Source organism: Megalops cyprinoides, chromosome 2 (assembly GCF_013368585.1).
Source record: "Megalops cyprinoides isolate fMegCyp1 chromosome 2, fMegCyp1.pri, whole genome shotgun sequence".
In the NCBI taxonomy this organism is placed as follows: Eukaryota; Metazoa; Chordata; class Actinopteri; order Elopiformes; family Megalopidae; genus Megalops; species Megalops cyprinoides.
Window position 1 is genome coordinate 24,938,158 of NC_050584.1, and position 127,785 is coordinate 25,065,942.

Consider the following 127,785-nt stretch of genomic DNA (forward strand, 5'->3'; position numbering starts at 1 on the left):
GGTCATGGCTGCTGAACTGAAACTCATCATAAAAAAATCAAGAGAAATCACAGGTGTCTCCTCATAAGAATCGAATGACTACAATAGTACGAGTACTATTCTAAGTATTATAATAGGAATGCATGTTGTCATATAAGGATAAAAGAATGATTACGATAAGCTTACATGTAGTGTTTAGCCTTACAGATTTGGCTCTCGGTTTGGAGTCTCCTAACAGATTGTCAGAAGTTACATCACATTACATTACTGCCATTTAGCAGATGCTCTTATCCAGATCAACTTATATAGGTTACAATATTTACATTTTATGCATTTATGCAGCTTGATATTTACCATGGCAATTCTGAGTTAAGTACCTTACTACTATGCTACACTGCGGCTGTAGACCTCCAGTGACAAATATAATTTGAGGACACTAAAGACCAACTGGTGTCAATTTTGACCCCAACAAAAAGCCTGTCAAATAACCTGATACTCAATTATGAGAATAAAACATTTTTGTTACAGTTTCACTGGACATACAATAACAACTTATTGCTTCAGAAAGCCAAATAATTTCACACTTTTAAAAGAGTTAACGTAGATTTAAGCATTTTGAAATTCAGCAGGGGACAGGTGGAGTTTTGTGTCTGTCTGTCATGGGGAGCTGCAGGCCGTCAGCTATACAGGACCCCGCCGTTCATCTGAGGGTATGTATCACATGATAATACGTCCCTATATGGACTCTTTTTGAGGTTGAAACTACATGGGTGTTTTTGACTGGGATGGGTATGACCCCAAACAGGATTTCATCACCTACACCCCACATTAGTTCAGAAACAATTAAAAAATTGCATGAATTTATTGGGATGTGCCAAAGTCAAGAAAAGCTGGGAAAAACATCTAAACCCGCTTTATGAAATCAACAACAATGTAGGCTTGGGGTCACAAATGACTCCAGTCGATAACTTGGAGTTAAAAAAGGATGTTGACTCACAGGACAGCAGGAAGCAGCCGATGAGAAAGAAGCACTGTGTCCCAGTCATGTCTGCATATCGATAAGGCGCTAGGCACTCCATTTCCGCAAAAGAAAGACTAAACATAAATTCAGATAAGGTTAATTTCATATTGAAAATACTGTGTGTAGGTCACAAAATATCATGAAGATATTGCTAAAAATATGTCTACATACCTTATAAATATCTTTTACAATTCAACATATTGATACATAAGCGCACATGCACCCATTAAAGTAATTTGTAAAAAAAGAAAATTCAGCCTCAAGTCTATACATATCTTCTATACAAGAAGATATAAATTAATACCGAAACAAAAATAACAGTACAGCCTCCTTTCACTCCTAAAAATACAAACATTTGCTGAGGGTAAAGACACAAAAAAGCACATCCTACCTCAGACCCACTGAATTACTCCACAGAAGAATCAGGTCAGGTTCACAGCAATATGAAGAGTCTTAACTCAATACATACCTGGATTAATGAATGGATTATTCAGAAATATAGACAGTAAACTGGTAAGACACCTTGCACAGAGAGCAGAGGTTCAAAGAGGGCTTGGGTTGACCTGTACAATAGTTAACACTTCTTCTCTGTTTCCGTTGAGTGTTCTGATTGTCACTAAGCTCCTGTCAATGGCTGAAAGTTCTTTTATTAGAAGTGGATTGTGACAGGAAACTGTTTCTCTACTTCCTCTTCTAGTGGTCTCTGAGCATACATTGTGCTGGGCACAAAAGCAGCCAGATGTGTGAGGCATCCACTGATTCCACTAAAACAGAAGAAAAAACTTCAAATTAAAGAACAATGAATGCACACCATGAGGACATTATTAGAAAGTCAAAAACAGTCAAAGTAGTTAGTCAGCTGTGAAGATGAGCACACAAGCTAAACTCATCATTATATACAGAAAGCTAGGGAGAATAGGAGAATAGATAGGGAGAATTGTAAATTGAAAGTGTTGCAACTTCAGGATATCTAATCCTACCATGATGAGTCAGACTTTCCAATAAGTAAAAACCTGTAGAGAAATAAAGGCCACCAGTGTGTTAATAGTATGTACTTGTACTACTTGTATTACTTGTTGCTTATCGACTTGTATTATTTTTTGATAAATGGCAGTATATGTATTTAAGGACTTCCCACCGTGCTTGGGCTGTTTTAGTTTCAGATTAGCACTTGTTAACTTGACGATTCTTGAATGGTATTGCGCATGCGCTTGCTTGCTTGGGAGTGTGGCTACCCAGGTCTGTCACTGCTGCTCACAGAATTTGAATGGATACACTTCTCTTCCTCAGTTACGGAAGTTGCTCTGGATTTACTATCCACCCCCGCCGAAAAAGCCTCCCGTATTTTGAAACCTAAATGTTGACAGGTATGGGTAGGGGGGACCCCTCGATTTCCACCGGGTATTTCGCACACTGTACAGCGGTATTAGCGTTTTAAATAACTACACACTTGTATTTTAACAACATTGGGTAAATGTTATAAAAAAAAACAACAGAGCAACAAAACTATTTTTAAAAAAATAGTTTTGTTGTTTATTGGTTAATTTAACTTTTAAACGTAGCAAAAGAAACGGAAACAAATGTTTACTTCGCTGTTTGTTTCATCCACTGCCAAACAGGAAGTGGGGAGAACCAGGTACTATTTCTGACTATTTGTCTGTTTATTTTGTGTACAGTTTTTTTTTTTTAAATATATGTATATAAATAATTATCACTGAATATTCCTGTACTGCCACCGTTTTTCCTCCTTTTGCCCCCTGTAAATAAATTCCACCATCAGCACCTCATCACCGGTCCATCGTCTTCTGTGTCGTCCGCCCTCGGTGCACCCTAACAGATACCATGCTGCTTCCTGTGGTATCTAATTTCCCACCACCCAGGACAGTAAGAGTGCTATATTTGCCTTGGTGAGCAACGAGTTCTTTTAGAACATGTCTGAAAAAAGAAAATGATTAGCCGTTGTGCCAAAATTACAGCAAGTTAAATACTAACAAACAACAGAAGTCACAGACACAAATACAACCAGGAAAACTGACATTTAAGCTGATCGTTGTCTGCTGGTTGAGGGCATTTCTTTAGCTTGTTACTTCATACAACATATTCACCAGTAAGCAGATTACTGAAGACTCATCTCAAACATGTACATATTAGTTACATTTAGTTTATATATATATATATATATATATATATATATATATATATATATATATATATATATATATGCGTGTGTGTGACCAAGTTTATGCTATGTCTATGTGCGTTTGTAGAGAACTCTGAGAGATCTAATCAATAGTCAAATAGTCAGTGCCCAAATTGCAGGTGCATCAATCACAGAAACAGCAAAAGAATTCATATGTCGAGGGGAACTGTATGAAAAATCATTGCGGCAAATGCCAAACAAGGAAAAACATCCTTCGTCTCTCTAAGATGTGGAGGCTTTTCCTTCATGAAGAATGGTCCGATATCCCACTAGATACAATCCAAAGCCTGTGTAACAGCATTCCAATAAGGTCTAAAGCTGTTCTAGAGGCTTCTAGAAGATATAAAGATAAATAAAGCCCCTGAAAGGCTGCTGGCAGTTTTCTGTTATTTATTTATTAAATGCAGGCTACTTTTCAGTATTCACTGTTGTGAATGACGATTTTTCACTATCACACATTTTTTTGCGGTACAGATATTGTATTTATTATTATTTGGCCTATTTATTGCATCTAAAGTATGCTTTTTCGTCAAAAACATGTACATTTACATTTTACATTCACATTTATTCATTTAGCTGACGCTTTTATCCAAAGCGACTTACAAAACTGTATATAGTGGGCAAACAGGCACAAGGGCAAAATGTGTACAGGTCATACAATGCAGATAGTGCTGAAGCTGAGCACAACGTCAGTGTAGTGAGATAGAACTAATCTGATCTGATATAAGGTTACATGTATCACATACAATAATTGGGACAATAAAGTGCCGCTATACTACCTAGGCAAAAACGTGCTACAAATACAAAGCAAGCCACAAAACAAGAAAACAAGCCACATGCTCATCTGAGAAGCTCGGGGCTCTCATTCTTCAGTAAGATCCGTTTTGTTCTTTGAAAGAACCAATAAGGAGGTAGTTCTACTGCCGACTCCCGCTATCGGCTACAACCACAATTTTGTGTAACCTTGCGTATATGCCTCTAACTTCTAGCATGAGTCGTATAAATTGTATTCCGGAACATACAAATGGGACAGTAACACAAATCAGAAAGTTGAGACATTTTTCATACTCTGTACTGGTTCCAAACAAAATAAGAAAGAAACAACTTTATTTTCATTTTTAGATCGGTGGCAAAAACGTATCTTATTTTATCAAAACTTATTCTTATTTGCGCTTCAAGCAAGAAAATGGCAGGAAAAGATATTCAGACAGTGGGAACGAGCCCGTAGTTTATTTTTCTTAGAATAAAAAATAGATTCTGATTGGTCCAAACACTGACGAAGACACCGCCCAATGGAAACGCAAAGCAACCCACCGCTTTACCTCTGGAGACAGGAACGAAAGTACAGCTATGCAGCTTGCTCTCGCCATCTAGACTGTCACGAATATCCTCCAATCGCGATATTACATTTACACATTTTTTTGGTAATTCAAGCCAATCGTAATTCACCACCGTTGTGAATGGACGGAGAATGAGAGCACGGGAAGCATCAACATACAGCTTCAGCTAACGTTAGAATTGTGTTGATTTTTGTACATGTAGTAGTATCGTTTATATTATTTTTGAAGTCAGTTGTTTTCCACGAAATATTTTATTTAAAAAGTGTCTTTTGTTTTAAGTTTTAAGTGTTTGTTTTAAATATTGCTTATATACACGTTATACGAGCCACTTAGCATTGAACGGTAAGCGATGTGTTTAGCTAGCTAGCTGGCTGGAAATAAATAAATGTACTTCGCAAGCCAGAGATGCTGAAATGGCTAGCTAATATTTTTTCATACACAGTATATAGATAACGTGAGCTAAAATATTAAATCTGGCTTCTCAAGCAGCTTGACTTAATGTTAACGTATCTTACTACAGTGTTAGCTAGGAATACCTTGTATGCTTGCTGTATCCTAGCAAACGTTGTTTAGTGGCTAACCCAAAAGTCTTGCCGAGGGTTAAATAGCAAGCAGGCAAGTTAACTGGGTGTCGTCTTGACTGTTTAATGTAGTCCAGCTAGTTAACAAGACCAGCGAAACAAACTAGCGACCAGCGAAATAAGTTACTGAAAATCAGGGTCAGTAACTGGCCAACTGATAGCTAGTCAGACGAGATAGCTAGTCAAAGGTGCTGTTCTGACGCCTAGCCATATCGTTCTGTGTGAAATCGTGAAGCTTTTCATTTAGCCAGCCAGTTAGCCGAGTTAGCTACACAGGAACTCTGCCGTCTCTTTTCTTGTCAGTGTAAAGTAACGTTATAAAACAACGTTAGTGTAGATCAGACGCTGTTTACAGCTTTTCAGCTAACTTCTGCTGGACAGTCCGCGTATACTGTACTGTAGCGTGGGGAGTATGGATTCTCAGGACAGCATTAGGTAATTTTGCTAGCTGTACCTCAACTCAGTCTTCACGGTAGCCTGATGGTGACCTTTTGTTAGATTTTGTTAGACACTAGGAGCGTTAATAACTGTTATTTAGAAAACTATCGCAGTGAATCGTGTATCTGGTCAGTGTGTTTTTTTTTATGCAGTTTTTCGTCCTTCCATTCATATATAAATTAACGTAAAGCTCATTTTTCCCGTACGCAGCGATGGGGGAGGTTGAACTGTCCTGCCTGGCATACGTGAAGATGTACCTCCACGCCTGTCTGTTTCCGCGCTGCAGCGTGAACGGCGTGCTTCTGTCCTCCACCCCAGCAGGGGGGGCTGTATGTGTGACGGACTGCGTGCCTCTGCTCCACTCACACTTGTCCCTGGCTCCCATCACACAGCTGGCGCTCACACAGGTAAGCATGTCCACCTAGCTAGTTATGTGCACTTGTTATGATTGCGCTTCTTGGATGCATTTATACAGTAGCTCTTATATAGACCAGTATAGCCAGTCCCAGATATGGAGTTCAATCAGAAATCGGTGAAGCATAAAAACTGCAGAACAGCTAAACAGATCTGGTTGTGATGCTACTACAGCTTTTGCAGATTAGCTGATTTTTTTCTGCTGCGTGCAGATTTAATATTGAGAACCTCTGTTCAGCATCAGATCAACTTTGTCGGCCAAGTCTTCACCTGCCATGGTGCTTGTAAACCCACTCCCTCCTGCTCCAGGAGTCTGCTAAACCTACACTGTTCGGTTTCTTTATGAAATGGCAGCTCCATTCTGTGTCAGTTGGGCTTTAACTGATAGGCGGCTGATCCAGTGTGTACTTCCATGTTGCAGGTAGATGTGTGGTGTGCGCAGACACAGCAGAGGATCGTGGGATACTACCAAGCCAATGCCAGTGTGTCAGACAGCAGGTGATTCTTTGGTTGACATGCTTGTTTTCACCCCCTGTCTGCTGGTGCGCTGTCTATTGCACAATTTCTGTGGAAATGTGTATTAAACAAACTCATGTACACCAGTTTATTCATCTCCCCTCTCCCTTCCTCTGTCTGTCTGTCTCTCTCTCTCTCTTTCTCTCTCTCATCCCTTGTCAGCCCCACTCCCTGCGCCTTGAAGATTGCAGACAAAATCGCGGAGCAGTGCAGCAATGCTGTGATGCTTATGGTAAGACACAGATTTTGCTTGTTGCCGGGTTGAATATCACCTTTGTAGTGTTTCAAGGGAATTTGATTTTGTGGTCTTGGTTTGTGTGGAGCACTAATCAAGAAACATCACCGCACAAATCGCCGGGGACCTAGCACGGGCTTTGTGACATCGACGGGGCCCTTTCTGAACAAAGGTGTCGGAAACCTCTGCTGTAGATGGTGCCTGCCCTTTCGTTCCTTCGTGGGCCCACTTGTGGCGCTTATGTCATGTTGAGGATGCCACACATATTGTGTTTCTCTGGTTGCTTTCAGATCGACGGCTCAAAGATGTCAGCGGGGTACAGGGTTCCCCCCATAGTAATGTATGAGCGCAAGGATTCGAGGTGGACCCTCAAAGACAAGCACACGTGAGTACAGGTGCCAGTGTGTTTGGCATGATCAGCCTGGCCTTGCTACTTCCTCTTTCTTTGTCACACCCAGTCATTTGCTTTCACTCTGTTAGCAATACAGTCCAGTAGCATCCAGCCAATGAGTGTCTATATACTGTTAACCGAGGCTAACCACACTGTATTGTTAGCCTGCTGATTTGTCCAGACAGCAAGTGCTTGCTCTGGATTGACCCCTCTTGCAGTGCTTAAACATGGACCAGTTGACCAGTGTTCAGATGGTATTACATTTTCACTAGAGTGTAAAAGGAAAGCTCCATTGAAAACAAAAAATTCTAAATTCAGTGTGTTGTACGATGAGTGCTTACATGCTCAGTTGGGCATACTGACCTACATCCTTTATGGCCAGAATCCCATTTCCTTCTCCAGCTGAAGAGGCAAGCCTGCCTCGCAGCCACCTAGAAGCTTTCATTACAGTAAATGCAGCAATACAATACAGCGCCTCAAAAAGCTGCATTTTACTACGGCGTCAGCTTTACACTACGTTACATTACATTACATAACATTCCTGTAGCAGTTGCTCTTATTCAGAGCGATTTCTAAATTAATGTAATATAGGACATGTAATGCAGAGGGCATTTTAAAACAGTTTTTTGAGCCACTGTATTGTATCTCCTCTGGCTACTGAAAGACTCCCAAGAGTCATGCAGGAGAGCTCTATGAGTGCATCATTCTGTGGTATATGCATGGTGACCTTTCTGCTGTTTAGAAATAAAGTATAAGGCTAGAAAAAATAGCTGAATTCGATCATTGGCTGATGACTCGCAGATGAAGGCCTGGCTCTTTGAATTGTTCTAACCCTATGGTACACAGTTCAAAATGCTCAATCATGCTTACTACATATGAAATGTATTCACTTTAATTTTTTTGACTGGTGTCCTCGTTTGATACACTATTGCAGTATCTAGGCAGTGTCTTCCAGTCTACACTGAATGTTGCTTCTCTGTTGCAATGCACTGTTACTGTACATGGTTCAGTACATTGGTAAGCATGGATTTTCAGTAAGAGTTGTTCTCTTAGGATAATGTTGCATCAGTGGGAGGAGACTCGAGCAATAGCCAATCAACTGCTGGACTCCGGAGATCACACCTTACTAGTGGATTTTGACAGCCATCTGGATGACATCACAAGGGACTGGACCAATCAGAAACTCAACGCCAAGATTGCAGAGCTTGCCTCACCAGTCAATGGCAATGTTTAAATAAATGTGCTACTTTACTAATTAGTTGTTTGAATTGAGAATGACGAATAAACTATGATATTTAACGTGTTTGAGGTTTTGAAATGATACCTAAAAGCATTCACACCACCCACAGTACACACCACAGACATCGATTGGTTCATTTTGAAACTATGACATTTATTTGGAAAGTGCAGTGTTAATATTGATAGATAGAATAAACATATAGAGACGGTGGATAAATAACACAAATATTTACAGTTGAAGAGATCTGCATGTGCATTTTCCTTCAGCTTGGTCCTCTTCAGTCCAAAGGCAGATGTGTCCTCTGTATTAAACCTGCAGGTATGACTAATCTTGGAACAGTCTTCATTACAGACTGGGTCGTGAGAATCTATTCTGGTGTCTAAAACTGAGAAATCGTCTGTACGTGTGTCTATAAATCAGCATTTTTTTGTATGTACAGTATATTTAGTAACTGCACTAAAGAGAGAAATATGGAAACATGGAAACACTGATTTACATTTACATTACAAACAGCACTTCAGAGGACCTGCAATACAGTTGTCATTTTGTTGCTACTGGCAGCAGCATCAGAATGAGGGAATTTGGGTAGAAATATGGAGGGGGCTGCTACTCGGAGTGGTGCAGAGATTGACGTTTTGCCACCTGTTGCCCGGGGTAATATTCCTTTCACTGCTTCAGGGGGGCCTGGGGAAGTTTACCACGGGCAATCACAAGGAGCTGGGAGGGCTTCAGATGGTGCCTGACATTTGTGTCACGTGTACTTTCTCTTGAGGTCAAAGTTTGAGGACAGTCACCAACACGGTAACGTGTTCAAGTGTGTCCTGGCTCTTACCGGGTGGTGAAACTTGCTGTTCACGAGGGTAATGGCACCGACACCAAACCGACTGTGGTTACTATAATCGTCAATCATTATGTCTGTCATTGAATTTATGGCTCTCTAAACCAGTTAAACTAGATGCATTTCCCTGCTGTGAGCATAGCTCGGCGTTATGTCATCACAACTTGGGTGGGGGGTCTCCAGATGGCATCAGGGAATTGTGGGGGATGTCTGTGCCCCTGCAGTGTGTGGTGTGGGGTGTTACGTAGTTCTGCTCAGGCTTTTGGACACCACCCTGCGGAGCACTAAAACCGCCCATCTGGCCAGAGGCTGTGCTGATGCCATCTGGGATACCCTCAAGCTCAGCTCCCGTGTCCATGAAAAGGGATTCTTAGGATCCTCCAACGTCTGCCGATTGGTTGGCTAGATTCCGACGAGGTTGAGTGTGACCTCGCTCAGTGGTGATTGGCTGGCCAGGTTCTGGAGGACGGTCATTGTATCCCTGAAAGACTGAATCTCCTGGACTTGCTGGGTAGCCCAGGGCAGGGAGATCTGGCAGGGGGAGAGAGGTGCACACAACAGCTGAAAGTGAGCATTAAGTGAGTGTTAGGATAAACCCAGTGAGATGGGCAGCAGTGTGGCTCAGTAGAAAGGAGCAGCGCTTAAAACCAAAAGGCTGCTGGTTCAATTCCCTGCTAGGGGACTGCTGTTGTACCCCTGGGCAAGGTAACTTAACTCAGAACTGCCTCAGTAAAAATCAAGCTCTATAAATGGATAAAATTGTACCCTACTGTATGTATGCCACTCTGGATAAGAGTGTCTGCCGAATGACAATAATGTAATTTCCTCCCAATCCTTTCACTCAAAAACGATGCAGTGGCAGTGCAATGCATTATTAAATCATTAATAACACAGAACCTCAGTTTTGCCTTTACATGGCATGTCCTTCAAAAGACATAAACGTAAAGGACACAAAAATTATTGTGGCCTTTTGTGAAAACGGAGATTCGAGGTGGACCCTCAAAGAGGAGCACGCAGGAGTGCAGGCGCCAGTGTGTTTGGCATGATCAGCCTGGCCTTGGTACCTCCTCCTTCTTTGTCACACCCAGTCATTTCCTTTCACTGCATCAGCGCTACAGTACTGTAGCATCCAGCCACTTAGTGCCTATATACTGTTAACCTAGGCTAACCTCACTGCAGTGATAGCCTACTGACATGTCCAGTCAGCCAGTTTCAGTTCTGTATTAACCTTTCATGGCAGCGCTTTACACACTGCAGGGTCCAGCTGATCAGTGTTTGGATGATATCAAAGTCTCATTTTAGTGTAAAAGGAACAGAAGAATGGTTCATAGTCAAATCTCCACAATGTAATTGAGGAGGATCACTTGTGTCTGTTAAAGAAATAGAAGGCTGGTTGAAACAGGCATTGAAATCCTCAGGACGTAATTATGTAATACTTTAACATAGGTGGGTTAACATGATAATGTAGTGTCCGACTGACAGGAGTACACAATGCTTTACCTCAGCACTGGGAGAGAGTGAGAGGGAGGAGGGTCACTTGTTTTACACTGATGATACAGTACATGTTGTCTGACTGACTGGACACATAAGGACAGACACAACAGTCTCTGAGTGGGATCATGCAGTGTGTGCAAACTGACTGACCACGTACCACATTACATTACACAGTGACCAGTGAGTGTGAGCCTACTGCCATTCAAGCCCTACCACAAGTTAACTTCTGCAGTCTGACTAGGCAACAGAAGCCAAGTATACTACAATACATCAGTCACTAGAACACAGAATCCAAACTACATTACAATACTACATGTAAAATAAATATCAAATACTAGAGGTAGCAGGCGTTAGGGGGTGGGGACCGAGGTGGAACTTCAAGAGGTGAGTCTTCAGTCTGCATCGGGTAGATGGCCAGTGATTCTGCTGTCCTAACCTCACGTGAATGTTGGTGTCAGTGCGAGGGGGGTGACCTAGTACGAGCACACATCCCGAGGCCCTACCTGTATGGTGATAAGCTTGCTAGCCGGGTCGTCCGTGTCGGTCAGCTCCTCTCCGAAACACAGAGTGACATCACATTTAGGGGGATCGCCCCCACTGCTGCGGAACACATTCAGCTCTGAAATAGAAAAAGATGAATCCTTTACTGGGGTTAACGTTACTTAGACGGCAATACTAATAATACACCATTCTTCATAGAATCATTGGGGTGATCATTACACTGATCACTACATTACATTACTGTCATTTACGGTACTGAACCAGTGACCTTTCGGTTACAAGTGCTGCTCCTTACCACTATGCCAAACTGCTACCTATCAATCAACAGTATCAATCAATAGTGTCCAGTAGCACTGGGGATATTAGCAGTTACAGCAAGCAGGAAAGTTCAGCGTGACTGGTGCATTGACCCGCGAGAGTGCGACCTGCAAACCTCACCCTGCTCGAATGTCTGCCTGTTGAACAGCCGCACGGGGTTGGGGGTGCGCTCCAGCTTGTGAGGGCCCCTCTCAGTGGTGTGTGGCCCTGTCCAGAACACCCGCCCCCAGGAGAAACGCTGTGCCATGATCCCCCCACTGGTGGAGGCCAGTAGCACCCCCTTCTCCATGAAGGGCAGCAGGGTGCTGATCGCCTGCTGGTGGGTGGGGGAAAGGGAGGAGGTGGGCTCTGGGAGGGCGATCCGCTCCACGTCCCCGACAACGAGGGAGGATGGGGGCCGCGGGCTGCACAGGGAGGAGTAGTAGGCAACCCTTACATCCTTGCCGAAAATCTCCTTTCGCAGCACCTCCTGACCCACATACAGCACTGAGATGACGAGGGAGGGGAGTTCTGGAAAACAGAGGAGGGGTGGGGTGTTATTAAATCAAGGCACTGTGGTTAGTACAGTACAGACATCTCGCAGAGACACAATGCTAACAGTAATTTACATTACATTACATTCACTTAGCAGACGCTCATATCTAGATTTACTGACTAATAAGGCTTGTTGCAGCACTAAGAGTCATGCCGTCATTACCTCCAGAAGGAGGGATGGTCTCGATCATGAAGTTCAACTGGATCTCATTGACCGCTAGAGGAAGAGAACGAATTTTAACAGCATGTTAAGAAATCACATGCCATCAGGTCTTATCTCTTCAATGACGCAGAGCTACGGGTGACTTATCAACTACAAAGCGTTAGCGGGCAGGTAACCCGAGGCAGTAGTATTAAAGTTGTCTTTTGAACAAAAAAATGTGAACTCACGGCCTTCGTCCTTCAAAATGACAGTCGACTCACTGACGTCCACCGATCCAATGGTGATTTCCCTCTCTACTTCCAACTGCTGGACAGCCTAAAAATTGCAAGTGTTAACTAGTGTATGACTGGCAGAAAAAGTATAGTACTGGTTTACCTTAGTGATGGTACAGTGACACCTCATAAGCCCCAAAAGGGGTGGTGTTATCATATGCTATCAGCGATGCTACTCCCTGATTTTAACCAATCATACTGCTGGAGTGTGTTAACACCATGCTGTTGTTGTGAGATGCCAAGATTTGATTGGTTTCATGAAAGTATTGACAGCACACGGCAGCTTCATTATTAGTGAAGGTCTCTGAATCACTGCCATTTGCACCCATTCCAATTTATGAATCACTCTACACTCCATCGCTGGATGAAAACCTACCATGCTAATTGGCTCGGGAGTGACAACCTCGTCTTTGCTTTTCTTGATCGCATTCTCTTCCTCGCTGTCGGAGTGGCTCCTTTGACGTTTCCTCTTCCCAGCCTTCTCTCCATCCTTCTTTCCAGCTAAAACCAGTCCTGTGGGTGGGAGAGCAACACACAATAAGGTAATATAATGGAGCCCACATTGACGTGTTCAGTGTGGATTATACTATATAGTGAACTCCACCCCAATAAGCATTCATTGACTGCTTTCTCCGGGTACGGCTAACAAAATTCCTCTGACACGGCCCACGAAGGATGGGACTGGTCCACCCGTGACGCAAGAAACAAGGTGTAATCTCTCTGACAATAAAGCATCTTAAATACTTTCAGTGGCAACGCCAAGATACCAACATCCACCCTTGAGAAGCACTGCCCTCCAGCCTCCCAGAAACTGTGTGCACCAAGTGTGCTACTCTTACTACTTCTGAGAACAAAGTGCTAATAACGTGCAATAATAAGTGCTAATAATATAATGCTCTTGGGTTTAAGTAATTAATCAATTGAAATAGCTTTCAATTTCAAAAATGGCTTCTTCTTGAAAGAGAATTTCTTTTGATACTATAAACCAAAATCCAAACTGAGTGTGTTGTAAAACAATGTCACAGCAGGTGTACTTTTAGAAAAGAACATCAAGAGAACAAGAGAACTAGAAATACTGTATGTTCAATCTTCCTTACTGGATCCAGAACTATTCATCAGGTCGAAGTAATGAAAAACTTTTTATACTTGCCAAAAAATGCCAAGACTACTTACTAGTTATCTATAATCTAAGACTACTCTTAGTTATGTATAGGCTCACATCAGCACCAAGACACTGTAATTATGTAATTATGCCAGATTGCGTGTGTGTGTGCATGTGTGTGACTCCATTTATGTTTTTCTCTGTGGTAATGCGTCTGCTCTTGTGCTTCTGTTTGTGTGTGTGTGTGTGTGTGTGTGTGTATGCATGTACAGGTGTCTATTTTTGTTTTGTGTGTGTGTGTGTGTGTGTGTGTATGTGTGTGGGTGAATGTTGCGTATTGGGGAGATCACTGATTTGGAACAAGTTCCTGCTTGCCAATCCTGACCTCTGAGGCCAAGTTCCACCCCTCACAAGTGTACCTCCTGTACGGAGCAGCCCTGTGAAAACATGGCCCTACTCCATCTCATCATTCCACTTTGGTCTCCCAAGGGACCCTGTTCCCTCCCTATTCAACCATGGAATTTCCCTTCTCCCTCCACTTCCTCTTTGGAGTGGTTTGTCTTCATTTCCTGGTGTGTTTCAGCACAAACAAGACGGCCTTTCAGCCTGCCTTGCCGATCAATGGCTCGGACAAGCCTCTGGTCCTCTTCCTCTCTCCCTATTTCTACGGTGTTTTGTTGGGGAGTACGTGAGGACACAATGCTCTGAACAGTGTCACAGTGTGCATCACACATGCGCGCGCATACACACACACACACACACACACACACACACACGCGTGGCAGTTTATGAGTATGTGAAAAATACATATGTCTAATACATAACAATTCATAGACTTTATAAACTGATCATGGGTTAGAGTGTATGTCTGCATGTGTGCGTGTGTGTGTATGCTTGTGTCTGACGGAGGGGAGTCTAGGTGCACATATTTGCATGTGTGTGGAAATGCAGCACTTATCTCTCCCATCTGAATGTGACATGCAATAAACACGCGCAGCTTTTGCACTGCGAATGCACGACTGCAGCCCGTGCTGTCCCGGGTGCCGCTATCTCCCTTCTGACTCTGTCTTTTAAGGTAAATGATTGATCTTTGGCATCTCACTGAACTCCCCGAGTTCAGGAATGCCGTCTGTGCTGCTGAGACCACGCCTTGTGTTCAGTGAACTTTAACACTCCAGCTCCTCACCTGTTCCTGCTACATGCAACAGTTACACAACTAACGTAACACCTGTTTCTCATGCTGACTTTGCAAGCCGAAGACGGGGGTTGCGAGTTCAACTCCAATGATGTGCTTCATCTGTCATAGCCCCACCTCTACAAACTGGTGAGAGAAGACAGTGTGTGAGCAGCCAAGCGGGAGAGTTTTGACACATGTCTGGCAGTGTCTTGTTGTGTTTAGGGAAACAAGCTCACGCCCACAGGGTTGGAGATTCAACTCAAGGATGGGGCTGTGCTGTTGTTTCCCTGACCAAAGCAAAGGTGTGTGTTTATGTGTGTGTGGCTGCAGTGTAGCATACTGGTAAGGAGCAGAGCTTGTGCCCGAAAGGTTACTGGTTCAATTCCCAACTATGGCACGGCTGCTGTACCTTTGGGCCAAGGACCCTAACCCACAACTGCCTCAGCAAATATCCAGCTGTATAAATGGATAACATGTAAAAACTGCAACCTTTGCAAGTCTCTCTGGACAAGAGCATCTGCTAAATGACAAAAACTTAATGTGTTTGCACCGCATGATGGACTGCATTTATATAGTGCTTATCTACTCATTTGAGTACTCAAAGCACTTTACAGTTATATGCCTCACATCTACCTACCAGAGGCAGAGGCTGCTATACAGGCTTACCAACTGGCCAAGGACACTTCAACACTCTGCCAGGATGAGCCAGATTCAAACCAGGGACCTTCCAATCCCCAGTCAACTGCTCTACCTCCTGAGCCACTGTCGCCCCTGATGATCACATGCAGCGTTGACGGTTTTTTCTGTCTTACCCTGCTCGGCCAGCGGGACCAGCCGATACACCTTGTACGGCTCGGAGATGTCCAGCTGCGACCTCTCGATGACCTCGCAGAACTCCGGGCTCTTGTTGAGGGCACACCGCAGCCGGGTCTTCCAGGAGGCGGGGTCAGAGCGCCCACCCTCGGACAGCTTCCCCTTGAACACCGCCCATGCCTGTCCGTGGGAGGGGGAAGGGAGCAGGGGGGGGCAATACAGTGCTACAGTGAAATTTAGCTGTTCCCTCAACACAGCAACATTTCTTTCGACCACAAACGCGGGGCTGCACTGGAGTCACGCATGTAAAAATCAAACGGGGACACGGACCTTGAAAATGGCGGCATCCTCGTCGCTGCGGAAATCCTGCTTGCCGGCGTGCTTCCAGGGGATGCGGAACATGGTCCTGGCCGAATCATCCCACATCAGTCCCGGGTACCGCCCGCTGTTCACCTGAGAGGTGAGCAAAGTGTCAAAGCCAGGCCTGGGTTCTCGAAAGTGACTCCTGGCAGTTCGTTACGCAACCTGTCCTGAAGTACTGAGATAAAATGTTTTCTTTACTAATAGACGGACTGAGAGAGACAGACAGTAGGAGACCTACATTCTTTTACAGAGTAATAAATATTTCGAAGCAAACATTCGTTAAAGAGGTCATAACTGTCCTCCCCTATATGCATACATTTCTCTAACATTGAATATATCCCTGCATTCCTATATACAGCATACATACTCTCTTCAACTCTGCTTAGAAGTACTTACACTTAATGTATTACATTACTGTTATTTTAGCAGACACTGTTACCCAGAGCCACTTCAGAAACCCCCAACCTAAAGGACTGTGACTTCAAGCTTAAAGGACTGCAACTGGCCATGCCTGTGGTGAGCTACAATTTTACATATTGTCCAGTTATACAGCTGGATATTTTACTAAGGCAATTGTGGTTTAAGTACCTTGCCCAAGGGTACAACAGCAATGTCCCAGCAGGGCATTAAACTGACGACCTTTTGGTTACGAGTCCTGCTCCTTACCACTGCTCCACACTGCCTCCCCTTAAAACTTAATATTTAATACTGTTTCCAGAATTGCTATTACAACACTGCTTTTGTTTGTCCTTCCCATAAAGCACATCTGAACTGAACTGAATAGAAAGAGAGAGTGAGAGGAAGAAGGAATACCAAATACTGTGTCAGTCACCACAGCCTAGCCATTGATAAAGGCAGCCAGGGGAAAATCTGGCCAGCCAAAGAGGACAGAATCTGTGATCGTTGCACCACAGGGGAGGCTAGGATAGAAACAAACCTCTACACTAGACTCTACTATATGCTCATAAGGAAGCGCTATGGCAAAATAAATTGACTATTTTCTTCCCTGAATGCACAGAAGTGACTGAGACAGAAAACAGGTAGTTCACACTGGAGAGGAACACATGCCCCCTGGCAGCGGGCCAATATTGTGCCACCTTTTATACAGCCTGAGGGAGCAGCAGTGAGCACTCTGCATATGAGAACTATCCTACAATAGCTCAGTTTTAGCCGCACTGCTTTTAACATTTGTCTTTCACAGTGTAATCCTTTTGAGTTAGTATGCATGTGAGGGAGGGAAGGAGAAAGGGGATCCTGTTCAGAGTTAAACTTGTTTATCATTTCCGTTAAGTGACTATTTATTGTGCTTGAATGCACATGCATTTTTGTTATGCCATTAAAGTTTAAAGTTTACTGAATTTGACCACTGACCACTCACATTTGCTACTGCACTGTACTGTACACACTGATAATGAACTGGTATATGATAACAATACACAAAGTAGGTTATTGACAATGCACTACTGCACTAGGAGCTGGCAAACAGTATGGCCTACTTCACACACACTCACCTGTTCTACCATCCAGGTACGCAATCTACGAGTGGAGCGAACTCTTCCTGGTGTTGCCATTGCTGCACTAAAAAAAAAAAACCCACAAACAAACAAAACCAGAAGCTTATAGATAGAAGAAAGCATCAATACACAATTTAGCGAAACAATAACCTATATCCACAAAGAAGAACTTCAAATAATGCATTTAGGACAGAATTAAGACAGTTGCCATATACAAATGCATGTCTCGATGCGTCTGAAATCAAACCCATCTACAAACTAGTCTAGTTAAAGCCTTTAACCCATGAGCCAATACTACCATTAGACAAGCTGTTAACAAACCACTGCTAATCAACATAAAGTACATTATAACACCGACCCTGAAACTATTATTTGTGGATACAGAGACAAACTGTATACTACATTCTGAGAAATACTCCTAATTAAAATAAAACAACATACTACACCGCGATTAATATAACTGTTCCCGAAATCCAAAAAAGAATGAATTAGCCGTCCAACACATAGCCGCATGCGAGAGCCTAAGGGACACCTAGTGGACGATCTGTACTGACAGCGATCTGTATCTGTATTAACAGTTTACACAATAAACGAAATTCATTAAATAAAACAATGAGTAAATTATTTGGTACCCAAAGTACCAGGCTTCTGTCATTGTTCTTACCATTATTATTATTATTATTACTATTATTATTATTACTGTATAATTTAGCCAGCATGATCGCCATAATAACGCGTATTTACGTTCGACCCAGTAAGAGAGCCAGACAGCGTGGGGGTGGTGGTGGGGGTGGGCTATCTGTCACAGAATATTTCCGACCATCTAATTATGATACCTAGAAAGCTAAAGTCATATAGCCTCGATTGAACATCATTTGATTTCAACATCAAAATCATGTTAACACTCAATGTTCTGAACTCGCGCAGTGCGTGAAAAATAAGTATAACAACTTCAATGCACAAATGAACAGCTGACATGAACTATTTCCAGCTAGCCAGTAAACTAGCAATCTAAGCCATCGATGTAGTGGAAAGTACCGACATAGACAATAGATTAAATATGAACAGAACACAATGAACAACATATTCCCTGTACATATCCGACCAGCTATACAGAAAGCATGCACGTAGACAAAGTTTTAACACAAAGTTTATTAAATTTATTATTACGCTAAGTTGGTCGACAAGCTAAAGGAATTGACTAATTATTTCTACGCTTTTTTGCAATGATTTTTGATCGACTCTTGCTTACCTTATTATTTGCGTCTGCCCTTTAGTGAAATTTTCATAGTACTGCGACTGGTTTATTCTTACTGGTCTCTGTGTCCCTCTCAGTATGAAATCGCTGATCACCCCTCCTCGCAGCCTAGTCGCTCCTTTTCCCAGAAATCACGTGACCTCGCAGAAGCGATTCGGCGGCGCTTTTCCTTGTTTACCAGTCCGGCCACCAGAGGTCGCCATTTCAAAGATCAAAGCAATGCCGCTTACTAGAGTCATAAACGCTCCTGTTCTCTCTACTCTTGAACTGATGAGTATGCAGTGCTGTTTTGATTTTTTTTCGGTCATAATTTCAGCATTATTTATAGCTTGGGACGCACGCGATAAGAGGCTCAAAAGGGATACTGTTACATTTTTTCAGTACTATTATTAAATATTTTACGCATTTCCTACTGGATGCTATGGCAAGGGCACATTATTGTTATCTACACAAAGTGCACTGCTTCTCACATACCCAATCTGAATGGATACAAGTGAACAGTTCAAGGAAACTTGTATCTGGCCTCTCTGGTTGGCATGTATGCCAAGTTATGGGTTGGTGGGGCATACCTCATACCAAAACAGCACCAAGACTTGGCTTGGTTTGGAGTCTCCTAACAGATTGACAGAAGTTACATCACATTACATTATTGCCTTTTAGCACATTCTCTTATCCAGAGCAACTTACATAGGTTGCAATTTTATCCATTTATACAGCTAGATATTTACTGAAGCAGTTTTCAGTTCAGTACCTTGCCCAAGGACACAACAGCAGTGCCCCAGCAGTGAATCAAACCAGGAACCTTTCAGTTATGCGCCCTGCTCGTTACCACTTCCTCACACTGCTGTCCTATGCCCAGGTTCACAGAGACAGACATTTTTCATTTAGCCACACCCTGGTATGCTCATACACCACCCAACAAAAGAAAAAAATACGAGGTATGATTCATGAGAAATGGTTATTTAATGTCACAATTACACATATAAAGCAATCTGTGTCAGGTTTCAGGAAACCCTCTGGAAAAAATATCTTACAGTGCTGTAAAAAAATAACAACAAAAGAATGGTGTTAGATCTCCAAAGGGAATCACTCTTCTGATGTAGAATCAGAGCTGACTGATCCCATCAAGCAGGGTGAGGGTAGGGGATTGTAAAAACAGTCCATTAACCAAACGGCTTTGATATGTATTTAACACGTAATGAATGATTCTGCAGGGGGTAATGTCAACAGTCAGACAGCTGAAGGCTGTGATATTGAGGTGGGCTGTGTGTTGCCCTGACCTCAGAGGAGGTACACAGACACAGGTAAAGGTGGATTAGGAGTCAAGGAGTGGGAGGGCTGAGAGGCATTGTCTTGTTTTGGGACGAGGCACCGTGAGGATCAGAATAATTGTGAAAAGTTATCCAGTCCCTGGTACCATTTCCTGTCACCTCGAGCTTTAAAAGACTGCAAAAAATTCAGTTGGGAAAGTCAGACCCCAAGCAATCCCAAAAGGTGAAACTTTGATGGAGGTCAGTTAAAAGGGCGTATTTCTGTAGCTCTCGTTACATGGACATACAGAATGATACAGAAAAACATAACGCCAGTGTAAAAGACCTGATAACTTGATAATAACTGATAACTGATCAACAAGAATCTAGATCTTACAATTCAAAAGACTCAATGTTCCATGCTCTGGCCTTGGACTGACTACCATTGTCAGTAACAAACTGCATACAAAGAAAGCCTTTGACAGGACAAAGGATTCAAGTTAAAAATCACACAGCACGAGTGATATCTTCCACATGGCAGGAATTCAACTGTTTTTAGTAAATTTTAGAGGGTGAAAATGGTTTTTGTACGCAGTGTGTCTGATAAGAAAGCCTCTGTGATCCTGTGAGATGAGATGAATAGAGGCCACTGATCATCCACAGGAAAAAGGGTTTGGTTCTGGTTACCAGCGCTGCAAGGGTGTCCATTTGTTTCAGTGTTCCAGAATGCTTCATATTCTAATGCTTCAGTCAGTTCGGGGGGAAACTCAAATTAAACTTCAGCTCCAAAAGGAGTAACAGCAGGGTTGAGTGCAGGTCATCACAGACCCAGATTGACAAGTCGATCAGTGACATTCATTTAAAGGGTTAAAATCGTTCTTTTTTTCCTTCTTCTTCATTTCTTTCGAGGGACCTTGTCTCCCAGGGGAACCTCGTCCATCAGTTTCTGTGGAGAGAGCAGAAGTGAGCAGTCAGAAGATATATGTAAAACATGGTGGATTGGCTGTGTTGTGTGACAGGTGTGGTCCATATCTTTAGCCCTGTCCCGACTGGCACCCAGTATAAACCACTTTCAGATCTTCAAAGCTCAAAGCCTGTGTTAGGCTGTTCTTATTTCTTTGCTTGAAGTATGTAATAATAATGTTTTTTATACAGTATGTTTTTGTACACTTGGATATTTACAGAAGCACTTCAGGCTAGGTGACTCACTCAAACTCACTCACTCAAACCACATTGACTCTTTTCACATTACATGACATGACATTATTGTCATTTAGCAGACACTCTTATCCAGAGCGACTTACATAGGTTTTCCATTTATACAGCTGGATATTTGCTGAGGCAATTGTTGTGTAACAGTTGTGAGTTAGGTACCTTGGCCCAAGGGTACAACAGCGGTGCCTTAGTGGGGAATCAAACTGGCAACCTTTCAGTAACAAGCCCTGCTCCTTAACCACTGTGCTACACTGCTGCCCCAGCGTTCGTCTTTCTAACTCAGTAGTCTCCATTAAAAAGGACTGCTTTATTAGGGCAACACCGAATTACCTTCAACAGTCGGCCGTGGTATGCCCCATCATCTTCTGCCTCCCCCCGCCTCATGTCCACTTGGTATCTCCGACAAGCCACTAACAGTTCGTTCTCGTCGAAGAGGGGAGCAGGGTCGAGGGAGTGGTCATTGATGAGGCTGACCAAGTACTCTCTGTAATGCTTCCTGGAAGAGTTGTGTTCACAACAGACTCAATCAAATGACCACCTATCTTCACAGAGAAGCACAGATATTCCCCAAATCATCATTGGAACGATCACATTATACTTTGACAAGAAAACTCCTAATCTGCAGGTAAATTATAACTTGTTTTAAGAGGAGGTAATACTTATTAATATATGCAATAGCTGTTGTCCCACACTTATGTCTGTGGTCTGAGTGCCACCAGTATATTTACACATACTAAAACTGGGCGGATGGCACGGCCAAACGAGGTCACTCACTCGCAGAGTCCTGCCTGCCCTGGCTGAGTTTCAACTCCACATGGTGAGTCTATCTGGCCACCATCCTTCTGTTCCATCACTCCACAGCGCCCTGTCTCAGAGAGAAAGACAGAGAGAGAGAGAGAGAGAGAGAGAGAGAGAGAGAAAGGGAGAGAGAGAAAGGGAGAGAGAGGGAGATTTTTATATTGATAAATATATATTGGCAATAAAATTTATGGTACCAGTAAAATGAGTAGGCTTGAGTTGACAGACTGAGAGGGCTCACAGAGGAAGGGAGAGAGAGAGTACAACAGAGAGAGGAGAGCAAAGTGAAGATCAGAAACGAGGAAATAATAATCATGATGTGGTAAACAGGATGAGCAGGAGGGCTCACGTACCAGCCTCCACACCAGTGCCACTGGGCGGGTCAGTGTTGAACTCCACAGCGTTCCTCTGCACACAGGAAAAAACATGGGTAAAGACTCTTGCTAAAACACCACAAAAACCTCACGTCACAGATTTTGTGATGTTATTGTGAGATATTGTGATGCATTTTGATTCTGTGTTCTCAGGACTGTTGTATTGTAGTATACCTGGCTTCTGTCAGACTGCACAATTCAACTTGTGGTAGGGCTTGAATAGTGTTATGCTCACACTCACTGGTCTGTGAGTGTTGTTAGCCTGGTCTGACACTGTTGCTTGTTGAAATTGAACAGATACGCTTTTGTTCTATTGTGCTGGAAGTTGCTCTGGATAAGAGCATCTGCTAAATGCATTTAATGTAACGTAATGTCTCACGTACTTGTCTGCCTCTCTATCCTGTCTCTGAGTCAGTCATACCTGCAGCAGGTCCTGCAGCCTGGCCGGCTCCCAGTCCCTCATGTAGAACAGGCAGTCTCGGGGGTGATGGGCATGCAAGCCGGTCACAGTGCACTGGGCAACCGCACAGGCCGTCTAGAGCAGAGAGAGAGAGAGAGAGAGAGAGAGAGAGAGAGAGAGACAGAGAAAGGGAGAGAGAGAGAGAGAGAGAGAGAGAAAGAGAGAGAATGAAAGGAAGATGGATGAAGAGGCAAAGGTAAGAGATTACTATTCTACAGGAGGCAACTCCATAACAGGTACACATACAAATAAAATAAATAAATACATCAGCACTTGTCAACTGTGCGCAAGACAATTCTATTAACATAATTATGCACAGCTCCAACAAAAAAAATGCACAGAGATATGTGCCATTAGACAGACACACACACACACAAACACACACACACACACAGTGTGGCAGGGGTTGTTGCAGCTGCTGCAGAACTAGTAAAATACCATTAGACACACACACACACACACACACACACACACACACACACAACACACATACAGATGCGTCTGCACACACACAGACACGCACACACATACACTCACAGTGTGGAAGGGGTTGTTGCAGCCGCTGCAGAACTGGTATCTGCACTGGGAGCAGGTGAAGTGCATGCAGCCGCCTTTAGTCAGAGCATACTGAAACCTGCAGTTAGGACAGGCTGAGATGGGGGGAAGGAAATTATGATTATAATTTACAGTCAGATTTCTCTGAAATTTGTCTTGCATAACAAGCTGCTCTGTTAAACACCACACCCCTACAACATTTACAATTTTAATGGCTCATTGCCAACAGTGTTCATTGCACACGGTCCTTGACTGCGCTTGCTCAGACTGTGAGTTAATTTGTTGATTGAGCAGCTTAATTGACTGGGAGATAAAACAGTTCTTCCTCCTGTTGGGTCTGAAGCACCTGTTTGAGGACATGAGTTATTACTCTCTGTATATAATAAGGAAAGAGTATAGGACAGAATAAATGGCAGCACTTACGTCCCCTTACTGGAACTGGCATACAGGCTGGTATGTGAGGCCTGTTGCTCTTCCTCTTTAGTTTAGTGTAAGTCATTGTTATTATTATTTCCTCACTTCCTATCCTCACTTTAAACTGTTCCATCTCTCTTTCTCTCTCTATTGGTCATTGTAACACAAGCAAAGCAAAGACAAAGAAAAAAGAACTTGTCAGCACAATTTGATGTGTCATTTACGGTTTTATCCTAGAGGTCTGGATGCTTCTGAGGACTTGCACCCGTCTATATATTTTTGGGTGACTTTACTGAAAGTTTGAGCATTTGCTTTGCAATTGCTGCAGGGACTCTACTAACAACGGTGCAGCCAATACGTCCTCAATGCCTCAAGGCAGCCTGTGTTAGCGAGAAGGAAGTTAGCATTGCGTGTGTTTGACAGATATCAGCTCCCTGGGGACTTACTGATGCCATTGTCACGAAGGTACCCAGCAAGGCCCTGCCTCTGGTACTCCGGGTCGTTCTCTCTCTTCCACATCTGGAACTGCTCGCACGAGAGGCCCTGGTGCTGAGATTCCCACTGTGAGGGTGAGTGAGAGAGAGAGGACTCACTGCACTGACTCCCCAATGACTCCCACACTGAGCCAGAGAGAGAGAAACAAACTCACGCTCTCAACACATCCAGGCAACACAAAAGAGAGAGAGGACAGGAAAGGATAACTGAAGAGAGAGGGAGAGAGAGAGATAGAGAGAGACAGACAGACAAACAGACAGAAACACACAAACGCACAGTAACTGGGAATTCATTACAGCAGAGAATCCGGACAGCACTAGCTCCCCCTGCAGGCTATAAGAGTAGCATGTGACAGGAGCAGTGGCTGGCCCAAACCCATATACTCACAGGCTTCTTGCATTGGGCACAGAAGCTCTTTCTGCACTGAGGGCAGGTGACCTTCAGCTGGTCTGCATCGTAGATAAACCCATAGGAGCACTGTGGAGGAGACAGGCACAGACAGCCCAGTTGTCAGCAGATCAAACCAAAAGAACAAACAGAGATTAACGTAACCTGGTTTGACTTATTCTGCAAATAGTTGGCCCTTTTGAAAAGTCCCTGTCTGATGGCTGACCTGTCAGCCTGACACTTGTGTCAGTGTGACTCAGCCCAGTGAACTGGTTTTGAACCACAAACCCACGTATTTTGAACCACAATGCCACGGGTTCAGCAGTGGGACAGGACGCTGCTGGCTTCAAGAGCTGTGAATCACTTCCTTTTTCAATAACGGAAGTTCTGCAAATGCACAATCTCAAGGAAGGCACAATCTCAAACTGCAATAAAAGCAAGCTGTGAGGTAAACCCTAAGACCATGCGGATAACATTTTTGTGGCCATCAGTGCTGGTGTGCAAAACCTCCAGACAATTTCAAATAGCTTTTTAATCAGTTCTGAAAAAACATGAGGCCTACATTACAGCTAGAAAAACAAGCAGCTTTAAGCATTACAGTCGCCTTGTTTTTCTGATCTGATTACGGAAGAGGAAGGGCAGCAATGAGAAAGAAGGGCCTCTGGGGTGGGGCGTGCTTCTGCTTGGCACTCACGTGGGTACACCAAAGGAACTTGGGGTCCTTAATGAGGGCGTATTCTGTCAGCTTCTTGTGGAAGAGCTCGTACACCTCTGGTTCCAGGCAGTCCCGCAGCTTAAAGCACACACACACACACACACACACACACACACACATACACACACACAGTAGAACACAATGTTATGCAACCACACACACACACACACACACACACACTCATTCGCTTCTTTCTCTCTCCATCTCTCTAACACTCTGTACCTGCCCACTGTGGTTGCAGAAGTAGCAGTCTGTCTCTTGCCCTTCCCTTCTCTCTTCCCACTTCCTGCATCTCCTCCCATCTCCCTACCCCTTCTTATTTCCCCAGTATCTGTATATCATAGGCTTTCAAGTAACTGTCGAGGTTCTCTGTCCTGCTGATTCTCTCTATAACTATTCATCTATTTCTTCCTCCTGGCCCTTCTCCCCCTCTCCCTCTGTTTCCATTGCCATTTACCTCCTTCTCCTTACTCTCTCTCATCCTGGCTCTCTTCCTCTGTCTTTCTCTCTCCCTCTCCCTCCTTCTTCTCTCCCCCCCCTCCCTTGCTTTCTTCTTCCCTCACCCCCCTTCTTCCTTCTCTCTCCCCATCTCTCTTCCTCCTTCTCTTTCTCCCTCTCTCTCCCTAGTTCTCTTCCTCCCATTCTCTCCCTTTCTTTTCCTCCCACTCTCCCCTCTCTCTTCCTCGTTCTCTCTCTCTTTCTTTCTTCCTCTCTCTCACCCTCTGTTCTTCCTTGTCTTCCTCTCCTTCTCTGTTCCTCGCTCTCCTCCTCCTTGCCTCTCACCCCTCCCCCACCCTTCTGTACCTGTATATCGAGGGTGGAGAAGTGGCTGTCCAGGTGCTCGGAGTCATTGATGTCGGGCCCGCCGCAGACAGCACACACCATATCTCTGATGTGTTTATCTCTCACAGCGACGGTGAAGTGCTGCTGGAAGCAATCGCAGCACACATAGCACTGACAGGAGGTCAGTGACTGCATCTAACACAGGGAGACAGAGGGTAAGGATTAATATAGCATGCACACAGACTTATTGACCTGAAATCAGTGAGTGTATCTGACACAGGAAGACAAAAGGGAAGGGTTAATACAGTACCCACACATGACTTAGACCTGACATCAGTGATTTAAAATAACACAGAGAGGAAAACGGGAAAGGCTAATACAAGGGCTAATACTGCATACTGATCAGAGTGTCAGCTAAAATAGGGACACAGGGAAAGGGTTAATACAGTATGCACATTAAAGACTGATCAGAGATCACTGACTGCACCTAACATAGGGATAAATACTGATCTCTGTTAAAAAATGCACAGTTTTTTTTTTTTTTTTTTTACAGAGATCAGTACCTGCATTTAAGAATATGGGACAGTCCACCACACACAGGTATCCTCTCTCTCTCTCTCTCTCACACACACACACACACACACACACACACACAGACACACACACATACACACATACACACATACACACACACAAACAGGTACCTTGCTGTGGGGAAAGACATCCAGGCAGCAGGGGCACTCCTTGGCCAGCATCCTCTTGATAAAGTCCCGGTCTTGGGACTCTTTGACCGCCTGCACCACGTCCTCCAGGGTGTAGTGGGCATCAGGCTCCTGAAGAAGCGACAGGGCCAGCTCACAGCGCCCCCAGCTGGGCAGGTCGTACAGTGCCAGCAGTCTGCGGCACATCCGCTGAGGAGAGATTTTAAAGATGCGGGATGAACTAAATCAACACCCACCTTAAGTATTTGCTTAGGGGCTCCCAAGTGGCTCAGACGGTAAAAGCCCTTGTTTCAAGTGTTGCCGTTCAAGGGTTCAACAGCAGTGCACCAGCAGGGAACCGGCAACCTTGTGGTTACGAGCCCTGCTCATTGCCACTATGCCATATACTATCACAATCACTCATCAGCCACCCCCACTGTCTAGCTGTAAAAGGCTGTGCAGGAAGCATCTTCCTCTGAGTCATGTCTGCGCAAGCTTGGCAGGGGGACTTCGGTGTGTAAAGTCTGTCACTTGGCATCATTTGGGAGGAGAGCATGTCTCCATAAGGGTGGGTTGAAGCAGAGGGTGGTATTTCTATGACACAATTGGGCTTTCTTAACAAGGTCCTGGGCATTCCAAATAAAAAAGCTGCTTACAATAAATGGTTGCATTAGAATCTACACAATCAAATCTCATTGGAACACATACACACGCAAGCACAGGCTTTCTCTCGCACCTGTTTGTCTGGGTTTTTGATGTCGATGCGGGGCTCTTGCTGATCGCTCCACACGCGCTGGTGGAAGGGTTCCAGCAGGGGGCGCTGGAGGAGGGACAGGGCCCCCTGTACCTCCCCGCCGCTCAGCCTCAGTGCTTCTTCGCACTTGGCCACCTCGCTGAAACCCAGGGAGCACAGCTCTCGCACCTGGAAGGGACGAGAAGAAGCACTCAGAGTCATAACCTAACCTGCGTGGAGACAAGGGGTTTACAGTCAAACTCATGACCCAGTCTGCCACGCGAGAACATACACATTACAGGATTTTGCAGACGCTCTTATCCAGAGCGACTTCCAGCACAATAGAACATAAGTGTATCCATTCAAGTTAAATGAGCAACAGCGTCAGACCAGGCTAACAACACTCCCAGACCAGTGAGTGTGAGCATAACACCACTGAAGCACTACCACAAGCCAAACCCACTCATAAACCACGCTGAGACAGGAGACAGAGGATTGTGCCATGCTGGTGTTGTATTGGCCTGGGACCCTGTGCTCTCACCTTAGCACGTCTGTTCCTCAGCAGCTGCTGCACAGCTTTCTCAATGTCACCCCCTGCTGCCAGCCAGGCCTGTTTGGCCTCTGCCCTCGACAGCTGCACCTGGGCGGCCGAGTTCTGTGGTTCCTCCGGGTTGTCCAGCGACCCAGAATTCTCCGTTTTGTAGTCCGCTTGAACAGAGGCCGCCATGGCACAGATTTCATCCAGGAGGAGGGGCAGCTCAGACTTCAGCCAATGGCAGGGGCTGACGTTGCTGCCCCTGGAAACACACAGAGCTGCATACACCTCCTCCGGGCTCACCCCATTCTTCTCACCCTCCTGAGAAAGAGAGGGAGAAAGAGAGGGACAACAGAGGGGAGAGAGAGAGCGATAGAGAGAGAGAGAAAGAGAGCGAGAGAGAGACAGAAGGCAGAGAAAGAGCGAGAGAGAGTAAGAGAGCGAGAGAGAGAGGTTAATAAAACACAATCACGGCTACGTGACATTTTTATCAATGACTTCAAACTCCACCCACTCTGATCAGCTGGATCAGCTTCAGCCCATCGTCCTTCATCAGTTTCTGCTTATTGAAATCGGGGTCCGTCCTGGGCGGAACCTCGGGCCTGACGAGCGGCGGAACAAAATCCGTCGCAGACAACGGCGGGGGGAGCCTAGCCGGAGAGGGCACGAGGTCGGAACGTGCCAGCTCGCACATCTCACACGTCGCAGAGGGAGAGGCATTGACGTAGGTGCAGAACTGGCAGGTCCACTTCGGAGGGAAAGGGAGTTAGCAAAGGGAAGAGAAGAAGAGGTGCTTAATTTGATGCTCAAGTGCAGGGGTGATGTGCTCTGCTGTTTTTTCTTTGCTCTGACCTGGAAAACTCCCAGTAGGAGCAAAACGTCACAATAAAAAAAATGTTGGAATTATTATCTAGAGCGCTCATGCTGCTCTTTCCAATTTTATCTTCTCCTTCCATTCATCACATTGCATTTACAACACCAGTCAAAAGTTTCGACACACCTGATTAAGATCATGGGAAAGATGCATACCAAGAGAGATAGATAAATATAAATAGTTGATACCTATGCATGAGTTTCTTCCCAAAAAATCTTTAATTAAAAAAAAAAACAGCCATTTTGAAGAATTCAAAATATAAGATAGTTTTGATTTGTTTATAGGTTTTTTTGGTCACCACATAATTCCATTTGTTTTCTTTCATAGTTTTGATGGCTTTTTTTGGCTACACAAAGTTCCAGCAGGATCAAAACATCACAATAAAACATTTTTCATGCAGCACTACCTAGTGTACGTGCGCTAATATCCAACAGCATGTTCTCATTCCATTTATTATATACTTAAAAAGGGGTGTGTACATGTCATATTCAAAGAACACACGTTCACACACCACCTCAAAAGGAGTCAGCTTAATGCCGACACAGAGATACCAACTCTGTCAGCCAGACTTTATTACACTGCATTATTCAACTGCTTAGACACCCTTATCCAGACAGAGCAGCACAGCTTATATTACATGATGTCCAGGTATACAGCTATGCAGCTGCTATATAGCTGAATAGCTATGTACTGCAAGTACTGCATAGCTTTACAGCTATATATATATACATATATGTGTGTGTATGTGTGTGTGTGTGTGTATATGTATAGGTTCCAGTTATACAGCTGAAAGTTTATGAAGCAATTCAGCTTCAAAACCGTGCTGATGGGTACAGTAGCAGTGGCCCTCCTGGGATACAAAACAGCAGGCTATAGGCGGAGAGATTGGCCTAATACAATTACCACCACACCAGAATGCTGCAAGAGGGGAGGAATAGCTGTCTGCTTCCAGGTTTAAGACTGCTGAGAAATCACATTACAGCTGCTTAGCAGGAAGTCTTATCCAGAGAAACTTGCACAGCTTATAATTTTAACATGCTATCCATTTATTCAGCTGGATATTCACTGAGGCAGTTCAGGTTTAAGTACCTTGCCCAAGGGTACAACAGCATCGCCAAGGGAATCCAAACGGCAAACTTGGCACTGTATGTCTTGCTCCTTACCGCTGTCTCTTTGATCTCCTGATTCACGCCCACCCTTGTGGGCTATCCCGTCAGCGCACAGTTAATTAAAAGGAGTGTACTGTGTGTTACCTGAGACGAAACGGGTAGGATTACCCAGACAGGCACGCACCTGCACGTCAGCACCCCTGTCTGCCTTGGGTGTGGACGGGGCAGAACACACGGGCGCTGCTGGGGGGCGTGTGGCCAGGCGGGGACGTTCACACACCTCACACAGGACACTGCTGCCCGCGTTCATCACCGTGCAGCTCTTACACTGCCACTCTGAGAGAGAGAGAGAGAGAGAGGTGTGGGAGAGAGAGAGAGAGAGAGAGAGAGAGAGAGAGAGAGAGAGAGAGAGAGAGAGAGACAAGAGAGCGGAGAAAGCGGGAAAGAGAGAGAGAGAGAGAGACAGAGAGAGAGGATAGGGAGAGAAAGAGGGAGAGAGAGACAGACAGCGAAAAGGAGAGAGAGTGATATATGCACCCATTTATAGAGGCATACTGACATTTTACCAATCTAGTCACACTTGCCCATCTCTGATCTGGGATTTCCTTATATTCCTTTTTATGTTCATCTTTTACATTATGATAAAAAGTGAAAGATAATCCAAAAATCAAAATCAAAGTCAAAATTAATGAGTGCGATTTACAGAAATGATTTAAACTTCAACACAGAGGTTACCCTTTTGATTCTTTCCAGTAGAGCATTCCAGAGCTTAAAGGCTGTGCTGGGAAGGACCAATCACACACCAGCAACCAGGAGGCCCTTCTGAGTGAACCTCAGCACTTACGTATTATAGAAAAAGCACCAGTAGCTCAGTAACGGGGTTCAGCGGCATGGCCTGGAAGTACTTTAAAAGTAATTAATAGTATTTTAAAATCTACTCTAAAAGCCAGCAGAGGTTGGTATAAGGAGGCCAAGACCAGTGTAATGTGAGACCTCTTGTTAGCGCTGGTAAGAACCCTTGCAGCAGGTTTGATCTAGATTTTTGCCACATTTCTTGGAAGTTGGAAGTAAGAATTGTGGCAAGTCTTTGTGAAACATCATTAGAGGGTGCTTTCTCACAGAGTTAGGCCCATGCCAAGTTTTTCTAGTCAGTGGTCTGACTTCTTCTGTTGAGCCTGACACCATTGGAAGAGAGAATAATTGACCATTGTTTTCAATATACCCTTTATTGATGTGTGGTAACGTCTGTCTGGCTGTATTTCCCAGAAGGTGCTGTGCTTAGTAATGAAACCACTCTGAGTCCAAATCAGAGATGGTCTGGTGTGATGCAAGCCTGTGCGGATTAATGTCTGGGTCGATACAGAGTGAGACTGTAAACTGGAACAAAAGATGTCAATTTAGTCTCTCTTCTCTGGTGTGAGAGCCCCCCCCCCAAAAAAAAAATCCCCCGCACCCCTTTACCTGTGATGGTAGCAGGCTGCGCTGGTTCCTCCTGGACAGCAGGGGCAGCAGAGATCAGGCGCGGGCGTTCACAGCTGGAGCACAGCACTGCCTTCACCTCATTTATGGTCGTGCAGGTGGCACACTGCCATGTGGAGAGGGAGCGGCTGAAGGAAAAAGCCAAAATGGAATTAGGGGAAGGGAACAGCCTTAGCATTGAGGCATTCCAGCTTGCTATATACATAAATAGTGCATCTATGCTGTACTAATAGAGAGATGGCATAATATGTAGGCTTTTGTGAAGCTTAAATTAAAGGTATCCCTATTATCATCTTCTGCATCTAGGTGTCCTTATCACTCTCTATGGTCTCCTAACCTGACTCCCACCTGATGGGCGGCTGAGGTACAGCGGGTGTCGTGAAGACCCTGTGGTGGTCCTTCCGGTCCGGATGAGAGTGATACAGTCTGTCACAATGCAGACACAGCTGCTGGACGCATGTGGGGCAGTGGGCCGACGCTGGGTTACTGCCACAGATGGTGCAGTCTTCAGGAGGAGATAAGGAGAGATGGATGTAGCAGGAGGAAAATGGATAATGGCACCAGCACAGATTATTGAACCTCAAACCACTGCATCAAAAGCTGAAAGCTTTCCTTTCTGCTGTATTCTCTTACAGTGCCCTGGCACAGGCTGAGACTAAGGCTAACTCACAGTGGGGTTAGTGCAGCCACTGATGCTGTCTGACTGATGCCCACAAGACTGTGGGAAAATCGCGACGGGGGGGGGGCAACTGCTTACCCGGTTTCGGGGCCTGTATGTGCTCTCGTCTGTGACTGGTTCTGTCGGGATGGCGGTGGTAGATGAAATCACACGTCTCGCAGAAAAGGGTCGAACCACAGGGAGGACAGAGGAGAGAGGGATCACCACCACACACACTGCAGGTCACTCCTGAGAGAATCAGAGACAGACAGACAGCCAGATATTACACCATAGTGCAACACCTCATTACAGTGTAGGATCTCAGACAAGCACACATTTTAACAAAGCAGACTCAGCCACTGCAGCCTTCCTGCTGAAACAGGCAACCTTAAAAATAGAAGGCCGATCAAGGGAAACAGGCCATGGGGCCGCTGTGAGTTTGGAGAAGTCGACACAAGAGGAGTATTTCTAGCTGTCCAGTTCCAAATACTGCCAGATATGGGACGTACGCTTCCCCAAACTCACGTGGTGGCACAATATCTGCTGCTGCCAAGCCATGAGATGCTATGCACCCTGCTGGGAGCGGAGGCTAAGATTGCTGTGGGACAATGTGTAGACAGTGTAGACACTGCCTGTGGTTATACTGTGCTATAATGTCACTTATTTTTGTGAATATATTTGAATATATTCTATATTTATTTCTTAAGATCTGTTTTTACATTTAGTTTTTGTTTTTCATTCTGTTTGACAATATTATTTTCATATATTTTCATTACCATATCCTTTTGTTTTACATTCATTCCCATTTCCATGGTCATGTTTTACACTGATGGAGGGCGGGTGGGAGGTTTGGTCCTATATTATCATGGGCTAAAAAGCTTTGGCAACACTGCAGAGCGTCCGTCAGACTAATGAAGCCGATCTGGATCCTTGAATCCTTCTGCAGTTTATTTACACTGACAGCAGAGAGACAGCAGAGAGGATGAGAGGGAGAGAGAGAGGGAGGGGGGGAGAGGGAGAGGGAAGATGAACACAGATAGACAAGTGGGCAGCTGCCTTACCCATGAGACTGGTGGGGCTGAGGGAAGGGTGTATCGGCCCTGGACTCTGAGCAGGTTTGTCTGGGAGGGATGGAGAGACAACAATCTGGGTCTCCACCTCCTCCTGCTGTCCCGCGCTGGGATTAAGAGCCTCTGACTTGGAGGGGAGCTTGAAGTCTCCCTGCAGAACCAGCACAACAGTGAGAAAACTAACCACAGGTCCACTGTCAGTGTCAGGAGAACAACAGTGAACTGCGACAAATAACCCTCATTCATTCTATGGAGAGATAATGGGAGGGGCGCGGTTCACAAAAGGGAAACAGCATAGGAAGGGGATGGAAGGCAGAAACAAAGATTTACAACAACTGCGTGCAAACCTGGTCAAATGGTGCCCCCTTCTGGCTGTGAGAGTGAATGATTCTCTCAAAGAATTCTGGGTGTGGATGAGTATCCTGTAAAAACATAAACACACACATACACACTGCTTGTCACACTGACTGCTAATTTCCACAGGACACAAAATGCAAAATGCAAAAATTGTTCAGGTTCTGAATAATTAATCATCAGACAAAAACATGATGGTTTTCCTCAAATATCTTTAGAAATCAGATAAACCTCTGTTGTTTGGAAATGAAGATTTACTTAATGAAACATATTGATTTCAGCAAAATTCTCAGCTGTCTGGTCTGATTCTGTGTACCCTGCAGATCTGTAACTGAATGAAAACTATTTGAAAATGATTGTCATGTCTCATAAAAGGTCTAAAACCAAAAATGAATTATATGCAAGGTGGACTTACAGTCCTGATATATTCCTTAGAGAAGTATTTTACTCATTTCACATGTCCCAGAATGAATACTTTTTGTTCCCCCTGGGTTAAAACTGAAATTGAAAAGTAGAGTATTAACACGTATGTGTAAATCTGAAAGAAGTCTATACTTTTCAACCACATAGGCTGGGACTTTATGACCACCATGGATAATCAAGTTTTTTCACAATATCCTGTACTAAGATTGGTGAATACGTTTTACCTTTATAAACATGTCTAATTCAATCCTCAGGCTCATGACCTCCACAGCCACTTTGGAAACCTTTGCAACATCTGGATCTGTGACATCATCGGGGAAGCTGAGGCCATCTGGCTGCTGATTGGTATAGCCATACAAACACAATACATCCCGCCCCCCCTGAAAGAGAACGCATCGGTGAGAGGTATTTCAGCACATTATCTCTGTGCTGGGGTAGAGGACAACAGAAAAGATATTATCAGCGGCAATTAAACTTTTAAAGTTTTCTCAACTGTCTCCTTTTTATTTTTATTTTCTCTTGAGTGAGGATCAGTGAAGGAGTGTACTCTACATCCATTTTTAGCCAAACTGAATTGACTACCAATATTACTATGTATTACTAGTATCTATTAAAACTACATATCCCATGACATCCCTTTGCTAGAAATTTTTACGAATTCAAAATGTAATGAGCCTGGGTTTATCCTCTCTCACCTTGATGGCATCCACAGTGGTCCTGAACACAGGGTTATTGTGCTTGACACTGCGCCAGTACTTTGGCCTGTTGGGGTTGGTCAGGTTACAGCCATATTTCTCCAGGATGTTAAGTGCTGTAAGCAGCTTCTGCAAGGTGTTCACACTCTGATAGAGGGACCAGGGGAGAAGAGGGGGAGAGAGAAGCATCAAGTGGAGGCAGAGAAAGGAGGGAAAAGTTGAAAGAAGTAAAAAGTGGACAGGGCAGATAGAGGTGGAGAAAGGAGATGGACACAGGGGTGTGGTAGGGATAGGGGGGGGCCATGAAGTTTGAGCGGGAGGGGGAAGGACAGAGGGTGTGATCATAATGAAAGGGATGGAAAAAAGGGTAGACAGACATGAGATTAAAAAAAAAAAATGAGTAAGCTAAAAAAAATCAAGTGACTGGATGGCAATATTAAAGCGTGGAGGTAACCTGGAAATCACATTTCGACTCAACTCTTCCATCTAGAACTTTTTACAGATGGAAGCACTTCCAGATGTACTGTCCACAGATCTGAATCAGCTGTGAGAAGGTTCAGTGGCCTCACCTCCTCCCTGTTGCCCCCAGTGCTGTTTTCTCTCACCATGGTTTCCACGGGAATGTGTTGATATTTGGCAGAGATGGGGAGGGGGATGTCCGCCATTGCCTGAACATGAGACTTTGCTTCCTGGGCGGAGCCTGTGGATGACAGGCAGGCTTCTGCCCTGCCCCTCACCTCCTCCAGCTGGGCTGAAATACTGGCCATTGACCTGAGCAGACACACAGAAAGGGTTTAAATACACCATAATATACACACTCACTGGGATTACAGGGTACCACACTTGGAGGGGCGGTGAAATTCATATGTACGAGATCTACTGACTATAATTACTGTCATTATGCACCATGTTCATGGCGGCAGTGTAGCATAGTGGTTAAGGAGCAGGACTCGTAACCGAAAGGTTGCAGGTTCGATCCCCGCTGGGATCCTGCTTGGGGTGATCAAACTGCAGGTCTGGGATCAGAAGTAAAGACTCATACAGTGTGGGGTATACCCATGGCTTCAGAGCCTGTCAGGGAATGTGAGCAATGTGGCTACACAAGTGCTCCACCCAGCATGAGCTAGCCCTATTGACACACAGTAATATCAGCCACAAAAATGTCACTCAGATAAGACTGTCCACATACAGCAAAGTCATCCACATAAACCTGTATGTGATGATAGTGTGGTGTACTGGTATGGAGGGATTGTAATCGAAAAGTTGCAGGTTCAGTTCCCCACTGGGGCACAGCTGCTTGACGCTTGGGAAAAGTATTTAACTGCTGCAGTAAATATCCAGCTGCATAAATGGACAATATGTAAAATCGGAGCCTATGTAAGTCACGCTGGATAAGAGCGTGTGCAAAATGACGATAACGTCATGTTATTCAATGTAGAAATACAACACAATACCTGCGACACCAGGCAACACTTTTGACGCACAACCAGGTCATCCATATAAAACAGCAGAAACATAACACTCTCAGTAACAAGTAACACTGCCGAGACGCAACACAGCCATCAACATAACCAGAAACACAACACTATTTATCACAGGTAACACTTTGGACACAAAAACACAAATCTCTCAAGTCAGAAGAAAAATGGTCTATGCACAATATTCTCATTCAGATACAAGTTGTTGACACACAAAACTATCACTGTAAAGAAAAGTATTGTGAACTCAGAACACTTTATAGAGTATCACTGAACCCTGTTCCAAATGTTCAGTTTAGGAATGCATTTGTTTACTTGAGCAGGCTTTATATCCGCCTTTCAATTTTCCGTTCAATTCAGTCTTACAAATCAAACTAAATGGGCAGTGAAACGTGAATAAAATAATGGAAACGATTCAACATACTGTCTCAATGAAGGTTGTAACTCAAAGCGAAGTAACTTCTAGTACAGAGGCGCAATGCAATAGGTAGCTAGCTAGCGATCTTAGCTAATAACAGGAGGAAACGAGACTGCAAGTCACTTACCTAGCTAGCAAGGCAAGACAGCAAGTAGTCAAGCAAGCACACTGCTATGATAAAGTTATTATACCTTTGTTAGCTAACAACCTAGCTGGTTTACCGAACCAAGACGAAGCAAAGGTTTTCAAATCAATATGAACTGCACCTTGATCATGTCAAGAAGCTGATATCGAAAGCAGGTTACAGGGTGGTTGACTACGTTACCTTATTTGTTTCCACCTCTTTTCATTTGTCGGGGCTTCTTCAAATTCCTGTAACTGGCTTGCTAAATTACTTTTACCTATGTAATTTACCTATTCCTACTGGTCCTACTCCACTATTGCCATTAACTATCTGTCTATTTCAGTGGTAAAGACAACGTATGTCAAGTGCCCCGGAATTTCTTTCACACGGAAGCTAGCTAGTTAAGATATATCAGCTATATGTCTGTTTTGAGTTTCGATTTCGTGGCTACCAAGAGCTGTTGCACTTTGGCTGCATGCTGAAACTACCTCTCACTGATTACCATGTTGTGTCAAAATCTCATTGACTTTCATTTGCCTTGTTGTGAACTTGGATATCAGAGCCAAAATGGCGACCAAACATGAAACAGTTTTTTCTTAAAGGGACAATTCCCATCGGCCAAATTATATTACCTGGTCTTTTACTCATCCTGGAATTCCCCCTTTCTTTCGTTATGAAGTTTGGTTACTTAAAAAGGGAACAATTTGGACACCAAAATTGTATATTCAAAGCCCTTTCTCCAGTTTTTTTCCCCACTCGTATCCCCCTTTTAAAGTATTGCATCACATACTACACTAAACAGGTGAGTATGGTACTACAGGTGTGCTACAGTTGTTAAATATTAGGAAACACTTCAAACAGATATTCAGTCCAGCGTAAATCCTTCTTCCGTGTCACGAACTGATCCGTTTTCACGGAATATTGCTATATTGATGAGAGTTATTCTATTTCACATTTCCTTTCTCCGAATTTTTAACTTGTCTTGATTTTTAAAACTACAGTCCTGTTTTCATGCTCCCTACAGCAATGCTACATGAAGCCCCTCCTACCCACAATGTTGTATGTATTTTACATGATCCCAGTTAATGTATGCTGTTGTCGGAGTTAATGACATTTAATTCAATTTAATTTTCTCTGTGCAGTGGTTAATTTCACTGCAGAGACACACACGCGTCTCCTGCAAATCATGACAGGCTTTTGCTATTTTGTATAAGAGTCTCCGTCAGGAACTTCATCATACCCAGACAACATTCATCCGTATGATTTACAGGGTTGTGACAGAATGATTAAAATGGGAGGCGCTACTTTGATCAGGTGCTCAAACGAGGCATTAAACAAGTGAAACCGAAAGGTTATAAGGAAATAGCGGGGATAGACGAAGAAGACGACGGCTGCATTTAGGCATTTATAGGTGACGCGTATATGACCGTGTTTAGCGTTTAACTTATCGCACAGTTAGCTAATTCAATCATTTTAACTGGCTGTTGAAACTTGAAAATGTCGAAAACATCCGTACTTAAAATAAGTAAAGCAAACGCTGTGAAGGTAAGAGGAATCAAAATGACCTACGGTGGAATACAAGTGAAGCCTCTTTTAGACAGATTGTGCCAGTAATGTATTGTAACTTCCACCAAAGATTACTTTCTGATGTCATGAAGTGCTCACGCTGCACACTCAGAGAACGCGTTGGGTAGACCTAGCCGATTCGGAAACTATTTAATTGCAAAAAAAAAAAAGTTTGTTTCGTAGAGCTGCACAGTGTAACGATACACCGCGAAAGTAGCCTATATAGGGCCTTTACTGATATTCCTGTTATTTAGAGTCTTGTGCTTTAGGCAGTCATGTTAGTAAAGAACATGGCGATTTGATGGTTATGCCATTCGAAATATAGCGCGTCTGCAAAGTGGTCAGTTTGATTTAGCTACAGAACAGTAAGTACACAGCTCCACCATAAGATTAAAGGGCTATGTGTGTAACCACTGTGTCTTTAAGGCTTAAGCACTGTTCTTATTGCATATGTTGTATCTCTTAATTGTGCAAAGATGGCATATGAAGAGTTCTTTCGTGTGCTTATTTATGAAAAGTCCCTAGTCATCCTTGCCCTGGATGTCAGCCATGATTGTTGAAATCGAAAGCAAATCAACTAGTCATACTCTGGTATTCCTCCTCCCCAAAAAAGCACCAGCGTGGTGCACACACAGGGGTGAAACACTGATACACACTGGGCACATGCACAGGGAGGCAATGCGCCCACTCTGATGGAAAATGCACTGATATCTCAGGTGCAAGCTGGCTGTTGTGTCAACATGCAGTAAGCATTTAGACAGAGGCTGACACTCTGGCCTGCAAAAAGGTAGGCTGGTGGCACCCAGCAGCCAGATACACAGGGGCATTGGGCATGCGCAGGCATACACACTCACACGCATGCATGAACAAACACACACACACACCCAAATCAGATACACCAATATCAGACACATACTGCTCTGACTTGCTGATGAAGTGGATACATGTTAGTAGGCAGAGATAATGTATGACACTATACCTACCCTTTGCTGTACACATCATTGGATATCACTGATTCACAATTATTGCACTGATGAACTATTATCAGACTCGCACATGCAGATTATGCACAGACACTGTAAATGAAGACACACAATGAACTGACTTGAGCTGATACTCTTTTGGTAACACAGAGAATAGGCATGCTGGTTGAAGGAATCTTCATTTTTTCTTAATCTTTTTCAGGTTGACAACTTCCGCCAGTCTTTGTACCAACAGGTTTGTACTTCACTCTCATATGGTGTGCTTTCAGTTATGCATTGTGTGCTTTTGTCTGTGGTGGAACAAACAGTGCAATTAATGTTAAGGTGTAGTCTTACAAGCCATAGAAATATTTAATAGATTCCTAAAAAATGATGCATGTATTAAAAATTTCTAAAAAATTCCACTCATTGCAATTGTAAAATCAGGGCTATTTTTGTTCTACCACATTGAAGAGAAATTTTGTTTTACGAGGAGGAATATTCCTTTAACTTACCAGTAGCTTTTCATTAGAAAAAAGTGTTGTTGGGGCATGTAGTGTTAAATGGCAGTGCTGATGTGTTCATGTTTAATGTCACAGATGTGGACAGACATGATGGTTGCAGAGTGTTACTGCTGATTCAGTTGAATAGGTTGTCCATTGCATATTGCCATTGAGGACTGAAAACTGAAAAATTTTAACATGGCTTTTCATTGTATGACCACTGTGTGTTTGTGTGTGTGTGTGGTGTCTAGGCGGAGGATCTGTTTTCAAATCAAATTCCTCTGAAGATCTTACAACTGGACAACTTGCTCAAGGTAGGTCATATAGCGTCATAACCTTTATGTCATGTTCTCAGTAAAGAGCTAGCTGTCACATAGTGTTTACTGTGGGAGGGCTCCGTCTCACTGTGCATTTGTATTGCTGAGTGGTGATGATTCTGTCCAAACCTACATTCCTTTCGTATCCTTCTGTCTCTGTACCTGTTTCACTGTAATAATAATGATAATTAACTGCATTTATGCCTTTTTTTGAAAGTGCTTTACAGTAGGTGGGTAGGTGGGTGAGGGTGTCTCGTGTCAACCACCACCAATATTTAACACCCATGAAAGCCTTTTTGAGCCAGAACGTTCACCACAGATTAGCTGAGATAGAGAGCCAGGGATTCATTTAGCCAGTTAAACTGGGGGATTTTTACATGGCCAGATGTAGAGGGGCAGACTGGGACTTTTCCAGGACAATGGAAAAGTCCCCTGTTCTTTGCAAGAATTACATTGGAATCTTTAATGACTAGAAGCCATACTGGGAAAGGCAAGTACCTTTATTTATCAGAAGACCATCTTTCTCTTTCATCCTTTGTGTCTCTCTCTCCCAGTCTGATGAGCTAAGTGTTTCAGACCTCTCCTCTCTCCATGCACCCCTGGACATCCCCATTCCTGACCCCCCTGCACCAGAAGATGAGGTAATTATCCTGTCGTCCTATTAACCTATTAACCAATTAACATGCAATGGTTTCATTAAAGTCACTGTCCAGTGCAGTAAAATACATGTCCGATCCAGTCCTGTGTAACACAGTCAAACTCCAGTGTAGTACTCATTAAAATCAAAGTGTTGTAAGGCTCTGATGTCAATCAAAGCATCGCTATTTGTTCCAAAGGAGATGGAGACCGACAAGGATGATGAGGAGGAGAAGAAGAAAAAGAAGCGTATGGGACCTTGTTTTCCCTCTCCTGTCTTCTCAAACATATCAGTTTTTTTTCTCTCTTTCTGAGTGCAGTGTGAACGTGCTGGTGTCTGGTGGTTTCACCAAACCTCTCTGTCTCCTGTTTCTCAGCTCCAAAGTGTGGGTACATCAAAGGCAATGAGAAGGTAGTTAAGCTGTTGGACATATTGAAGCCAGAGATCCGGGCCCTCAAGGAGACCTGCATCACGGTGAGCAACCGGCCTGGTAATAACATGATAATAGAACTATAGTAATAGTTGATGTAATAAGCTCCACTGAAGCCCTGTAGCAGTTACAGGGCCATCCATACAAAACAGCACATGTGGTTATTGAAACAGTGTAACAATGCAGCCAAAAACAACACCAAAAAAAATCAAATCTGAGTATTTACGTGCTACCAAAAGAGATTAATAAAATAGAAAGGTGATACAGGAGTGTGATAAAGGCCATACATTCTATAACATGAGAGATTGTATAACATTTTAAATGTAAATATAACCATATGAAAGACAAAAATTAATTTATTTCATCATTTTACGTCATCATTTCAAGGCAATCCTGGTTCAAATCAATGAGGACAGCATATTGCATTTATGGGACAAAAATAACTTGACAGAAAAAATTTCCCCAGGCACAAGTCTGTGTACAGAAGAGAGCAATGTGTCACGGGTTGATGTTGACCAGTTATTTGAACAAAATGTTATGACCTAGCTTTCTCTCTGTCTCAGGTCTCATGCTGGATTCAGCATCTCATCCCCAAGATAGAGGATGGCAATGACTTTGGTGTTGCAATCCAGGTAAATTTCAGCAAGCCTATGTTTTAATAAAAAACGCAATCAGCTAATACACTCAGTCAGCTGTTAAATATGCAGTAAACTATTCCTTAAAAGATGCTAAAATATGGTGCCTGTTGCCTTTTTACATTTACATTAGGTTTTGTGTCTAAAAATATTAATTTTAACAATGGTTGTGTAGTCATAAAAATAAAACAGCCTGTAATCTATTGATTTTTAAGAAAGCATTGCCATGAAGAATGCCCCTACTTGAAAGTACAGAAAACAATGTTATAATGTCATTATAATTTATGTACTGCAACCAGTGATGCTTGACAGTATTTCTGTATCTCATGGGTATTATTTTACCATACAATGAAGATGTGAAACCCCTTTGCTAGTAGAGTGATCAATTGGTGTACGATTGTTGTGGTTACTCTTCTCTGATACATTTTTCCAAATCACTGTTTGTTTCCAGGAGAAAATTTTGGAGAGGATTGCTGCAGTGAAGACCAAAGTGGAGGGCTTTCAGACCAACATCAACAAGTGAGAAAGGGTTTGATTTTCAGCTGAATGTGCTGTGATACCAGCTGTGGTTAGCAGTTTTATATTAACAAAAAGCTGAAGAATGACCTTCTCCACATGACAAATCTGTTTTTCTCTCTTGTTCAGTCATCCATGCATTTCTGGCCTCTGCATTTTTGATTATTACCATTGAGCTTATTGTTATTTTAGCATTATCAGAAACAGCCTCACAGTCACAACATACAGAATTGCAGTTCCTCCATTATGTAAATACCCTGTCGTGAGTCCAGGGCTATTGAACATGTCTACAGTGATGATAACGTTAGTGATGTTCGTTTTAAAGGTATTTTTCAGAACGAGGTGACGCTGTGGCTAAAGCCTCCAAAGACACCCATGTGGTAAGACTCCTTTATTCTTTTATTCCTCCACATGAAGGATTTAGCATTATACATTTAACACGATACATGGATACTGTACATTTAGTATATTTATCATGCTTTACATTACATTCATTTAGCAGAGAGATGTCCAGCACAAAATAACAAGTGTATCTATTCAAGATTAAGGTTTTTTACTTATCTTCTCCCAATACCCCTTTGCGACTCCCTGTCCCACTGCCAGATGGATTACCGCTCGCTGGTCCATGAGAAAGACGAGGCAGCGTACTCAGAGATCCGAGTGGTTGTGCTGGACATCCGTGGCTTCTACGTGAGTGATGTGGTTTGGTCTGGCCACAGGGAAGGGAACTCTTCCTGTGCCAGACAGTTAGCATGTGTAGCATTTTATCCAATCGTTTAACACATGACATTGTCAGTTATCGGCTAAAGTATGAGTGACCTAAATTATTATGGGTATTTTAAAATATTATTTATATTAATCATTCCATGTGCCCATCTTGTCTGTGCTCTCTTTCCAGGCGGAACTGTATGACATCATCAGCAAGAATCTGGAAAAGGTTACCAATCCGAAAGGAGAGGAGAAGCCCTCCATGTACTGAGAACAATGTCTGGAGAGGAGTGGAGAGTGAAAGAAGGGGGTGGAGGGAGTGGGGCAATACCAAAGAAACCCTGTTGGCATCTCACCCTCATGGCAATACATTTTTTTAGAGATCAGCCGGTCATGTTTGCAATAACAAAGTGATGATCTGGCTGAGTGTTGTAGTTACTGTGTGTCTGGACTGTTCTGTTTATCATTCCAATAAAGCACAGCCTTCATAGCAGACTCAATATTGTCATAACTTCAACAGCCTTGTGTACGTCATGATAGAATTGGTGATAACAATGGCAGTGGTATGCAGAAGCAAAAATGTGCTTTAGTGATGACCTACAAGACCTTCATGAAACTGACCCAAAGCCAGGCGTGATACACACTAACCTTTGGACCAGACAACACACTCTCCAAGAACATTCAGCATCACACACACAAAGCTCTCCAGAAAGCACATTGAGCACAACCCACACACACACACATACATCCAGCAAGCATACCTGGCACCACAAACACACAGAGTACACACCACTGTAAGAATCCAGCCTGCTTATTCCCTGTGTGGATGATGGCAAAGCTGATGTACGGTCTGGGTAGCACTGAAGGGTCTGACCAGTCTACAGTGATCTTGTGCCGCACACATTAACTTCCCCTCAACTTTCTTTAAAGTCTGTGAAATTTGATCACAGACCACAGATGTGCAAAAATTCAACACAATTCATTGTGGATTCTGAAGTGCTAATAGCACGGTTTTTCATGACAAGCACATTATCTTACAGGGGGTAAAGGTGTTTATAATGCAGAGTTAACAATGTACAGTTTACAAAACTGCACCCATGTCATACACCCTATCAATGTTTTCTGTGGAACTATACATGTAAATCCTCTGAATTCTAATGGGGGGAGTATCCAGCATTCAAATGTTCACTGTTGTAGTTGATCCTATCTTATTTTTAATTGAAACAATAAAATGGAGACAGAAAAAGAAGGCATTTACAAATGAAGTCCCCAAGGGGGCCACCTAATCACGTGATTTATTTATAACAAAAAGAAAACAAAAGGATTTTGCCATCTAGCAGTTCTGCATTTTTTTCTGTTCACACAACAATCCAAACAGCTCCCACCGGGATCCTTTTTTTGTTACAAAAAATAACTTTATCCAAAATAAAAAAAAAGACACAAAGCAATGATTATCTTAAGAGGGAAGAGGAGCTCAAATTAACAATGCAAGAAGTTATGCAAAATTTTCCATTTCTTTCTCATACTTCTGGACCTTCCCCTCCAGGAATGAGCTGAGAGAGAAAAACAGAAAACGGGTCAGTGAAGCACGAAACAGACAAACATGAGAAGTTTCAGAGGATATATCTGCTACCATTCAAAGCAGGTTTGGCATTGTCCAACCCAGTAATAGTAAAACAATTTGTGAACATTTAAAGAAGTGAGGGTTTTCCCCTATTTGCTGAATCACCTGACAAAAAAAGTCAGAAAAGGTTAACCAGGGGATTCTGTTACATGTGATTTTAAAATGGACAGGGCAAACCTCCCATGCATTATGCATTACCTGACAAAACACCTGTGTATATGAGGAGACCCGTGCCAAGCTTCCAATGCTTTTAGCAACTGCACATGCTCCACATTACAGTGAAATGGCTAATGTTGTCTTTCAGATGAAACATTATGGGATTACTCATCCAGTTCAGCTCCCATGAATTCAATTAGACAGAATAGGATGATTATGCAGGCAGTGATACAAAACCATCAGTGATGCTGTAATCAGTTGCTTATGCCTGATTTCACTAATAGAATCCTGTCAGATGACAGCAACAGCCAACTACCCTACATGATTCTGCAACCCCACAGAATACAGAATGAGATCATTTTAACTTTTAAGCAGAGACGGGGATACACCTACCATTGTGATGTTGTTGCCGTTGAGTAGGATTTGATCGAGCTTGGTTATCCTTCTCCCTTCTGGTGTGATCTCACTGATAAACGAGAGACATCAAAAACCTTAACCACTGAAACTAAGCCCAGTCTGTGAAAATGTTTTGAAGATGTCCCTTATGTGGCCCTGATGATGCTGAGGACGTCATGCAAAAACTTATCAATCAAGATTTTAAAATTCATTCAAGGTTTTAGGTCTCATTCAATTTTTTTAAAAATGCAAATGAAATAGGAATTTTAGATTCAAGGAACTTTTAGATTCAAGTAACAATTTTTGGGAGATTAAACGCTTGTATTTTTGTAGTTGTTAAATATAACCGCTATTACTATTTTGAATGATCACTACACAAGCTTTTAATGGCCAAAATAAATAAATAAAATAAATATTATGTAAAATATTTTAAAATACAAAAATAAGCACAGCAAATATCAGACACACTTCTTCCAATATTCCAAAAATAATTGTACATTTAACCAACAAACTAGACTGTGAAAATCAAACATCTCTTCATGCACATAGATGGATGGGATCAGCGTCATTTCACTTAAAGTTCCAATGTAGATTCACTCACAATTCTGTCACGTCCTCCAGCACCATGTCTGAAATGTGAGGTGAAGGAACATCTTTTATTGGACTCGGAATCTGTCACTCTTAAAAACAGAGCCAGGAGTGGACAGCAACTGAGTTTTACTACATTCAAAATAAAACAGCATGACAAAGGACAATTAAGGTGGAGCTATTTAACACGGAGGCTGTAATATAAGTAGGTTTCAGTCCTCCTGAGAACCAAACCTGCCAAACCAGTTTTAGAACCAGTCATTCTTAATCTGTATTTTCATTTTGCTGCCACTATTATTTAGTGGTCAATTTAACACTATTAAAGTCACCTTACACTTTTACCACAGCTGGTTTTACAGCATTTCATACAACGTACAGTGCCTATAGAAAGTCATCATACCCTGAAAATCTTTACCTTTTGTCACATTACACCCTGGAAAATTAAATAAATTAAGTCTAACTTTTTTGAGCTGTATGTACACATTATAACCCTCATCATCAAGGTGAAAATAATATTTTAAAACATTCTGGAGAATTATTAAAAATTAATTAGTGAAATACCTGGTTTGGTAAAGTGATCAGCCCCTTAGAGTATACCATTATAAACTTGCTCAGGTGCAACTAATCAACTTCCAGATCAAACTAATTGCCCCACCTGGCATCAATTGTAGTGGTTTTGATTACTTCAGAATGAAACCAGCTGTTTCTTGAAGATTCCACTACTAGTAGTGCATGGTACTGCGAAGAATTCACCATGGTTGGGAAAGTGCTTTCAAAAGGCCTCTGGGATAAAGTCGTAGAAAGGCACAAATTAGGAGAAGGCTACAAAAAGGTCACCACGGAATTTGACTGAACTCGAACAATTCTGCAAGGACAAATGGGCAAATATTCCCCAATCTAGGTGTGCAAAGCTAGTACTGGTAAAATTTGTAAATAAAGCTGGAAAAAGCTTTTTTGGAATGGGGTTTGCTTTCAGGCTGTACTACAAATAAAGTAACTACTTCAAAGGGGTATGATCTTCTATAGGCACTGTATATGACGTCCTGCGAGCAAGGTCGAGCTGTGTTAATTCTTCATATTACGCTTTTTTGTTCTTATAAATCTGTTGACTAGAAAAGCTGCATATCTGTCTCAAGAATGATGGGCCTTTTCCTTGGGATACGTGTTGTTATTTGTCAGATCGCTTCCTGAAAAATGGCAGTGATGAATCTTTGTACACATTTCTGGGAAAGAAGCTAGTGATAAGAATCGAGATTCAAGTATCACAAAATGGGGTTGAGCTAGCATGTGGGTTGAGATAGCACTATATGTTACCAGTGACTCACTAATTTGAACCAATCACAGCGTTTAACTTAGCGACAGCTTATGGTAGCTTCATGAAGCCCCATTCTCCCATCACTGATTTATATTGGCAATATTCCGGGCAAAATAAGTAGATCATTGTGAGTACAGGAATGTACTGCAGCAGGTCTAACCATATACAGCGCTGAAGCGGGAGAATGAGGTCAGCCGAGATACGGCATGGTCATTGCCAAATGCTTCTTCAAAGGATACTGACAAAGTCGTCGAATCCCAGCAAAGTGCCGACAATCTCTTTGTCGTTTTTCATGACGATGTGAATTCGAGACCCGATGCACTTGTCCACCAGCTCTGCAATTAGAAGGCAATAATAATTGAGGCTGGGTGACTGGGTAATGACAGTGCTGTGAGTATCCACCAAGCATTACATTAGGAACACAGGACACAACCTTCGGTGACTACAGTTGCCACTGTCATGTGAGAAAAAATCTGCAAATGTTTTATAACAAAGGGCTTAATGACACTTGGCTCCCGCTGCCATCTAAAATGGGACACAACCAAGTTTGCCAGCGATAAACCACTATAAGGCTAGAAAACTAGACAGCAAGTTACACCCTTGACACTAGCTAGCCATCTATCCAAGCTAGCTACCTAGCAAATCAGATATCATACCGATCTTGTGTGGAAATTCGAACCACCATTAACTAGCCAGAAGATGCAAAAGTTCATATGAAAGTATACGGACTGACTACATCAATATTCAAACACGTGAGATAAGCTAAATAACGTTGACTAGACAGGCGACCCAGGAAAGCAACAACCACTGACTATTTCGTGTGTAGCGAATCAGCGAACTGCTGCTATCGTGCGTATAGTTCGCTAGTTAACTTCTCTGTAGTTAACTGGGTCAACGTATACATTTCGTGTAGCAGCAAAGCTGAGTAGGTAGCTAGCCTAATTTAGCTAGATGGCTAGCTATTCTAACTTCATACCGCATCAGTGCAAACGTATTGCACGTGGCTGTATTTTTCAGGGGATAAATCCACAAGCAATCTTAGGATCGACCCTACAATGCAAGTTAGGTCGAATACAGCTGAGCATTCACAATATCTAGCAAAGCCTGACATACCCAAAGGGAGCAACTGTGAAGGGTTCGTTGCCGGAGTTGCCGCCATGTCTGGAAGAGAACAGACACTAGCAATCGATCAAAGAAATACAGCTTGTAAATCAGACAGAAGTAATACATTGCTCAGAGGTAGGTAATCTCCAACGCCCCGGGAAGTCTCTTCCCGGCTGTGTTTTGTGCAGTGTTAAACCGAGCTACAATAAAACCGAGATCCAACTGACTGGCCAACACCACAAACTGGCAAATTATATTGCAATTGCTTGCTTAGCAGCAACAGCTCGGCAAAAGCTGTGCTTTGTATTTCAGAAAAATAACTGGAAACCTAGCTAGCATGATGATTTTGAAATGAGTGCTTTTGCATTAACTACTTTTTCGGGTTGATGATAGATTGTGCATGAGAAAATGAATAATATCAGGTACGATATTGACTTTTGCGTCACAATAACCAGACGAGGGCGCCTGTAGCTGGGAATATTGTTTTCAATGACGTCATTCCACATCTTTCAGTCAAACGAGGCGGAAGCGGAGTCCCGTTGCTTGTGACTGCAAAGCAGGGGCGGCCATCAATCCGGGGGAAAAGCTGGAGCCGTGTTTCTGGGTTTCTGAACTGAATCGAGCCCACAAACTCAGTAACAACACATAATAAGCGGTCACTTAACTGGAGCCATGGAGTCGCATGGCAAAGACGAACCCAAGGGACCCGTATTGCATATCGTGGTGGTCGGATTTCATCACAAGAAGGGCTGTCAGGTAAGCTCGTGTGGCATGTAAGTTAGCGAGCTAGCTAACTAGCTATTTCAAGACCTTATGAGAGCTTCCTAGCTCTAGCTAGCTAAACAGATTGCAGTGCCACAGGGGTAACAGTAGCCAGTATGATATATCGCGCTGCTTATTGCATAGCCAGTGTGTTTTGAAAACAAAACGTGGCTAGTCATGTACTTAGCCAGTACGATGACTAACATACCAAACTAGCTAGCTATATACTAGATTGTTAACTAATACTTGCATAGATGGCCAGTGTTAGGTCGTGAAATGAAGGGATGAAAGAAATTTGTTTTTTGTGCTGCAGCGATCAATCTCGCATGCTAGCTCGTTAGTAAGCTGCAGCAGGGAAGGCTGGAGTCTTTGGCAACGAATAGCTAGTTATCTAGCTAGATAGCTAGGCAGCTAGCTGATTAGAGAATAATTCATATTGTTTAGAAAAGAGGCGTGGATGATAATCGACTTGCGTCCACAGCATAACATTGTTTGCAGACAGCTTGTCATCCTGTTGCACCTGCTAACTACGTGATCACATTATAACGCTGGCTTGTCATCTCACAATGTTGGAAAAACAGTGAAACTGTAAGGGGACAGTGATCTGAAATTTGCCAGAAATGCGTGCCAGTGACATTCCACGTTTGCCTTACGCCTCAGGGTCGCAGGAGAAGCTCGTTATGTAATGGCGAAATGAAACACTTATGCAGCATTCGGTTCTAATGAACATCAAGAATAATGACCGCGCTGGAGTGCACTCCCTGTGAAAGGGTTTCCTTCACGCCAATGACATCAATAAATAGTGAAATCTTTGGTTTGATTTTGATGTCACACTGCTTACAAAATAAGCATGTGATTCATCCACGCTTCATCACTTGAACTCTCTAAGTCACTTCCTTGTAGACCAAGGCAAAAAAGAGATGCATATTCGAACATTCCCTGTTGCTTGGCTGAACAAACAGCATAACGCATATAACTATTTTTAGATAGGATGATAAAGGTGTGCGAGAGACTAGCTCTGTTTTCCGAAGATTTGGTATTTACAGTACTTGGCGGAGAATTCACAGGGATCGGGGCTGTGTTCAGGCACTTTATAATTTCGGAGACAGTTCCGGGGTAATGTTTAACTGCATTGGCATTTCCAAATGAAGCACACCCTGATTAGACTGTGGTGTTTGGGAGGTGTCTTCGTACCTTTTAAAAGGGAAAAACATTCAAGTGACTTAACTTCACCTTCATTTATGAGAGCTCCAAAAGTTCCAATCAGAATGTTAGCTTTTTTTTTAGTAAAAGAACACTTAATGCAAAAAGACGTATGCAAGGTCGGTCTTTTTTCCCTTTTTCCTCTCATCCGCCTGCAGTATCTTTCTGAGGTGTGGAAACGCTGCATTCTGTAATTTTAACGTGGAAGAAAATGAGTTAGAGTGGACTGGCAGGAAGAGAGATAGGTGACAAGGCTCAGAAGCGTTCTCTCTCTCACACCACATTATCGTAGGAGAAACGTCGATAAAAGTCACAAGAGCTTCTTCTCACTGGTTAGTTTGAAGCCGACGTCCTCCACATGAATTGCGCGAAAATTCTGCGAAGGTGTTGCAACTACCTCTGCCCTCTCGGTAATGACATATTGTTCTGGCATCAGTATTAATTTGATGGTTTGCGTTTTAGATGGAACAAGTTTGTGTCTTAATTGTTTTCTATAAAAAACCCCTTTAGTCATTGTGTTCTTAAGTACAAATGCTGATACACTGTACAACAACTACACAAATGCACTTTGCAAGTATTGTTATAGGTCTTAAACATTACATTACATTCATTTAGCAGACACTCTTATCCAGAGTGACTATCAGCACAACAGAAGTGTATTCATTCAAGCTGAATGAGCAACAGAGTATCAGACCAGGCTAACAACACTCCCAAACCAGTGACTGTGAGCATAACACTTTTCTAGCCCTACCCTAAGTTAGGGATCACTTAAATGCTGTATCTGTGAGAGAACTTCCTTCCAGCAATGTCTCTGTCCACCATCTGCCCTCTGGGAAACAGGGATGCATGGAGCAACAGTTGGCCTGTCACAGCTGTAAACCCTTTATCGTAATTACAAAGGGGGGGGGGGGGGTGTTGTGATGGGGTGTGTGTCTGGGAAGATAGATTTGTTTCAGGCAATAGGTTCCCAGCAGAGACAGTGGGGTATTAACTGTTACCTGAGAGGGGGCGGTGACCTCCCTCAGAGTATCAGAAGATTAGGTTTGTCTCTGCCTGCGCTTCTCCGCCAGCCCTCCATCTGTTCAGCTCTCCTGGCAGGGGTGGAGGTGGAGGAGGAGAAGGAGAAGGAGGAGGAGGGGTGTTTGGAAATTTGATCCCGTCACATGCTGGGCAGCTGTGAGGTGCTCTTCTGTCACCCTGCTGTGGCCCAGGGGCACAGGTGACTGGAACACACCCTCACCTGGACACCTGGTAACTATATGCACAGGCTGGTATCATGAAAGGGAGAGAGGGAAGGACACTCAGAGCAACTACACCAAATGGGATAGAAGTTGTACATGCAGAATTTTGCAAAAAAAAAAAAAAAACTAACTTATGTAAGTTGCTCTGGATAAGAGCTGTTGCTAAATGTCAGTAATGTAATATATTTTACAAGTGGTGATAATCCGAATAATGCAAATGAAGCATGTAGGGCAGAATTGTGCCGATTTCCATTGCTGATGAATATCTGTGGTTAATACCTGAAAGTGGTTCAAAACAAAGATAGATACTGATCAAGCACAAAGACCGCAGCCTGGCCATAGAGTCATGGCTGCTGAAGGAGGAGAAGGTGTGTGGTTACTGTGAGGTGGAGACAGAGAGGCACTTCCTCCTGCACTGGGGAAAAAAAATATTTGAAATGAGCGATTATCATTTTGATGAACTTTAAATACAGATCTCCCACAAAACATTGGCAGCTTGGTATGTGGCAGGGTGAGTAACAGCATGTTATAAGGCCAACACACATAGGTGCTAACATTGCCATTATCTTTACTGTAAGTGTTGGTTATACCCTTGTTGCAAACTTCTTTTTGCCATTTACTTTTTTTCTTTCCATCCCAATTACTGAACATGTTCTTATGGCAATACAGTGGCTTTTTGCCAATAAAGCTGATTTGATCAGCGAGAGAGAGAGAGAGAGAAAGGGAGGGAGGGAGGAAAAGAGCTAATCTTGTGCGATCTTATGAAGAGCAAAAGTGGCTGTTGCTTAACCACTCCAAGAGCTTGTATTTGCAAACTGTGTGAGGGGCCTACAGTAGATTTTGTTAAGGTCAACGTTGTATTGAGGATTGAAAGCTGAAGAAAGCTGTTTTAACTTAGGCTTTTCTGACCAGAGCCTTACTCTCCTCAACAGCTAACAGTGCACTTTTAGTCATGAATATTCAGAAGCAAATGACATCTCAGTTTCATTTGGCCAGCATGTGGAGAGCCCTTTCCTACTCGATGTTGATAGCATACCTCTCACTCTCTCTTTGCAATGAGTATTTGTGATGGTTTTTCCAATGCCAACCACACAAGTAAATCAGTTGGGTGTCCTCCTTAAGTTAAACCTGCTTTGTGGTCATAACACCCACACCCACACACAGTCCTGTAGTTGATAGGCTGATAGAAATATGGATAGATAGAAAAGTATGATTACCAGACTGCCCTGTGGAAAACAGATTTTAAAACAAAAATGATTCACCCCTGTCAATTTTTCCCATAAAACGAAACTTTAATTTTGCAGGCCAATACCAAATCAGCTCTGGGCGCTTCAGCGTGTTTCCCGAGGGAGTCGTACTGCATGAAAAAGAAAATGAAACGGCTCGCATTTCATATTATAGCGCTCAAGTGCTGCTGTGCGAGCGCTTCGCTGATAAATGGGAAACAGATACAGCGGCTAATACCCCTGCAGAAAAGTACCGCCGATGCGTCCAGTTATGTCGGCAGTTTGCTGTACGGTTGCCCGCGCTGAAATCAGCAGATTTCCCGCAGCTCAGGCGCACACTTTAGCGCTCACAGGGGAACCCGTGGAAGATGTTGAAGAATGATTTTTGTCGATTCGAGTTTAATGAAAAAAACATTCACGTAAGCACCGCGAAGCCTAACAGTACGTGCCTTGGGTCTTTTGATAGCAGGGGATAAGTAAAAACAGGACTGCAGTACAAGGGATTTTAGGAAGAGTTTTGCAGTAAATCTGTCCAGTCTTGACAAGTATTAGCGCTTCAACAGCTCTGTTGCAGAGTCCTGAAAAAAAAAACTGCAGGTTTTGCCGTTAGCCAAGATTATGGTTATTCGACCCTCTGGACTGCATGCACAGCGCTTCATCTGCAGTTAGCGAAATAATTTTAACTGCAGTATGTTTTAAAACAGTTATGACGCTGCAAGATCATTATTTTAGTGACACGCCTATAATATGTTTCTATTCCATAATATATCCGCAAAAACAAAGGACTGTAAAATGGGAATTTAATGTGACAAATAACGTACTAATGAGAAAGGCCAGACAAGCACATGTACACTGGCACTACAAAGGGGCAACATTCACTTGCAAGAACATGTCCTAAAAAGGTGCTTTGAGATTTTGTGTGTTGAATGTTGGTCATTACCATTCAAGTGTGTAGGTCCCTTAAGTCTAAAATGCCCCTTTTTCTGGTTCTGTGTGCACCATTGGAAGTAAACGAATTCAGCTAGCCTAAGAGTGTAGGCGCTAGCATACTTCATTGGAAGCTTTACCCTGCTGGGAGCATTTAAGCTGTCTGTAATCTTAATGGTTGAAACCAGTGTAGAAAAGGTTTGGATTGGCAGGTTTACCCTTGACTGATGCATCATTCCCCCTCTCTCTGTCTTTCTTTCTCTGACTTGTCTCTCTGACTGTCTGTCTGCTGTCTTCTTTCCTTTGTTCTCTCACTCTCTCTCCCTCACTCTTTCTCTCTGTGTCTGTCTGTCTCCTATCTGCTCTCTCTTATTACCACACTCTTTCTCGCTCTGTTTATCTGTCTTCTATCTCTTTCTCTCTCACCTCCCTCTCTGTCTGTCTTCTCTCTTGTTCTGTCACTCTTCCACGCTCTGCCTCCTGCAGGTGGAGTTCTCGTACCCGCCCCTCCTCCCGGAGGAGAGTCACGACAGCAGCTCCCTACCAGAGGAGTGGAAGTACCTGCCCTTTCTGGCGCTGCCGGATGGAGCTCACAACTACCAAGAGGGTAAGACCGATTGGGCTGACCCTCCTGCCCCAGAAACATCACACCGGTTCTGTTCTCGTCCGTCCTGTTTTGTATTTGGCTGCCCCTTCCCCCCGTCACCCTACCGTTTTTCACTCCATTGTTTGCCCCACATTGAAACTGACAGCATCAGTGTGTTTCAGTGCACTGTGTGCGCTTTCTGGTAAAAAAAAAAAAACTGTCAATACTTTGGCTTACTGTCATAATTGAAAGCATGGGTCTAGTTGAAGCCTGAAACTAATCAGAATGTGTTTCTGCAAAGTGTGTGTGATGAAGGGGGTTAAATGGATTCATTTCAGCCATGCAGAAACATTATTTCAGCCTGAGCATGGTTCTTTTGAGAGGACTTTGTCCTGCTTAGATTGAATTGCTGTCCTTTGTTGTGCATTGCTACCAAAATCTTTTCAGGATCAGAGTATATGGAAATTCCTTTGAAACTGCACCTGGAAATTTGCACAGTTCTGGCAACAGTGTAGCAAAGTGGTAAAGAGCAGGCCTCGTAACTGAAAGGTGGCTGGTTTGATTCCCCGTTGGGGCACTGCTGTTGTACCCTTGGGTAAGATACTTAACCCACAGTTTCCGCAGTAAATATCCAGCTGTATAAATTGATAAAATTGTAACCTATGTAAGGCGCTCTGGATAAGAGCTTCTGCAAAATGACAGTAATGTAATTTAAACCTCTGGATGTGCCAATGTCTTCTGTTCATTGTAAAGCTTCTCCTGGGGACCCTTTTCCCAAAGTTTTTTTCCTTCCAGAGAATTTGAGAACTGTAGATGCCCACGTCTTTTCAAATATTATGTTGTTGCTTTTGCTGTGAAGGCACACTGCAAGTGACTATAAAATTTGTCATTAGTGCTGATTGAGAGTGTTAGTTACACCCACCATTCGACTTTACATACAAATTAAAAATAGGTTTTCACCGGTATATTAGTCACTTCCTTCCTTAAATACTCAGAAAGAGGCCTGTGAAATAAACTTCCGCTTGTATATGTATGCTATGTGATGGACACACTTATTTCTGCGGTTTTCATTTCCTGGTTTGTGACAAGGCCAGAGATGCTGAATCTTTTCTGAGTTCCCAGAAAGGATATCTGTAATCTCTTGCATATGTTTACCCCGAAAAACGTAATGCTTTTGTCAGGTCCTGTTCAAAACTTTACAAAGAACGACACAAAAACACTGGGAATTCAAGTCGCAATGAGAAATGCGCTCAGTGGTGTTGCCCTGAACCTGCCTGACCCTGGGCTCCTCTGGCAAGTGGTCTTTGTTTTCCCATCATGCAATGCTTTGTATTGTGTTTACCCATTTAATAGGAACATACAGCTGAGGATATACAGTGTTAACCATCTTTTAAACAGTTTTCCCACTAATACGCCTCATTTGAGGTGTGGGACCAAAGATGCAGTCCAATTTTTCCATAAAGCAGGTTCATAACCAGTCAGAATATTCCTCACATATCTGATTTTATAATTTAACATGTGTAACTGTAGCTGAGTGATATCCGTGAGTGATATCCGTTCTCATGGGCTCCCTCACTAGTTATGGCATGCTATAAAATGATTTCTTGATGTGTTAGTTTGTGCCTGCTGGCTGTTGCAGTTTTGGCTGTTGCTGTTTTTGCCTTGGACCAATAAAATAGGATAGCACTCTTGGTACCCTCAGTGTAATGTTGGTGGTAATTGCACCATTGAGTTGTAAAGGCAAAAGAACTCAAACCAAATTAAAAAAAGAGAGACCTTGATTTCCTGGATACATAGCAGGAAAACAGCTTGCTTGGATGGATCTGCAGCTGTTAATTAGTCTCAGCTTTGTGAAATATTTGATTTCATACAACCTTGATTTGAGTTTGTCAGTGAGGCACTGAGGTGCTGGCGTAATGGCAGAGGCACAGCAACACAAATCACGACACAATTTTGTTCTCTTTTTAGTGGTGGTGTTTCAGGGAAATGCAGCTTGAATTTATAGTTCTGTGTTTGGTTGATCACCACGCCACCTGTTGTACAGATCCAGTTTCCACGCTTGAAGAAAATTTTAAATGGAGTTATATACCTCCATGTGTGGTGTGAAACACTTCTGTATGTAGCGCTCTTTGGTTGATACTCCCACTGCGGGATCGTGCCTCTTAAAACATGCCAGCTTCACTAGTTGTCAGTAAACACAACTCTGCATGTTTTTTTCTTAAAAGACTTCTTAAAAGATACTCCATGTTCAAGAGGTGAGGAAGCTCTATGGTGCACAACACTGTCAACAAATTAGCTGTTTTATAGGTCTCATCATCACCAGACTCATAAAGGGTAAGGACTGATTGCCTCCAAGTCATGAAAACTACTGTGTGATTATACAGTTTGCCAAAGGGAAGTGTGTGTTTGTATGTGTGCTGCAGACAGAGGATTTTGGTCAAACACACAAATTCTAGTTTCAAAAACAGAAGGCACCATTTGAAATACCTTGCCTGTCGTGACAGCTGGTTTTAGAATTCAACTTCTGCAATGTGAACTGAAGATTCCATTCAGTATTTCTAGTCAGCTGATGTACTCTGAGTCATCTTCGTGTGCCTGTTTTAAAATCTCTGAATGAGGCAGTCTTGGAAATAAAAAAAATCCCAGAAATGTTTCATAGTGAGTGAAGATTGAAGAACCTGAATTTGGAAAAAAGAGTGTGTATTTAACCCTAAAGAGAAAAATGTAGCTATACAAGATTACACATTGTTGTGACCTGTGAAGTAGTGTTTTGTGTTCAGGTACCCTTCTGTGCTTCCAGGGACAGAGAAGTAGCTGTCCTTACCTGCTCCAACAGCTTGGTTGGAGCACTGTGTGATTCACTCTTGTCCCACAGAGATGACATGATGTCAGCTGCAGCCAATCACATCGCATAACATGGTGTATCAACCCACTGAGCAGCATAAATGCATGGCACTTAGTGCTTTCAGCACACAATGTCATTACAGGTTTAGGATTTTTTTCACAACTGCTGATTTTTTGCTGCATGTGCTCAGATTCTTTTAGGAATAATTAACACATCATTTATGAATTATTACTGTGTCTTACAGGCACTTTTAACACATAAATGTGGTGGTTTTTACACTTGCTGATTATAGCGGGGAAAATGTTTTATTAGTAAAAGCTCGCTGCATTGTTATAACTGTTCTTTTGAACAGTGTCAAACACATAATGAATGTGCAGAAATGTGGAAATAATTATAGATCATGTGACAGTAATTATTGGAGTGTGTAATTGTGCATGTGCCCTTTAGTGGTGTTGAACCTGGCTCTTGTCTCTCGTTGACAGACACCGTCTACTTTCACCTCCCACCCCTGCATGGAGACATGAAGTGCGTTTATGGGGTTTCCTGCTACCGGCAGATAGAGGCCAAGGTCAGTCCTGCTTCTTTTCAGCCACACACAGAGCAGCAGATTCCTCTCTCCCCAATCTCCCAGCTGCGCAACAAACACTGTCTCTGTTTTTCTAAGCTGTGTCATGCGCTCCAAGAAAGGAGTAGCTGCCATTGTGCTGTTATCAGTGTTTTCCGCCCCGTTCGGCTGGGGAGGAAAGCTAGCCTAGCCCCGGGCTGAACAGGTTTGGCCCTGAGAGAGAAGTCTGGAGCTCCAAGATTGAAGAATCAGGATTCAAACTGGGCTTCACTGACATTGCCTTTACAAAGTGATTTTTTTTTTTCTGAAGCAGGGTTACAAATGGACATTATGAAATCATAACAGTAATAGTGGTATTTGACGTAAGATAAGTAGATTCCTGATTATATGTGACTTTGTGTTTGTTTGTGTTTATGTCCGTGTGTGTGTGTGTGTGTGTGTGTGTGTGTGTGTATCTATATGTATAACTCCCATTGCGTCAGGAAGTGAGGTCACTAGTGCTGTTTTTATAAGGGTGCTATCACATGCTTATGTAGATGCCTTATGTTTACGATCAGGTTAAACATTTGCACAGACATTAATTAAACATGTCTGGTGAGGAAAACATCCAAAGGCGAGCAGGCAGCAGATGACTTCTGCTCATGGGATTTATGTAATATCCAGGCAGTCCAGTAACGTCTGACACAATTCAGTCATTTTTCCCAGAGATGGCCGAGGGCTGATAGCACGGCGTATTCTCCCTTCACACATCACATCTCTCCTCATGTGTGTAGAGTCAGGAGTGAAAGTGCATTGGAGCAACACCCTGTAACAGGGAAGAGGAGTACAGTTAAATGGCAATAATGTAATGTAATGTCTGTATGCACAGATAAAAATTGTAACCTATATGTATGTAAGCTGTTCTGGATAAGGGTGCTAAATGACAATAATGTAATGGCTCAGGGCTTACATTAAGCGAACGGGGCTGTTGGAGGGTAGCCTTTGCCCGTAGCGGAGGCCCCCACCGACTGCATCAGCCGAAAACGTTCGCTCCCGCTGTGTCACGTGCCTGTGTATTTTGGTTTCAGGCGCTGAAGGTTCGTCAGGCTGACGTCACCAGGGAGACGGTGCAGAAAAGCGTTTGCGTGCTCAGCCGAGTGGTGAGTCACGTGACTGTGCCACGCAAACACATTGGGGTTGGGGTGAGGGGGCGGGGGTGTTTCCACCAGATGAGCCACTGGTGAGCCTCTGAGTGAAAACATCTCCAGTCTGGTCATGGTCAATTGGACCATGACCGCAAGGGTAAGGGTTTGAACTCTTGGGTGGGACAGTGCTGAATGGGCCTGAGCGCCATTCTGAATGCGTAGGGTCTGAGCACGCAGGGTTTAATGCTGGGGCGGGGCAGTGTGGAACACTGTGGCTTGATTCAGAAAAACTGTCCAGTTGTTTAAACACTCAGTACAGTCACTTCCAGGCAGGGCCCCCACTACATTTGTATTGAAGCGCAGTGTAGTGGTGAGCAGGAAGGGGCAGCCTCTGTCCAGCACGCAGTCACCTCCTCTCAGCTGTGAGGTTCAGCTGAAGATGAGCCACCCTGTTGGAATTCCTTGGCACTCTCCCAGGGGGGTCAAGTCAGTAGGTGGGTGGGGCCAGCCCCTAGGGTGCAGTGCGACCCTCATGATCCCAAACACGCTCCCATAACTCATTCAGAAGGAGCAGCTGAGTTGGTGGGGTGGAAGGGATGGTCTCAAATATCTGCTTACCCTTCGGTTTTTAAATGGCAACGAGGGTTAAGTAGATAAGTGTAAATAGAGCGATAAATTAGCCACCCATTGTCATTTTAACGTGCGTATTTATACTACAGATGAATCGTAGGTTTCTCTGTAAAAACAACATGGCCAGTAGCTGAGTGTGTTTTTGTCTCTTCCTCTTAGCCCCTGTACGGCCTGCTCCAGGCAAAATTACAACTCATCACACATGCCTACTTCGAAGAAAAAGATTTTTCCCAGATATCTATTCTGAAGGTAAGACTAGTTTTCATTACTTTTTTGAGGTCTGAAGAGAGAGAATACTTTAGACCATAGTGGCCTTATCTGCTGTGGACATTTCAGGCACTTTGCTTGGTGTGTATACATCAAGGCTCAGAGAGACTGTGGCTGAGTGGTCTTTTTTGCTGTGTGAAATCTCTTGTGTTCTGAGAGGAAATTTTCTAATTAATGGCCTTTCTCTTTTTGCAAGAACTGGATGAGTTTGTTAAAAGTGTACAGGTGGGTGGTTTCTCTCTGTCACTCACCAGCTCTAATATATGAGGTCCATGTCAGTGGGAGGGTTCTGAAATGTCAACTTTCTCTGTAGAAACCCTACGGTGTGAGGTTCATGCCAGTGCAGAGCGTTCTAAAGTGTGGTTTTTCTCTGTAGAGACCTTCCTGTATGAGGGTCGCGTCAGTGCAGGGGTTTCTGAATGTAGTCTCTCTCCGTTTCTCTACAGGAGCTGTACGAACACATGAACGGGTCCCTCAAAGGGACAGCCCTGGAGGGTTCACAAGTTTACCTGGGTGAGAATCTGCCACAGTCCTCTCTGTTTGACACAAAAATGGGAACATTCACTCGCAACAGATTTAACCTATCTTGCTTAATGCATTTGTTTTTCGCTGGAAGTCCCATGTCAGCTGTGTTGACACAATAGGTCACTTTGTGGTCAGTGACTTGTGCAACCTGAGTTATGTGAAAACTGCATGGTAGTTAGCGACGTGCTGAAGGAGGTCTGGAGCCTACGCTCCCCCCGCACTCTCCCTCATGTACCACCACAGCAGTACACTGTTTTGTATTCTGCATACCTGGGAAATGGCATACCTCAAATCACAGTTGATGAATAATGACTCATGCATTATTCACAGCTATAGTATGTGTGCACTAATGACTAGTGGATACTTGCTGAACAGGAGGAGCTTGCTGGTCCAGCTGTGCTCTTGAAAGTCTTATGCTTCTCTCTGTCAGCCGCCATGAAATGTGGGATAAAACAATAAACTGTGTTCTCTTGCTTTACCTTGAGGTTCATTTACCTCTGAAAGAACATGGGGGAATTGGTGTGACCTTACATATGACCTGTGCTCTGATGTCATGTGATGTGGGGCTGGCAGTGTAGCATAGTGGTAAGGAGCAGGGCATATAAATGCAAGGTTTCTGTTTGGGCACTGCTGCTGTATCCTTGGGCAAAGTAATTAACACAATTGCCCAGTAAAGATCCAGCTGTATAAAAGGATAACCTATGTAAGTCGCTCTGGATAAGAGCATCTGCTAAATGACAATGATGTGATGTAATGTGAAAGAACTCCCACTAAACACCCCGATATCAATGGGCCAGAGGAATAAGCCAAGCTCTTCCAACGCTGCGTGGTTAATGCAGGACGCTGTATACGGGCCGCAGTGGTGAATTGTGGGATTGCCCAGACAGCTGGGAGCCTGTGTGGACCCAGGCACGTCCCTGTAGGTTTCCCCCCTGCGGACTTTCGCAGGGGTCACTGGTGCAAATGCAGTCATGCTGTTTCTAATCTAGAGCTGCTGTGAGCTCTTCTGTGTACTGCGTGTTCCTCTCACACTCACGCGATTGCAGGCTTGTGCTGAGGCTGAGACAACTGAAAGCTGCCTCAATCACACAAGCAGGTAGTGGAGGGTTTGGTGGATGGGGTCTGGGCTCGACAGCAGTGAGCCTTTTGTTCAGGTCCCGGGTGTATCCCCAATAGCTCCAGCAAAGAACTAGCTGTGAATGGGTCAGAGAATGTCTGGGAGATTTACAGTGTTGAAGGTCAATATGTCTTGCAAGAAACATATTTCAGTTTCCTTCCTGTTGATTTTGATTTTTTTCTCTTGCTGTAGGCCTGTCCCCAAGAGATTTAATACTGCACTTTCGCCACAAGGTAATCTTAAAACAACACCAATTTAGAAACAAGAGAAACAACCATGTGCTCTGAATGAAAGGAACTTTTGGTCTACTTTGTGAATGTGCATACACACGCATACACACAAGCACACATACACACACACATATGTATGTATGCACACACAGATACACACACACACACACACACACACACACACACACACACTCCTCATTTGAATTACAATGTTAGGGATTTTTGGGTTTTTCTTTACACTTTTTTAATCTCTCCACAGGTCCTTATACTTTTCAAACTCATCCTGCTCGAGAAGAAGGTGAGAAATATGCACACAAATATATATTTGAATGTAATGTAGTCCATCACGCCATTCAGCAGATCTCTTTTATACAAATCTACAGTGCTGTGTGACTGGATGTAACCTACAACTCTAGAAGTCTGGAGTGAAGAGATTTACTTCCATGTGGTCCAGTGACCCTGTGTGTTCTCCATGGGCTGTTAGTTACCATGAATGACCTAGGTGTTCTCTGGTCTTTCCAGGTTCTGTTTTACGTGTCTCCAGTCCACAGGCTAGTAGGAGCACTCATGACGGTCTTGTCACTTTTTCCCGGTAAGCCCTTAAATATTGTATTAAAAAGCTGTATTTCAATGGAAAAAAACAAAAGTATCCTAAATTTATTCTTTTTGATGTTATTATGAGGAACAAAAATCTAAAAAAAGAAGCTTTTGTTTGTAGAAATTTGTCAAACACAATCATATGAGTGTGTGAGCTGTATGCTTCCTCAGAAGTAGTTCGCTGCAAGCATTCTGAATTTTATGACCGCACTGGTCCTCGTGATATCAGTGTTTGTTTTCAAACTGTTGGGGGGGAGTGTCCTGGTTTTCACAGCGCTCTCTTCCACCCCCTGCAGGAATGATTGAGCACGGCCTGGCCGACTCCTCTCACTACCGGCCCAAGAGCAGCGTGTCCGAGGACATAGGCCTGCACGTGGGCGTCCCCGGCTCAGAGGAGTTCGTCTCCGTCTCCGTCACTGACGTCGCTGACGCCACCCGGGAGCTGGAGGGCCAGGAGGGGGAAGGCCAGGAGGAGAAGCCCGCCGGAGGCTCCGCCCCACCCCTGACGACGGGGGACAACCACCACCTGAAGCCGCCGTCGCGCACGTCACCAGAGTCGTCGGAGAGCGACTGGGAGACGCTGGACCCCAGTGTGCTGGATGAGGGGAACCACAGGGACGGCGAGCAGAAGGAGCAGGCAGCGGAGCTCCCTGAGGCCTTCGAACCCGAGCCGGCTCCGCCCATCACCGTGCAGCCACAGTCCACCAGCGGGCAGACGGTCCTCACCCCGGGGCTGGTGTCCGGCCTGGAGGAGGACCAGTACGGACAGCCCCTGGCCATCTTCACCAAGGTCTGATCCTAAACCCACCTCACACACCTCTGTAACACACTGCACTGCCTGTGGATAGAGATCTCTACTTACTCTTATCGGAGCTGCACTTTTAATGTGCTCATATTGCGAGGAGCAGCTTGAATTTGAGTGTATTTTGGTTTAGCAAGAAAACCACCATCTATTTATAACTTTGCTATGCACTGTGTATATTGCTAGTTTGTTGTGCTGTAGCGTTTTGTCTGCTTACATCTAAACTACCGTTGCATTGCAGGTTTAAGCAGCGAGCTGTATTTAGATTAAATCTTGCAAAGATTTTACAGGCAGTGTTTTGCATACTCACTTTGTCTCTGCAGCTTGAATTCATGGTTGACTCTTTTTACATGCTGTGTTGTTCAGATTCTCCCTGTAACTAGCATTTCACAGTCATTTCACAGTAGGAAGACTCATATTCGATAAAGTGAATGCCTGAAATGATTGACAGCTTCATGTGATTTATGATGGTGAAATGCCAGGCCTGATCTGCTGTGGTCATGACTCTGCTGAGTGTATGGGTGTGATTCAAACATGCACACACACAGACGCACATACACGCTGCCTCTAATCTTTCCACAAACTGCTGATTCACCCCGGTCAGCCCCGCGTGCTGATGGGGGAACTTCTTCAGCTGCGGCATGACGCCTTGATGACGTGTGTTGCCAGGGTTACCTCTGCCTGCCTTACATGGCTCTGCAACAGCACCACCTGCTGTCCGACGTGACCGTGCGGGGCTTTGTCGCCGGGGCGACCAACATCCTGTTCCGCCAGCAGAGGCACCTGAGTGATGCGGTGGTGGAGGTTGGTTCTCCCTCTCGCTCCTTCTCCCCCTTCTCTCCCCATTCTCTCCTGTTCTCTCACTCCACTGCATGCTCCGTCTCTAGAGACAACACTCACCTCTCTTTTTAGATAACAGATACAAAGCTCAAGGCCCACAGCCCATTCAACTGACGTGTACATATTCAAACAGTCTCTAACTCTGGACTGGATTAAACTGCTGCTTTTAATCTCATTTTAACTCTTAATTAATTCATAAAGCCCTGTTTCAGATGAGTTTGTGCTTCTTCCATTGTTGTAATAGTCCCATAAGGTCTGGACATAAACATAGCTGTACAAATATACATGTGCTTTTAGAAGTCTATAAAGTAATAGCTGTTGTTTCTTGTGTGTTTCCCAGTCATAGTGTTGGGAACCCACTGTGTATGCTTGTGTTCTTTCCAGCTGAGCTCTCTCATATTTAGGTTTGATTGATTGAACTGTTAAATGAGTACTGATTTGTATTTGAATAATTTACATCTCTGTGTTTAGTCTTCTGTAAATTCTTTGTGAATTCTTTGTAATTTTGAGAATATCTGGCCCTTGAACAAATTTGGTACAGCTGTCCTAATTAGTTGTTCAATATCTTGTTCTAAACTCCATGTAATAATTCTTATTAATTTAAAATAAATACTAGATTGTATTAATAATTTGTTGTAGGGGCTTGAATAGAAATAACTTGTGTACTTCTGTTAGCGCAAACATATTTCCAACAGTTTATAACCGTAATTAAGATCTCATATTTAGGTAAAGTCCAATGGGGAACAGTGTTCATCTAACAGCTCAACTAAACAGACTGCAAGCCCAGCTGGAATGAGCACCAGCATCCGGGGGGTGGGGTGGGGTCCCCAGGAGCGGAGTGTGGAAGTGTGGAAGTATTGTAGCGGTCACGTGCATCCCCATGTGCTTTGTACAGCACTCGGTCTGTGTTTCCTCCACCTCTGCGTGGCCTACTTCAGGTGTTAGCTCATGTTTCGCTCTTGCAGCAGGGGATGCTCGTGTGGAGGGATGGCAGTTTCTCTCGAGGGATGAGCAGCACCTTTTTGAACACTCTCGCACTGTGCTGGGGAGCCGTGCGCACGTGCGCTCAGCTCTGTGCGCTCGCGTGTCACGGGTCTAGTCACGTGACCTTTGCACTGTGTGTTCGTGCGCACGTGTAGATCTGGTCATGTGACCTCTCCACTGTTTTGTGCTACTGTGTAGTAGTCCAGTCATGCAATTTTTTTTTGTTGTGCGTGTGCTTAAGTGTTGGCCGGGTCACGTGATCACTCTGCTGTGTGTGTGCGTGTTCACGTGTACGGGTCTGGTCATGTAATCATTCTGTGTGACTGCTCGGGGGGCTGGTCACATGATTGCTCTGCTGTGTGTGTGTGTGTGTGTGTGTGTGTGTGTGTGTGTGTGTGTGTGTGTGTGTGTGTGTCACTCCTCCTTGTGTGCGTGTGTGTTTGTGTGTATATGAATGTGTCTGTATGTGTACGAGTCCCTCCTCCTCAGCTCCTCCCTGCGTCTCCCCCTGCTGGCAGGTGGAGGAGGCTCGTATCCAGATCCAGGACCCGGAGCTGCGGAAGCTGCTGAGCCTGACCACGGCGGATCTGCGCTTTGCTGACTACCTGGTCAAGCACGTGACGGAGAACCGCGAGGACGTCTTCCTGGACGGGACGGGCTGGGAGGGCGGGGACGAGTGGATCCGGGCACAGTTCGGGCTCTACCTCCACTCCCTGCTCTCCACCACCTTACAGCAAGGTACATCACTCAGGGAGTGATAACACGGGCCCATGGTTTCACTGACCTGTCCAAACTTCCAGCACAATCACTGAAGTAGGTTTTACATTTACATTTATTCATTTGGCAGACGCTTTTATCCAAAGCGACTTACATAGGTTACAGTTCTTTACAATGTTATCCATTTATACAGCTGGATATATACAGAGGCAATTGTGGGTTAAGTACCTTGCCCAAGGGTACAGCAGCAGTGTCCCAGCGCGGATTGAACCAGCAACCTTTCGGTTACGAGTCCTGCTCCTTAACCACTATGCTACACTGCCGTCCTGAAGACTTTGTGTGTGTATATACATATTACATTATTGTTATTTACGAGAGCAGTGTTCATAGGTTACAATTTTATCTGTTTGCACAGCTGGATAATATACTGAGGCTTATCAATCTATGTGATGGGTAACTGGATATTTACTGAGGCAATTGTGGGTTAAGTTCCTTGCCCAGGGGTACAACAGCAGTGCCCCAGCTCCTTATCACTATGCCACACTGAATCTTTAGCTCTGTCATTAGCTCAGTGGTACAGCGAGTTTGTACAAGGTGCACTTTGGCATTATGCGTTCAGCTCTTGTACTGACAGCTTCTGTTGGTCCTCTGGGTGAGGCATTGCACCTTATTTTCCCCAGCTGCGTACAGGAAGAGGATGCACATTACATTATTATCATTTAGCAGACACTCTCTACCAGAGTGACTTACATAGCTTACAGTTTTATATGTTATCCATTTATACAGCTGGATATTTAGCAATTGTAGGTTAAGAACCAAGCATACAGCAGCAGTGACCCAATGGGGAATGGTACCAGCAACCTTTTGGTTACATGCCCTGCTCCTTACCACTGTGCTACACATATAGTAAATGGTGCAGTCTATGGACTGGATCAGGGCTGCTTGAGAGGACATTAGAACGTGATTTAAGAGACGGGCAGAGGAAGTGACCTCACCCTCCCCTGGTGTCTCCGCAGATAACGAGAAGCTGCTGGCTGACTATGGAGTCCCCTTCATCTCTGCCTGGAGGATCACACACAACTACAGGGTGTGGCACAGCAACAAGCACCCAGCCATGTCAGAGGTCACCCCAGGGTAAGTGAACTGCGGGGGGTTGTGGCTGACGCTTGACCAGAAGGGATTGTGGGTAGTAGTGGGAGAGCAAAGGTTCGTTAACCACATGTGGATTTGCTGACAAGGGAGTGGCTAACATGCTGCCAAATCTTGTATGAACCAATCGAAGGGCTTGGCCATGGCAAGAGCGCTGATTCATTGGTTAAGATCAGTGAGTGATAGCAGATGAGGGCTCCACCCATTTTGGGACTCCTGAAGCCCTGCTAACCCGTATCTAGTTGTAGGTTTGAATCTGGGTAGAAAGATGCTGTACCACTGATGGAGCTGTATGGAACCCATCATGACTGCCTCAGTATTACATCATAATAATGTGCTGATTATCATGTTCCCTTGTGCTGATGTCACTCTGCAGAAAAAAGTTTGTGTTCGGCATCTGCACAGATTTTCACTTTGATTTGACCTTTAACTTTGCTTTGGCTGTGGATTTCTGCATAAAGAGGCAGGCTAATAACAACCTACCTCTTGTGTTAAAATGTTTGGCACCTGAAACCAAATGTATTCATTAAAGATGTGATGGTTACATTGCACAAATTCAAAAGTAACATTGATGCAAAACATGGATTGTGTCAATATGAAGTGCTTTGCTGTCTGTGTCAAGAAATGTCTTGATTTCTCTGTTTTTTAACTGGCAAATGAATGTAAATGTAATTATTTCTGTTCTATTCTGTTGTAGTCATCCATTCCAAGGACAGTACAGCGTTGCTGACGTAAAACTAAGGTTCTCACAGTGAGTACAGATGTCATTTCGTTTATCAAAGCTAAATCAGCATTATATTAGATTACCTTTACACAGATCTGATAAAATGCAAGGCACTGTGTTCTAGGAATGGCAGCTGTAGAAAAAATATGCAGAGTGCTTCCCTCTTGTGGTGATGTTAGGAAATGCACCTCATAAAGTTTCTGTATGAACAGGGCAAGTCGATGAGCAGACATATGTTGCTTTTGTCAGTAAACATGTCAACCAAAACCTTTAAGATGGTGGGTGTGTGTGTATTTCGCTGGATATCTGATTGAAGCCATGTCATGTAGCTTTTTGCGAAGCCGCGAATGAGTAAGTTTGACTGCTGTGTTGATCTTTCCACCAATTACCACTGTTTATTTTCGGCCAGCCAGGGGATCTCCTATCAGAGCAGGCCTCTGACAGACCGTTCATTCAGCTGGAATGTGTCGCTTCGGGATTGGGTGGACAGACGGATGTCTGTGCCTCGGCGCGGTGTCGTGAACACGGCCCCGACAGCGGTTGGCGGTCTTCAAACGTGTGCCGAGTTTCAACTTGTTGGCTTTGCGTTGGTGTGGACTGCCCCACAGCTTCTGAACGTCCCCTTTTTCTGTGTGACAGGGCTTTTGTGTCGTCCCTGCTGACATCCCAACTGTCCCGCGGTACCAAACCTTGTACACCCCGGCACTGCAAATATAGCAGGAGGCAGCCTGAGGCTCATATGTGTTCCAGAATGGGGTTTGTGAGGAGCAGAGGTGCTAAGTAAAGCCCTCAGGTTCCTTCTGGCTGTCTGGAATAAGCACACAAAATGTCAGACAAAAAGCCTCCGCCCACGGGGGTCATGCTGAAGAAACGACAGAGATACAGAGATGACAGGTGAAGCCTTACTACTCAATCTTCCCAGCTATGCATACGGCTCTGTATAGAGAAGAATGAGCTTTTGTGATCCTAGTTTGGTATGAGCAGAAGTTTATTACATCAAAAGGGGTGAACAAAATCTTAAACACAGTAAGTGATTTGTAAAAAGCTTAGTTTTGATCTGCTAACCTTTTTTGACTGTGATGCAATTGTAGACCGATAGGCAGATTGACTTTAAATGTGCTCAGTTCCTCAAAAAGCAATTAAGATATATATCATACAGTATCACAGGCTTCAGGGCCGTTGCTCTTCTCTTTTACAGGCATTACATTACATTACATTAATTTAGCAGACTCTCTTATCCAGAGCGACTTCCAGGACAAGAGAACAGAAGTGTATCCATTCAAGTTCAATGACAGTATTCAAGCCCTGCCACGAGCTAACTTGTGCACCTGACTAGACAAGGGAGGCCAAATATACTACCATATATCAGTCACTAGATTACAGAACGCAGATGTTTATATATTGTTTTGTAACCGGCTGCCATACAGACTCATCGGATCCTATTTGGTTCACCACGTCCATTAATTATAGGAGGCTTTCATTCTTAAAAACAACACCAGCTCACAGGGGTAGGGTGTCGTTCCAGGAAGTGCGGCGGAAAGGCAATATGGGCAGTGTTAAATTGCTCCGTCTTCAACGCGCCCTCTAGGATTACGCTCAACATATTTCTGCACTGCGTGTCCGCCGCGGCGCTCAGCTATTGATAGCTTTCTGGTGAGAACGGGGCGAATGCCCCCCTCCAGCTCCCCCCCCCCACCCCAGCCCACCGCGACGAGAGGTGGCCGGTGAACCAGCTGGTCCTTGTCACGCTCAAGCCTGAGAAAAGAGACTTCAGAAACATCCTTTAAAAATACAAAAAATAAAGGAGGCACAGAATGAAGCCGTTTGACTAGAACTGCCTTCCTTGGCCGATGCCACAGTTCCGGTGACGCTGTGGTGGTATTCAGTGCGTGTGGTAAAAGGAGGAAAGGGGAGATGTTTTTTTTAATTCTGTCTTTGTAAAAGGGATGCAGGCTGCATAATGGCAGAGCTAAGCCTTCGCATAAAAGGCTCTGGCACGGACAGTGAGAATGGGCTTTCGGACTGAACTTTCGGGCTCTACTGGCGTGTTGGGTGTTCAGGAGCGCAGGGCAGCTGTGACGTGTGTATTAAACACTGCAGGGTCTGTGCATTGTGCTGTGCTGTAGGTTCTCTGTGCTCACCATAGTTCAAACCCTGAAGCATGTACGCGTGTGCGTCTGTGTTAGAGCAGGAGCCTGCAGTTATTTGGAACCTTCTACCTGGTTGGTTTTCATATGCCAAATGGAAACCATAAATGTTTTTTTTTATGCACGTTTATGCACATAGTGTACACAGTGCACGTGTCCAGAGTAGCACCTGTGTCCCCCCTTGTTTGGGTCGGAATGGAGGTTTGTGCCCCGTGAGGACCAGGCTGTGGGAGGGTGGAGACAGTAGTGCGTAGCCCACCGCTGTGTTTCTCAGCACCCCTCTCAGTGTGTCACCCTAGCCCTCACTGAGAGTTAGAGTGAAGAGTGACGGCAGAGTGGCGGTGCCGGTGCAGGGGAAAGGAGCTGAGCAGGGAGGGAAGCAGTCTGTAGGCCTTCTGATGCTGTTGCTATGGAAATCTGCAAGCTGTTAAGGGGTGCAAAAAGGCTGATGGTCGATAAAGCACCTCCTCTTGTCCCGAGGATCATCGACGTCTGCGCTCCCACTGTTCTGGGCTAGAGGGGGTGCCGTGTGGTCTGAAAAACCCCCCGTTAACCCCCTCCCCGCCTCATATCAGAGAGATGCTTTTCTCTGAACGCCCACACTGATGCATTCACTGAGTCCACATAGTGTGTGTTTGTGTGTGTGCCTACATACCTAAGTGTGTGTGTGTGTAAGTGTGTATTTGTGTGTGTAGGTGTGTGTGGGTGCATGTGGGTGCAGCATGCATTCATTTGCACTGCGTGTGCACACTGTTTGTGTTTGTGTGTTTTGGGCATTGCGTTACATTCATTTAGCAGACGCTTTTATCCAGAGCAGCTTCCAGCACAAGAGAACAGTGTGGATACAAGTGTATGCATTCAGTAATAACTGCATGCTTGTGTGTGTGTGTATGTGTGCCTGCACCATGTGTATGTGTGTATTGTGTGCAATGTGTATATGTATATTTGTAACGTGGTGTGTGTGTGTGTGTGTGTGTGTGTGTGTGTGTGTCAGACTGCACCACTGAAGAGGCTGTCTCCAGTTACTGCTGAAGCTCTCCAGTCTACCTGGAGTGGCAGCGCGTGTTTATTGATGCAAGCTGAGGCTTCCCCCCGTCACTGACAGATGCACTGTAGGAACAAAGCCCCATCTCAGGTCCTGAAGGTGGACCATCGCCCGCCCCCCCCCAATACCCGCGGAGGTCAACTGGCTAATTGACCAGACTACACTGCGGTTCCTTTCATTCGCCTGATTGGTCGATCTGTCAGTCAATTACCCGGCCCCGGGAACGGCTGACTTGCTTGAGCTGAAGTGTTTTTTGTTTCCTCTGTCAGTCAGTGACAGAGGAAACCTCTCTCTCTGCATCAATAAACATATGGAACCTTTTTAGTTCCAGTGATGGATTGGGGAGAGGGAGAGCGGGAGTTCTGTGCTTCCTTGGGTGGTGGTGGTGGTGGTGGGCAGGGGGGGCGTTGGGGGAGGGGGTGTTGCGGAGAGACAGACCTTTCAGTCTCTCAAAAAAGTGCTTGTGATTTCCTAATATAATGCATGCCTGCATGCAAGTGTGCTGATGTCATCATGGAAGACATTGGGGGAGGGGGGCATAGATGTTTATTTTGGTTCATTGCGTCCCATCAATGCCACTACGGGACAGGGAGCATAAAAACACAGTCACATGAGGGGTGGTTGGTGCGCCGCGCGCCTGTCCTGGGGGCGATGGGCTGGGAGGTGAGGGGGTGGGGGGGGTGGGGGGGGGCTCATCTGTTTTCATTGTGAGCAGCTGAAATGTTTATTTGGGTCAGGCTGTGGCATTCAGCTTTATGGGGTGATGCCAGCCAGGGGTGGTTGTTACCAAGGCACCCCGACTCCCAGATCGACTGGGTTCAACGGTTGGCTTGGTGGGGTGGGAGCGAGGGACTGGCACTGGTGAAAAATTGGGGATGGTGCCCTCCATCGCGGCAACCGGAGTCATACGGCCACACGCCCCTTGTTTAGAGTGTTCACGGTAGCCGGGTGCGTGCGTTTGCCCCTGGCCCGAGAATAGGGCTGTGCGATATAGCCATCACGATATATCTCATAGCTGTTTTTAGTGCAATAACAGCTATCCCAGTATGTGACATTAGGTTTCTTCCTGTATGTTTTTTCCCTTTAGTCATACCTGATGCGGGAGCACACCTCCAGTTTTCCGAGGCCATGTGAAATGCTTCCAGGGGAAAAAAACGCCATTCGTATCTATTCAATGTTGATATAACTATGCTGCTTCCATGTAGTAGAAAGAAACACATGACTACAAAGATCAAGAGTGAAAACATATGCTATGTGTTTTTCAAAGCTAATAGGTAAGTTAACCAACATATAGATACAAGTGATATTTTTCTGCCCCGGACGCATTTCACTGAACTTTGGAGGTGTGCTCCCACATCAGGTATGACTAAAGGGAAAAAACATACGGGAACAAACCTAACGCCACATACCGGGGATAGCCGTTATTGTGCTAAAAATTCCTATGCGATATATCTCGATGGCTATATCGCACAGCCTTACCTGAGAGCTCCTTCAAAGGACTGTCGTCTTGCAGCTACAAATGTGCGTTTGTGTGTGCATTTGTGTGTGCGTGTGTTCAGAGGACGACCTACTTTTGTATTTCCCCTTCACTATTGCCCCTCTCACCCTGGGGCAAGATGAATTTCAGGTCTGCCCCTCTCACACCCCTTTCTCTCTCCGGGGCTGGAACCTGGCTTGCTTGCTTGGCTCAGGCGCTGGATGCGTTTCCATTCTTTTCTGTCCTGTGTTGTCTTGGCCCGTTAGCGTTGCTGGCACTAGCCTACTTACAGGAGATCTGCGGGCGCAGTTGCTAAGCTGCCAGGCTGCATTGCTTCCTCCCGCTTTACCGCTAAAGGCTGAAGACACAACCACAGAATAGTAGAGTAAGATGCATGCAGTTTAGATCACAGAAGGCAACCAGGTAGGGAGGAGGAATATGGAGATGAGTTCAGTTTTCAAAAGCTCAGTCCTGAACTGTATATGAAATCCAGGCTCTGAATGTCCTGCTGTGGGCGGATGCCAGAATTGACTATTGTAATGCACTTTTCTCCTCGCTTAGTATGTCTACCCTTGATCGTCTGCAGGCAATTCAGAATGCTGCTGCAAGACTACTTACTAGGTCAAATAGACGGTCTCACATCACCCCTATACTTATATCTCTTCGCTGGCTTCCTGTGAAGTATAGAATCCAGTTTAAAATTCTCGCTCTTCCTTACAGAGCTCTGCACGGTCAGGCTCCTGCTTATGTGACTGATCTACGTCATCCTCACTCATCAGCTCGCTCTTTTAGGTCAAATAAGCTAAATTTACTACCTGTCCCACGCACCCGCTTTTGAGGCCATTGCACCTAAACTGTGGAATGCTCTGCCTACACCCTTAAGGTCTGCTGATTCTGTGGATTCTTTTAAAAGGCAGCTAAAGACACATCTGTTTAGACAGGCGTTTGGGTAATCTGTATGCACCAGGTCTGCATTTTATGTATTTATTGTGTATTTTTATTGTGTATTGTGTATTTTTATTATGTATTGTGTTTTTAGTTTTGTTCTTTTTAAACACGTGGCTCAGGTGGTCACGTCATCTTCTATGTTTTTCTTTCTTCTATGTTGTATAATGCTCTTGTAAAGCACTTTGTGACTTATGTCTGTGAAAAGCACTATACAAATAAATTTGACTTACTTGAGTGTGAGGTTGTATGCCTTAGCTCTTGCATCATGTAATCCAGTTGAAAGCAATGGTTCTTTAATGGGTAAGCCTGCTTTGGATGCAGCTCGAACCAGCCTGGTTTCAGCTCTGCTGTGGAAAAGGGGTATAAAGGGGTATAATGAGCCAGGCTGGCACCAGCTCTGCTGTGGGATAGGGGTACAATGAGCCAACCTGGTTCCATGTCTGCTGTGGAAAACTGGTCTACTGAGCTAACCTGGTTCCAGTTCTACAGCGTAGAAGTGCGTATCCCAATCCTCGCTGGGCTGACAGAGTGACACTGGTACCACCTCTCACAACACTCTCCCTGAGGACATTTGCTGTTCTTAAAGACTCAGTCAACAACATCATCAGCAGCATCAGTGTTTTATGAAGGTGTTGTCCTCACCCTTTCCCGTGGTTTTTTTTTTCTTTTTTGGGGTCTCCAGCTCGGTGCAGAACAGCGAGAGGGGGAAGAAGCTGGGGAACGCGGTCATGACCACTAGCCGGAGCGTCGTCCAGACGGGGAAGGCAGTAGGTGAGCACACCCCCAGAGCGCATGCACCTGGGCTCCCGCAAAGCAAAATACTGTTGGCTCTATTAATGTTTTTACTTTATTAACCTGTCGTCTTTGTTCATTCATTAATCTGGAGTTCCGTCTTTTCGCAATGTTAAATATTACATTATATTATTACATTATATTACATTACTTACATTCTTAAATGCAAGTAATGTAATATAATGTAATGGCAGATGCTCTTATCCATGGCAGCTTCCAGCAGAAGAGAATGGAAGTGTATCCATTCAGGTTATATGAACAACTGTGTGAGTCCTAGTTAACAACACTCCCAGACCGTCAAGTGACTGCACAATGCCATTCAAGCATCACCACAAGTTAACTAGTTAACAACTGGACTGCTTAGAAAAGTGGGGAGTTGCTAGGTACATACAGTACATTACCATATATCACAATCTCACTAAATCATTAATATCCATAACTTAATAACAGAAGTAATTAAGGAGCAAGCAATACAGGTGGTACAGGTAGCATGTGGTAGAGATGATACAAGCTCTCAGAGGCCAGAAGAGACCTGACACCTGGGATGGACAATTTCATCTCTCAGGGCAACTGCACAAAAGTGTGGCTTTCAGTCTGCTAGTGGGGCTTGCAGCCCTTACAGTCAGGCCAGGACTTTTAACCTAAAGGTTGCCAGTTCAATTCCCCACTGCTGCTCTACCCTTGGGTGAGGTACTCACCCCACAATTGCCTCACTAAAATCACAGCTGTATAAATGGGTAACAATGGGTAACATTTAAAAACTGTAACCTGTGGAAGTCACTCTGGATAAGAGCGTCTGGTTCCTGTTCGTCATCTGAATCAGTTGGTTTTTCAGTCTGGCCTTCAAAATAATGATTTTTGTCATGATTTTTGTCCACTTCCTCACAAACCCATCCTTAGTGATCTGATTGGTTAGTGATGACTTAATCTTTTGTTTTGTCCCTTTTTTCCCCTCTGTCCACCCACAGGCCAGTCAGTGGGCGGAGCTCTGACCAGCGCCAAGTCGGCCATGTCCTCCTGGTTCTCCACGCTGGCGCAGCCCACCGCTGTGGCCGGCCCGGCGTGCCCCGAGCACCCTGCGGCCAAACCGTGACCGCCACCCCTCCCTGCCCTCCCAGCCAACCACCCGCTCCTCCTCATTCTCTTCCCCCGGCTGCTGCTGGAGTCTCCCCTGTCAGCTGACCCCCCCCCCCCCCAGAGGAGAGGAGGAAAGGGGGAAAGGGGGGGGGGGGGGGGGGGGGGGGGGGAGTGCTGACATCAAGAAGGACTTTCTCCTGGCCTTTCAGTGCTGTCAATACGTGCACTCACACTCTACAGGGGGGTCACCCCCCTCCCCCCTTCCGAGTGTCCCCCCTCTCTGTTTCCAAGTTTCAGCTGCTCTCAGATGGTGATCAAAGGGGGAGACGGCAGCCGTGAAGCTAAACGTGCATATCCACATCCCCATGGGTCATGTCCTGTGTGTGCGTGTGTGCGTGTGTGTGTGTGCGTGTGTGTGTGTGTTTGTGCACCAGAATAACTGAGTATGTATTATTGGAAAAGATGCACTAATCGCATTCCTTAGGCGTACCCTTCTTTGTGTTTGAAATCTGTGCGCCTCCCTTCTACAGTATTGGAGAAATTGAGAAATAGAACTTTTGACCGTGTGTTGCTTGAGTGTTTCCTTAGAGCATTAACCTTTAAAGAAGGTTGATATAATGTAGTTAAAAGAGAGACAAAAAAGACACACTACAGACTTCCCACCGTGTGCATTTGTGGTGCCCGGTGAGGATCAGGATGGCATTGAAGAGTTTACTAGATATAAACAGGTTTGTTTGCAAACAGTTATGTTTTCAGGTTAATTTTACACAGAGAGGAGTAGAGGCAAAGAGAGATGGAATATTATGGCCACATTTTGTGGTGAAAAAACACTTTACTTAGCTGTCTTTATTATTCGTGGGAGTTCATGGACACTGGGCTTTAATAGCCTTAGCTGCACTAAGGTCCAAGTGCAGGGGGCTGCAGGAGCAAGTCTCAGCTGTGTCCCCCAGAGGCTAATGGAGTGATAGACTGGGTGGGACAGACCTGATGTCAGTTCAGCGTATTGTTCCCTTATATGGAAGTCTGTGTTAAGTTCTTTGTGACCAAGTTTGCCAAACGTTCAGGTATAGTTGCCCACCCCCTTTGTGCTGGATTTATAGAATATAGAAGGAAATCCTATTGTATGGAAGATATTAAAGTCAGGAAGTAGGTGAGGTTTCTTCCAAAGCATCTATTTAAACTGAGAAGCTCCCTCTGTGTTTTACATAATTGACTGTGTTTTAGGGTTTACTGCCTGTGCTTTGGTTTTATTGTGGTGCATTACTTGTTTCCTGAAAAATACTAAGCTCAAGTACTAAACTCCTCACTAAGTCCTGAGATCTACCTGAAAGGATGTTCAGACGACACATAGCCTATTCAAAAACACATAATTCAGTATGGTTTTGTCATTAGATACTTCAGGAATTTGGGAGGGGAAAAAACGGAGTGAAAAATACTCAAGAAGCAATGAAGGCCAGAATAAAGAAATATTTTAATTTATTTGTATATTATCTTACTTTGTGAACCTGTACAGAATCACTGTAATTTCCTGTTTAGACATGGCAACACTGGAACAAATCTAAACCAATGGACCACTTGGACTATGTGTTGCGCACATAGATAATGATTATATTTCTGTATATTTGCTCAGTATCCTTGCATTTTTAAATGACTTGGCTCTAATTCCTATTTATATTTGATATCAATTACAAAAAAACTGCTGTAATTTCCACCAAGTAGAAGTAGACATGCTTTTTTCCCCAAGTCAGGTTCAGTTTAAAATTATTTAAAGGAAATGATCTTTATACCTTTTGCCAGAGGTTTTCACACCTTTCATTTCAGTACCTGCTGTCATGCGGCTTTTAAAGTCTGTGCTGCCTACTCCTCACCTTTGTGTTTCTCCATGGCAGTCTGTTGAGTTTTATTAACTTTATTTTCATTGTCACAGTTGTTGCCCTCAGATGATGCTTCAGTTTTAAAAAGATTTTGGTCATCAGAGCAGTTTTTTTTATTTTATTTGATCTTGTTTGATGATACTGTAAACAGATATTTAAAATATATGAATGTATTTTAAATGTGAATTGTCTTGAGTTCACACAAATGCTATATTTCTTGACAGATGCTCACAAAATCTTTGAGGAAAAAAATGGTATGTTGTATGACTATTAAAGAAACTATTTGCTGACGTGATGTGGCCGGTTGGGTGTGTGTTCGCAGGGCAGCTTTATTTTATTATATCACATGCATTATTGTCATTTAGCAGACGCTCTTATCCAGAGCGACTTATGTTGGCATCACAAAGTTATGCATTTATACAGCTGGATATTACTGAGGCATTTCTGGGTTAAGTACCTTGCCTAAGGGTACAACAGCAGTGCGCCAGCGGTGAATCTAACTAGCAACCTTTCAGCCCTGCTCCTTACCACTATGCAACACTGCCGCCCTATTATAGATTTTATTTTTAAGTTCATTGTTGATTAAAAATAACATTTAAGTTAATTTCTTAGCGCAAAGGTGAGAAATAAAACGATAGGAATTGTCTAAGAATTTTCGCTTTGTTCCGTCTCAGTCGAGGAACAGCTCGGTCACTGTACGAAATGTAGGTCAGCCAAAACAAAAGACCGGGCTCGAGCGCGCTGCGGCAGACAAAAAAAAAAAAAAAAAAATGCAGCCGCACGTGCCAGAGAGCATACAATGCGGCGACATCATTGCAACAGACGAACTTGCTGACCTCTAATGACTTGTTTATCAAATTGTGCTCCGGATTGGGGGGGGGGGTGTTCGGCTCCCCCCTCCCCCCCCAGCGTCTCGGAATATTCCACACTTATGCTATGAAATGCCTGTCAGTTCAGCTCTTGGTGTTTCGGTGTGGGCGAGGCAAACACGAGGAAAATGATTTGCGATTTTACACGGAGTACATTTTATTTGTGTTACCAAGCGTACAAAAGTACGATGTACCAAAGGAAACTGATTGCAATGGGAAATTTAAATTTAGTCTGGCATATTGAAATATATCCGTGTATGAGGACACGTGTAGTTATTGTTGATCCAATTATGGAAGTCGTGCTTTGCCATGGGCCAAGCCTGTATTTAGTACTGTTGCGTGCCTGGTTCGTGTGCTAAAATTACTCAGATTGACATGCGCACTGATCAGGTTTAAGCAGGTTTAATCACCCTGTTGTTTTGATACAAATATGGCCTAGCCAAGAGGAAGGTGCCACCCTAGCAGATGACCTACCCGGGGCCCACGAAATCACTCATGTTTGCAAGGTGGACAGCAGAAGCGGACTTTTGGAAGCTGTGTGTGGACGTACGTCACGCTTTACTGCACCAGCATTTGATCCGTTTCGGGAAGTGCGGCAATTCCTTACAACGGAACCGGTACCGACCCGCGTGATAAAACACTGGTGAGTGATTCTAGGCAGTCGGGGTGGCCATCCTTAAATATAAATCGAAAAATCCTCTCGTATTCGGTTATCAGAGCGAACTAAGCTAAAGCACCAACAAGCAACACTGGCACGTGCACACAGAAGGACACACACACGCGACACGAGAAAGAAGATTCGCAGTCCAGGAGGCTTTTTTGTATTTTTCCCCGTTTCGTTTTTTAATAAATTAATGTCATTCAAAATACAGTGCCAAAAGGAACATGATGCAGCCAAACATGCTAGTAAGGTTTGCCATGAAGCACCCGTGCTCATGTTAAGTTAACGGGGGGCCCCCGAACCGTTCCTCCCCCTCCCCACCCGCTCCGCTACTGCTAGTGGTTGCCATGACGATCTCTGGAGCGACGTCCCTCTCAGACCACGCAGCTGAAAGACTCCTCAATAGTTCACTCACAAAAAAGGAGAAAATTAATCTTACAAGGGAAAACAATATCTATACACAATCACACTACAGTAATGTCTGATATTAAATTATCATAAAAAAACCTAATACAAAATAGACCTGGTTATTCTTTTTTCCCCTCCCCACCCCACACACTACATCATTTTCGTTTTCTTTAAACATGAAAAAAATATATTTATATATTTATATATGTATTTCAGCAGCTTGGAAATAATATGCATGAGCCCAAAGTTACTGTAGTAGATAGTGGAGGCATGAGTTGAGGAAGAGAGAGAGAGAGAGAGAGAGAGAGAGAGAGAGAGAGAGAGAGAGAGAGAGAGAGAGAGAGAGCGAGAGAGAGGGAGGGAGAGGGAGGGAGAGAGAGGGAGGGAGAGAGAGCAAGAGAGAGAAAGAGAACAGTCCAGCAATGCCAGAAAGGGTGAAACTCTGCCTGTCTGTTGCCACCTGCATGGAAGACCTGTATGTGTAAAGACTGACAGGACAGAGGAGTGGGTGGCACTGAGGAAGAGGAAAGGGGGAGGGAGGGGGCACCATGGGTAGCTGGACCTGCAGTCACCTCGGCAAAGAACCCCCCCCCACACACCGCTACCCCCCTATATTTTCACCCACACCCCTCCGTATTCCTATTCCGGGGGTTGCTGTGAGGAATGAATCTGCCCTTTATCAGTGGTAGAAAGAGAGAGGGAAAGAGGAGGAGGAGGAGGAAGAGGAGGGGTCTGGGGGGTGTTGGTACAGTCACCACTGTCATTCCGACGAGGGTTTCTCCATTAAGTGCATAAACATCCATCGTCACTGATCGGCCGACTCTCCCATCATCACATTGTAGAAACAGTAAAACAGACCTGTAATAATACTTAACAGAAGTAGCGACAACTGACGAGGGGGGAGAAAAAAACAAAACAAAACAAAAAAAAAGGTTTTAGAATACTAACATGTAAAGGTAATCGTTATGTATATTTTCTACATCAGTCTGAGGCATACCACTTGGTGCTGTATGTGAGGACAGTGGTGTGAGATGGGAAACAGGGTGGAAGGCTGTCTTGGACAGGCTGGGAACGCTCCCAGGCCGTGCCTTTGGGGCGAGTTCCCTCCCCACATTCTCCCGGGGAGGCAGACGAATCAGACACCCTAAGTTTTCGGTGGTACTGATAGCCCCCCCCCCCCCCCCCCCATCTACCCCCCTGACGCCACGGATCCCCGGTCTCGGCGTGCAGTTCGGAGGGGTTTTGGGAAAAGGGGAGGGGCAGGGCCGAAAGAGCTATACGTGGGGGAGGGACACCATCTCGCCATCCATCTCGAATTCCTCAGCCCCGTCCGGGGAGAAGAGGTACGTGGGGGGCTTCCAGGGGGACTCCTCCAGGCAGGAGGGGTAGAGCTTGCCCACAGCGCAGCGGAAGTCCTTGCCCAGGTCCCAGAGCACGCGCTCGGAGACGGGCTGCCGCAGGTACCAGCGGTCCAGCTCCACGTCGTACTGGTAGATGGCGTACTTGGCGCGCTCGTTCATGTGCGTCTCGCGCATGAAGATGCAGAGCGAGCCCAGCAGCACCACGGCCCGGACGCACGGGTCCGAGTAGCGCTTGGCGGGGATGTTGGCGCCCAGGCGCCACTCGTTCTTGCCCACGTCGTAGATCTCCACGGTGACCGAGGAGCCGTCGATGGTGCTGGTGGGCAGGCGGACGCCCGAGTTGCTGACCACGTGCAGGCCGCCGATGTAGAAGATGAGGTCGCCGAAGGCGGCGGCTGAGGCGAAGCAGCGGCTGGTGCGGCGCATGGCCATCTCCACCCAGGCATCGGCGCGTGGGAAGTAGCAGTACATCAGGTCGTGCGTCATGACGTAGATGCAGTCGTGGGCCGCCACAGCCGTGCTCCAGTTCCAGGCGCACGGCAGCGGGCTGACCATGGTCCACTCGTCCTTCTCGCGGTCGTAGCGCTCCACCGTGCGGCGGTTGAGCTCGCCGCCCACGTTGTCGCCGCCGATTGCATAGATGTAGCCCTCGCAGTGCACCAGTGAGGGCCGGACGCGGGCGCACAGCATGGGCGTCTTGGGCACCCAGGCGTTCTGCTGTGCGTCGAACCAGAAGAAGCTGTCAACCGAGCGGAAGACGGCCTGCAGCCGCCCGCCCTTGCCGTGGTTGGCGATGGGTGTCTTGAGAGGGATCTGGCCGCCGGCGATGAAGATGTCGTTGTCCGGCGTGACCAGCGCGCCCACCTTCTGCAGGTCGCCTGGCGGATCGCTCAGCTTGTAGACCTTCTCGGCCTGCGGGCTGTAGCAGACGGCCGCGTGCGGGGGGTCCGCCCCCGCCTCCACGAAGATCAGCATCTCCTCCTTGGTCATGCCCAGCCGCGGCTTGAAGAACTTGGGCATGGACTTGTAGAGGCCCTGCACCACCACCGACTTGTCGTTGGGCGGCAGGCCCTGGAACCAGGCGCGCTGGGTGACCTCGGACAGGGCGTCGATGCGGATCTGGCTGAGCACCGACGACAGGTGCTGCGAGCGCGCCTCCATGTTGTACTCCAGCCACAGCATGGCCGCCTCGCGCACCGTCTCCTCCTTCTCCACGTTGAGGTTGTCGCTGCTCAGCAGGTCCAGAAGCAGCTCGTGGGACAGCTGCAGGAAGGCCTCCTGCCGATACACGGCCGGGAACTTGTGCTCCACCATGCGCTTGGCACTCTGCTTGAGCTCGCTGCAGCTGAACAGGTCGCCGATGCTAAGCATGCGCACACAGTTATCGGCGTTTATCTTCTTCACCAGGTAGTCACGGCACTGGAGCAGCACGTCTTCGACCTGTGGGGGGAGGGGGGAGCGGGAGACGGAAGGGGTGAGAGGCATTTCGGCAGCCGTGTTAATGAGCTGGTGGCGAGCGGTTAGCAATCACCGTGTGGCTGTATGGGACAGCTGAACGCTGCTGTATCATCTGCCGTGGTTAAGTGAGAACAGAAGACAGACACATGCAAACACAAACTCACTCACACTCACAGTGTACTACACATTGCACTGACCAAATTTAAGTGCATGCAGGAAAGAGGGGATTGAAGACAAGAACAGATGTTCGTTAAGAACAAACCGGAACTCAGCGTCAAATGGACATGACGTACTCCAGGGCCCTCAAACACATTTCCGCTCCAAAGACTTTAAGGCTCTGATATATGTGATCAGATCAAAGCTTTAATCCTTACATGTAGCTTATGTCAACACTGGCCAATATTTTTAAATCATCCTCCACTGAGCCTCACAATCTGACAATACATGTTACAGAACAGTTGGCTACTATAGAACAAGCTTAAAAATCTATACGCTCTTCTACAAGTAGGTTTAAAAGAAGTTTATCTGCACCTATGCCTTGAGCTGCAGCCATGCTACTCCTTGAGGCCTTTGATTCCCCCACTCTCCCTGACACTGCAATTATTGCTGCGCTTCTTGTTCTACTCATCAATTACACTTACGCTACGCTTTGTATTTATACAGTATTTGAAACCTATTTTCTCTGGTGGCACAGCTTAGACTGGAGGGGGTGGTCATGAATTTTGCTTTGACTGAAAAATTCTCCAAGAGTATCAGAATCAGGTCATAGCAGACACAGAGACTATCCAAGGACAAGGCTGGAGCACAGGAGGCTGATGCCTGTAAGTGCAAAGCAACAGAAGCTTTTAGAAGACATACCCGATGCACTAGACTAATTCACAGCTCTCCCCCTCTTGTAACAGTATGGCTAAGAAGCGTCATCAATTTAGATTCTGGAACAATGCTGTGCTCGCCTAACCAACATGCTGTCTGTAGTATCTTCAACCCCCTTTGCCCTTGAGGAGACAGGAAGGCAGGAGGACTTTAATTTTCAGCAACCCCCATGCAGGAACCCCCCCTCACCCCATGCCCCGCCCCTCCAGCCCAGCCATGGGGAGGGTGCTGTGCAACCTGACTGACCTGCAAGAAGCAGGCGGTCTCATACAGGGGCTCCACAGTGCTGTCGTTGATGGCCAGGTTTCCCGTGTAGGCGTAGGCGATGATGATCTGCAGGGTGGCTGGGTCCACGTTGCGCAGGTGGACGTGGGTCTGCTTGCTCTCACTCAGGCCGCTCATGAACATGGCCCTGTGGGTGTGGGGGACAGAGTCCATCAGTCCATCAATCACATCCAAAAAAAAAACTGAACATTTTAAAAGGAAACTGTTTCTAAAGGTAAAAACATAAGAGGCAATCTGACATCAGTAAAAGGATTATGACTGCATTTCAAATGAGGGTCCGACTTAAAAGGAACCAGAGCAGATTGACAGAAAATCAAAAATGCCACCAAAACAAACCCCCAAAAACCCCTCAAAACAAACAGATGAACACCATCGTAGCATTACATCATCACCACCCCACAACAGCATTTTTTTTTCTTTGCCAGGCCATCAACGTAATTACATTACTTTCATTTAGCAGATACTCTTATCCAGGGCAACCTCCAGCACAACAGAAGTGTACCTATTCAAGCTGAATGAGCAACAATGTCAGACCAGTGAGTGTAAGCACACGGGTGTTTTATTTAACCTGGATTACCCACTGCTATCTGTGTTGAATACTTTGCTAAAGGCTACGCTGGCTGTTATTTCCTGGATGGGATTCAAACCCACAACTCTTGGTTCCCCAGCCCCTACCAGACCCATTATCCACCACGCCGGCCCTCTAAATCTTCCCTCGTCTCCGCTGCTTAAAATTTCATCACGTACTAAAGGCACCACGGGTGATTCAGAAAGCGAGCCGGCACCCGGCAGATGGAATTACGTCGAGTGGAGTTCCCTAATCCTAAAAGAGGCTGGCTTGCTCCCCGTCAGCCTCGGGTTTTCTGGGAATGTCCGGCAGTGCCACACCCCTGGAGAGTGGCAAAGTTACTTGTACTTGCTGTTTATTGGTGTATTAGTTTATCGGTGTAGTATTGTGATGCGTTTTGGATTATGTGATCTAGTGACTGATGTATGGTAGTATACTTGGCTTCCCTTAACTTGTGTAACCTGACTAGACAACTTGTAGTAGGGCTTGAATTGATACACTTCTGTTCTTTTGTGCTGGAAGTCGCTCTGGATAAGAGCATCTGCTAAATTCATGTAATGTAATACAGAAGAGCAGCGTGCCAAGGGTCACAGACCTCAGTGCCACCGTCACGTCGTCAGGCCACCTCACCCCAGACGCCGGACAGAAAGCTTTTGGGAGAGCCCCTTTTCCTCCCGCTCCTGGTAACAGTAATGACGAGGAAGACGCCGCAAGTCGGCGTTCCCTGTGAAAGCAGCTGCTTGCTCCCCACGAGCCTCAACGTTGTCTGGGACATCTGACAATGCCATGCTTCCGAGGCACGGGCAAGGGCAGGGAGACCACGGGACACCAAAACCCCGATGCTGGACGGACCGCTCTCTGAAAAGCTCTCTTTCCCTTGTTCTCAGTAACGACAACCAGGAGGAAGACACTGCAAGCCTGCTGTAGGGTGGATTCCAATCCAGCGAGTCACAAACTCCTCGCAAGAGTGGGGGTGGCTGCGTACCGCCACCCACGAGTGGAGAAAATCTAACCAGGAATCACTCATGAATCAGAGCCCAATCCATAGATTTTTTTTTTTTTTTAACATAACAAAGTGCATCTGGGGACAAAAAGCAAAAATGCTTTTCTTTTCCGAGGAGGTCACTTTCAAAACCCAGCAGTGCCATAATGTTCAGTAGGGCTTGTGGGATGTAGGCTTGTGACCAGAGGCTGACAGGTTCAAACACCAGGTGGCACAATGCCGCTGTAACAGATCAACGGCCTCAGTTTAAATCGGAGCTGTAAACACAGTGCAACAAACTGACCCAGGATCAGCACACGGCACTTGTAAAATGAGTGACGCAACAATGTAATTCCAGGAGCATGCAGAGATGACGCCCAAGGTCTGTGAAAACACTGGCACAAGCAATTCAATGCCCCCCTGTTCCTCCTTTCTACTCTCCAGAGACGGGGACAACTTTAACACACGAAAGTGTTATGCAACAGGCTTGGGCCACCCGTGTGCAAAATTCAAAACTCCCCTTCCCAAAGCAACCCTCCATTCCCTCGCGGGACAACCCCGAACCCGAGGCTGCCAGTTCAACCTGCACCCCATCACATCGGGGATGAACAGCCACCGGTGGCTGGCCTGTAGCCGTTACGCGGCGGCCAAGGAAATCCACACGCGCCGTGGTTGGGCGTTTCATTTGCCGCGGTAGAGGGATTTAGGGGGCCCTATTTTTGGAAAGTATAGAAATGCAAGCCCGCGGTGAGGCCGAGATGCCCGCCCCCCACCCCTGCATGACGCAGCCAAGGATCTTGTTTCCTCCTCTTTTGCAACACGTTCATGTGTGTCCGCGGCACGGGTTTGCAAAACAGGACGGACCCCGCCAGCCCTGCCTGTGAAAGCAGAGGCTGATCCCTCGTTCTCTGCCGTCCCATGCGTGTGTGCGACCTCCACGAAACGCCTACACACCCCCCATTTTTTCCATTCATGAATTCAGTAACATTCATGAATCTAATTCTCTCGATCCCCAAGCCCCCCCCCTTCCTTTCTCTCCTCCCAGTGGGTCCAATCACACAGCAGGCCTTGGTCCCGCTGCAACCCTCTTATGCAACTGTGCAGGCATCCCTAAGAGTTTCCTCATGGGGTGACTCTTCCTACCTTGTGTGTTGAGAGGGGGAAAGGACTTCCTTAATCACTTCTTTAGTACTGAGATACACTATCTCCTAGGGAGCTGGGGCTGGGGGGGAGCCAAGAGGATGGGAAAGGACACCTCTCCAAGCCCTACAGGGGAAATGCCTCGCATGTTCTCATCGGATAACGAGTGCATGGGAAATCGGGGGGTGTGTGTGTGTGTGTGTGTGTGTGTGTGTGTGTGTGTGTGTGTGTGTGTGTGTGTGTGTGTGTGTGTGTGTGTGTGTGGGGGGGGGGGGGGGCGGATTGTTGCAATGGCCCGGGAAAGCTGTCTAGAGCGCATAAAGCACAGCCTAAAACATTATTGTCATTTTTTTGTCAAAATGCTCAGGGGTAGTAAATATCTTGAGCGGTGGGGGAAAAAATATATAATACTAAATCTCCTTTATTCAAAAGAATTTCAGTTCAATTGGAATTTTTAATTAAGCAAATGTCCTTCACTGCATTTTATAAATTACATTATTGTCCATCCATTTTATACAGCTGGGTATTTACGGAGCCAATTTTGGGTTGAGTATCTTGCCCAAGAGGACAACGGAGAATCAAATCGACAACCAACCAACTATGCTACACTACTGCAACTTAAATACAACACACACACAGCATAAGAGTTTCTGCTAATGCAAAGTAGAACATTACCAGAACACCGCTACAACAACAGAGCAAGGCACTTAACCTGAATTGTTTCAGCAATTTTCCAGCTTCACTGAATACTGGGTATAATACAAGTTATGCAAAGCATCCTGGATCAGAGTGAAAGTTAAACAAACTAGGTGGTGTTTTCAAACCACAGATTTAAGATTGTGGAGTTTTACTGTGGAGAGGGAGGGAAATGATGGTGCAGAGGTGGCCTTCAGTGGAAAGACTTTTAGCTGCTGCCTTCACCTGTGACCTGGGGTGACTAGCCATCACCCTCTGACATCACCTGAAGTGATCACTGGTTCAGAGGACAGGGGGGAGCAAGGGGACTTTCCAACATGCAACCACAGGAACAAAAAAAGCCTCTAGACGGTGGACTGAACTTTTATCGACTTAATAGGCCTAAGCAGAGATCAGGAAAGTCACAGTCTTTACTGCCTAAAGAAGACTAAATTCAACCTGTTTCCCCACACACCTGAGTGCAGGTACAAGCAAAATCACCATATTCTGTATGTTCTGACTTTATTTCAGGGCTTAGCACGCAATCCTTTGTTGTGCGCTATAACGGTAGCCAGTGAATGTTCAGGTTCTGCCAGGATGGCATTTCTGGCAACCTGTGGTGTGTACCATTGGTTATTCATTCACAAACTTTGTCATTCGAGAACAAAAACGCACATTGTGGCTGAAGCCTGTCCTACGGATACACAACATGCCTTAACACACACATACACACACAGACAATATCCTGTTTGAGGAAACTGCTAATCCCAGCAAGCAGCTTGTTTGTTGAGGGAATTCAGATGTGAGGTTTGCATTCTGGACTTTCTCCCCACCCTGTTACCCTCGCAGACACTGACCTCTGGTCAGCCCTTACCTGAAGAAAGAGCTGCATGTAACAAGCACTATCCCATGTGGGGATCTCTGATTAGTCATTACCCGAAGTACAAATTGCATGTGACTACCAATACCGAGTCAGACTGGGATCTCTGTTCAGCCCTCACCTGAAGTAGGAGCTGCATGTGGCTAGCACCATCTTGTGACAGGGGAACTCGGCATCCTCCACCAGCAGCACCACATCCGTCAGCAGCTTCTGCTCGTAGAAGAACTTGAGCTGCTCCAGCAGGGACACAGCGTAGTCCGTATTGACCGGCCGGCGCTCACTGAGGTCCGACATGGTCGCATCCCATCAATCTCCCCCCCCCCAGCTTCGAGTCGCACCGCTATGGGAACTGGACCAACGCCCACCTAACCCCCCACGCCGAAAAAAAGAGGAGACGCCCTAGAGACTACAACAAAAAGGAGGAGGACAAAAAAAAAAAAAAAAAAAACTTTCTTAATTCCGAAGGGGTTTCTGCAGCAAAACAGCCCCGACGTGCAGGCAAAACTGTCAGAGTGATAATGTGGTGATGGATATCGAGGTGCAGATTTCTCTCCTCAGCCTGGCTTTACGTTATCAGGCTCCTGTGCTTCTCGGGGAGGTCAGCGCTTGCTGTCACTCCTCGGTCTCTCCGTATCAATTTGGTGTCTGGAGCTTTCCTTTCCGCCGGGGGTGCAAAGTGCAGCAGGGGCGACGTGGTGAGGGGTGGTACTGGCGGAGGGAGCGCAGCACATTACAGGGAAGCTGGAGGTAGTCGGAGGTGGAGGCGGGCCTTCGCTCAAACCCGCTACATCAGTGCCGGTCCAAGTCCAGTGTCTACAGGGGAGCAGAACATATGAACATCTATCAACACAGCAATGAGGCCACACAGACAACGCATGCAGTGGACCACCTGTAGTTCAGGACAAAGATAATGTTAACACCTCAGTTTTTTTCCTCATTGCAAAAAGATGAGCCAACACCTCCCTTTCTAGCCGAATGAAGCACAATGACTGTTCTTTGGGTTAGTCTGTGGTTCTGAAGCAGAACAAAAGTAACAGGCAAGATATGAAGGAAACAAAAAACACATCTAACTGTACATGAAATCAAGCAATAAGCTAACAGAAATGTGAGGATCAAGGCTGGTGATCACCAGATCTTTTGACAGTCCCCTGTCAGTCTGATATGAATGGTTACAAAGCCTTTGGCTTTAATGTCAAAACTGCTGATAATTTACAGGTATTAAAATACTGGTCTTTCACAATGGTCACAATTTAAACCAGTGCGATCTAACAGGCACTTTACAGGTACACACACACTATACCAGGCAATGCCAAACGGACAATCTGTAGTCCAGACGTAACATGTTATCTCTGTTATGATATTACCGATCATTTGCTACTTTCACCAGACATTTTTTATTAAAAAGTCACCAAGAATTACTTCCCTTGCTAAACTAAACTACTGGCATTTAGCAGAGAGCTCTTATCCAGAGCGACTTACAATATTTACAGTTTTTACATTATCCATTTATACATCTGGATATTTACTGAGGAAACTGTGGGTTAAGTAACTTGCCCAAGGGTACAGCAGCAGTGCCCCAGCTGGGAATCAAAACGGCAACCTTTTGGTTACGAGTCCTGCTCCTTAACTGCTACGCTACACTGCTGTCAACTTAGCTAGCTGGAAAGCATCCACAGAATCGAAAATGTACAATCCTTGTTGAAATGGAAGTGTGCAGGGTTTTACATTAGCTGCATAATATAGCATTTTTGCAGCACTTCATTGATTGGGTCAAACAACCAGATATCATGGATGCAGCAGCTAGGGCATGCACTTGCTGGTGTCATTTTTTGGAGCTCCATCACTGGCTAAGACAATGGTGTTTATGACCAGTTTGTCATGCAGCAGCACAGAAGTCACATGCATGCCTGCATTTGCACACCTTTCCACACAGTGCAGACACGGGACAATTCCTGGAATTCGACTAGGCCAGCATGGGTGACAATGCTAGTTTTAAAAAACTCGGCAGCACCAGCACTGGTAAGCCCCCATTCACAGCCAGCATGTGACACCTGCACCCTAGGGAAAGGATTCTCAGCAACAGAGTAAAACGGGTTGTCATTCAAGGCCCTAATAAAACCAACTACGAAACTGCAAAAATTTTCTGACTCCTGTTACATCGGGCAGGTTACAGCTGAATGGAAATTATGTTTACTTCTCTGCCCAAGAATGATATTACATTATTGGCATTAGCAGATGCTTTTTTACAATGTTAACAATTTATTAAGGTGGATATTTACTGAGGCAATTGTGGGTTAAGCACCTTGTCCAAGGGTACAGCAAGTGCCCCTGTGGGGAATCAAACCAGCAACCTTTTGGTTATGAGCCCTGCTCCTTGCCACTACACCACACTCCCACCCAGACATTATGCTTAATTTGTCTGATGCTCTTAAGAGCAGTGCAAGGTACATAAGCACATACAATCAGACCTCATGATTAACACTACAAATACAGTATCAAAGCATGAGAATGACACCTGTCCAGTTCACATAAAGAGATAAGAGTCTTAGTTATTCAACACATGTTTTCTCCTCTAGGGACACTGATAATAAATTGGGAGTTAGTGACAGTTGGAATTCATTTGTTTTGAAGCTGTTTTTTTTGGAACTTGAATTTGGAGAAGGTATTTATTCATTTAGTCAGCACCTCAGGATAAACTTGTGTCCACTTCCAACTTTTGTTTCATGAAAACAGCACCTCAACTGAAGTTATTTCCATTCTTATAAGTCGTAGTTTTGGTGCTGGTATATTAGACATTCAGCACAAAAATAAATTAGGTTAAATATTTGTCCTGCAGAGTACTTGTCTGTCCTACTTTAATTTCTGTACTACTTTCGTTTATTTATACTGCTTATATTCGTTAAGTGGAGATGCACCGTCTGACTCCAAATTTCTGCTGCGAATTCGATCAGTGTTGCTTAAGAATTATGGTTCAGACTCCGACAAAGACGCATCCAAATGGGACCTTACGGTTTTAAAACCTAATGAATTCGGAAACTGGGCGAAATACACTCTGGGTGTTTAGTCTGTCATCCAGGTTTTGGACCGGTCTGAAACTCGAATCCTTCTCATTCGAAGGGAAGGACCCACTCGGACCATCTGATTATACCCACAGTAGTCACTCGCTTCCCTCTCGCCCCTGTTGTTGTTCGCTTCCCATCGACCGCGCTCTCCCGACAGCCAGACACCCTCTGCTACGTGCACGTTTGGAGGGGTGTGGGCATTGCTGGGCAGACGCTGAGAGAGGCTGACAGCTTTCTCCGTCACAAGATCGTCTGGCTCGTTCATCACCTGCGGCAGCTTGCAAGAAAACACTGCGGCACTGTGAAGATGTCTGAGACGGTTTCGTTTTTTCCCCCCGCTTTGCCTTCTTATTGTGCGCACGTTGACCGTAACAGAAGGAACAACTAAAATTATACGTGCTGCTTAATGTACCTGCCTGTCAGGTGGTTCGCTAAATATTAGGTCGGTGGATAACATCAGCTGTGTAAAATTCACCATGATCAATATAATCACACGACGTTGAGCGAATGTATGGCCGATACAGACATGTATATTGGCCGTTGAATTACGATGCGTTGAAAGTGACTGTCTTCCAGCATTAACGTAGTTTCTTTCGAACGTCAATTTGCGTACGTACCTGATGTTGTGCGTAGTTTGAACAGCCCAGCCATTCCGCAGTATAAATACGAATCTTTAAAAGTACAAAAACAGTCCCCGTGTTCAGATGTGTGGAGCACGTTGAATGAGAAAAATATGACGCTAGCATTACAACACCCTTACGATTGCTACCTCGACTGCTACCTAAAAGACTCAAATATGTACCATGCGCATCTACAATTTCCTTAGGCTTGATACTGTAGCTGTTTAGACCAGGCCTTTTAGCGACCTTCAAAACAACCTGTCAAATTCAATACACGTACAAAACACTGCAAGTCAAAACACTGTTGGTAAACAACTTCCTAGCGTGTTGTTGATTTTTCCTGAATACACTTGAAATGTGTAGGGCATCACATATACCTTTTTGTGGTGCCTATAACGACAACACAGCTGCAAACAGTACATTACGGGCAAATACTTGTTTATTTACACATGTGAAGTGCAGCATTTAACAGTATGTCTTGCCTGGTAGAGGGGGCCCAGTGCTCTTGACGTGGGTGTCTAATATAGATTTAAGTCAGACAGTGGATATAGTTGCCATCTTAAGTAAAAAATGTGTTACCTACACACCTCACTAGAGCACATGTGTATATGTGAAGTATAACATCTTAACGGCATGTTTTACCTGGTGGAATAGGGTCAGTACACACGACGTGGATGTCCAATCTAGATTTAAGTTAGAGAGTGGATACAGTAGCCATCTTAAGCACAAAAATCATGTGTTTACACACATCGCTAGAGCACACGTGTGTGTGTGTGTGTGTGTGCTTATGTACGCTTTTAGGGACAATGGGCTGCGTGTGTGTAGCTATGGATGTAATAACCTCGCCAGCTAGTAAAACATCCCTCGTTAGTGAAACATTTCCGGTTACGGTCGTAGCCGCACTGCGAGATCGCTAGCTAGCGAGCTAAGCTATCAAAACACGAGATGGCCTTCAAGCGGGCTTACAGAAAAGCCACACATATGATTTATGTTCAGTAGAATCAAATACCTACGAGCTAGCTAGCTGGTTAGTTAAGACTTAGACATGCCTTATTGAGTTGAAATACCGGTAGCTAAGCTAGTCTACCAACACAACTAGCCGCTTGCTAGTAAGACTTAGACGAATGCTATTTATTCACGTTTAACGTTAGCTAGTTAACTGGTATGCAGTACATCAAATACCTAGCGTGAAGACGGCAGTTAGTGTGTCTAGCTAGCTAATGTTGGATAGTCTGATGTTAACGTCCCCATGTCAGAAATAATTTGCCACCTAACTAGTCAGCTAACTAGCTGGAGCGATTCCGCTAGCTAGCCTGCTATTCCCGTAAACACGCACGCATTTCACTCCTCTAATCCCAACAAGCTGGTTATTAAGCGGACTAACGTTAGCTAAGGCAGTGTATTTTGGTAGCCAGTTCGATTATAACAATAAGGACGTACTGAATCAAATAATCATAGCTTTGCTAGCGTAGCTGACTAGGCAAGGGCAGGCGCGGTTCGGATGTGACGGGTCCGCGCAAAGTCAAGATCGATGTGCGGGAACCGACCAAAATCCTCGCCGCTAGGCCACATTTTACCCTCAAATTGAGAAGGATACACAGGTTTCCACAAGCAACATAAGGGTGGATATTGCTAGCTAACTAACAAGCACACTAACATTTGGTATTCAACGCCCACCTCACTTCAGCAAAGCGACGTTAGCATGCTAGCTAGCTACCCGATTACAGCCCCCTTTCTCTCCCCCTTCACGCAAAGAAAAAAAACTTCCCACTAAAACATGGGTCAGCAGGAAAAGGCCTTTCATTTTTGATGGAAGCCTCCTTACCTTATTTCCCCTCTCCCCTGGAAACGTTTTCAATTAGTCTTCACCGCTTTTTGCCGGGTTCTTGCTCACTCCTCTTCCATCTCGATGCAAATAACAGCGATAGCTTAGCTGGCTAAAATCATAGATCGGAGGCAGAAGCGGGGCAGCTGTGCTTCCCTTCCGGGTCCCCTCTGCCCATGCACAGCCAGGATTTACACCCACACATATATCCCAGCAGCGAGCGAGTTACTCATCATCCTGTGATCTTACCAACAAAAAAGATCATCTAGGCATTTCAAAAAACGGCCTAAGCTCCATCGTGTCCATTAGCCCTGACTAATTTACGACTTTGCTAATTTGCAATGTAGGCGGCCGGTAGTATCGCTTGATCTCGGGTCTGTGTGACTTCAAGTACCCAGCTAATGCACGACGTCGTTAGGGCGCACAGTTGTTGCTTGGCGAGCTAACGTTAACTTAAAAAGAAACCTGGCTTGCAAGCAAGATAAGTAATATAAGCTATTATTCTCTCTTTACCAGATTAATTTTTATTTAATAGCACCAGAAGTACATTTTCCTGTTATCATTACTAATACATTTACATACACTGTCGTGGTGCTTTCTCTGGCCGTTATACAAACTAGGAGCTCCGGAAGCCGAATTTACACACACAAGCTAACAGCACGAAGCCCTTGCAAGATAGCGCATGCGTACTGAAATACAAGAGGCCAAATGAGGATACTGGGCATGCGCCCAACAATCACTAGGTCCGTGTTTCTTTTTTTTCCAGTGGGAAAGTTTGACCCCTACTGGGGAATGTAGGTACTGGCTCTCAATATCAAAATGAGATGGTTGAAATATACTCCCATGTTGCGGAAAGGTTGGGAGGACAAGTTTTTTGGTTTCCAAAGCTAACGAGTGCGTCTCATTTCTCAGATTAGATTAATCGAATAATTTGATGCATTCGATTATTTTCTCTCACATCATAAACTTCTACATTTATCGCACAAGTGATATGTCTAACTGATGAGTGAAAAAGATCGATCCAGCGCGATAATTAGACATTTCAAACAGCACGCATTATCAAAGTGCCATGAATCAATGTAACAAGCTCACAGAGCGTATCATTATGACCAATATATTTGTTTTATTAACGCAGGTATTTATGGGTTTTGTATTAAAATAATCACCACCTGTTAAGACATTACATATCGGTATCCAGACCCAGGGCGTATCCTATGCCACTATCCTGTCACCTCAACACCCCTAATCCGGTACGAATTCTGATTTGGTGTTATATATCAGTGTTAAGTGCGGTGGAGTGCAGTCTATTCTAGTGATGTAAATTGATATCGATCTGATGGTTTCTCTTATGTTACTCCATTGGCAATGCTTATAAGTTTTTCCGCTCTCTATACCTGAAGATAGAAGTCTTTTAGTTACCATCTTAAAAAAAAACCTTATATACATATGCTTGTCTCATTGGTTTCATGTCTATATTGCCACCGAACTTTATCTTGATAAATAATCCCGTCACTTGCTGTTCCGTACCCCTTTTTCTTGCAGCTCCGAAACTGCCGTTATTAACAATGGGCCCAACGCAATGTTTCTGTAAATGCAATGGTTGTTGCGTCGCTAAATTTTAAGAATCCCACAGTTATCCACAAAGGTGAAAATAAGTTCAAAATGATCTTTCATTTGAAGAAGGCATGTGTGGTTGCAAGATCGTGTTTTCCGGTCCATTCAATTTGTTTTATTGAAATTGATTTTTATTGACTTTCAGCAACACCTGTTTAAAACTGGGCAAATTGAAAAGTAATTGGAGTACAGGTGTTAATTATAAAAGCGTCAGACGCACTAAGGGCTAGAGAGATTTTGTTGCTCTCCAACTTAGGTGCACTTTTCCTACTCCGCACACTGAATATAATTATCACGTTCACGTTTAAGGTACTGCTTATTTTGACGCTAATTGTATCAGTTCCCTTGTAGAACACGTACGTTTTTCATATTGTTTTTTATTTTATCCCAACAGTAGGCCTATATTGCCGTGTTCAGTATCCCGTGCAGCGTCTTTCTGTCCTAGAATACACAAGAAAAAATGGAAGGTAAATGTTTCCTTTACTAAATCATCAGAAGGTTATCATATATAGCCCAGATGTTTCAGTTTGTCTGCTATGCTATGCTCGTTGTTGCATATGGTCACTTAAGGCAGGAAACGGCAGACGCGGGTTCTGATGTTCGTGGCCATCTTGGCATTCTCTCTCGCCGTTTTTTTTTTTTTTTGCAAATTGAGCGCACAGACTGTTCTGACATCAAGTCCACTTGAGTAAACCTACCTTTGAGACAGTGAGAGTGAGTTTTTGTTTATTGCGTACATCTGTAAGAGCTTTGTGTAGCTACTGTTTTGAATGTCGGGCCATAGTAAAATGACTTTGCAACATGTTAATGTATTCCCTTTCTCATAACATTAGAACATTCTAACAACGTGATTCATTCGTCTCTTAGCATTACCTAATAATGGGTCAAGCAACAGCGACCCAATGCTTCCACTGCAAAGAGCGTAAGCGTGGCATAGTACACTGCGTCTGTGGTAACTGCTGTCTAGAGCACCATGGCATCACACGTTTATTTGCATTTCAGTAGTTGGGTGGAGGGGAAGTTTGTTCAGTGTGTAAAACTATCCTCACCCTCTTAAATTTTTCTTAAGTCTCATAAGTTTTGATGAGCGTTATATCTTGATCCTGGACGTCCAAGATGGCGTAAATGTCAGCTTTGTCGACATTTCTGAACACGAAAGCTCTTTCAGTGTAACATTAACGTTAGTATGCCTAGAAGTTGTTAAATGAGTAGCCAACATAGACATTGTTCTGGGATATTAAATTTAGCTAACGATGTGGTCGTTGTAGCCAAGAAGAGGGAGAAAGACTGGCTAACGTTAGGGGGTGTGCATGCTAGTTGAAAGCTAGCAAAGAAATCGATGTTAGTTGGCTGCTACATAATTACTAACACATGGAGCAGCCTAATTTACCGATCGCTAATTTGTATGGTTGGCACAGTTCTACAGCCAGTTTGTGCTTTATGTTTAGATTAGATGTTTATTATTGGTTAGCTGGCTTGATAATCCTCAAAGCAATCACAATGTAGGAAGCTTGGCTTGAGGTGCATTGTAAGAAACTCAGGCCTCTCATGTCTGTACTGCATATAAGTGCGCATTGCGCTTTCAGGTTGATTAGTTGCGTTTCGTTATACGTTTACATCTCGTTCCGTTTGTCAAGTAAGATATAATTTGTGTAGCTAACTCGGTGGCTATATTACTTGCATAGCTATTCTCATTTATATTACTATGCACGTTTTCTCTCCCCTCTCAGTATTGGTTGCCTTGAATGGATGTTTAGGATAAATTTTCACAAATATTGAAGTTTTGTCTCCTTCCCAATCAGCAGTCATTGTCCCTAATGTCTAAATTTGAAATGGTCCTCATTTTCAACATGTAGTTTCTCCCATGCCATAATTTTGAATAAACTTTTTCAACAAGGACAGATGTTTTGAACAGTATACCGTTAGCCAAAGTTGTAGTGAAGAATGTCAGTGGGCTGTTTTGTGATATGCAATGTTTGAATGCTTATGCCAATCCCTAGGTTGTTGCTTTCATTCCAAGTGCAGATGTTTCTCGGTTTGATTGACAGAGGTGAACAATCCTCCACACTCAATGGGAAGTGGACAACCACATCAGCATCCAGTTAATCACACAAGACCATTTTTCTATGTTCAGCCACCTTCTCAGCCTTACTACATGTACCACTGGCATATGAACCATCCATACAGCCACTACGCTTTCCCTGGAACGGGTAGGAAATGCATACTTCTGAGGCTTTTGTGATTGGCAGGGGAACTTCATTGATGTTCCATACTGTCCATTGCTCATTCCTACATTGGATATGTCAGATTTACTTAAGATCTGTGTACTCGATTTACTGATTAAATATAATAATCTGGGGACAGTGTGTTGTATGAAGAATGCTGTTATGATATAACCTTTATTTAAAGAACGTGGTACCTTATTGCATTTCTTATGTGTAGTTTTTCTTTGATATATAGCAGTAATGGTCAAAAATGATGGGGATTAAAGTGTTTGGACTGATTGCACCCTTTCCATTTGTTAAATTTATGTACAGGTCTCCCTTTTGGGCGTCCATACATGGCGCCCTACCCATATATGCAATATCCAGGGTATGTCATTCCACATGCGCCAGTGCACCCAGTTGATTACAGAAGAATTTTTAACCCACACTTCCCTTCTGCTGCGGCCTATGATGTGCGATTTCGCCACCACCACATCCGCACGCGACGGGAGACCGCCTGCTCAGAGGCTCAGACCGAACCAAGTGATGCCGTGAATAAACTGATCGAAAGTCTAGACAAACTGAAGACCCATGAGACCACCCCTGAAAAGGAGCTGGATTCTGGAATCGTTTCCCAGAATTCAGGAATGTTTTTGGCAGAGCCCAAACACGAGGGCCAAAGTGAGGAGCTCGAACCTTTGCCTGTTCAAACGAAGCTGGAAGGTGTCCATTTGCCAGCATCCACCGCATTGTTCAGCAAGTCGACTGTTGCTGTGTATGAGACCGAATCCAGCCAGAGCCATTTTGAGGAACTGACCCAGCAGGAGAGTTGGTTTGTGGGCTCCGATGAGGTGCTGCCTCTCGACAGCTCTTCCATTCATGAGGAAAGTGTGGCAGAGAAGGAAGAGGTGTTTGCATTGCACTGTGTGCCTGAGAAGCTGTGCTTGTCTAGCGTCCAAACAGATAAACCTGAGAGCATAGATGGAAAGAACGAACTGGCTTACAATGCCAAAATCCAGTCTGACGTGGTACAGGGGCAGCAGCCAGGTGATGTGCAAGATTGTGAAGGGCCATCTAAAAAAACCTCTGCTCCCTCATGGCCTTTACCTGAACCACCACCACCACCACCATCTCAACTGTCCAACCAGGAAGAGGGCACTGAGGAACAACATGATGAGGTCTTGAAAATGTCGCAGCCTCGTTCGGACAACGTGGATGGAGGGAAGGCTTTTCCGGAAAAGCCAGCCCTCGACTTCGAAGACCTGCCTTACCGGATCCTGCGACTGCCCTGTGACAAATTGACGACGACCGGGCTACTGCAGAAGGACAACCCTCTGTGGTGCGTGGACTCTTTATCGACGCTCATCCCTCCGCACACCTACCTGTCCTCGTTTGGGAATGCCTACTACTACAGCTACTACCCGCCCACGGCCCAAGAGCGGCAGAGTGTCCTCAGCCCTTCCTTGGATGAGCTGTCCTCGAGGGACGAGATGTTCTCCACTGACGTCGAGGACATGGACTTCATTTCCAGCCGTGCGTACACGGGCGGGAGGCTTGCCGAAGCTCCCCGAGAGCCCCAGCACCCGGCTGGTGAGGGAAGTGTTGACACCAGCTCCCTTCAAGGAGAAGAGTGCCTCGTTTGCCCAAAGGTGAAGATGTGCGCCACATGTGGCTCATGTCTACCCATAGAAGTGAAGAGAGGCAAGACCCGCTCCCTGGGAAACTATGACTACTGTGGGAAGGACGACTCTGAAGATGACGTGATTGAGGAAGACTATGAGGACAATGGCAAAATGCTGAGGAGCGCTTGTGAGCCCAGGAAGGTCGCACTGAAGAGGCCGCCTCATTCCAAGAGGCCCTCGCAGCTTCCTGCTATCCGACAGGTCTCCAAGCAGAAATCCAGGAAGGGCTACAGCAAGGAAGTGGATGACACTGTCTACCTGGAGGAGCAGGACCTTGAGTACCATGGGGTGGTGGAATGCTGTGGGGAACACAAGGCTATGGCTAAAGCAGAAAAGTACAAAGGCCAAGATTCAAGAAGTGCTCAATCCAGATCTCACTCTGGTAACTTTTAGTCAACCTTTAAGTCTGTTCTGAAGTATATCAATTATAACAATGTATTGACACTTGCCAAAGTGACTTCATCATATTGATGCCTGTCACTTCTCTGTAGCTAGCTCATCCTGTGTGAGGGGGTGTTGCCAAGAGATCTATTCAGGCTTTTTCAACGTACTTTGCTGTTTTACTTTCAATCTTCATGAAGGCTGTGAAAGCCTTTCATGCTTGTTATGTCTAAGTTTAATGATGAAATTAGATTTCTGGCTTTTTAAGCACTACAACTAATGTAAAGGCTTGAACTGTTCAGTGCTATTCCTTAACATTAAGAATAGCTGCTGATTATAAAAAATGTAGGTGATATTTCCTGTAAATGTGCAGGCGTGCTATATTGCATAGTACAGCTGTTTGCAAATTAAGATTAAATCTTGCTTTCCACTTCTAGACAGACAATGTAGAGAGGGTACAGTGGGATCGGACGAGGAGAGCTGGGAGAGTTGTGGTGTTAAACCAAAATCGAAGGCCTGGAAACTGTATCCTTCATCGCAAGGTATGTTGCCTTTTGTACTATATTGCTGGTAAATGTTTTGGTTTCTGTGGTAGGTAACAAGGGCCTTTCTGGTTTTGGTGCTCATTCACATACCGACTGGAGTCTTTGATTGGGTGGATGGTCTGTTACCTGTGGTTCTACATTCAAGTAAGCTTATTTTGAGGATGGCTATGGAACAAATTTTGGGAGTGCCCTTTGAGGGAGTATTTCCATTCTGCCATCCCCTTTCCAGAAGACGCTCTAAGCCTTGTGCCATTTCAGATTGATCTCTTGCAGATTGTATTAAATGGGATTTCTGGATGACTAAACTCTCTTGCTCTTGATCTTCCAGAGAGGTCCTTGCATAGGACTTCCTGTAAGACTTTTGTGTGTCAGAGGTCTCGCAGGACTGACTATGATGACAATGAAGAGGGGGAATTTCCACAATCCCACAGTGGCAGAGGTAAACCTTGTTTACACCTTGCGTAATGTTTATTTTGAAATGGTCACAAATGGCAAAACCGCTTGAGCTGGCCTGGTAAAAATGAGGTTGGCAATCAATGTCCACATTCCCTAATTTTCTCTCTCTGCTTCATCTAGGGTCCACTAAGAGGAGGCACAAAATGCTTAATTAATCTGCATCGCATTAAATACAAAAGTTAAAAGCACTTTAAGAATTGCACATAAAGAACACAAAAAAATTGACACTTGTATTTTTCCTTTTGTAATTTGCATACAGCTAGGCCGCACTTCCACTGCTTGACGACGTCATGTTGGGTGCCATGCATTCAACCCTATTCTAAGCCTGGCTGCTGCTATTCTCACTGAACTCCACTTTGACAATTTCCCGCTGTGTCATTCTGTCTCTCTGAGCTGGGCTGGTAAGGTGTAGGTCTCTGGGGTCAAGGTGGGTTGTTCACTGGGGCTGGTGTCATGGGCGCGGCAGGTATTGAGCAGTGGAAGTACAGCTCTATTCTACTCCAGCTGGTTTCAGCACTTGGGCTCGTAGTTCTTACTGTGGTGCAGCTTTTAAACTTTGCAATGCTGACTGCAGTATGGATGCCATCTGCGGACCTGCAGTGTTAATAAAATCTCTGCATTGCACTTAACTTTGCCTCTGTTTTATTCTTCACTTTAGACATAAGATGAGCTTGAGTGGTGTGGGTGCTCAGCCTCACATTGAGGGATAACTGAAAATCTTAAATTTGTGTTCCTCACCTTTTACAACTGTAAATTTTGCTTCATTGCTTCAGGCAATCTACCCCTCATGCGTGCAGAGCCAAGAATCCATTGCTCCACTTCTCTCTGCAACTCCCTAGGTTTCTCATTGTTTTAAAACTGTTCTTGATTGCTAACAAGTTAGTATTTATAGTCTCTACTAAACTGGATTTACCTTACTGTATGGAATTCAAAACTGTATGTATTGTCAGTGCACTGGAGTGTTACTGTAAAGCTGTGGCAACACAACCATGCATTCTAGGCACTGCAGGCAGGTGGGAACAATCTGTACATTTTCAGTTTCAGATGGGGACACCTGCAACAAGGTGACCTGAGTTTCTTCATTGGCTCGCTTAGAGGGGGAATGTTGCATGTTATGAGGGCATGGGCATCTTGTAGACAATTGGTCTCTGGATTAACATCCATACCCACTAAACAGAATTTTGAACGGAGCGCTCATCAGATTGACACATGGGCTGTGGTATACTCTCTTTGGAAACTGTTAAACTCTACTGATGGAACAGAACCACTCCTTTAGGATAGGGAGCTGTTGTACACTCAGTACAAGATGAATAGTCTGAATAACATCCACTCAGTACCTGGGACCTATCTGTTCAAGTGTTCAGTGTAATCCCATTCATTTAAAGGATTTTTCTACTGCCCAGACATCTAAACACCATGTAAGTGGCTGTGTGTTTGTATCATCTGCCTGTCCCAGGCAGGATAGACATTAAATCCACAGCACAGATCCAGCAAAGATTAGTTTTTGCTTTTTTAGGATTAATGTCTGGATGTGGGCCTCCATAATACAGATGAAATCAAGGTGCATGTGGGGGAAAATGAATAAAATCATCTTGGTTCACTTAGAGCAATCAGCTCTCTTACAGCCAGGATGGGTTTTTGCTTCATGCATTTGACAAAGCACAACTGTAATTTCCATCCTTATACATCAAAACACAATGCACCTCTGACTTGAATTACCTCTTCAAATAAACACTAAGATTAAGGATTTAATTGCAGCTAGCAACAATGTGTATAAAAACAAAACGTACATGAGAAACCAAGAAATGCACCCAAAACCCACAGTGTCATGCTGCATTCAAAGAACCAAACAGCTTTATTACAGGTAATGCATCTGTATTCAACAGATTTCTGCTTAAACAGGGTCCAATGAAGGAATTAATTTTGTTTTTGCGTTTCTTTAATCGTATTTTATCATTAAATACACGAAACTGCCTTTTATTCCCCATTGCTGCGTACGTTTTGTCACAATTAAGTCCTGTAATGTAACGCACGCGGTTGCTATAGTTTGGCCTGTCCCCGCACAACCGAATATATCTAATTACAAATGGTACATGGGTCAAATCACACAATATACCTCCTAATTAGAGGAAACTGTTGCTCGGCATTCCACAATGGAGCACCGGGTTTTGCAGCCTCGAGATGTTGTCTTGTCTCTGTTGGTTTCGGTTTTAGTGCAGGGGAGAACCGGAGCGAATCCAGAGTAACAACAACACACACGCACACACACTTAATCGTGATTTAATGTTCACATGCTTATGTATGTGTGTCCCACCAGAGACAAAGAGGAATACGTAAGTAGGCTATTATCATGTGAAAATACAACACAGTATTCAAATGTTCTGATGAAAACTCAATAACGGATATTAATTGATGGAAATTATTAGGAATGCGTTTAATCAACCAATTTCCTTAGTTAACCCGTGCACAGCGTCTTTTTTGACGATGTAAATTAAACATCGGGGGTAACCGCCACAGTCTTAGAAACACAAACACACACACACACTCTTGAAGTAACACAGACCGGTGCAAATCCCCTTGTTTTTTTCGCATGCTCACCTTAAGGGCACTTTTCTGATTAACCTATAAACCCCGTTTTGAGTGTTCCGCATCTTTATGTGGAAACCCTGTTTTACGTTAGAGAATTCGGATTGATTATTCGAGATGAATCAATTTTGGTTTCAGCCAATCCGAGAGTGTCTCCAATTGATTATTCTAATAAGGCCTTCGCGTTCCTTAATTTCCTTAAAGTCAGGTGTGACACGAGGTCCGTTTTTGTTAGAAATCTTCCTTTGGGAGTACGTGAGTCTTGCCTTTTCTCAAATTCATTATCGCGCTAATCTGTCCGTGCCGTTGAATGATCAACTGCTGCAACCTTTTGTTCTTCGGGGTGCGTCTGAGATGTAGATATTCTGTTTTGTAGCGTTTAAATTGTAAAGCGACACAATGATAACTCATGAACTCTTCGCATGTGCGGCGTTGTATTGTGTGTAGATAATTTAGTTCTGTGTTCGCGTGATGACTGGCCCCTTTATGTACAGTTATAGAGGAAGTATTAAAAATTATTAAACAAGTAGCCGATTGCTAAACCGGTCACAAAGTACGCAGAGTCTAAACCCACTAAAACAAATTGTGTTGTATTTAATCTGCAGGTTATGAGAGAGCAGAGGGAAAGAGACAGTGAATGCTGAAATGTTGCCTGTGTTTGTGGTTGGTTTTGCAACTCCCTGCAGATATGGCAACTACTCAGCATGCTTTTGGAACCGGACCTCATGGTCAACACAGACCCCCCGGGCCTAGCGCTCCCCAGCCGACCAATGGTCCCCAGCACCCCACGCATGGGCAATACTGGTCACAGCCAGAGGATGCGCACCATCACCACGCCCGGCCCCTTTTGTTCCTGCAGCCAACACAGCCGTACTACCCTTACCAGTGGCCCGTGCCTGTGCCGTACAACCCCTATTGTGGCTTCCCTGGCCTGGGTAGGAACCTGCTGGTTCGATTCCATTACATCACATCATTGGTATTTTAGCTGATCTTATCCAGAGCGACTTGCATAGGTTGCAGTTTTTGCATCTTATACAGGTGGGTATTTACTGAGGCAATTCTGGGTTAAGTACCTTGCCCAAGGGTGCAACAGCAGTGGCCTTGCAGGGAATCGAACCAGCAAACTTTCGGTTGTGAGCCCTGCTCCTTACCACCACACTGCACTGCTGCCTACATGCCATATTGCTGCTTCCCTCTCGTGTCTAATTGGGATATTTTTAAGAGCTGGTGGTGTTACAAGCTCTTGCTAGAGTGTGCCTCGGGGAGCTCTTTTTAATATGGGGAAAGTGTTTTTGCAGTGTTAATGGCTGTGCCTTGACTTTGCAGTATTGGGTTGCTGCCGTGGTGCTCACAAGTTACAGCGATTTGAGCTTTACCACTGCACAGGGGTCCCTTTTTGCACCTGTAGCGTGATACTTTGCTTTATGTTCCTCTGACAGCAGTTATACTTCCAACCCTGAGAGCCCCTGGGGAATTCTGGAACTTTCTGAAAACTTCTCCAGTGCTTCAAAAGCAGCACCTTGGTCTGAAATCTCTAGCTGTCATTTTTTCACAGTTCAAAGTTGTGTTAAAGGTCTGAGAGCCGAGCTGAATGCAAAGAAGCTGGAGAGAATTGGGGAAGGGATTCCATTTAATAAAAGATTGTATATACAGTACAGATTTTTCTCTTGAGGTCTTATAATGTAGCCATTTAATTTTCAGAAGTGTTTCCTTGTAAGAAGCTTCGAGCCTCTTTTTTTCAGTGCAATTTCTTCACAAAATCCCATAAAGTACAATTAAGTTATCTAAAAACACTCAACTGAGTCTTGACTCATCTCATTGAGCACAATAAATTAATCTAAATGCCCTCAAGATTGTTCTGCAGTGGGTTGTGAAGAAATTTCAGATCACATATGTAGCTGAAGTGGCTGTATATAGCTTTGGGAGCTCAGGAAGCACTGTGAATGTAGGCAACTATACATAATTTACAGGAAGATGAACATGGACATGTTCTAACTGAATGGTTAACATGCATGCCTGAGTGGTATGTGGTAGTGATTGATATCTTGCACAGCATTCTACTGTGTTTTGCATGTTGAATATTGATATAGCTCTTGAACCTTAATGTAGAGCTTATACCATTATTACTCTTAAGACATGGTCTTATCCAGAGTGATAGACTTCCATAGGCTACAGTTTTGTCCAGTTATACAGCTGGATATTTACTGAGGCAATTCAGGATTAAGTACCTTGCCCCAGGGTACCACAGCAGTGCCTCAGCAGGAATCGCACCCGCAACCTTTCAGTTAGGAGCCCTGCTCCCTACCACTGTGCCACATTGCTGTCTAAACCTCATTGCCACCTTGTATGTTCCTCTTTGTGTCTCAAAGGTTACAGCATGGTCCTGCCGCCTTTCCCGCCCAGCCGGTATATGGAGGCTCCTGGTTATATCGTCCCCCATGCCCAGCTCCACCTGGCGGACTATAGGCGAATGATCAACCCCCACTTCCCCCCAACAATGGCCTATCAAGCACGCAGGCTCCGTTGCCAGCAGAACGGCGCCCCCCGCGAGACCACCAACTCCGAGGTGCAGACGGAACCTCCGCCCATCTCCCGGTGTGAGTCCCAAGCCTCCGCCTCCACCGGCACCGCTGAAAACCGGGCGGGGAGTGCCCCGCTCTCAGGGTCATCTGACTCGGGGCGGGCAAGCAGCTGCACTGATGCATCACCGTCCTCCCGCGCTGAGAGGCCTGGCCTCCCGGACCGCCCGGGAGCAACATGTGCCGCAACGCCTGCGCCCACGGGCGGCTTCGTCTTCCAGAAGGAGGAGGTGAGGATCGAGTCAGCACCGGGCGCCTCAGGGGACCTGATGCAGTGCCGCGTCTGGTCCGTGAGCTCAGCAGAAGGCATCATCCCGCTGTACCGCTCTTCCGCTGGCGAGGGCGACACCATCCGGGGCGCGGTGTGCCCTGCGGGCAGCCCAGAGGAGGAGCGGCGCACACCCTCCTACCCAGACATCCTCCTGGCGGCGGGCTCACCGTCCCACGGCAGAGAGACTCCAACACCTACTCTCAATGGCCAGGACACTGTTAGGAAGGAGCTGTTCTCTGATCCTGTTGCGGGGTCTGGCTGTGATTTGGGGGTACCAGGCAACGTGGAGGTTGCAGATGACAGTGGAGGTGTGACCCCGGCGAAGAGCGTCCACTTCAAGATCCTCCGGCTGCCTTTCGAGATGCAGTACCTGGAGGACCTGCGGAAGGTGGAGGAGTCGGTGTGGTCGGTGGAGTCACTGGTGCCCTATGTCCCCACGGCTGGGTGGATGGTCCAGCAGGGGTTTGTGGAGCCTGGGAAAGTGACGGAGAAGCCCGCCGTTGAAGTTCCCATGGAAACCAGCTGCGGCCAACTGGACCCTGTTCCCTCTCTGGAAAGCAGCCAGGAGGTCACAGCAGTGCAGAGCAGGAACCAGCGGGAGTCTCTGTCCTCTGTGGAGTCTTTCCCTCCCTACCTCCCCTCTACAAGCTGGTTGGCTGATTTTGGCAATGTGTATTATTATAGCAAACTTCCCCCGAGCGTCCAGGAGCAACTGACCATTTTCAGTTCCTCTGCAGACCAGCACACTGCAAAGAAAAAGGCAAGCAAAGAACTGAAAGGTCAGTATGCCGTGATGGCCGCTCCCAACAAGCAGCAGGAAGAGAAGCAGAGATGCAGCAGAAAATCCGAGGGGAGGGGTGGCTCAGACCGCGAGAGCTGCCTCAGCCAGTCCCTGAGTGGGAGCGTGCGGATGCAGTCGGACAAGGGGCAGCGCAACTGCGCCCGGTGTTTGACGAAACGCGCCGTCCCTCCGAGCCCGAGCGTGAAGGCTCCGAAAGTCAAAAGGCACAGGGTGTCTCACCTGTCCCCGGGTGAGCCGGCAACGCAGGCCTGCTTGACCTGCAAGTGCGGCCGGGGGAAGGCCGTGAAGAAAAGGCCCAGTGCGGGCGTCCCGAGCCTGCAGACCGAGGACGAAGATTTGGAGGATGAAGCTGTGGAGAACAGCGCTCACCCGCCGGCCCGAAAGCCACAGGGCATCGCACCCAAGAGGGCCACGGAGACCCGCAAGCCAGCATCCTCTAAGAGGCACTCGGACATGTGCTCCGCCGCCCAGTGCTCCAAACTCCGGGAGCAGAACTGCTCCTGCGAGGAGCCCAAGCGAGGCCCCGTCCACGAAGGACAGAGGCGGAGCCACAATGATGCCATGAAGGAGAGCGATGAGAATATGTTGGCGTCGATCCCCGTTGCAGACAAATGGAAATCTCCGGAGAAAACGTCCCTTGTGCAGAAACGTCTTACAGGTATGACCAGATTCATGTCAGTCCTTACAAAAAAAAATGCTGATGTAAAATGATCACATCTGATTTGTATATTTGAAATGGACAAGCCTTTATGTACACGTTGTAGGTATTTAATGAAATCTGTCATGGGCATCAGAATGTATCAGTTTATTCGCTAATGCTCCAGGCACTGTCAGAATTTTCTCAGATAAACTGATCGCTCGTCAGTACGTTTCATCCCTGATAAAAAGTAGCCAGTGGTCTGAATAGATGGAATGTTGCATTACATTTACATTTACATTTACATTTATTCATTTAGCAGACGCTTTTATCCAAAGCGACTTACTTAGGTTACAGTTCTTTACAATGTTATCCATTTATACAGCTGGATATTTACTGAGGCAATTGTGGATTTAAGTACCTACATTAAGCATTACCTTGACACTTGGAAGTGTGAAGATTTTAAGTCTTAAGTGACCACATAGCAGCCCAGCACTATCTAGTGCTGTTGGATGTATATCTTGCTGATCAAACATTTTATCATTTGCTTGGTATACTGTGGTTTAATGCACTTGTATCTGTACCAGCCAGCCTTCTGCCTTGTCTGGACAACTATTGAAACTTGGTCATACAGTGCTTCTCTTGACTTATATGGCTTTTTGCTTGTGTTTTACTCTGCCTCACTTATAAGTTGCTTTGGATAAATTAAAGCATCTGCCAAATAAATGTAATTGAATGCACCTGTGCATGGAATAATATTTATTGCGCACCTATAGAATGGGGAAGATGAAGTTTGAGGTTGTTTTTGCAATAAAATGTAAACTTCATTTACCTCTTTTAGAGAAGTCATGGAGAGCAACTATGGTCATCCCTGACAGAGAGAGCTGTGAGAATGGAGCGAGACCGAGGAACTGGAATAAGCAAAAGAAAGCGTTTGCTCAATCCCAAGGTCAGCTCCCTCTGTCCTTTAAAAGCTAGTGAAATTTGGTCTCTTGAGTTGGCCTTCATGTGTAATGTGAGCAAACATAGCGGTGTCACAAAACTGTGTGCATAGGTTAACCACCAATATGTTTCCTTCTCCAGAGAGACAACACTTTAAGATGTCAACGAAGGCTGCTGTGTCGCGACCACAGAAGACCGACTATGGTGAACCCATTGAGGGATATTACAGCAGGTCCAGTTGGACCAAAGGTTGGTTACACCCCCCCCCCCCTCCCCCCAACACCCCTGATGTTCAGTTTGTACACATTTGTAAGAATTTGTTTCAAAAGTTCTAATTTTAACTGGGGATTTTAAATTCAATTAACATGATATACTCTGAACATTTCTGTAATATAGCAACATAATAATATGCTTAGTAATATGCTTTGTCACCATTTTTGCAATGTTGAGTGGACACATTTTTAAAGAAATCAGGTGACTGGAACCCTTTTTGGAAAGTGTAGCTTTTATGTGTTAAACTGTTTTTCTTTCTGACCCTTTTACTATGGATAAGTGTGTATTTAAAATGTTGTCCATCATGTTTGGCTCCTCCTCTATGGAAAGGTCACACCACTTGCAGGAGTTTGTGCATGTTAAAATGCAAATATTAGACAAGTGTGGGGTGAATGTTCCTGCAAACTGCTTTTATGTGAGGAACACAATATATTGTACTAGGAAACTGGGAACTATCATGTTTTGATCCTGAAAAGTGATCGATCAGCTAGATTTAATCAGTTTAAGTAGTAGGTACCATAGATTTCTGTGGTCGTTTTCTCCAGTGTGCAAGAATGGCAGCTACTATTCCTGAGGATTGTAATTATCTATGAGCAGATTGGATGGAGTATCAATTTAATTGCTCCCTCTAGCATGTAGTACCACAGCAGTTTTGTGTCTAGAAATGTTTTTTAATTCTCTGAATGTTTTACTTTCTGCGCAGGAACTCACAGAAGAGACACCAGATACTGATTTTCACAGAAGCACTTTGAACCAATGAAACAAGAGCACTTTCCCTTTGCCTGACCATCACTGTATTTATGAACTGTTCACAAAGCACGTTTTTTAAGCAAATAAACACATTTTGGACAAAAGAACACCCTTGTGTCATTGCCAGATACTCCTCTTTTACTCCTGTAAAGGATGTTTGAGAAGCGTTCAAACCTTTTCAAAAGGAGGGGTTGGGGGGTGTAAAAGGGATTACAGTTGCTCTTTGGGAGAATGTTCCAGAGATCACTTTGTGTCTCTCAGCTGGGCAGAGAGAGTGAGCAGATGGGCTTTGTTAATCTGCACTGGCTTTGGCTGCATGGGTCTAGCGTCTGAAGTGCCTAATTAATGCCTCAGTCTGCTGTCGAGGCCTGAGATGAGGTTGTGACGGAGGGCCGCAGCCTTGGAGGGGGGTGCTGCTTGGCCAAAATCTCACTCGCTCACTCTCTCTGACACCCACACACACAGACGCACGCACACATGTCATCACTCAAACCCCTTAGCAGCGTTGGATCTGGACTTTGTGTCATCCAGCCAGGAAGAGGATAAACCATAGTCGCAGAACCAGAAAGAAACTGGCAACATTTTGGCGAATGAGAATCTACCATGCAAACAAGCAGTGACTTTGGAGGCTTAGGGGATGCTTGCTTTTCCCCATCATGCTGCAGCTAATAGTGATGGTAGAACACTCATGCCCTGCTGGATTTTTTGTTACCCCATTTTAACAGTAGGTGGAGCTCTTTCCACACTGATTGGCAAAACTTGATTCTCCCCAGTCATACTGTAAACAGCAGTGGGCTTTTGACAAAAAAGACATTCAAGGTCAGGCTTATGGAAACATTTCTCACGCTGCATGGTCTTTTATATTGTTCCTCCCAACAACCTAATAAAGGAATGCTATTGTCAGCATGTCACAAAAACTAACCCTCTTCTGCTTTCGGGGGCAGCAGTGTAGCATAGTGGTTAAGGAGCGGGACTTGTGACCGAAAGATTGCTGGTTCAATTCCCCACCGGGGCACAGCTACTGTACCCTTGGTCAAGGTACCTAACCCTGAATTGCCTCAGTAAAATATCCAGCTGTATACATGGATAACATTGTAAGTCGCTCTGGATAAGAGTGTCTGTTAAATGCCAATAATGTTATGTAATGTAATGCTTTTAGCATAAAAACAATTGCAGGGGCTCCTGCATGGCTCAGTCGGTAAAAGCACTCGTTCTGAGTGTAGACTGAGCGCCCAGGTTCAAACCCAACCGTGTTACTAACCAACCAGGAGCTCACAGGCAGAACACATTGGCCTCATTCCGCCAGGTGGGTACATCAGCAGCCTGTGGTCCACATGCCAAAGCTGCATACAGAATGTCTTCCTCCAACTCATATTTGTGCTAGCTTAGCTTGTGGACCACAGCAAGGAGGGCATATGCTTGTCCACACTCTCCTAAATTGACAGTGGGGTTGTGCAATGAGACCGAACATCAGTGATGACGAATTGGACATTCCAGATTTTGGGGAATTGGGAGAAAAAAAACAATCGCAATCAGTCTTAATCATTTATCTTATATCTAATATACTCATGCAAGATGCTTTCCAGCAAACTTTTAATTAAAGCATGTTACATCTTTAATTAGATCTGTTACATTTACTGTCACTATTGCTATATTTAAAACACTGGAATAATAAACACATTGTTCACTCACCTTTAAATATTTACTCTCAGCTGAATATGTATCTTCTGTACTAATGGTGTGATCCAGTGACAGATTATTTAGACTATGCTTTTGCTTAAAAAAGTAGAATAAATGCCACTTTCAAGAGCTTCAAAAAAGGAAGCCAAAGTGTTATTTTTAATTAGAAAAATTGCCTGCTGTCTAATTGATGTTAGACAGGATTGGATGAGTTTTAGAATTGCCCAGTGAGCCTTGCGTGGGTAATGGAGTGCTTTTGGTAGATATAAAGCTATTTGGATTCATGTAGTATTGTGGAAGTGACTGAGATATACACTGTATGGCCAAAAGTATGTGGACACCTGACCATCACACCTACATGAGCTTATTGGACATCCCATTCCAAAACCATGGGCATTAATATTAGAGTTGCCCCCCCCTCGCAGCTATAACAGCCTCCTCTCTTCTGGGAAGGCTTTCCACAAGATTTTGGAGTGTGTCTGTGGGAATTTGTGCCCATTCAGCCAAAAGAGCATTTGTGAGGTCAGGCACTGATGTTTGACGAGAAGGCCTGGCTCGCAGTCGGTGTTCTAATTCATCCCAAAAGTGTTCAATGGGGTTGAGGTCAGAGCTCTGTGCAGGCCACTGGAGTTCCTCCACACCAAACTCGTCAAACCATGTCTTTATGGACGTTGCTTTGTGCACAGGGGCACAGTTATGCTGGAACAGGAAAGGGCCTTCCCCAAACTATTGTCACAAAGTTGGAAGCATACAATTGTCTAAAATGTCTTTGTATGCTTTAGCATTAATGTTACCCTTCACTGGAACTAAGGGGCCTAGCCCAAACCCTGAAAAACAGCCCCAGACCATTATCCCTCCTCCACCAAACTTTACAGTAGGCACTGTGCATTCCAGTAGGTAGTGCTCTCCTGGCATCTCCCAAACCCAGATTTGTCCATCAGACTGCCAGATAGTGAAGCGTGATTCATCACTCCAGAGAACATGTTTCCACTGCTCCAGAGTCCAGTGGTGGTGTGCTTTGCACCACTCCAGCCGTCGCTTGGCATTCCGCATAGTGATGTTAGGCTTGTGTGCAGCTGCTTGGCCATGGAAACCCATTTCATGAAGCTCCCGATGCAGTTCTTGTGCTGATGTTGCAGCCAGTGAGAGTTTGGAACTCTGTAGTGAGTGATTCAACAGAGGATAGACAGTTTTTACATGCTACGCGCTTCAGCACTCAGTGGCCCCACTCTATGAGTTTGCGTGGTCTACCGGTTCGTGGCTGAGCTGATGTTGCTCCTAGATACTTCCACTTGACAATAATAGCACTTAGAGTTGACCGGGGCAGATCTAGCAGGGCTGAAATTTTGAGAACTGACATGTGGCAAAGATGGCAGCCTATGACAGTGCCATGTTTAAAAACACTGAGTACTCCAGTATGACCCATTCTACTTCCAAGGTTTGTCTATGGAGATTATGTGGCTATGTGCTTGATTTTATGCACCTGTTAACAATCGGTGTGGCTGAAACACCTGAACTCAATAATTAGGAGGGGTGTCCACATACTTTTGGCCATATAGTGTATTTTTCTCATGGTAGCCAGAAGGGATGGCGATCGCGTAGGGATTCAGACTCTGCATGTGTGTGAATGCACACGTGTGTGTGTGCGCATGCTTTATACCATGCAAAAATCAGATCATGCACAAAATCTAAAGCCTTCTCATCTCCTTACCTTGAATCTCCCCAAAAACCACACAAGGCCCCTGTGGATCTCATTGGACAGCAAAAGACAGCCTCAGGGAGCAGCCCCGTTTATGCGTCACTCTCAGTCTTTCAAAAAATGAGAACTTTTTCCCCATATTCTCCTTTATATTATTTTGGGGGGTAATGGGGAGTGGAGGTTCTTCTGAAATTCGGACGGCTCAGAGCGCAGCTGTCCAAAAACTGCCGACGCAGCCGGCTCCATCACGGGCCTGTAATTTCCCTCCAGACTTGGAGCGCGAGGGAGGAGACACGGACAGGAAGCATCAGATCGTCTCCATGCCGATTGTCTTTCACGCAGCTGCTCTCTTCTAATTGCGTCCCTGTTCTTTTCTTCTTTTTTTAGCGTGCAGCCAAGATTATGGGTAAGTTTGACATGTTTCACTCTGTCAGGTTATGAGGCAGGAGATGAGGTGGCAAGTGCACTTTCAAGTTTGAAAATGCGCTCCATGAACAATACTGTTTGATGGGGTGCTTTGGAGTATTGTATCTCTGAGAGGGTGTGTGTGTGTGTGTGTGCGTGTGTGTGTGTGTGTGTGTGTGTGTGTGTGTGTGTGTGTGTGTGTGTGTGTGTGTGTGTGTGTGTGTGCGTGTGTCTGTGCATACGCATATGTGTGTGTGAGCACACGCACATGTGTGCATCTGGTTGGTATGCATGGGTGTGTGAGTGTGTGAGAGATCAGATACAGAATAATAGGAATTTTGAATTTGAAGATATCCATTTAATATTTACTCGGGGTTTGTATAGTGTGTATGTGTGTGTGTTTACAGTGCCACGTTCTTTATGAAGTGATGCGTACAGTTATCAATCCACAGGAGGATAAGTGCATGTATTCACACTTCTTAAATATTTAGATTGACTCGGTCTAGCTGTTGCCAGGCTGTCTCCGAGGGAGTTAGTGGAGTGTTTGTCAGACGGTTTGAGTGTTCCCCTGCTCATCACCGAATTCCTTTCCCAAGCTGATGGCGCTACACTGCCACAGACCAAAAAGGGGTAAGACGGTTTGGAGAAACACAATCTGAAAGCACTCTTTCTGTACTTCCAAGTGGAGCAAAGTATGGACGGTATGGATTGGATCTCCAGATGCAACGTGACAAAAAACGAAATGGATGACGATTGTGTTCTTTTCATCATGTCAGATTAAGTCCTGGAGTGTCGAGTCTTTGTTTTCAGTTGAAATAAATTGCTTGCTCGAACTGACTTTTTATATTTTGATTTTTGAATTGTATGTCGGATACACCTATCAAGATACACCTACGAACCTTAAAGCTGTGGTGTTGCAATACAGTTTAATCAAGTCTTTCCTGGAATATGAAAATATGCAAAGATTATAATCTGTTATTAAAATTATCTGCATTTAATAAAAAATTTTCCTTCATTTTGACTAAAGGCAATTAGGCAATCAGGATTAGTATTTTTACATATAAACATACTTTCCATTCTTTTAATGAATGCGGAACTTGTCAAACTGTTAGTGAAGAAATAAATAGCAATTTCATTTAATCATGAGTCAGAGTTGAATCAAGGTGAGTTAAAGTTAGTCAAGGACAAGTGTTCAATCCAGGTTTAAAGTTAAAGCAAGGGCTTGGGGTGATGTTAACCCTCCCATGGTACTGAGCAGATCCAGTTCGATTATATCACTGAAACATCGGCTGTATAACTGCCAGAACAACAGATAAATATACATTCACATCAAACCCCTATCAATGGATTCAAATAAATAATTTAAACCTGAGTTAGAATTACAGCTGGAAACCTCTGATTTACAGAGGGATGACAGGAATCCAAATATAGTGCTCCAAAGAACTGATTCTGGGTCAGTTTTGAACCTTTTGTGCAAAAGTCGCTGGGACTATAATATAATTAGATTTGGGTTAGGAAATGTTGGGTCAGTGCCTTTAGGCACTTCTAAACTGCCTTTGATGGCTTTGCAATTATATTTAATCTAGACAGGCCAATTAAGTGCACCAAGCAATGGAAGGGAGCATACAAGGACAAGTCTGTAGCATGCACATATATGATAGGACTAGGAGCCAAACACATCCAAGTCTTTATGTCCAAATCATCCCTGCTATACACACACACATACTTACTTGTAAATGGATGCTGTTGTATTTGTAAAAATCTAAGGAAATAATGCATGCAGACACAGAGGGTAACTGGAGGGTAACTTTATTTGTTCACGAATCTGCATATCTCATTTTGCTTCCTCTTTCCACATTCACATTCCCCGTCACAGCGCCATCTACTGATTCAATGTCATACACCACAGATGTATCTACAGAGAGAGATAAGGGAGATGACACACAGACACTGTGAAAGAAAGAAAGCATGCATATCTCTATGGACTGATGAACACTCAGGTGGTCCAGAAGGCCATGGATTTGGCCTCTCCTCACCTGTTGTTACTTGTTCCTGGACACTGACAGACCTGGGATACATACTGAATCTGTATTAAGGGAAGAAAAAGGAGAAATGGTGTGGCAATACCACAAATGTGAAAGGTACAGATAAACAAAATATTACTGAGGGATGCTGTAATGCTCTCATGGCAGTTTGTAAGATTGATACCACTGTGCTAGCTATGACATAACCTCACTGACAGAAAAAATAAGCCTCTAGCTAGCCTGTATTATTCAATTGTGTAACAGACATGTAGCCTATGTTGGTATACTAAGAACACTATCAGCTAATTTATTTAGTTGAATGTAATGTAAAATGTGAATGATAAATGTGAAAGTATAGATGAATAATGAGTTCTAGCACTGTTCTGGTTACAATCTGATACTTAAGACATAAACTTAGCATTGAATGTTAACAATGTCACACATTTATTTAAATGGTCCAAAAACAGACCTGATGAAAATTTGTACACGTGGGTAAATATGTGCGAAATGTATCTTGAACTATAGCTTGACTGTGATATGTTTTGTTTGCGCTGGCATGTGTTGGTTCACATTCATATTCTGTATAAGAGAACACTCACAATGTGGTTTTGGTTAGCTGTGTCATTTATATAGATACATCATGAGTACATGCCCTGTGTTTGTATATTAAGTATATTGGTAGGAATGCAGTAATTGGTCTAGGCCATTGTATGTGATGTCATACTATCCCTTTGACTTCTTGCTCACTGCCTGCCTTAGGTCAGCACAGTTTGTGTATTCTCTACCCACAAACCATGCCTGATGGGCGCTCTTTTTTTGTCTTTTTATGCTCGTGTGAGTTCAGATGACATGGGAGGCACCGGAGGGCACTCAACCCAGAGGCCCGATGCAGTCAGTTCCAAAATGTTATTGCCTTTCCCCATACGAAAAAAAATAAATAAAATAAAGCTATTCTTAGCCAGCAGCTGCAGTCATCCTTGCACTGTGTCCTGCTATCGTTGGGAAATATGAAACTGGGCAAACATTAAACCCGTATTACAATGTGCGAAGGTTTGCCACGCTTTCGGGAGCCGTGAGTGAACATAAAAGATAAATACACAACGGTGAGTAACCAGGCAGGTCAGAGGCAGAGGAAAGAAAGAAGGTGGAGGTTTGGAAATCAGTGTTTAGGTTAACTAAACTCGAGTTATTTCAGACATCGCTGAGGCACTTCCCCTGCGGTTGGAGATGTTCCGACGCGCACCGTGTAGCTGCTGTTCGACTATACATCAACGCTGTTTGACGGGTGACGCCGTGGGGCGTGTAAAACGCGAGAGCGTGCTGTATGTATGCGCGGTCACCACAAGTTGCAGGACACCGGCGGCCGTGCCTCTCCCCGACTCTTCAAGTGCGTTGAAGGCAGCGGAAACACGACCGGTATGAGCTGGAAGCTCTCCACACGTCTCCCCCCGTGGATGCGATGACGCCATTATGATTAAATCGGGATGAGCGTTTTCAGCGTCCTGATTTGGGGGGTGGGATTACCTCAGCCTCCCTGTAGCTTTCAGCGTTCGTTACCGTGGCCGCTCAGAGCTGTGCTGAGACTGAGTGCCCCGTTGCGGCTATAATGGAACCCTTATGGTGGGTGGAGGATGACAGATGTACTGAAACAAACGCCTTGTCGCATGTATCTTTGATAGACTCGTAATACCGTGACCTAGATGTTCCAACTCCAGAACAAACTCTAAAACGGTGTTACAATATTGTCGGGTAATAAAATCAAAGCGAATGCAACGTTCTTTGACCGGAGGCTATGCTTCAACGAGCCTTTTCATCAGCGCAACATTGTGCGCAAAATTAAAACGGAATAACTTTCAGTGTGTCTGAAAAGAGGCCCTTAAAGCAGAAGATAACTCATTTTAAAAGCAGGTTTGATATGGGAAAATAGGTTTCAGAGGAGCCATCAGTACTCTTAAAGACTTGTATAGAGACTCCTGCTTCCAGGGCGGGCGTTTTCATGGTATCAGCTCCTGCATTATTACAACACAACAAATGAGGCAATCCATGGAGTGTTTAACGCTATCTGTCATGGCCAGCACACATCGAAAATAAGAAGAATGCTGCCGTTAATTAACTGCATTTTACAACAAAGGGAAGGTTTGTTGTATTAATTCTAATTAAACTAATAAAGCATATATTGGCAAGGGCTTGTCACATTACATTATTAGCAGACGTTCTTATCCAGAGCATCTTAAATCAGTTAGTTTTTTTTTTTTTTTTTAACAATGTTATCCATTTATACAGCTAGATATTTACAGAGGCAACTGTGGGTTAAGTACAACAGTAGCGCCACAGCGGGGAATTCAACTGACAACCTTTCAGTTACAAGTCCTGCTCCTTAAGGACGATGGTACCCTGCCATTCCATTGCCATCAAATGACAGGGATGTCAACACAATATAAATGCAATATACATGTATACATTTGACCACAACAATATATAATATGTTTATATATATATTTGGATCTTGGTTGTAGACTAATGCCAGTAAGGTCAATGAGTCTCGTCTGGTCCACACCAGCTCCCCTTTTTGTATGTGGATGACAAAGAGTGGAAAATGAATAAAATAATGTAATTTATTTTACACCAGACCACTATAGCACAAGCCAGGCCAATGCTTTTGGCTGTATCTAGGCCAGACATACCTCATTACCTGACACTGTTTTTAGGCTGTGCGGTACATGCCTTATTTACAGTACGTTCCTGAGAGTAAGACGAGCTTGTGATACTCGGAACTAACACAAAAAAGAAGTCCACAACAACTGATCCCTGAGTTTTACACTATTTTTGTCAGAATGGAATCCCCAACTGAAGGGTACCATGAGTGAAATAATCACCAGCTGCTCAGTGTTTGAAGGGAGTTAATTGTCATAGGCCTCTAATGCCTGACTATTTATTCCCTACTTCATTATAGAGTAACACCAAAGGAGTAAATGTATGTTCAATGAGTAGCCTACAGCTAAGCAGGTCCTGGTTTTTCTGACAAAAAAACAAAATCACTCAGGCTAATTTGCCACCTAGCTAGGTAACTAAAACTGCCATAGCTGTCAGATAGTAGCCATCGGATTACACAAGATTGTCGTCAATTAACAATTAACAGGTAAAAATTACCATTCAGATGCAGTCTTACCTTCATTTTGACAAAAACAATCAGTTCCACTACTGGAGGTTGCTAAGCTGATCTGCAGGAGCAGCAGTATAATCTTCAGAGGAGTCAGACAATTTCCTCATCTCCAAAGCTGCCTCTTTCTCCCACTCATGCAGTCATCATGGCTTAAAGGGCCAAGGCCCCGAGGATGCCAGAATGACCCTGATCTGCATACCCCTCATCGCAGAGAGTGCTGTTAGCTTTATGGGACTTTTATTCTGAAATAAAACCCTTATTGGCTACCTTCCTCCCCTGTGGGAGGAAGTAAAGCCATCCATTGCCACTATACAGCAGTATCGATCAGCTAAAACAGACAGGTTGAATTTAAAATGGATTCATATACAGAAAGAGATGAGGGTGAGATCAAATTGACACTGAAATAGAAATGTCTCAGGGGCATGCATATCTCTATGGTCTGATGAAAGTACCGCTCAAGTAGTCCAAATTGCCATGTGTGCATATAGTTTAGTTTAGTTTATTTGTTTATTTAGTCCATGCACAATGCATTAGTTGCACCAGATTTAGCCATGTAGCTAATTTGCATCTGTAGTCCCTGGGCAGGAAGCTTTAAAACATTAAAGTACCTTACAAGCAGGAAGCATGACATAGCAACTTAATATACAACATTCACAAACAAAAGAAAGACGGAAGGAAAAGAACATAACAACACTACGCTTATCATACACTAAATAGCCATAACAAAGGCAAATGTTAGTGTCTACATGATTGCGTGGTCTTGAGCCAAACTTTCAGTCTTGATTTGAAAATTGTGAAATTTGTTGATCCTCAAATGTTAGCGGGTATTGAATTCCATTTCCCTGCTGCCTTGACCAAGAATACTGTTAGTCCAATCTTCCTGATGTGTGCTCTCATCTCCTTAGCAATGTCCCTTGAAAGAGATAAACACCTTTTTAGTGGAAGATGTGCCAGGTCATGAACAACTTTGTCCATCAGGCAAGCATCTGTCAAAGGTCAAGAAATTATATTTCAATGTTACAGCAATGATAACTCTTTGGTTTTTTTTATCTAGAGTTTCTAAGGTTTGTTAGTAGAGGCTGTATAATGGTTTAAGTGTAGTTGTTCCTGCCTGGGACCAACCTTGTAATGCAGTATCATAAAAGAGAGAAGATCATGGAGTGTACAAAAAGGTCTGTAGCAGATAAAAGCAGTTTATGTCTGTGTGTGATGGGTTGAAAATCCATTAAATTGACATTGCTGTAAACACTTTAAACTTGTTTTTAAAGGACAAGTTGAAGTCAGTTATGGTACCCACATATTTGGACTGCTGGACAACATTTACAACCTCTCCATTGATCAGTATTGCTGCATGTGATTATTCATAATGGAGAAATAAATAAATTTTGCCCTTCTTTAGGGAGGGATTTCTCCCATCTGTTCTCATCCAGTCTGCTATACTGACAGACCTGCAAGCTGAGGTCAAGCTGACTTCCTGTCTGGACAATAACCATTAATTAAAAGCTGTGCTCAAAAGAAAGTCCAAAAGAACATACAATCCTTGAGGACCCAGGGTCTACCAGAGTGTCCACTCAAAGCTGGGGGTATACTTTAGCCTGCAGCATAGATGCCAGCTGTTCTCAGTCAGAGTGTGTGTGTGTGTGTGTGCTTGCATGAGTGTGTTTGTGTGTGTGTGTGTATGTATGCCTGATCGTGTGCTTGCATGAGTGTGTGTGTGTGTGTCTGTTTCTATAATCGGGGGCAATTCCTCATTCGGCTTTTTTCCGACAGCAGCCATTTGACAAGCCACAGTCATCGCCTCCCCATAATGCAATTCTTCCACTCCTCGTTTCCCCCGCGCTGCTCTGTCAGCTGCAGATGCATCCCTCCCTCCTCTGACAGCCTTCCCAGGACGTCACCTCAGACCGGCACTCTCTGGCTCGTGAAGGGCTTGATGGAGATCGGAGCATGAGGAAGTGTTACTGTCCTCCAGACGACCAATTAGTTTGGATGCCGTGCCCTGCTGTGCTCACCAGGAAGAGAGGGGAAGTTGCTCAGGCAGGCTCAGTGGGCACCGGGGGGGGGGGGGGGGGGGGGGGGGGGGGGGGGTAGGGTAGAACAGAGCTTTCTGTTGATCTGGGGAGCTGTATCAAAAAAAAAGCTTTGACATTGTGGACAATGCCACAGTGGATGATGCTTTTTGAATGTCAAAGCTTCAATTACCCCCCCAAAATTAACTAAATAATACACATCCTGTATACATTTTTAAAGCTAAGAATGCTGTTGTCACTTATAAATAACTGAAGAAATCATATGACTGTATGGCTTTGCATTATGATAAGACTCTTTGTCTCCTGTTTTATACATCTATATACAGGGGATAGACAAAATAATGGGAATGTCAAATGAAAAAGGACTCATATTTTGAAGTAGCCACATGTATTTCCTAGTAATGACAATATTAATTGCTAAAATGATTCTGCTCTAAAAGACATTTTATTATCCACAAAGCCCCAAAACAACAGCCACAAAAATCACCACAGAACTGAATGTACACCTCCGTGACCCAGTCTCAACAGGAACTGTATGTCATGTGCTTCACCAATTCAACCTGATATTTATGACAGGGCTGCCATCCCAAAACTGCTTGTAAGTAGAGGAAAACAATATGGTCTGGTGAGTCATCTTTTACTCTTTTCCCTACATCTGGACAGGTGTATGTTTGGAGAAAGCCAAAAGAAGCCTCCAATCCACATTGTCTGTTACCAGCTGTTAAACATGGTAGTGAATTTTGTGTAGTATGACCACAGCCATCTCTTGGGAGTCATTGGGTCCAATTATTACGCTGCATGCTAAAATTATGGCCAAGGAATATAAAGCCATTTTAGGTGACCAGGTGCACCCTATGGTGCAAATACTGTTTCCTCAAGATGTTTTCATATTCCAGTATGATAATTCCCGGAAGACTTCTAAAGAGTGGATTCATGAACACCAGGATGAAGTCAAACACCTTCCATGGCCTCCCCAATAACCAGATTTAAATATCATTGATACAGAATGCAGAAAAAAATTTCATCTCCTTCATCTCTTAATGAACAAGAGGCTTTCCTTCTTGAAATGGTCCAATATCCCACTTGCAACAGTTCAAAACTTGAATAGCAATTTGAAGAAGGACAGAAGCTGTTCTGAAGGCAAAAGGTGATCCAGCTCCTCATTAGGTAAAAATATTCATATTTTGATTGGTGTTTCTATTACATTGTCTACCCCCCATTTATATAATGCAGATAGCAGACTCTCTTATTTCATCCTATTGCAAAGAGGGAGGGTGTGTGTAAGAGAGAGCAAGAGCGAGCAAGATAGAAAGAGATCCTAAGAAGAAATGACAAATTAGCAGAACATTTCTTCACTGTCAGCTATACGAAATAGAGACAGATGCTGACCAAGTACAGCTTCAGTGATCACAGCCTGGCCATTGAAACAGGATGACACGGGCAAACGTGGCACGAGAAAGAACTGGTCATGTGACTGCTCTGAGACAGGAGAGGGCGAGACAGAGGTGCACTTTCTCCTGCACCGCAGTAAATACACAGAAAGTCAACAGACTTCCTTTGGGAAAAACAAAACAAAAAAAAACACTGCTTTGAACCTTGTCATAGCTTCCGACAGAAAAATGACCGGTTTGACTTTCTGAAAGTCAGACGGCACCTCTAGCTGCTGTAAGAGAAAAACACAATAAAAGATCTCTCCGTGGATGTGTACACTTTATTCGAACAATATATATGATCACTTTCAGAGATCACTCACTTTCAGTGATCACTTTCAGATATTGTTATGACAACTTTCAGTACATTATATTATTTACATTATTCTACATTATTATTTTTTTTTGTTATATTTGCATTACAATTAATTGTAGTCATTTTTTGTCCTTTTTTAAAAAATGACAGCTTTTATCTACTGTTTGGTGTTTTGTGTCACCCATGCCATGAATGTACTGTCTCATGCCTGTATGTTGTGCCTTTTTTAAATTATGTAGGTTGCTGCTGTGGAAAATATTCTACGAAATCCTAAGAATGTAGAACTTAGTGTCAGGGTAATTCACCTGTTTTTGTTGGTTTGTTTTTTAACTTCAGAGAACAGACCTTGTACTTTTCCCTCCCATTTCAGCCTAGAGAGAGAGAAATAAAGAGATTGCAGCCCTATGTCTCATTGTAATGATGAATTTGGGGGGCTTATCATCATCTTTTTTTAATGATATTCCTGGGACCAAAGTGTATCATATATTCAGAAGGTCAAATTTCAAAACCATGGATGAGTGTCATCACCGAGTTCTGCTCTTAAAAGTCAAGAGGACAAATTGTTCCAATGGAATGAATCACAATAGCAGAGTGACACTGCAGCAGAGTACTTTCAACACTCTCCTCTTGACCTTTCAGAGAGTACAATTTTCACAACAGCCAATATATATATAGCAGAGTGCAGTGTGTTTGATGCCACCTTGGTTCTGCTTCTCATCAGTTTAGATGATGCCCGCGATACAATCGTCAAATGCCTGTACAATCAATCAATGTCTTTTAGTAAGAATTCCGTGCATTTCAGGGACAATGAGGATAATACATGACAATTTTGTTAGGATTGGGTCAGAGACACATCAAACATGCAGGTTTGTTTGGTTGTTTTCTTACACTCACACACAACACACAATTCAGTTGATATGAATTTACATACAATCAAAGGGTGATCCAGTAAAGCTTTTGTGTAAATGTGAGAGGGGCACTGCTGTTGCACAATGTTTTTGTTTTGTCGCACAGCTAAAATGTTCTCTAGATTTTTTTTTTTGCTCCATCTTGGCGGGCTGGTGAGCTACACTTGGAGGTAATCAGCTATGTTGTGGCTTCAATCAGAACTCAGCCGGCAGCACCGACAAGCAGCCAGGACTGAGAAGGTTTTTGCAAAACAAACACAGCAGGCAGGATCTTAGTGACGAGAATTCGGGAACACAGATTGCAAACACATGTATGAGAAGCTTAGGAGGTCCATGCCCACAACTCTTGGGCTCACAGATTTTTGAAAGCTGAACTTTAAGTTTTTATCAACATGTAAACATAGGATCTCTTTGTGGCCAAGTCCAAAACAGTCAGAACACCCTTACAGGATAACAATTTTCAGTAATTATATTTACGTCAATACTGGATTGTTTTTCTCCAAAAGTTGCTTTTCTCCAAAGTTCTGGTTTTAGCCAGTTAATTAACAAGTTTTAAACAATCTTTTCATCTTTGAATGTTTCTGGCTGAATCAAAAACAGATAAAAATTGATGACGCATGAGCGGGACTTGATTTTTAGTAGCATGGCATGCGTTTTAAATTAATACATTGCAAGACAAAGATTTGCAATGCAAATGCAGAGAAAGAGGGAGCGAAAGGGAGAAAGACAGAGAGAGATACTGAGAGAAGGAGAAAGACGAAGAGAAAGAGAGATAGAGGGACAGAGAGGGATAAAGAGAGATGGGGAGAAAGAGCGAAGGAGACAGAAGTAGTCTCATCACTGGTCACTCAAACATTCACCTAATTTGGTATTCTGCTCACAATTTGATGAGTCATGTGTCACAGCCCACCCCTGTTACATCTCCTTACATAAGAGGGCCCCTCCCACAGGGTCAGGGAGCAGCTTGTCTATATTCATGGTGCGGGTATTAATCAGAGCCCAATACAACAATGAAAGTAAAGCAAGTCCTTTCTGTCTATCGCCATGGTGACGTCAGGACCTCTGGACGCAGAGTGAAAGTGACAAATGAACAGGGCGACCTTGATTAATTACACCTGGCCGTTTGGGACAAGCTTTCATCTGGCCACGCTCATGTCTGACCTTCCTCACAGCCCCGTCAAACACTGTGCACTGAGTTGGTCTGCAACCATACATTGTATGTGCTGGGGCAGAGAACTCCACTAAGAAAAAGCAACAACATCCTGTTAAGTCTTTAATCATTTGTGTTTCTCAGATAGTGACATGTGGTCATTCATCCTTACTTCCAGAGTAGATGATATATGAAAAAGAGCTTGTCTGAGTTTCAAGGAAGTGGAAGTGCTCTGGTTTTGTTTGTAACTGTATTGTTGTGTTCCCATACCTTCCAGATGATATCACTTCCTATGTTACATAATCACTGAGGCAACCCAGAACTGTGGAGATTGGTAGCTCAGTGCAAAGAGACCTGAGAGAGAATTCTGCTGCAGTGGTAGATCCTTCATGGAGTTCAAGGATATTTCCAGTTTTTTTTCTTTGAAAATGCCTATAAAGATGACATTGTTGAGTAAACAAAATTGCAATACCTTCTCCAATACATTGTCAATACTACTTTTTAAATTCCTTGAAATATTCCAGCAAAATATACCTTCAAGACACCACTCACATTTGGGCAACAGTGTAGCATAGTGGTTGAGAAGCAATACTCGTAACTAGAAGGTTGTCGGTTCGATTCCTCGCTGGGACACTGCTGCTGTACCCTTGGGCAAGGTACTTAACCCACAGTTACCTCAGTAAAATATCCAGCTGTATAAATGGATAACACTGTTACAAAAAAAAACTGTAACTGGTGTAAGTTGCTCTGGATAAGAGTGTCTGCTAAATGCCTATAATAATAGATTTTTTTTTTTCAGGTGTTGAAGAGGTGTGAATGACCTCACCGCAGTGAAGCAAAGTTTACACACTTAAATTGATTTTCATTTTAATTATTTATTTTGTTTTTATTTTTTTTTTCCTTCATGCAAACCTATTTGGAACCACTAGTTGCATATATCATCTCAACACGACAACCTCTGCATGTATGCAAGACCAAATGCAATTCTCCCACTACGCCTGCATGCAGCCGACGGCTATTCCTTTTTGTTTTAAAAGATTAATGTCACCAAGTCATTAAAGTTATTGCCACTGACAATTACTGCTCGGCTGCTCTGAGCGATTTGCTGAACCTGGCTCATCCTTAAAAGATCCTGAAAACACAAAAACACGCTAAACCCACTAAAGGTTTACCATGAAGTTAACTTACTAAAATAAAGAGTAATCCAACACTCTACATTCAACATTCAACTCTAGAAAGTGTCTACATTGTCCTGCTTTTACACTTAAAGTGCTGCATAAACATGAATGATTTTGCTGCATGCATTTTCTTAGCAACATTCCAAATTATTTTTTAGAATGTATCACCATTCTTGGAAGAGGCAGGGTTAAATACTGAGGAGGCTGAATAGAACAGCTGAGATAAGCCAAACATGACCTGTTCACATATCACTGTCAGGCACCATACAGGGGTTGGAAGACATTCTAAGTCCATCCTGCCACAGATTAATCCTCACTTTAATTTCTTAGCACTCGTTGGCTTTTCCCATAGGATGCATGGAAAACTTCAAGCATCCAACAGGATTATAGGCCTTATTTCGGATTTTATTTTCATTTATACTTGCAACCTGAGACTTGTTTCTACTGGTCTTTGGCATTGTTATCCCACTGAAAGAAAGAGAGACTGGGCCTACTGGGTGTTTCATCCATGCAAATAAACAGAGGCATAGATGCGTGTTGTACAATATTGGAGGAAGATTGCCTTGTTTATTCGCTGAGCACAGCTCCCATCTATGAGGGTCTCATTTCCTCCAACAGTATCTCCAGCTCTCTCTAATACGGTATCATTTCTTTGTATTTCAACAATGGCACAATTTCTCTTTGTACTGTCTGCTTCATTTTTTGATATCAGTTTGAGTGTTCCAGAATTTACTTACTTCAGTCTTTTCTTTTGTTGGTCCTGGGTAAAGATAATATAAGCGCAAGTTCGTGTGGTCCACATCATTGGTACTCACTGAAAAGTCCATACTCTTTGCTTGTCCATTACACCTTCAGTTTCAATTATTGAGAATGTATAAAGCTTAGTTTTTTAAGCCTTTTCCCTAGTCATAGCCATATTTTGAAGCCATATGCCCTCTGTATGCAACTGCAGTTTGGAATCACCAGTTGCAAACTAAGGTCACACCAAACTGGCAATGTTTGTACTGAAAGGCATACAGTGCAGTACAGCTGATTGAAAGATCGGTGCTACCCTGCTTAGGGTGCCTGAGAGTGGTGAGACGAGGAAACTCTGGCTGACCTGCCTACCCCTCACCCTGGTGGAATGAAGCAAATTTTCTTTCCACTGATGCTAACTCCCAGGCAGCATTGGGTTGGTGGCACTTCTGGGAATGATGGGGCTTAGGTAACTCAGAAAACTCTGGCAACTGGCTGTTGAAAGGTTGCTGGTTCAATTCCCTGCTGGGCAACAGCTTCTGTACCCTTGGGCTAGGTAACCAACCCAGAATTGCTTGGTAAATATCCAGCTGTATAAATGGTTAACATGTAAAAAATGTAACCTGTGTAAGTCCCTTTGGAGTGTCTGCTAAATGCCAATAATTTAATAATTTTAATGTAATATGAAGTATAGTGGTATTTAGCAGGTTCATGTTTGTTCTATAACAGGTTAAAATATGAAATGAAAAATACAAGAAATATACGTACTGTCAGACAAGTGTCAGTTATTTAGGAACACATAAGGTATTACCACCAAGGGCGTAGGAGAGAGTTTGATATTGGGGGGGACACAACTTGCTATGAATTTTATGTTTGGATACGTAATCACAGTCCTTAAAAGGAGCATATATCTTGATTGAAGAATAAAACAATATCAGGATTGCTTGAAATAAGAAGGTATGTGTGTGTAAACACCGCTTAAGTGCTTCCAAGAAGAGCTGCACACTTCTGTTGCTACTAAACTCATCTGGACATAGGAGATACACATCTGGGGCAGAGTTTGCCCAACATGAAGGTGTGTCACCCAACATTAGGATGTGTCTCATTAGGCCTATATATAAGAAGAGTTATTTTCCTTGTGGAGATGGAAAGTGTATGACACTAATCCACATAACCAAATGTCACACTTTGATGTAATGATGGCATGCTATCCAATCACAGCAGAAGACTACCAGTTATGGACTACACACAGCAGACAGGTTTTCCCTCACTGTATAGCCAAGGAAAACAGGTGCAACGTTGATGAAAATCTATGGCCTTGAACAACAGGAAAGCATGGAAGTACAGTAGATACTGTGTGTACATTTTTTGTTTAACTTGTTTAAAACATTTATTCGTCTGCCGTTTCTAAAACTTAAAATGTCGACTGAATACTGTGGTGAAGTTTTCTTCACAAAGTTGGTCACATAATCCTCCCCTCCAATTAATAGCTAGCTAGCTGATACTAACTTTACCTCAGCAATAGGCCTATATCAGTGACAAAACAACTGGCTAGCTAACGTTATATACGAAAATTTACGACATACTCAAACAGAATACTGTTCAGTAGTAAGCTATAGAGAATCTGATACCGAATAGCATGCGGAGAGTAGCCCAGAATACTTCTTACGTCTTTGATTTACAAAGGCGGTTACCTCGTGAACTCAATGTTTTTTTTTTTAGCCCAGTGCTTTTTAAACGACTGTAGTAGCTAGCTGTGTCATTCCAGTTAATCTGCTGTGTCAACGAGCGGGAGCCCTGAGTTATGTTCGAAAATAAAAACCTGTTTAATGGGTTTACTGTGGTTTTTACTGTGGTTAGTATTGCGGTCGTCGTTACATGAATTACATGAAAAACGTATCCTGAAATCAAATTTTATTTAACGTAGAGTAGTTTCAACAGTAGGCTACAGAAACTAACTAATGGATGCAGGACTGCTGCTATCTGTATCAGGACCACTGCAGGGCAGAGACACAGAGAATCCTGACAGGGCTGATAGGAGCACGCCTTGGGTTGAACAGATGAAACAGAGATTCAAAGTTCAGATACGGGCGCGCCTGTTGACAAGCGAGCGCGAAGAATCCGTAATTTGTGTCCTGGAATCCTCCGCTTGGAAAAAAAACCCTGATGCGTCTTCTGTGCTCTGAGCGAAATCACTCACACACACACATGCACGCACGAACGCACGCACACACACACACACACACACGCACACACAAACAGAGTACCCGTGGCTGCCCCTCGTCCTGTCATGAAGGATCGTTCACACTAAAGAGCGCTTCAAAAGAGCTATCTCTTACCTGCCCTTTTTACGGGTGTGCTGCTAGTCATAGTTAAACAGGAGGCGTCTCGTCTCTAAATTGCGCATGCAAACCTGTCACATTCGATGACAACCCCTTTCCAAAGTGCTTGAACGCTTTGCCAGCCAAATTACTGAAATCACTGATCACCTCTAGCCCGAGAGCTCGGAATTAATTGGGCCCGGTTCATCCAAAGCGAATACATGAGGGGTGGGGTGGGGTGCGGGGTTTGAGAACAAAATATGTATCTGGAAAGTGAGATACGGGTCTTGGAATGCATACCGAAATTGGCGGATTTACAACCTTTAAAACCGGGCCCCTGCGGGGAAAGGGGGAGGGGTGTGTAATAAATGTTACTTCTTATGTAGTCGGCTGCTTTTAAAAGCGGCTTTTCCCCCCAGTCTTTCCTGTACGCAATGACATTTCAAGGTGTGTTTAGTACAAGCTGATCTGACAGCACGCTGTTCAAGCAATCGCAGCACCCGCATGGCAATGTTCTGCTTATGTAAAAAAAGAAGAAGAAGAAAACAAAAACACCCAAACACAACCCTCCGAAATTTCTACTTCCTTCCTCTTCCACTGATGTTTTTTCCTTCTCATTATGCATTCTATGGATGAGTCATTCACAGCGTTTGATAATACGAGCGCTCATCAATGCTCCT

The 127,785-nt window shown here is 44.3% G+C and overlaps 7 protein-coding genes across 7 annotated transcripts; 3 read left to right on the forward strand and 4 right to left on the reverse strand.

Annotated features, from left to right (window-relative positions):
• The first annotated feature begins 4,671 nt into the window (after positions 1–4,671).
• Positions 4,672–8,354, forward strand: emc9 (ER membrane protein complex subunit 9). The gene is made up of 6 exons (XM_036522352.1): positions 4,672–4,882; positions 5,770–5,966; positions 6,395–6,471; positions 6,652–6,721; positions 7,015–7,109; positions 8,169–8,354. Exons 2-6 carry the CDS (start codon positions 5,772–5,774, stop codon positions 8,347–8,349), a joined length of 618 nt encoding a protein of 205 aa, XP_036378245.1. The 5' UTR covers positions 4,672–4,882; positions 5,770–5,771; the 3' UTR covers positions 8,350–8,354.
• Positions 8,355–8,527: 173 nt separating this feature from the next.
• irf9 (interferon regulatory factor 9) lies at positions 8,528–18,799 on the reverse strand. The gene is made up of 10 exons (XM_036521127.1): positions 18,697–18,799; positions 17,442–17,508; positions 15,898–16,020; positions 15,567–15,747; positions 12,852–12,988; positions 12,431–12,518; positions 12,204–12,257; positions 11,627–12,016; positions 11,191–11,306; positions 8,528–9,724 (listed from the first exon to the last, which is right to left on the reverse strand). The coding sequence occupies exons 2-10, from the start codon at positions 17,499–17,501 to the stop codon at positions 9,596–9,598; spliced, it is 1,278 nt and encodes a 425-aa protein (XP_036377020.1). The 5' UTR covers positions 17,502–17,508; positions 18,697–18,799; the 3' UTR covers positions 8,528–9,595.
• Positions 18,800–19,704: 905 nt separating this feature from the next.
• LOC118772816 (E3 ubiquitin-protein ligase RNF31-like) lies at positions 19,705–37,348 on the reverse strand. The gene is made up of 24 exons (XM_036521438.1): positions 37,001–37,348; positions 35,349–35,550; positions 34,780–34,926; positions 34,309–34,464; positions 33,655–33,729; positions 33,299–33,458; positions 32,337–32,486; positions 31,928–32,084; positions 31,562–31,707; positions 30,285–30,436; positions 28,632–28,865; positions 28,124–28,438; positions 27,586–27,771; positions 26,853–27,059; positions 26,170–26,343; positions 25,345–25,443; positions 24,651–24,740; positions 24,215–24,329; positions 23,337–23,449; positions 22,761–22,874; positions 22,319–22,373; positions 21,942–22,032; positions 21,498–21,663; positions 19,705–20,898 (listed from the first exon to the last, which is right to left on the reverse strand). The coding sequence occupies exons 2-24, from the start codon at positions 35,544–35,546 to the stop codon at positions 20,848–20,850; spliced, it is 3,351 nt and encodes a 1,116-aa protein (XP_036377331.1). The 5' UTR covers positions 35,547–35,550; positions 37,001–37,348; the 3' UTR covers positions 19,705–20,847.
• A 795-nt stretch (positions 37,349–38,143) lies between these two features.
• psme2 (proteasome activator subunit 2) lies at positions 38,144–43,561 on the forward strand. Its single transcript, XM_036521439.1, has 11 exons — positions 38,144–38,344; positions 39,551–39,583; positions 40,082–40,144; positions 40,702–40,788; positions 40,984–41,032; positions 41,161–41,258; positions 41,778–41,846; positions 42,301–42,368; positions 42,691–42,745; positions 42,969–43,055; positions 43,264–43,561. The coding sequence occupies exons 1-11, from the start codon at positions 38,297–38,299 to the stop codon at positions 43,342–43,344; spliced, it is 738 nt and encodes a 245-aa protein (XP_036377332.1). The 5' UTR covers positions 38,144–38,296; the 3' UTR covers positions 43,345–43,561.
• Positions 43,562–44,116: 555 nt separating this feature from the next.
• lsm5 (LSM5 homolog, U6 small nuclear RNA and mRNA degradation associated) lies at positions 44,117–48,323 on the reverse strand. The gene is made up of 5 exons (XM_036522419.1): positions 48,266–48,323; positions 47,392–47,487; positions 45,851–45,878; positions 45,247–45,319; positions 44,117–44,626 (listed from the first exon to the last, which is right to left on the reverse strand). Exons 1-5 carry the CDS (start codon positions 48,309–48,311, stop codon positions 44,594–44,596), a joined length of 276 nt encoding a protein of 91 aa, XP_036378312.1. The 5' UTR covers positions 48,312–48,323; the 3' UTR covers positions 44,117–44,593.
• A 454-nt stretch (positions 48,324–48,777) lies between these two features.
• On the forward strand, positions 48,778–74,911 carry avl9 (AVL9 homolog (S. cerevisiase)). Its single transcript, XM_036522889.1, has 16 exons — positions 48,778–49,012; positions 54,102–54,222; positions 57,529–57,614; positions 58,679–58,750; positions 59,525–59,614; positions 60,079–60,145; positions 61,467–61,507; positions 61,764–61,802; positions 62,027–62,096; positions 62,398–62,891; positions 63,573–63,707; positions 65,246–65,465; positions 66,461–66,578; positions 67,291–67,344; positions 73,617–73,705; positions 74,695–74,911. The coding sequence occupies exons 1-16, from the start codon at positions 48,929–48,931 to the stop codon at positions 74,817–74,819; spliced, it is 1,905 nt and encodes a 634-aa protein (XP_036378782.1). The 5' UTR covers positions 48,778–48,928; the 3' UTR covers positions 74,820–74,911.
• Positions 74,912–79,842: 4,931 nt separating this feature from the next.
• Positions 79,843–87,256, reverse strand: kbtbd2 (kelch repeat and BTB (POZ) domain containing 2). Its single transcript, XM_036522316.1, has 3 exons — positions 86,959–87,256; positions 82,554–82,719; positions 79,843–81,416 (listed from the first exon to the last, which is right to left on the reverse strand). Exons 1-3 carry the CDS (start codon positions 87,129–87,131, stop codon positions 79,890–79,892), a joined length of 1,866 nt encoding a protein of 621 aa, XP_036378209.1. The 5' UTR covers positions 87,132–87,256; the 3' UTR covers positions 79,843–79,889.
• Between the last annotated feature and the right edge of the window lie 40,529 nt (positions 87,257–127,785).

What these genes read in the sequence shown, in the direction of transcription:
- psme2 (XM_036521439.1), top strand. Translation starts at nt 38,297, where the DNA reads ATGTCGAAAACATCCGTACTTAAAATAAGTAAAGCAAACGCTGTGAAG. An exon ending in CCTCCAAAGACACCCATGTG is followed by an intron (nt 42,746 to 42,968) that starts GTAAGACTCCTT and finishes TCCCACTGCCAG; the next exon opens with ATGGATTACCGCTCGCTGGT. An exon ending in TGGACATCCGTGGCTTCTAC is followed by an intron (nt 43,056 to 43,263) that starts GTGAGTGATGTG and finishes CTCTCTTTCCAG; the next exon opens with GCGGAACTGTATGACATCAT.
- LOC118772816 (XM_036521438.1), bottom strand. Translation starts at nt 35,546, where the DNA reads ATGGCCAGTATTTCAGCCCAGCTGGAGGAGGTGAGGGGCAGGGCAGAA. An exon ending in TCAAAAACCCAGACAAACAG is followed by an intron (nt 27,060 to 27,585) that starts GTGCGAGAGAAA and finishes ATCTCTCCTCAG; the next exon opens with CGGATGTGCCGCAGACTGCT. An exon ending in GGCTGCAGGACCTGCTGCAG is followed by an intron (nt 22,374 to 22,760) that starts GTATGACTGACT and finishes TCCTGTGTGCAG; the next exon opens with AGGAACGCTGTGGAGTTCAA.
- kbtbd2 (XM_036522316.1), bottom strand. Translation starts at nt 87,131, where the DNA reads ATGTCGGACCTCAGTGAGCGCCGGCCGGTCAATACGGACTACGCTGTG. An exon ending in ACATGCAGCTCCTACTTCAG is followed by an intron (nt 82,720 to 86,958) that starts GTGAGGGCTGAA and finishes CCACACCCACAG; the next exon opens with GGCCATGTTCATGAGCGGCC. An exon ending in AGACCGCCTGCTTCTTGCAG is followed by an intron (nt 81,417 to 82,553) that starts GTCAGTCAGGTT and finishes CTCCCCCCACAG; the next exon opens with GTCGAAGACGTGCTGCTCCA.
- avl9 (XM_036522889.1), top strand. Translation starts at nt 48,929, where the DNA reads ATGGAGTCGCATGGCAAAGACGAACCCAAGGGACCCGTATTGCATATC. An exon ending in AGCTCACAACTACCAAGAGG is followed by an intron (nt 54,223 to 57,528) that starts GTAAGACCGATT and finishes TCTCGTTGACAG; the next exon opens with ACACCGTCTACTTTCACCTC. An exon ending in GGGTTCACAAGTTTACCTGG is followed by an intron (nt 60,146 to 61,466) that starts GTGAGAATCTGC and finishes CTCTTGCTGTAG; the next exon opens with GCCTGTCCCCAAGAGATTTA.
- irf9 (XM_036521127.1), bottom strand. Translation starts at nt 17,501, where the DNA reads ATGGCAACACCAGGAAGAGTTCGCTCCACTCGTAGATTGCGTACCTGG. An exon ending in GACCATCCCTCCTTCTGGAG is followed by an intron (nt 12,017 to 12,203) that starts GTAATGACGGCA and finishes TCTGTTTTCCAG; the next exon opens with AACTCCCCTCCCTCGTCATC. An exon ending in GCAAGCTTATCACCATACAG is followed by an intron (nt 9,725 to 11,190) that starts GTAGGGCCTCGG and finishes TCCCCCTGCCAG; the next exon opens with ATCTCCCTGCCCTGGGCTAC.
- emc9 (XM_036522352.1), top strand. Translation starts at nt 5,772, where the DNA reads ATGGGGGAGGTTGAACTGTCCTGCCTGGCATACGTGAAGATGTACCTC. An exon ending in GCCAGTGTGTCAGACAGCAG is followed by an intron (nt 6,472 to 6,651) that starts GTGATTCTTTGG and finishes ATCCCTTGTCAG; the next exon opens with CCCCACTCCCTGCGCCTTGA. An exon ending in ACCCTCAAAGACAAGCACAC is followed by an intron (nt 7,110 to 8,168) that starts GTGAGTACAGGT and finishes TTGTTCTCTTAG; the next exon opens with GATAATGTTGCATCAGTGGG.
- lsm5 (XM_036522419.1), bottom strand. Translation starts at nt 48,311, where the DNA reads ATGGCGGCAACTCCGGCAACGAACCCTTCACAGTTGCTCCCTTTGG. An exon ending in TTCACAGTTGCTCCCTTTGG is followed by an intron (nt 47,488 to 48,265) that starts GTATGTCAGGCT and finishes TTCTAATTGCAG; the next exon opens with AGCTGGTGGACAAGTGCATC. An exon ending in GGGATTCGACGACTTTGTCA is followed by an intron (nt 45,879 to 47,391) that starts GTATCCTTTGAA and finishes CTCACATTTCAG; the next exon opens with ACATGGTGCTGGAGGACGTG.